The sequence below is a fragment of the Lathamus discolor genome, chromosome 20, assembly GCF_037157495.1.
Source record: "Lathamus discolor isolate bLatDis1 chromosome 20, bLatDis1.hap1, whole genome shotgun sequence".
In the NCBI taxonomy this organism is placed as follows: domain Eukaryota; kingdom Metazoa; phylum Chordata; class Aves; order Psittaciformes; family Psittacidae; genus Lathamus; species Lathamus discolor.
In genome coordinates this window covers 2434641-2555722 of record NC_088903.1, presented here as the reverse complement: position 1 = coordinate 2555722, position 121082 = coordinate 2434641, and the positions used below count along the sequence as shown (strand labels likewise).

The 121082-nt window shown below is 48.6% G+C and overlaps 5 protein-coding genes across 14 annotated transcripts; 2 read left to right on the top strand and 3 right to left on the bottom strand.

Moving 5' to 3' along the window:
- Positions 1-5810: 5810 nt before the first annotated feature.
- On the bottom strand, positions 5811-15887 carry ADAM11 (ADAM metallopeptidase domain 11). 2 transcript variants are annotated; one of them, XM_065699114.1, is made up of 26 exons: positions 15712-15883; positions 14476-14663; positions 13160-13236; positions 12826-12892; positions 11473-11558; positions 11324-11390; positions 11138-11186; positions 10977-11044; positions 10585-10659; positions 10431-10502; positions 10059-10225; positions 9897-9981; positions 9712-9802; positions 9535-9586; positions 9336-9435; positions 9020-9091; positions 8788-8880; positions 8617-8697; positions 8489-8539; positions 7992-8055; positions 7811-7910; positions 7619-7738; positions 7268-7436; positions 7055-7169; positions 6750-6840; positions 5994-6430 (listed from the first exon to the last, which is right to left on the bottom strand). In XM_065699114.1, the coding sequence occupies exons 1-26, from the start codon at positions 15767-15769 to the stop codon at positions 6385-6387; spliced, it is 2304 nt and encodes a 767-aa protein (XP_065555186.1). In that variant the 5' UTR covers positions 15770-15883; the 3' UTR covers positions 5994-6384. The 2 variants fall into 2 exon arrangements, with proteins under 2 accessions (XP_065555185.1, XP_065555186.1); XM_065699113.1 differs by lacking the exons at positions 6750-6840; positions 8489-8539 and having other exon boundaries at positions 5811-6079; positions 6413-6430; positions 15712-15887.
- Positions 15888-17255: 1368 nt separating this feature from the next.
- DBF4B (DBF4B-CDC7 kinase regulatory subunit) lies at positions 17256-28696 on the bottom strand. 2 transcript variants are annotated; one of them, XM_065699072.1, is made up of 11 exons: positions 28489-28696; positions 27263-27454; positions 26089-26139; positions 25400-25469; positions 24303-24400; positions 23724-23760; positions 21710-21752; positions 20728-20844; positions 20375-20501; positions 19607-19716; positions 17256-19055 (listed from the first exon to the last, which is right to left on the bottom strand). In XM_065699072.1, exons 1-11 carry the CDS (start codon positions 28597-28599, stop codon positions 17711-17713), a joined length of 2301 nt encoding a protein of 766 aa, XP_065555144.1. In that variant the 5' UTR covers positions 28600-28696; the 3' UTR covers positions 17256-17710. The 2 variants fall into 2 exon arrangements, with proteins under 2 accessions (XP_065555144.1, XP_065555145.1); XM_065699073.1 differs by having other exon boundaries at positions 24330-24400.
- On the top strand, positions 28696-35859 carry CCDC43 (coiled-coil domain containing 43). Its single transcript, XM_065699074.1, has 5 exons — positions 28696-28948; positions 30283-30370; positions 32261-32396; positions 33019-33077; positions 34489-35859. Exons 1-5 carry the CDS (start codon positions 28757-28759, stop codon positions 34674-34676), a joined length of 663 nt encoding a protein of 220 aa, XP_065555146.1. The 5' UTR covers positions 28696-28756; the 3' UTR covers positions 34677-35859.
- Positions 35860-37032: 1173 nt separating this feature from the next.
- MEIOC (meiosis specific with coiled-coil domain) lies at positions 37033-52568 on the bottom strand. Of its 6 annotated transcripts, none has more exons than XM_065699229.1 (8): positions 52461-52568; positions 50925-51050; positions 50221-50378; positions 49986-50090; positions 46646-48500; positions 44880-45014; positions 40960-41140; positions 37033-38655 (listed from the first exon to the last, which is right to left on the bottom strand). In XM_065699229.1, exons 1-8 carry the CDS (start codon positions 52464-52466, stop codon positions 38432-38434), a joined length of 2790 nt encoding a protein of 929 aa, XP_065555301.1. In that variant the 5' UTR covers positions 52467-52568; the 3' UTR covers positions 37033-38431. The 6 variants fall into 6 exon arrangements, with proteins under 6 accessions (XP_065555301.1, XP_065555303.1, XP_065555300.1 ...); XM_065699231.1 differs by lacking the exon at positions 52461-52568 and adding an exon at positions 51262-51307; XM_065699228.1 differs by lacking the exon at positions 52461-52568 and adding an exon at positions 51155-51276.
- A 4159-nt stretch (positions 52569-56727) lies between these two features.
- NSF (N-ethylmaleimide sensitive factor, vesicle fusing ATPase) lies at positions 56728-119328 on the top strand. Of its 3 annotated transcripts, none has more exons than XM_065699169.1 (21): positions 56728-56835; positions 67908-67993; positions 74079-74178; positions 76129-76168; positions 78449-78615; positions 79212-79319; positions 79665-79740; positions 84339-84494; positions 94612-94811; positions 96645-96810; positions 97356-97430; positions 98607-98794; positions 102034-102129; positions 102756-102912; positions 103600-103733; positions 104928-104994; positions 105144-105223; positions 113988-114122; positions 115448-115561; positions 117160-117215; positions 117817-119328. In XM_065699169.1, exons 1-21 carry the CDS (start codon positions 56824-56826, stop codon positions 117833-117835), a joined length of 2232 nt encoding a protein of 743 aa, XP_065555241.1. In that variant the 5' UTR covers positions 56728-56823; the 3' UTR covers positions 117836-119328. The 3 variants fall into 3 exon arrangements, with proteins under 3 accessions (XP_065555241.1, XP_065555242.1, XP_065555243.1); XM_065699170.1 differs by having other exon boundaries at positions 117624-119328; XM_065699171.1 differs by lacking the exon at positions 56728-56835 and adding an exon at positions 57117-57261.
- The last annotated feature ends 1754 nt before the right edge of the window (positions 119329-121082 follow it).

Genomic DNA, 121082 nt, shown 5'->3' with positions numbered 1-121082 from the left:
GCCCTCGCAGCACATTTGTGGCCCTCCGGCAGTCCCATCTGAGGGAAGTCTTTGCTGCTACCTGCATTATGATAGCCCTGAGATGCTTCAGGACGGGCTGGCAACCACAGCACTCTGTGGGTAAAAAAAATAGCTCAATGTTAGAATTATGTAGGGAGACAGAGGGAAGTGGGAAAGCTTTGCACCTTGGTCACCCAGAACATGGTGTTTCCACAAAGACTCAAGCTGCCCTGACGTTTCCTTTGCCAGCACATCTATTAGACCCCTCTGTCACACAGGATTTATCCCCCATGCACTGGGGGAAGGGGGCAGTTCATTACTGGGCTGCCACAAAAGGGAATGAGCTCAGGAAAATGCCACCAGGCTGTGAAGTGAAACTGGTGTAACTGGTGGCTCCAGAATCTGGTTCCTTGTCACCTCTGGCTGGTTGCAGCAGCACTCTTAGATAATGACAAAGTAAGTTCGGATTCCCTGCAGTGTTCGGCTTTTATGCATTTCCTATTTGCATGCACGTTGTGATGTCCAGACAGGAAAGGGAAGGTAGCTGTTAAGAAAGGAGATAAAACCAGCAGTAGCTGGTGTAGGGGTAAGGAGATAGTTACGTAAAGTGTTCTGACCTGGAGTGCCGTGGTACTGCAGATCCCCCGGCGAGGAGAGCTGAGATCTTGAGAGACTTCAAAGCTAATTTGATAAATTGCTGTTTCGTAGCTTTGAATCTAGATTCTTCAGAAGAACTAGGAAGAAAAGCTTAGGAGAACCAGGAAAACAGCGCCTTTCCTTTGTCAGATGCCCCTTTCACTCCACAGGCTCTGATCCCCAGCTCCTGTAGTTTAGCAGAAGCTCGGGAGGGCTTCACATCCTGCTTGCAGTCCCAGCAGGGGCAGCGGGTCCCCCCGTGCTGCAGCGATGGAACGGGAGCCTCAGCGGCTGCCTGGGCTCTGACTGCACTGCCAAGGTGAAACGGGCCCACTGGGGCTTCTCAGTTCAGCTCTGCTGACCTGGATTTGAACTGCTGAGCTGTGACCCAGCCTGCACCAATCCTGCACGGGCAGTCCCAGGGGTGAGCAGCCGCCGGGTGTGTGCCTCTGCCTCAAGGGGTTCAAGTTGCTGGCGGCAGGAATGGGAACTCAGGCGTTCAGGGACTGCTCAGAAAAAGCAGCAGCAAGGAATGACACGGGCTTTGGGCTGGAAAAGACCTACAAGGCAGTGCAGGCAGTGTCCTGGCGGCAGGAGGCTGCTTCTGGAAGGGCATTTGGGAATTGACTTGTCTTAGTCATAACAGACTCAAGGGATTGGGGTTCCCTCCTTTTCCCCAGGACGTTTGCACTCTTCCTGCTGGAGCTGGCGGTGGCAAGGCTGAGGTTAAGTCACCCCAAAGCCTTGAGTCACGTTTTCAGGCCAGTGGCTGTCTTCTGGGCTAGCAAGAACCCTCCCCTTCCCAGAAAGCTTCTTCACGCACCCCCACCCCGTGGGCTTCTCTCCCAAGCGAGCTTCCCAGTGTGCAGTGCCTATGGGCAAGGTGGAAACTCAGAGCCTCCCTCTGCTCACCCAGGCTGCCACCTCTGCCACCGCCCTGTTCCCTGGGGGGGCCTTGAGGATCTTCTTCTTGTGCCCCCCCACCCCACCCCAAGCAAAGAGCCTCCTTCGATTCCAGTTGGAAAATCACAGCCAGATGGTCCATCATCAGCTCCGACAGCCAAAGGAGTGGAGATATTTCAGGTTCAAGGGCTTCCCGCTGCGCAGCGCGCACGCAGCGAGGCGGCTGTGCGAGAGCTGGTTTCTTCTTTCTTTGGTTCTGCTGATAACGAGGGATTGATTTTCGTTGCTGGGGTTTGAGGGTGGCAGGATCCGCTCTGTCTGCAGCAAAAAGAGGGGCAAATACGGGTCTTGGAACTGAGCCTTGTTAAGTGACAGAGATGCACCCCCCCAGACCTGCCCATGCTGTTGCTCCTGCAGTTCCTTTCAGGTTTGCTGTGTTATATGGGGATGTGTCCCACTGGGATTAGGGGGAGAGCTCTGCGAGTGACCTTGGAGGAACCACAAAGCCGATGCCAACCTCATAGCATCATTGTTGGAGCATCTTAACACCAACATGGCAATGGGAGGCTGTGGCTGCTCCCTTGGGTGGTGTGGTTCACCTTTGGCACGTGTGAGGAGTGTGGATCAGAGCTGGGGCCAAGGACTGGTGGCCGATATGAAACTGCTTGAGGACAGGCAGGACTGCTGCAGCATCCAGCCAGCCTGTGCTCTGGTTTGGGGCAGCTCAGGGCGGAGGAGCTGGGTGATGTGATGGAGCTGGAGACATCTGTGATGGAGAGAAGTGGCTGCCTGGGGCGTTGAGCACCTCTGGGCACTGCACCCTGCTGCCTTCTGTAGGTTTTATGGGCCTGGGATGTTGGTCAAGGAGCATCTCCTTTGTGCCGGGGCATTTCCAACCCCGCCGTGCTGTCCTGCTGAGCAGGACCCTGCCCTGGGCCACTGTAGGTGCTGTGTGACCCTGCGGGGTGCAGACCGGAGCTGGGCTGACTGCAGGTCATGGGTTTTGCCCTCCTGACCCTGAAGGCCCTGAATAGCTTCAGATTCAGACCCAGTCTGTGCATCTGGCATATTTCTGGCTCACTCATCGCGCTGGTATCCAGACATGAGCCCAAAATAGCTGCAGCTCAGTTGTGCCTGCTGCAAGTCCGTGGCTAAAACCCTTGAGGGGCTCATGGTGCTGGGGGCAGAAAAGGCCCTGCTGGCTCCAAGCCTGGCCCTGGCAGGAGTGGACACTGCGGCTGAGGGGCAGGGGGGATGCTCCTGGTGCAGACCCCCCCAGCTCAGCTGCCTGCTCACCCCACATTCCCTGCCACAGCCAGAGGCTCCTCCAGCAGCTTGCCCATCCCACAGCACTTCTAGTGAGGCCGCAGCCGGGGGGGACAGAGCGAGCAGATGACAGTGATTGCTTTAATAAGATGGGCTTGACCCTTCTGCAACCAGTAGAGAGGCTCCTGGCTGGGGCTGGGGCTGCCCCTGAGGGAGGCAGCACCCAAAGGTGCTCCTGGGCACCCCAAGTGGGGCAGAGCCAGCAGTGAGTGTCCTCACCCCCTAACACCCCCCCCCCGCCCGGCACCCTGCATCATGTGAATGGGCCCCAGTGCTCAGCATCTTGCCGTAAGGAATGATGTCCCATCCCTGGCAGTGTTCATGTCCAGGTTGGACTGGGCTTGGAGCAACCTGCTCTAGTGGAAGGTGTCCCTGTTGAAACGGGATGAGCTTTAATGTCAAGCTTCAACCCAAACCATTCCACGGTTCTATGATAAGGTGCTGAACAAGTGCGTTTTCATGCTACCTGTGTAGGGGGACACCAGAGTGGGTCCCCCGGCGGCTCTGCAGGGCACCCCCTCACCAGGGCCTTGGTGGCCGCATGTGTTGTCCTGTATCCCCCCCCCGTGTCCCTGGCTGGCAGAGAACGGATTCCCCAGGGAAGTGACCTTCCGTGGGCATGGGGTGCTGGTAGCAGCGCTCATGCGGTGCCCCCACCCGCCACCCTCTTTGCCATCAGAGGACCCCAGTGAGGGGGGGACGTGCTGCACACCTCCTCCCCCCGCCCCAGGCTGTGCCTGTGTCCCCAGGCTCGAAGCTGGGGCCCGCGGGGACACGGGCGGCCCTGGAGCATCTCAGGGATGGGAGAGCATCTCCTGGTCCGGGCGGGCATGGGCTGGGCTGGGGGAGCCCTCTCGTGGTGGCCGAGCCGAGCGCTCCGAGCGTGCGGGCTCTGCCGGCGCAGCCCCAGCTCAGCCTCACCCGGGCTGGTCCCGTGGGGTCCTGCCCCATCCTCATGGGCCCTTCTGGGCGCTGCGGACCCATCCCCGAGGCCCCGTCCGCCGGGGGTTGCTCACCCCACTGCAAAGCCGGCCTGAGGGTGGCCCTGGGAGGGGACCGGGACCTGCGCCCGTGGCCCTGCAGTGGGGTGGTGAGCAGCTTGTGTGTCCCAGAGGCGGGCAAGGGACCGGTCCCATGCTGGGACTGCGCATGGTGGGACAGGGATGGAGCGGTGTGCTCATGCTGGGCCTGATAGAGGGCTGAGCATCTCTGTGGTGGGATGGGGACCAGCCACATGGCAGGGTCCCCAACAGGGTGAGAGCTTGGAGGGTGCGAGCTTGGTGGCACTCACCGTGTGCCATTGGGTCCATAAGATGGGACCCTGACTCTGATGTTGGGGTTGGGATGGTGCCATCCCTTGCGGCTGGGCCAGGGTGGAGTGTGGGGTATTGGTGGGATGGAGGGGACCAGGTCCTGGAGCATCCTCCTGAGGAGATGTGGTGGGGCTCAGGCCCCCCCCCCGGCCCCGGCCCCCCCGCTCACAGCGCCGGTGCCAAGCACAAGCCCATCCTTTTCCAAACCTTTATTGTAAATAAGTTGTGGCATCGCAGGAGGCTGCCGGGGCCGGAGCCGGGCACCGCGCCGGGAGCACGCGGCGGCTCCGGCTCCGCAGCACGTGCAAAGCAGGAGCTCGGGATGCGATGTGGGGGCTGGGGGGGGTGTCACCACCCCGCTGTGCGTGGCCCCTGCCGGGAATGGGGGGCTGAGGTGGGGGGGGGGGGGGGTGGTTGCTCTCTTGGCTCTGGAAGCACCGGGTGAAGCCCCTGTCCGAGCCGCTGGCACCTCCGCGGTGGCACCGCTCGACCTCACAGCATTAAAATCGTTACGAAAACCCCATATTTATATATAGGTATGGATATTAATGTCCCCAAACCCAGTGACAACTGAAATAGGGGCGTCCCCTCGCCACAGGGACCGCCCTGGCACTGTGGCCGTGACAGTGGGGCCATTGTGGTGACAGTGATGGAGATGGAGGTTGCTTCAGTTCCCCCCTCCCTGTGCCCATGTGTCCCCAGAGCCCATCACACGAGGAGGAGCTACCTCCCACTGCCACCTCCCAGCACCCTGGCATGGCAGTGCCCTGTCCCCTATCTTGTGCCACCGCAGCCAAGGCACCCATGGGTGCTGAGCGGGGCTGTCGCACAACACGGGGACCACCATGTGCGTCGGCCATGGCTGGGCTTGGGGACACCCTTGGTCACCCTCTGCCTCTGTGGTAAGGGGCCCTATGGCGGGCAGGGACACTGACCAAGGGAGGACACAGGGGGGACACCCCCAGTGCTATGGGTATGGGGTGTTGTCCCCCATTGACCCCTTCCTGAGTGCCCCCAGCCGTGTGTCCCCCCACACACACACTCATTGTCACCAGAGCTGTCCCTGCCATGCTGAGCATCTCCAGGGGTTGAAGGGACCAGTGCGGGCCCCCTGGTGCTCTGTGGTGCTGTGGGTTGGGTGGCCCTGCAGAGCCACCCCATGCATGGTGCCGGGTGCCGTGGGGATGGGGTGACGCATCCCACCCCCCCCCAGGGGGTCAGGGACACCCAGCAGGTGCTGCCATGGGGCGGGGGGGGGGGGGGGACACGCGCCGCCCACCAAGGACCCCCGTGTGCCACCAGCCTGGGGATCCCCATCTAATCCAGGCCCCCCCCCCCCTGCTGTCACCGACCCTCCCTCCAGCCCCAGTGCCACCAGTTTGGGGTTCGTCTGCCTGAGCTGGGGCCGTGGAGGGGGGTCCCTGCCCTAGAGGGATGCTTGTCCCCACCGCTGGGGACATGGGGGTTTCAATGGCTGGGTGGGTGCAGCCGTGACTTTGGGGGGACAAATCCCCACATGGGGACACACACACACATCTGGGGGTGCAGTCTTGGCCCCCACAGACCCAGACCTGGCATCTGGGGTGGGGGGGACCCAACTTCCAGGCCTGGATACATTGGTACAGGGGGGCACCGGGCCCCAGGAAGCTGCTGATGGGGGGCAGAGGAGGGAATGTGGGGCGGGGGGGTCCCTGGTTGCCCCTGCAGGTACATTCATCCCGGTGCCACCAGCCCGGGGGGGGGGCCGGTACATTCGTGGCGGTGCGGTGGGGGTCGGGGGGGTGGTCCCGGGTGTCCCCCCCCCCGCTTTCCTCCACGGGCTCCCCATTTAATTGCTGTTAATGAGGCGTTGGGGGGGGGGGGGAGCGGGGCAGAGCCGCTCTGCTCAGGCCCCCCCGGACCTGCAACACAGAAGTGGGGGTGCGTTTAGTGCGGGGCTGTGACATGGGGGGGACACATGGGGGGGGACACTGAGCTGAAAAGAGCCAGCAACTGGGGTGTGTGTGGGGGGGGTGGCTGCTGCCAGTGTCCCCCCCCCCTCCCTCCTTCAACCCCTGTCTCTTTTCAGCTGCGGGGGGCACAGAGATGGAGACAGCACGGCCGGACACACAGCGACACGGACAGACGGGCCCGGCCGGGGGGGCTCCCACGCCGTCAGGTGACGGTGACAGTGACGGTGACGAGGAGGAGACGGGGGGGGGCACGGTTACACTCCCTGCTGCGCCGGGTCGTACCTTCCGCGGCGGATGTTCCTTGGGGGGCGGCGGGGGGGGGGGGGGAGAGGAGAGGAGCGTTAGTGCCAGCCCTGTGCGTGCGGGTGGCCCCCCCCGTCAGGGTCCCTGGCCCCACGGGCAGCAGACGTGGCCAGGCCGGAGAACAGGCGTCGGGGCAGACGTGGTCCGGACCATGGGTGACAGTGACCCCCCCCCTCCCCAGCGCCACATGCAGGCAGGGGCAGGGACAAGGAGATGAGGGAGCCCCCAGGGGGGACCCCAGGACAGGGGGCAGCGCACAGGAGGGATGCGGCCGGAGCCGGCAGCGGAGGGGACGAGCCATGCATCGGCTGCTTACTTAAATCCCCAGCCTGTCCCCCCTAGGACGATGGCAGCCACCAGCACGGCCCCCGCGATGGAGCCGATAATGATATTGGTGCCACTGGGACCTGTGACAGGGAGGAGGGGACAGGGACACACATCAGTGGGGAGAGGATGCGGGGACACAGCCCCAGTGATGGGGGGGGCCTGGGGATGGGGCAGGACCCAGTGATGCCCAGCTGAGCTGCAGCACCAGGGTGAGGGGGACCCCTTGGGTCCCCGGGGGTGGGGGGGGGGGGGGGGGGGGTCTAGGGCCGAGGTGGGACCATGGGGCACACGGACCCTTGTAGCGCTCCGTCTCCCCCGTCGGCTTCGGCTCGGGGATGGGGTCGTAGACGCTGCAGTCCTTCCCCGTCCACTCCGCCCGGCAGATGCACTTGCCCTCATTGCTGCAGACCTGCGAGGGGGACGGCGTCACCCCCCCCACCGCCCTGTGACACCCCCCCGGGGTGGGGGGGGGTCCCCTTCGTCCCCCCCCCACCCCGTGTCCCTCACCCCGTGATCGTAGCAGATCTTCCCGTCCCAGCTCCCGGGGCAGGAGCTGAAGTTAAAGGCTGTGGCTGGAAGGCATTTGCGGTCGAGACACAGCATCCCGGGCCCGCAGGGGGTCCCGTCCTCCACGTAGCTCAGGTCCGAGCCGTCCACCAGCTGAACGTGGCCTCCCCTGCGCCGGCAACGGGAGAGGCGGTGAGCAGGGGGCACCGTCCCGGCCACGGGGGCACCGTCCCTGCCATGGGGGCACCGTCCCTGCCATGGGGGCACCGTCCCTGCCATGGGGGCACCCTCCCTGCCATGGGGGCACCGTCCCTGCCACGGAGGCACCATCCCTGCCACGGGGGCACCCACCTGCAGTCCACGTAGCGGTTCTGGTGGAAGAACGTGGTGGTGGCGACCTCGCCGCTGAGCTCCCCGAGCCGCGGAGCCCCGGAGATGTTGGCGCAGAGCAGGAAGCCGCAGAGCACGTCCCTGCCAGGCCCCCCCCGTGTCAGCGGCCGGGCGGGTGGCACCCGGGAGGGGACACGGGTTGGGGTCACTCACTGCTTGTTGCACTGCAGCCAGCCCAGGCCCTCGCGCCCGCAGTTGCCCCTCTCGGTCCCCTCCACGTTGAGCTTCTCGTAGCAGAAGCGCTCGGCGGAGCCTGGGGGAAGCGGGCATCACCTGCCTGCCCCCCCCCACCGCTGCCACCGTGGCAAAGCCCCCCCCCGGGGCTGACACTCACCGCGGCCCCACAGCGCGTTGCACTGCCGGTCTCTGGTCTTGCAGCGCCCGCCGTAGCATCGCCCCTGCGGAGCGGGGACACGGGGCTGGAGGGGGCTGCTCCGCAAGTGGAGGTGGTGCAAGGACAAGGACACCCCCCCAGTGCCAGGCACAGGGATCGGGAGCCACGTGTGTGCAGGGGACGGTGTTTGAGGTGCAGGGACCCCCGGGGGGGGGTGCTCATCCCATCACTGTGGGTGCGCACACGAGGAATGGTCTGCAGCTGCTGGGAATGCTGCTGGGATTTGGGATCCGCAGGCGCACACTGAGGGTTCACCCACCCTGGGGACCCTGGTACCCAAAGCATCCTGCACGTGTGTGTGGCTCTGTGGCTGCCATCACCAACGCGCGCCAGCACCGGGATGCTGGAGCCCACGGGGACGTTCTCAAGCCCCATAGGGACCGTGTCCCCCCGCAGGGACATTCCTGAGCCCCACGGCCGTGTCCCACCGGCCTCACCTGCTCGTTCTCACAGAAGTAGCCATCCAGCTTGTGGAGGTTGGGGGGGCACTGTTGGGGGACACAGAGGAGGACGGGTGATGCCCCACGGCCCCACGTGTGCCACCGCGCCTCCTGCTCCAGCTCACCTGGCTGGAGTCCCCGGTGCAGGTCTCGGGGATGTCGCACTCATTGACAGCCTCCCGGCAGGACACTCCACGCGGCTCGTACTGCACCGGGGGATGAAGCCACCGCATCAGGAGCCCACCGGATCCATCCATGCGGGATCCTGGATCACCCCCCAAGCCCCAGCCCCTCACCTTGCAGCCCTTGCAGCAGAGCCCATCGCTGCACATGGCGTCGTGGGTCAGCGTGCACTTCTTGCAGCAGTTCCCCCCGCTCTTGGCGCACTCCTGACGGGACAGCCACCGGTGCGTCGCGACATGTCACACCGTGTCACGACATGTCACACCGTGTCACGACATGTCACACCGTGTCACGACATGTCACATCACATCACCAGGTAATGCCGGCAGCCCCGGGCCTGCTCACCGCCAGCGAGCCGCAGTCGCACTCCTCGCCCGCCTCCACGAAGCCATTGCCGCACTCTGGGGGGTCCAGGAGCTGCCAGGACCGAGTTGGGGGGCACAAAAGACACAAGAGATGCTGCGGGTGCCCCCGCGCCCCCCGAAAAGGGCACCGTCCCCAGGGAATAGCAGGACCCCCCCCCCCAAACATCCCCCTCTGGGGACACCGGGTTGGATGCTGCTGCTGTTACCTTGGACCCAGCAGGAGCCCCTGGGACCCCCAGGTCCGTCCCCAGGACACCGCTCCCCCCGGGATAAGGAGGTCCGGGGGGGGCTGTTACCTTCAGGGGCTTGTTGAAGAGGCAGCTCCCGCCGCCGTCCTGCAGGAACTGGTTGTACTCATCGATGCTGCAGCGGGAGAACTTCCGCGGGAGGTAGTACCTGTGGGGCCGGGGGCACCGTCACCCCCAGGGCCACCGCGGGGCAGCACCAGGCCGGGCCCCCGTTACCTCCGGCAATGCCCCCAGCAGGGGCACCCACCCTGTGTCCTCCATGATGCAGCCCAGCCACGAGTCCGGACACCGGCAGTCCCCTGGAGGAGAGCAGAGCGGGCTGGGGGGGTGCCGCTGCCCTGCACCGCCTTGGGGGCACTTGGGGGTTCCCCCCCCCCCACTATTGCCCCCCCATGGAGCCGCCGGGGCGGGGGGTGCCGGGTACCTGCGGCCGTGCGGTGCTTGTTCCACATCATGCCCACGTTCTGCCCCAGCGTCTGCGCCAGCGTCACCGCCATGGCCGCCACGCTGCCGTACTGCACACGGGAGGGACAGGGGGGTCACCGGGATGAACCCCCCCCCCCCATCCCCATCCCCACCCTGCTTCCATGGGGGTCCCGCTGCACCCACCTCATTGACACCCCCGGCACGGGCGGGCGAGCAGATGCCCCCCACAAAAGCGGTGCCGCTGCGGCTGCTCTGGAAGGTCCGGCCCCTGGGAGGAAGAGGATGGTGGGGACCGGGGACAGCGGCTCCCGGCCCCCGGGGCTGCGGCGCGGCCGCGGGGCTCACGAGAAGAGGTGGACGGTGTCGCTGTGCTCCGCCGGGCCCTCGCGCCGGTACTTCACGAACTCCGTCAGCGTCTCCAAGGAGTCTTCCCCCATGCGGATCCGGTCCTCCGAGGCCCACGTCTCCATGGCCACCAGCACGATGCGGGTGTTGAGCTGCTCCTTGTAGATCTGCGGGGACGAGGGGGGAAAGCGCTCCCTGGGACAAACCCATCGGGTGCCGGGGACCAACGCGGTGGGGACGATCCAGGGGACATCGCCCTCAGGGGCAAACACCAGGGATGAACCCCCTGGGGATGAGCTCCTTGGGGACACCCCCGCAGGACACAGCCCCCCCTGTGTGCCAGGGACCCCCCCAGGCCAAGGCGGCTCTCACCATGTCAGCCAGGTTGACCACGGACTTGGCGAAGTTGCTGGTGAGAACCACGGACTTGCGGAGCTGCAGGAACTAAGGGGAGGGGGGGGACCAGGGGATGGGTTGGGCTGGGGGGGGGGGGCACCCCGACCCCGCCAGCCCCACCAGCACTCACCAGCTGGTGGTCGTTCACCACGGCCAGCTCGATGTACTTGGTCTCGCTGTGAACCGTGTGCTGGGCTCGGCGGACCTGCCGGGGGGAGCCCATGGCTGAGATCCGGCAGGGCCGCCCGCCCAGCCCCGGCAATGGGGCTTCGGGATCCCTTTTGTGGCTGCCCATTGGGATGCACGGAGCGGGGAAGCCACCTGGGTCCCCCCCTGGTATTGGCAGGGTCCCCAGGGCATCCCTGAGCCTGCAGCAGCAGCATCCTGCCAACACATCCCCAGCACCCACAAACCAGCCCGGCTGCACCCATGGCAGGGCCGGGCTGAGGCCAAGCCGGCACCCAGAGACCAAGGACCGAGCATCCTTGTCCCCAGCCCCACGTCCCCGCTGTCCCCCCCAACCTGCCGCCGCCGCCGTAGCTTGGGTAACCCGCCCGCGCCGCGCTGGTTCCACACAGGGAAGAGGCAGCCTGGAGGGAAGGGACAGAGCTGGTGGGACACAAGACCCGGGGCCACCAGCACCGCTCCCTGGGGACAGGCACCAGCACCACACGAAGGCTCACCCGGTTGGGAGCAGTTGGGGATGCGCTGGACCACGTGCGGTCGAAGGCCCTGCCATGGGGAGACGAGCGTCACGGCCCCCCACGGACGCGACGCCGCCGCATCCCTGTGCCCCCAGGCTGCAGCCGGGGCCCTGATGCTGCAGTGTGGGAGCTGGAGCAGGCCCTGGAGCGTCCTGGGGCACTCACCTGCCCGTGCTCGACGCCCGCCTGGGGCTCGATCAGGAAGGTGGCTCTGCCGTCCGAGAAGACCCCACTGCAAAGAGCATTGGGGGGTAACGGGGTGCAGGGGGTGCAGCAGCCCCTGCCCCGCACGCCGAGGGCTGGGGAACACTCACCTCAGGCCCTGGCAGCTGGAGAGAGCTGCAAAGGAGTGGGGCTGCCCCCGGAGCCGGCCCTGGTAGTAGCAGTGCTCCCCTGCGCCCTGCCCGAGCAGAGAGGGGGGGGCTGAGCCGGATGGACCCTGCACTGGTCCCATCCGGCCAGTGCTGTGCAGGGTGCTGACCCGCTCCTGGGTTCACTGCCTTAGGGTGTGCATGGTGCATCACCCATCACCAGCACCCACGTGAGGTGCGACTTCCCATCGCCCACTGGAGCAGCACCCCAGTGCATGGGGCACCCCAGGGGCAAGGGGGGGGCTGCCTAAGGGCCCCGGCCGGAGATGCTGAGCTGCTGCTGGTGGGCTCCTGATGGGTTTAGGAATGAGCCACCACGACCTCAGAACTGGCACAGCAGGGCTTGACACGGTGCGACAGAGCACGGCACAGCATGGCACAGTGATGGAGCATGGCACAGCATGGCACAGCATGGCACAATGATAGAGCACGGCACAGCATGGCACAATGATGGAGCATGGCACAGCATGGCACAGCATGGCACAATGATAGAGCACGGCACAGCATGGCACAGTGATGGAGCATGGCACAGCATGGCACGGGGTGATGATAGAGCATGGCACAGCATGATAGAGCATGGCGCAGCATGGCACAATGATGGAGCGTGGCACAGCATGGCACAATGATAGAGCACGGCGCAGCATAGCACAGTGTGATAGAGCATGGCACAGTGATGGAGCATGGCACAGTATGGCACAGTGTGATAGAGTATGGCACAGTGTGATAGAGCACAGCACAGCATGGCGCAGTGATGGAGAATGGCACAGCATGGCACGGGGTGATGATAGAGCATGGCACAGTGTGATTGATAGAGCATAGAACAGCATGGCACAATGATAGAGCACAGCACAGCATGGCATGGTGTGATAGAGCATGGCACAGCATGGCACAGTGTGATAGAGCATGGCACAGTGACAGAGCATGGCACAGTGTGATTGATAGAGCATGGCACAGTGCAATAGAGCATGGCACAGTGTGATAGAGCATGGCACAGTGATGGAGCATGACACAGTATGGCACAGTGTGATAGAGCATGGCACAGCATGGCACAGTGATGGAGCATGGCACAGCATGGCACAGTGTGATAGAGCATGGCACAGTGATGGAGCATGGCACAGTATAGCACAGTGTGATAGAGCACAGCACAGCATGGCACGGTGTGATAGAGCATGGCACAGTGATAGAGCATGGCACGGTGCAATAGAGCACGGCACAGCATGGCACGGTGTGATAGAGCATGGCCCAGTGATGGGGCACGGCACGGCATGGCACGGTGTAACACAGCGCACAGCTTACCGTGCTGTGGCTGCCGTTGCTGCCCGCCCCAACGTGCCGCTCCACGTAGTGGGAGGCGAGGAGGTGGCTGCCGGGAGCAGGAAGGGGGTGAGAGGCCGAGGCGGTGGGGAGGAAGGAAGAGGAGGAAGAGGATGAGGAGACAGAGACAGCAGCAGCAGGGCCCTGCCTGCAGCGCCCTCATCGCCCCACCCCCCCCCATAGACGTGGCACCACCCCGGTGCGGGACCCCCCCAGTTTGGGAGGGTGCTGGCACCCCTCGGCCCCTCTCTCCCCCCCACCCCCGGCTCAGCACCCAGGCGCCCCCCACCCCACTGGGACCCCCGCGGCTGCTCACTGGTTCAACTGGAGGTCGAGGGTGAAGGCTGAGCCGAAGGCACGCACCACGAAGCTCACCCGCGCCAGATGCAGCCCCTGCGAGAGAGATGGAGCCGTCACCCCCCGACAATGAAACCATCATCAACCCCCCCCCCAGCCCGCAGCCTGTAAAGGGGCGCTTTTACTTCCCCCCCCCAAAACCAACCCAACGGAAAGGAAAACGCTGCAGTTTTGCCCCAAATCGTCCCTCCTGCAGCCCCGGGGGGGCACCCGCGCCCCATCGCCACCTCCCCGGTGCATCCCGGAGCGTCCTCCCCCCCCGCCCCGCCTCGCCCGCCCTGCGGTCCCGTCCTTCCTGACCTAGTTCCTGCCGGCAGCGCGGGGCTGCGCTCTGCGGCGCCCGCCCGAGACCCGGCGAACTCGGCGCACGGGTGAGGGTCCGCCACCGGCAGCGCATCCCTCGGGAGCGCCGGTACCGGGGGGAAATGGCGGCCAAGGAGAACCCGACCCGTTCCCGGGGTGCCCCCTCCCCTCGCCGGGGGCCTGGGCGCAGCTCTGGGTGCTGACACGGGGACAAGGACACGTTCGCCACCGCGCAGCGCCGCAGGGGGGGTGTCCCAAGCCAAGGCCGTGCCCATGCGGCCGGGCAGGAGGCCACGGAGGCTCCCTGCCCCCGGGGTCCGCACTCCCCGCTTCAGCGCCTCCGCCGGTGCCGCCGGCGCCGGTGGCGTCCTCCCGGCGTCCGGTGGCTTCCCTCAGCTCCGGGTTTAAACCGCGGCCGCGGCGGCGGCTCCTCGATGTTCCCCCTTTTATCCGGTAGGGATGCGGGGATCGATGCGCGCCGCCGCCGCCGCCGCCTTGAAAGCACCGAACCCGGTGGGCTCCGAAGGGACGCGGGTGCCGGCACCCAAACACCGACAGCCCCGGGGGGGGGGGGGTCACCGGCCGCACAGAGCCCGGCGAGGGGGGAGCGGCTGCGGCTGGGGCTCAGCACCGGCTGGGACCCGCGGGGCTGCTCCCGCACGGCCTCGCTCGTCCTTCCCGGAGCCATGAGCCCATTCGCACTGCAGGATTCCTGCCCGCTCCCATTTCATCCCTCCCAGTGCCCGCACGCGCCGGTATCCAGGTTTAATGGGGTTTCATGGCACACATCCGTGCAGGCGCAGGGGAAGGCGGCGGTGCGGAGTCCAAGGGGATGAAGGCTCCGGTTTGGGATGCCGGGGGCCATGCACATGCTGCGGTGCAGCCGGGTTGGTGACAGCGGCTCCCTGCGGACCTGCCCACCCAGCCGGGGACCCCAGAGGGAGCGGATGGAGGGGGTTGTGGTTCACTTACAGGGCCTCCTCCTCCTCCTCCTCCAGGCTCATTCCTGACCCTAGTGTCCAGCTGATGCCTCTGGACTTCTCCTCCCGAGCTGTGCCCCACCAGCCTGCTGGGGTGGGTGATCTGGGAGGCGACCCTCCCGTCCTGCCATCCGGCCCGGGGGAGCCTCCGCTGCAGAGAGGGGGCCTGCGCGGCGGGACCTGCGGCCAGGGGACACGTTGGGGTGGCCCAGGGAGGGCTGGGGATGAGGAGGGATGGGATGGGGTCAGGGGGTGACCCGAGGCTCGTGTTGAATCCCAAAAGGGATGCGCGTGTCCTGGTGGGATGCTCAGGGGACACAGAGGGGGTCGTGGGGACATGTCCCAGGCTGGAGGATGTGGGGGGGCACCCAGCTATGGGCGCATCCCAGAAGGAGGGGCTGGGGGGTGCCCAGGTGAGTGGGGGACCAATTATGGGGACACATCTGGGAGGGGAAGCGCAGGGGACCTCGGATGTCCTGGAGGGGACACCCAGGGGACACGGGTGGCGGTGAAGTGACACAAGGCAAGCAGGGATGGGGGGGATCCAGGGACCCATTGCACCTGGGGGAAGGGGGGGTCGGGACACAGCAGCGCATCCTGGAGGGGACGTCCAGGGGACAGGGAGGGCTGGGACGGGGACACCTTCTGAAGGTGTCCAGGGGATACCGTGGCCCAGTACGGAGACACATCCCAGTGGGAGATGGAGGCTGGTGGGGGGGACACCTCCTGAGGGGATGTGGAGGGCCTCGATGGAGACACCTTGCAGAGGGGACACCGAGGGGACGGGAGGGCTGGTGCAGGGACACCTCCATAGGGGACGCCAAGGGGACACCGGAGACCCGCTATGGGGACATCTGCTGAGGGGCGGGCACCCAGGGGACACGGAGCCGCTGTGGGGACACCTCCAGCGGGGACACCGCGGTGGGGGCCGCGATGGGGACAGCTCCGCAGGGGACCCGGGGCCGGCTCGGGGACACGTCCCGGGGAGGGGGACAAACGGGGGCCCGGCAGCGGGGCCCGGGGCTGCAGGTGCGGGGCCGGTGGCTGCGGGAAGGGGAGGGGGGGGGGCTCGGGCCCGGCCCCTCCCGGGGCGCTGCGGGGCGGCGCTGCGGAAAAATGTGTTGATGCAGCGAAAAAACCGCAGCGGCGGCGGGGCCGGGACCGGGGCCGGGACCGGGGCGATGCCGAGGCCGGAGGGAGGATTCCGGATGCGGGGACCGGGACCTACCTGCCCGCGGGGCGACCGAGAGGAGCAGGGCGAGCAGCCAGCCCCGCAGCGGGCTCATGGCTCCTTCATAATCCGAGCGCGGCCGCACCGGGCCCGCGGAGCCGGGGACCGTCCCGCCCGTCCCCCCGCCCCGGGCCGGGCAGGGAGCGGCCACCGGGCCCGGGAGCGCCGCCCCTGCCCCCCCCCCCCCCCCAACCTCCCTCCCTCCCTGCACGCGCACGCGGCACCGGGCCCGGCACCGGCCGCCGGCAGCGGCACCGGCAGCGCCCGCCCCGGGCCCGCCCCGCCCCGCCCGGTACCGTCCTCCCCCCCCCCACCCCAACCGGCGCAGAGCCCCGGGCACCCCCCCCCCCCCCCCCGGGTTTGCAGCACCGGAGCCCCGGCCGGTGTCACCTCCCCCCCCCCCCGGTACCGGAGCCCTCACCAGTGCCGCGTGTGCGTGCCCCCAGCCGGGGCTGCAGTGGGGCAGCCGGTACCTGACACCCCCAGGGCAGCGCAGGACCACGGGTACCGGGTACCCCCAGTCAGTGCTGAACCCCCTCCCGTACATCACGCACCAGCGTAAGCCCCCCCAACCAGCACAGGACCTGGTGCACCCCATCCCCGTCCCCCCCAGCTGGTTCTTGTCTCTGTAATTGCTCCCTGCCACTGGAGCCCCTGCCTGGGTCCAGGGTCCCCCTCCAGCACTGGAGCTTCCAACTGGTACCAGGCCCCAGTTGTTAACAGAGTCCCCAGCCAGCACCAGGACCCCCAGCCGTTTGCAGAGCCCCCCTCCAGTGGGGCTGCAGCCCCCACTGAGTACTGGATGGAGCCAGTGGTCCTGGGGCAGGATGCTGAACTGGGGGTGCTGGCACCCAAGGAATGGGTCAATGCTGGACCATCACCCATGGGTGGGTGCTGTCACCCAGGGGGTGCTGTGGGGCCCCCACTAACCATAGCCCTCAGGAAATACCAAAACAAGGACCCCTCCTCTTGGGTTGCCCTCATTTCGGGGGGATGCTGCAAGGCCACGTTCCACACCTGGGGATAACAAAACAATCTGGGGGCAAGAAAAGCCCCAATACACTCCTGTTTACTGCAGCTGTGGGATGGAGGGGGGGGTACAGCACCATGGGAGGGTGATGCTCAGCCCCACCAAAAGCCATGAGCAGCCACAGGCTCCAGAGCCCCCCAAAAGACAAAGCCCAAGTCCTAGGCTGCTTTTAGGTACCCTGAAACCCCCCCCCCCTTGGCAAGAGCAGCCAGCCCGGCTCTGAGGTCGAGAGCCTCCTCCCAGCTGCTCTCCAGTTTCTCCACATTGCTCTTTACTGGGGGCCATCACGGATAACCCTGTGCCAGGTACAAGAGCTTCCCCGAGCCTGCTGAGCGCATGCCCAGGGTACACCATGGACGGGGGGATGCTACAGGACCAGAGCCAGTGCTGGTCCATGCCTTATGGCCACTGTCCCCCGCACATCCTTTCCAGCATCACCCAGCCTCTGCTGCTGGGCACTTCGAGGTAGCTGTGCTTGGGCCACCAGGTAAGTTTGACCCCACGGAGCAGAGCAGGAGCACAGCTGCTGTTTTATTTCAAAGGTTAAAAGTCTGTTAGAAAAACAGAAATCCCCAAGGAATTCAGTACCAGACATGCACCAAAACCCCAGAGCACGGCAAGAACGCAGAGCTCACCCCCATGGCCCCTCTTATCCTGTGCTTGCACCTCCAAGGACCAGGTGAGAGAAAGAACAGGACCTGCCCTCAATCTGGAAGGGCAAAGACCATGTGCCTGATGAAGAGATACTTTCAGAGAAGACCAGCTTGAAGCTGCCCATTGAAACCCTCACATCACCCATCAGTTCCCACCTGAAGAGCTGCCCAGGTTGTCTGTGGTGTCTGGAGACCACCTCACTCTGATGGTCCTCGCTCCAGCTCACAACAGAACCTCCTGATCCTTGTCAAATCCCTTTCCAACCACTTTCCAGCTCCCACCAAGGGCCCAGAGAACAGCCAGGAGGTGGTTTTAGCTGGTCCAGCTGCCAAAACAGGTCTCAAACATGGGGAAAGAGGCGCCTTTGCTCTCAGTGCAGCAGGTCCGGCAGTTCTTGTCCTCTTTGCCTGCCCAGGCAAGCTCTGACTTCTGCTTCAGGACTGAGCTGAGCTGAGCCTCATACCCACTGTCCCTCGCACTGACACGAGCCCTCTGGAGCGAATCCTGGTCCGCAGGCTGAATCCTGCCATCCTGGACACCCGTTAGTGTGGAGAGCAGGGACACATCCCAGTCTGACTTGGAAGAGCTGCTGCTGAAGTCATGAGTGTTACGTGAAGGAGGCTGAAGGAGGCCAGGGCACGGACCCTGCTCTTCACCATGGCCCGGGAGGTCCGGTGCTCTTTTCTCTGCTGCTCTGACACAAAGTGAGCAGCAACACCCAGCTTTGGCCCCAAGCACTTTTGGGGAAGGCAAGGGGCAGCTGGTCTGGCTCCTTGTGCTCTCCACATCAGCGCTAAGCACATTTCTGTGTGCGATTTCATTCTCCCCTTGGAGCCGCTCCCCTTTGGGACTCGCGTTCACCCTGCTCCAGCCACATGCACCAACAGTGCGGGCTGCAGCAGCTTCTGTGGGATCAAACCCCCCAGACACAGCTTCAAGGTATGATACAGGGTCCCCAGGGTCCCTGCACGGGCCCAGGTCCAGACCAACAGAGCTACAAGTTCTGCTGGAGAGCTTTGTGCTTAGGGGCAAGCTGCCAGCCTCCACCACACCAGGCAAGCCCGGCTCAGACGTCTGTCCTGCACCCTGCCCACCCGTCCCCACATCCATGGGGTTCATCTGCTCACACGGAGAGAGGCCACCACCACCCCCCAGCTCCAGCCTGGGCTTCTTTCCCACCTGGGTGCTCTGCCTGCAGAGCTGGCGTTTCCTGGAGGCAGGCAGCGCTTGCGGAGGGTGGCTGGCAGGCCCAAGCACTTGCTGTCCATGAGGTTCAGATGAGGAAGCTGTTGGCTCTCTGACATGAGTATCCTCTATGCAAGCCCTCCAGCCCAGGTCAGGAGCCAAGCCCAAATCTGTATCCCCTAGCACAAACTCCTCCAGGGTGCCGTGAGCTGCACAAACCCTTCTGGCGAGCCCTGCTCCAACAGAGCAGGTCTTGAACTCCCCTCCTTCGCTGGGGTTACTGAGCCTGTCTCTGGGCAGACAAGAGGAATCTCCCTTGGTCTTCAGGCTGTGATCATGCTCCATATTGGTGAACAGCTCCTGCTCAGGCTGCTCCCTTTCCTTTCCCAGCTCTGCTGTCAGCATCTCCGTTTCTCCAGTAACTTGTGCTTGAGGCACTAAGTGTTCATCTGTCAGGCAGGACCGAAGCACCCTGAGAAGAACCATCAGTTAATGCTCACCCTCCCTAGGCCCAGAACACCCTCCCCTGGGGAGATGAGGTGTTTTCTGCATTGCAGCATGTTGGAAGCCCTCGCTCAGGAGGCACTAAGAAATCATAGCCTGGTGAGGCTCAGCAGTGACACTGCTGCTGGCAGAGATGGGCAGCACAAGGGGGCTCTCAGCCTTCTCACCACACCAGGGGCTGGGCACAGGAGTGCTCCAGAACAGTGGGGTTTGCATCTGACACAGGGACAGAAGAAATGGGCTCAGCTGCCCTTGCTAGTTTAAAAGGCACTAGAGGGCCACGGGAGCTCCCTGAAGCCACAGGGTATCTCCTATGGCTCACCCAAACTGCCTGGCATGTGCCAGGTTGGTCCCTGCAGTCAGCAGCAGCTCTCCCTGGTGGCTGATTCCCTGGCACAGGACATGAGTTAGGGACCAGTTCCACAGCAGCATGGAGACTCAGGCCCTGTTCCTGTGAGCGTGCCAAGCTGCACCACGCTGCTTTCCAGCTCCAGAGCTCCCAGATTCATACAGACTTACTTGGCCGAGTGCTCCACAAAGCTGCAGCCGAGCTGTGCGATGACATGGTCCACAGGGGCGTACTGCGAGTCATCCAGAGCAAAGCGCTTGTGCTGGGGGCTCTGGAGATGCTGGAAGGTAGAAGAGACCCTTGGCCACTCCCAGCAGGGAAACGTGCTCTAACAGCCACTTCCCGCAGCCTTTCCACCAGATAGAGCCATTTGGAAGCAAATTTGGGAAACCCAGGCAATGCTATTACCCCTGCTTGCTTACAGGGAGTTTTCTGTTCCTCCCATAGACACCTGGTTTTGAGGAGGTTGAGTCTATATCTAACAGCAGCCTACAGCTTTCCCCAGCAGCTAGTGCAAATGCAGACTCCAACTATGCACTATCACCAAAGGCTGGGCTCTGAAAGCCACATTGTTTGGCACCTTCCAGGAGTTAAAAACCCCCTCTTCCCACCTTTTCAATCAGCCCATGCCCCCTGACTGCCATGGAATAGGGTTCCCACCTTAGAGATGAGGCAATGGGATGATCCTTGAGACTCTCTTCCCCATGTGTGCTCCAATACTCCCACTGTTTGCCCAGAGCAGGAGGTCAGAACACAGATCTACTACGGCTTTCATCTATAAGGCTGATCCTTCTAGATCAGCCATAAGGGCTGTGCATACAGCAGCCTGTCTTCCTTCCAAAAGGGATCAGGGTGATAATGGGCATGACATGATTCATGAAGCTGCTGAGTGGGCCCCTTAACTTTGCCAGGGAACCAGGTCCCAGGGGAACCTTTACCTTCTGTAGCTCCTCAAAGGTCTCTTGGCAGCACTCACAGAATCCCCTCTTTTTCTTCGGCACAGTGACTGGTGTGGACTGGGGGCTCTTCTCCCCCTTGCTGCCTATTGGACAGCCTTCCACAGCCCTGCAAGATAACAGCAAAGATCTTCCCTGCCCTCACTGACAGCATCAGCAAGCACCCGGTACTGCCTCTGAGCTACAGCTTGAGCCACAGCTTCCAACCACCAGGAACAGGGTTCCTTTTGTCCGCATCCAGAAGGCAAGTGGGTCCCTAGATGCCAGGAACCAGCAGGGTAGCAGTCACCAGGAGAGTTGGGTTAAAAACTGGCACAAAAGGAGCTACAACATACCTGGCTCTGCAAGAATTGGAGAGGCTTCTCAGAGGCTCAAATGGGCTGGAGCTTCTGGGTGCCAGGAAGTTCAGGTCAGGAAAACTTTTGAACTGGTGATGGAAGGGCCGGAATTGCCTAAAACCAGCAGATCAGGACATCAGACTCCTGGTAGTGCTAGCCTGGTTAGAGCTGTCCTCCCTCAGAGGGGCTCATGGTGCTGCCCCATGCATGCCGAGATACTGCCCATTGCTGTACTTTCACTCGGCTGTTCCAGAGATTTCCCACTCCTCACTGGAAGTACTAAACCTGATCCCCAGAAACAGCACTGATGGGGGCATCTTTTGGACAGGGGGTGGGCTTGCCTGCTCACCTACAAACCCACCTTTACCTCCAAGGCACATCAGCAGCAGGCAGTGCAGTGCTTCCAGCTACACAGCAGCATGGGAAGGCTTTGGTTCTCAGACCACATCTCCCTCTTCACACTTTGTTGCATGCAGCATGTAAAACCTAATATTTGACACTGCAGCTGCCTTAAATGTTGCCTTCAGAATAATTCATTGGCAGCGAGGATACCGTTCTAGTTACAGAGTTGTTGGGAACACCACATAGATCAGATCCCCTTGTGCTGAATGCTGTAATCAAGTTACAGGCCCTGACCTCGTGTTTCAAACTCTTTCCTCATTTCAGAGAGCTCGAGCAGATTAAGTGACCTGCTGAGGATCACAAATGGAATCTGAGCAAGGAAGCAAACTGTTGTCAAGTCTCGTTTAACACCTTCCCCCCCCAACCCCTGACACATGAGCCACCCAGATTGTTTCTCTAAACTCTATTTGCCTCCCTTTAGAAGAGGGTCAACTTCCCAGTGCGCAACAGGGTCTTCAAAGAAGCCAATGCTCTGCCTGCTTGGACAGAATATTCACTGCAAATAAAACCAGTGAAGGATTCCCTCCCTGGAGCCCCTGAGGTTTTAAGGTGGGATATTTAGAAACACCTCATTTACCTGCTCTGGTCTTCAACCTTCAGAAAAGGGGGCTTCAATTTTCCTGTTAGAAAGCGAGCTGGTTAGAAGTTGCTCTGGCCAAATTCCCTACTCATTCATTCATTCATTCCCCAACAAAACTGGGCTGCAGAGCCAAGCTCACTGGTACTTCTGCCATTGTGAATGCCAAGTGATGGCTAAAGCACAGCCAAAACAGCCTTTTAGGTAATCTACAGCAGCCCTCACCTCTAAGGTACTCGGTAGGGTGACCAAACCCCAGAGGCAGCCCAACTGTGGGCTGTTTCCACCTCTAAAAGAACATCCTGCTAAGTTCCTTGCATCTTTCATGTCCCCCCAGTCTTATCAGCGAGTGGCCTCACCCCAACCCTCTAATTCTGGCTCGAATTCTAAAACCTGCCATGCATCCTCAATGTGAAACATGCCACCAAGCATGAGACACGAGTTTATGAGAACCATACTGCAGCAGCAGTTGCACAAGCACAGAGCTCTGCATCAACTCTTCCCCATTTACCTTTACACAACAGCCTGGAGTTCAGAACAACTCAGGCCAGGGCAGTTAAGTCAAAGCAGTAAGAGCTGCTGGAGACAAACATGCTGCATAGCCAAGCCTGGCATGAGAACACTGCTAAAGGGCAATATCTGGCCTCTGCTTGGTCCCTGAGGAGGGTGAACAGCAGCTATGCTTCCTAGAGAGGCATAAGATATATTAAGGGAGCAGAAGAAAGCCTCAGCAGTGCATTCAGGGAAAAGGCTTTCAGGGCCAGGCTGGGAGAAGAAGCTGCCAGCTCTCCCTCACAGGTTATGTTCAACTTGCAAGTGATAACATGACACTCGGCCTGGAAATCTGAGTACAGATCTGGTTAAGAAACAAACGCACACCAAGGTATTCCCACAGGGCATCTGCATGACCCTGAAACTAAGCCTCTTGTGCCTGCCTTATGCCTCTGAAGGGCGAGGTGTCTTGTTTTCCTGTCAGCCTGGCACTCGGTGCTATTTTCTCCAAAGAAATGTGAAGCTCATCCTCCAGAAAGGCTGAGTCCACCTGCCCTCGCCACTTAGTTCCTCGAACCTCCACCTGAGCTCGCATCAAATGTGCTGTTATGTCACTAAAGTAGCTATTTAAGTGCAGGATCAATTTTTCCATGTAAATGCTGCCAAATGCTTAGCACTTCTGAGAGCAAAGCCCCATTTAGGGCCCTAGATACAGCTCAGAGTGGTGTGAGGGTCCTGAGCTCATGGCAGAGTGCTGAACAGTGACAAACAGCTCAGCTGTCACCACGAGTCTCCCCATGGGGTTTGGAGTGTGCCACAGACAATTTGCCTTCATCCAACAGCTTTTCAAGCCTTTTTTTACCACCTTTGCCCTTCCCAACCTGGAAAATAATCTTCCACGTGTCACAAACAATCCAGGTTGGAGCTTGCTCTGAGATATTACTGACTGTTCACTCCCTAACGAGTGAAGTCAAACAAGTCACCAAGTAACTTCTGCTACTGGTGCCAATCTCAGAACCACAACTGGCTCTCTTGTCTAATTGCAGATGAGAACCTGTTTCCCCCCCACCCCCCTTCCCTCCTCCCTTTGGAAGTGTTATCCCTAGACTGGTGTCTCAGCAGTACGTTTCAGCCTAACAGAAGTGAGTGGGATGCGAGGAACATGCTCTCCTCTGTAGGATGCATTATTCTTTGAAACATCATTTGAGCCAGTGGGTTCAATGTGCAGTGCCAGCAGCAGAGCTCTCAGGCGCCTTGGGATTCTGGGAGCAAACAGGTTATGGCATTTTAAAAACACTCCATGAAATAAAAGGCTTATACATCCTTATACATCCTCAGCTGTGTAAGGATGCTGCAGCTAGACTCAGAGAAGGAATTACAAAACCCATTCAAGAGAAACTGCCTTAATAGTTTGGCATATTTTGGATTAGTGAAGCGTCAGATGGATTTTCAAATTCCAAGTGAGGCTTCTTCAAGCAGCTCTGCATCTGAGTATAAACTGGAGCACAACTTCCATGCCTACCTTTGCAAGTTTTCAATCCAGTTGCAAGGCATTTCACCTGAAGGAGAGATTGAGATACTCAGTATGGGAGCCAGCACAGGCAGAACTGCAGCCACTGACCCCAGAGCAGCAAAGTGAGATTACAGAAGTCTCACCCACCACTTCAAGGGCCCTGCATCAGAGACTGTATCACCTTCCCCTGATATTTTGCCTCCAAAGTTACCTAGATTTAGTTTAGATATGATACACAGGCTGCCACTCTGATCTTAATGCTCTACCTTCTCCTTGACCTCTCCAATGCATTAAAGAGTGGTTTAGAAAGCTTCAGAAAGCCAGTGTACCAGCCACCTATGAGCTTTGTTTTACCCTTAGCCCCTTGTAAGTCAAAATGAGCATTTGCTGTGCTACAAATGATGTTGATAACTAATGGCTGCCTCATTCTTACCTGGTTTCACCCCCCCTTTTGCAATCTCCATCAATAAGCAGAAGCATCAGATTGCCTAGAGTTGGATGAAAAACTAGGAGAGGACCCTGCTTTCTAGCCTTTCGGCGCTAGAGGAGCTAGAATTGCTTAGAGCTACCAAGGGATCCCCCAAGTACCTCAAATTGGCTGGAGTTGTCAGTTACCTCTGTCTTCTGGCACTGCTTCCTTGCTTCTGAGACAGCACGCAGCAGCTGTTGAGCGTATGACAACATATCTGTGCAGGTGGGATGTCAAAGAGCCATAGCACAACCAGAGAAGCTTGCTCCCCTTCTGACTGCAGCCCAAGTTTAACTCCCGATCCACCAGGCAAAAGCACACAGCCCCTGAACCAGCCATCACCTGGCAGCATCACCACCACATGGTTCATCTGCCCAAGGAGCAGCCAAAGAGGAGTGCTCAAGGGATGGCATCCTGGTTTGCTCTTTAGCAGAGCTGGAGGCTGGCTTTAAGCCTCTGTGGACATGAGGCACTGTTAGGAGTTGCGCAGCACACAGGCCAGACCCTGACATTTGCAGCACCACTGTGGTTCAGTAGAGCTGGCTGCTCAGGAATATACAAGCAGCGGCTGCCTCCATCACACACCCAGACAGGCTCAGCCACAGCAGTATGTCACTGTCATTAGACACTGAGGAACCTTTTACTCTAGGCCTATTATTAGAATCAGAGTTTTACCATCTGTCTTTCCCATCACCCCTTCCCCATTCATCACTGAGATGGGAAGTGCCTTCTAGCCCAGAACCAGGAACATCAGCACTTCCTAATTAAAAATGACCAAATCCTGCCATTAGCATGGGCTGTACTTCCAAGGTCAATTAGTAACAATGGTCTTTTTGGAACAAATTAATGCACTGACCAAGCCATTAACATTTTCTAATACTACAGCTTCAGTATATTACAGCATGGGCTATTGTAAATGTGATGGTAGCATAGAATGAATCACAGAATGGTTTGGGTTGGAAAGGACCTTAAGATCAACCCACTGCCATGGGCTGGGGCACCTTCCACTAGACCATGAGCATGCTCTATACAGGTAAGTTCATTTGGATTTTGGAGGGCAGACCTAGGCAGCCATGGTCAGGATGGCATCAGTCACGTACCAGATATTGCTTGCAATTGCTTCCTTCTGCACCACACTCCCTACATCGCTTCTGCTCCACCTGCCTCCAAAATCACTCATTACCAACAGCTAATTTCAGCCTGCAGAGAAGGATACCATCCACGTGCAAGATCTGGACGCCCCACAGGCGAGCGCTGGCGAGGATACTGCTGCCACTGCAGGTGTCCTGTACAGAGAGGTTTGGCAAGGTACAGTTCAAAGCAGAGATGCCCGTGTGAGCACAAGCAGCTCTAAATCTACTTTAGAGATTTTCCTGTTGCCCAATTGACAGACCATTGTGTAGCTGTTATTAAAATCAGAAAAGGTTCAAACTCATGCTTTATCTATCCCAAATTAATAGTAGCACCTAAATCATACTTTTAATCCCTGCTATATAACATGAGATTCCAAGTGAGCACCAAGATTCCTTTGGCCACTTGTGATTTCAGTTAAAGGGCCTCAGGAAGCCTTTTGCCCCAGCCATACGGCTTTAGTTCTTTCTAGGCTAAAAAGTCATCAAATAACTGGTCTTGTATTAATAATTCTCTTGTATGGAGCACCCAGATCACTGGGACAGACTTTAGAAGTACTAACATGGATGGAAGACACGGCTCTGTGAAGAACAGCAACCAGGAGCACTGCACAGTATTCTGCAGGCCACAAGGAACTGCTTTGTACCTTTACCAGCCCTAGAATCTGCTCTCTTCAATAGGGCAGGGGCTCTGGAGAAGTGGCTGGCACTGGCTCTGCACTGCTCAGCAGCACTTTGAACCTATTCAGCTAAAGCCCATCCACACACAGCTCACCTGATTCTTCATGGCCTTCTGCAGCAGTTCCTTTCCCCTGCTGATCAGGACCTATAGGGAAAGAAGCCAAGTACTATGTTAAAGCAAAGAGCTAGCAGGCAGCAGCAAGCGGAGGGCAGCCTGGCTGTCCAGCAGAATGATTTCGAGTGATACCTGCCTTCTGCTGAGGAGAGTCTGGCCAAGACTTTATCTCAAAGACAGCAGGACTCAGCATTTCCAGGGAGCACAAACTGCAGAGGCACCCCTTAGGTCTACACCAAACAGCCATTCAGCAAAGGCTCTGACTGAACAGCAGTGAGTACACCAGAGAGAGCCAAGAGGAAGCAGCAACTTAGCCTGGAATGCCGGCCACATCCCAGTGTGCTGGCAGGGGTTAGGAACAGCCTTGCTAGACCTTCCTGGGAGCCGAGTCTTCTTTACAAGCCAATGATTTCAGCATGCAGGTTAGGTTCTTTGTAAGACAAGGGGGTTATGCCGTGAGCAAGGACAAGGGAACAAACACTTTGAGGGAGTGAAAGCCAACATCAGCTCAGGCTTCCCACTGGCACATGGTCCAGGTCCAGCTGACAGATGCTCATGACCTAGACTGGGGTAGGAGGCTCTCCTCACAGTCACAGCTTGCAGCTGACACCAGTGTTCAGCACAGGACGTTTGAGCTTTGGCCACAAGCACTAATAACCAGAAAGCCCAGAACAGGAGTCAGGAGAAATCCCCTGTTGCAAACTGCCCTTGTAGCTCTCCTCCCAGGTTACAACGGCCTTGTCCTACCTGTGTCTGTGAGCATGCACCAAACCCTGCAACAGTTTTATCTTGTCTACATGTCCCTGGCTTTTCCAGACACTCCTCTGCATCAGGATGATTGCATATGCTGTTGGGAAGGCAGCCAAGCCCTCTATTTTCTCTGCCATTTGAGCAGATACCCTTGTTTACTAGCTCAAAGCTGTGAGAAGTGCAGACACAAGGAACATGGGTACGAATATGAATCACCATACCAGGGGGAGAAAAAAGCCCCAACCCAAACTAAACACCCAACGTGGTTGCTCAGAGCAGGAATAACTTTCTCTTCCAACACTGGTCTCAGGTTCTACCCCTTCCATCTCTTGCGCCGAACTCTGAGGTTGCCTAAACCTTTATAGACACTTCTATACGCGTTATAGATACTTATAGGTCTTACAGTGTCTGAGGGCTTCTGGTGAGGTCTGGGATGGGTCCCTTTGGAGGAAGGAGGCACTGGGCCTGCGGCTTTTGCATCTTCTGAAGCTTCATTGCTGCACTTCTCAGGCTGAGTTCTGGCTTTGTCGCGTTTGGCTTCTCTGTTGCTGGAAACCACGTAGCTGACTTCCTTGCTAAGGAAGCTTTCGGTCACCTGCAGCAAGAGGCAGAACAGAGCAGCTCTGAGACTGTGCAACTCTGAGCTGAAAGAGACCTGCTAAGCAAGAGCTGCCACCTTTAGCTTAACCCCACACACCATTCAGGGGCTGCTGAAAGTACTCATCTCTACAAGGAGCTCCTTTTCCCATTCTTTGATGCCATCTCCCAGAAGGAGAAGAGACCCTCAGAGAGCACATGTGTAAATCATCAGCAGAACCTTCAGATTGAGCCCGTCCCCCATTATCTGCTCCTCAAAGCAATGGTTTCAGAGGAAAAGCTGAGGAAAAGGCCCTGACATCGCACACGAGTGGGGAGAGCTCTGTTCTCAGGAGCACATCCACTGCCATTAGCCATTCTGTTCTCAGGAGAGCAGGACACGGTAGGAAGGGAACTGCTGGGACAAGCAGCTCCACATAGAACAGGGTGATAGGGAATGAGGAAGCCGAAACACACAGAGAAACCTCTGCACAGGAGCCAAAAGCTGGAGGGAGAGGTGGAAACGCAAGGTTTGGGGTACTCGCAATGCACTGACCCCACTGCAGCCCCATGCCCTGGTTAGCACCTATGGGGAGATGCTCCCACACTGCACAACCAGCTCCCAGCTCGTGTCCCACAGCCCGGCAGGCCGTTACAACTGCCCGGATGGTGCTCCCATCGCCACACAACCAGTTAGCACTACTGGAAAGTGCTCCCATCACTGCACAACCAGTTAGCACTACTGGAAAGCACTCCCATCACTGTACAACCGCTTCCCAATGCCTGGCTGGTGCCCCATGGCCAGGCAGCCCCCTGGCATCTACCAGAAGGGGCCGCCTCGGTCAGGCACCCAGTGAGCCCCCTCTGGACCACGGCCCAGGCAGCTCCCCCAGCCCTCAGGATCAGAGCATCCGCGGGCAGCAGGAGCCGGGCCCAGGAGGAGCCAGCGGGGCGCGGAGAGGGCTGGGGGCGCACGCCCCAACCTCAGCCCCAGCCCCAGCCCCAACCCCGACCCCGACCCCAGCCCCAGCCCCAGGCCTAGCGCAGCCTCACCCCGCCGAGGCGCCTGATGGCCGCCGCCAGCTCCCTCGCGGCGCGCCCGCTCGGCAGGTCCAGGTAGAAGGACTTCCCGCGGAGGGGCCGGGGCGCGCCGGGGCCCGCCATGGCGGCCGGGCCGGGGGGCGCCGCCGTTTAAACTCGGGCCCGCCCCGTTCCCGACGGCGGCCGCGCAGGGGTAACGGCGCGGAGCCGCAACGCCATAGGCTTGTCCCGCACGGCCGCCGTCCCGCATGCGCGGTGGTGGAGGTGGCGCTGGTCCAAGATGGCGGCGCCCGGCAGGGAGGAGGAGGAGGCGGCGGCGGCCGGAGGGTTCGCGGCCTGGCTGGCGGCGCGGCTGGAGGCGCTGGGGCTCGACCGGGCCGTGTACGGTGCCTACATCCAGGGGCTGCTCCGGGAGGAGGAGAGCGACGAGGAGCGGCTGGAGGCGCTGCGCGGGGTCCTGGCCGCCTGCCTGGTGAGCGACGGGACGGGACGGGACGGGACGGGAAGGTCCTCTCCTCTCCTCTCCTCTCCCTCTCCCTCTCCCTCTCCCTCTCCCTCTCCCCCTGGAGCCAGGGGCCGGCTCCCCCCGGGGAGTTGAGGGGCAGCCGCGGCCTCGCCGTGCCCGGGCAGGTCTGGTGCGGAGAACCGAGGGGACAGGCGGGCATCGCCCCCCTGCAGCCCTGGCTTTTCTCCTCAGCGTTCGTCTCCCGTGGGCGCTGTGGGGTGTCTGCACTGCCCGTATCTCAGGGTGTTTCTTGTACCTGATCCTAGCGGGTGAGGCACCATCCGGGAGCTGCTCGTGTTCAAGGCGTGCTGGCTTCTTAGCGTAGAATCACGTTGGGAATCACAAGCCCTTGGTCCTTGTGCTGTTTCAGATCACCTCCTCTCACAGCCTCAAATACCCCACATCGGCCCTTGTAGCGTCTCCCCCCCAGCCTGGGCACCTTCTCCTGGTGTGTGTTCAGCCCCGAACTGTGCTTAACTGCCGCAGGCTCGGGGCCTTGCGCATATTGGAGCAAAAGGTGGAGACTTTTGTGTCTGCTTTTACCTCCTTGTCTCCCCCCGCTGTGGAGAACTCAGTTTTTGCTGACCCCCATGCGGGTGAGCTTTGCCCTGCTCGCTTTGCCCTCCTCAGCTGTGGTTTGTCCCGCAACTTGGAGGTGGTTTGTGTAGGTGCCAGGGTTTTCAGGTCTTCCTCAGTGGTGAGCAACCAAGGGAAGGCACCCACTGCCCCCTCTAGAACGTGCTCCGGCCCGAGGATGGCCCTGCTGGTGGGAGGAGATGGGCTGTCAATACAACCAGAGCGGTTTCGGCTCCATACCCCTGCTTTATCCAGTCCAATTTATTTGCTTTGGTGAGATTGGTTTGGAGTGGCCTTTGAGTAGCTTCCCTGCAGCTTTGCTCAGAAGAGGGATGATGCTGGGCAGTGCATTTCTGGAGTGGAGACACCCCGATGGCCTTTCCTCGGTGTCTGTGGGGCTGTTGCACCTTGAGAGCCAGTGCCAGGAAACCCGTGGGTGTTGTTAGAGCTGTATCATGGGGCAGGTTGCTCACTGGGGGTGTAACATGTCAGGGTGCTCTCTAGTCCTGAGCTGTTTGAGATAAGTAAGTGCATGGCATTACTTGTGTCATCCCAGGTTAACCCAAGCCCTGTGTCTGCATTTATCAAGGAGATGGGATGTGAAAAGCTGTGATTTGAGCTTACTGCTGGGTGTTCAGGTTCTTTGCAGCTGGTACTTTTCATACCTGGTTCATGCTCGTTTAAAGCTTTGTTCCAAGACTGAGAAGTCTCTTTTCCCTCCCTAGGAAGAAGATCTCTTACACGATGTTTGCAGGGAAGTAGTGGAGAAGTGGTCTGAATCTCAGATTGTTGACGCCACAGAGAAAAAAGCAGGTAGTGTCGCTGCAGTGTGCCCTTCCTCGTGGTGTGAGTGCTTTGCAGGGCCTCGCCAAGATGAGAACTGTGTGCTTGTCCTGCCAGGAGTTAAAACCAACGCTGCTGCTATGTGTGCTTTGCTTCTCATTGCTGCTTATTTACTGTTTTGACTTGAGCGAGGAAATGCATGGTTTCACTTGTGGCTGTCCCTGGCATCCTGCTGCTCTTTGAGTTCAGAATCCTGCACATGAAAAGCTCCTTGGGTTATTTTTTTTTTTTAATTCCTGAAGGATTTTTTCAGTTTCCCTTCACAAAACAGCCAGGGCTTTCCCTCCGGTCAGTGCGCACTGCAGCCACGGCAGCACTCTGCTGGGAGCTGCAGTCGTGGTGGTGTATAAAGCCTGAGCTGCTTCAGTCTGTGGCAGTTCGGAGAGCCAGTGGCTTTACCCCCGTGCACCCATGGAGAGCTGGGCTGTCCCCTCTGCTGCTGCTCACCCCAGTACACATCAGGAAAAGACCCTTGTTCTCCTCTTTCACAGTCTTCTAAAGCTGTCCTTTTTTCCCCATAAATGCTTGTGGGGGATGCTGTGTGAGGCTGCTGTTGCTGTACTGATGCTGCTCCTTTCCCAGTCACATCTGTAGCCCCACTGTTTCTTTGTGCCCTCTCTGAATCCATCTTTTGACTTCAGCTGTCGGCTCAGGAGTGAAGGAAGTTTATCATGGGAGGTTTGTTCTGGTCAGTGGGCAGAGCTCTGCAGTATAATAAAGTCATATGCTGGCAAGATTTAGCTGGTTTAAGCACACTGCGTGGATCAGTTAGTAATCCTCCAACTGTCCGTAGCCCGTGACCATGTCGCATCCCTTCTGGCTAAATCCTGCTTTTTGTTTGCTTTGCATTTTTTGGTTGGTTCTGGTTGCAAGCAGACTATTGTCACTGACTGATGTCCTTCTAGAGGAGTTCTCCCAGTGAGCCCTTATCATGGAATCACAGAATCAACCAGGTTGGAAAAGACCTTTAAGATCATCAAGTCCAGTCATTCCCCAGCACTGCCAAGGCCACCACTAACCCGTGGCACTGAGGGCCTCGTGTACGTAGTGTGAGCTCTTCCAGGGAGCATGACTGCAGCCCTGCCCTGGGCAGCCTGTTCCAATGCCTGAGCACGCTCTGGGGCAGGAATTGTTCCTCAGCTCCATCTAAACCTGCCCTGGTGCAGCTTGAGGCCGGTTCCTCTTGTCCCATCCCTTGTGCCTGGAGAGCAGAGCCCAGCCCCTCCTGGCTCCATCCTCCTGTCAGGCAGCTGTAGGGAGCCATCAGGTCCCCCCTGAGCCTTGTCTTCTCCAGCCTAAACCCCCCAGGTCCCTCAGCTGTTCCTCATCACACTCCAGGTCCTTCACCAGCTTCATGAGGCCTGTGTTCCTACAGCACTTGTCTTGTCTAAACCTGTGTTTCGCCAGTCTCGCTCAACTCCTCTGTATAGACAAGGCAGCTGAACCACACATGCAGCAGTCTGTCCTCGGCCCGACCTTGCCTTTTGCCTGGGGACAGGGACAAGTTGCACTGTTCTGTGCATTCAATCAGTCCCTCTTTTGGGGACAAGTGATTGGAATTGCTGGAGCTGCTGCTGGACTCCTCCTGCTTATACTATCGGTTACCCACAGGGCTGGTTTTTCACTTGTTGCAGGAAGAAGGTAGCAGCATGTGTCTAGCTTGTTAGAAGTGCAAGGATTTAATTATTTCACTGTGGTTCCATGAAAGGATAAATCCCCAATGGAGTCAATATCTACTTAGAGTAACAGAATCCTGAGGAGAAGTTATTAACAAGCTAAACACTTCAGTGGTAGAAGGTAGCTATGTGCGCACGTGGCACATCCTGCCGTGTCTGATGCTCTGACTCCTCTCCTTGCCAGATGAGATCCAAGCCATCGCCAGCATGATGGAGAAGCAGGCCAAGATTGTGGTGAAGCCCAAAGAGGTCTCCCAGGAGGAGAAGCAAAGGAAAGCTGCTCTCCTGGCCCAGTATGCCAATGTGACAGATGAGGAGGAATATCCTTTTCCTGACCCAGCTAAGACTCGGTGCTTTGAAGGATAATGGTTATTAGAGATTTTGTAAAGGAAAACAGTGTCTTTATTGGGAAAATTGGGGAAACTTTTCAATCTTCCTTCTCCATGATAAAATAACTTCCATGGAGAAAAGCATGGAAGCTCCTTGTTTGTGGAGTGCCGTGAGCAGATGCTCCTTGGAGGATGCTTGTCTGGGTAAGGTTCCTCCAGTCCATGTATGTTGCAGAAGAGGGGGAAATCGCCTCCTGATAACTCTGTACATGGTAGTTAGTGATTTGAATTAATCTATTACTTTGTAATGAGAAATCTGCTGAAAAAGTCCGTTTTAGAGTGGTATAAAGTGGGAGAGTTTAAAGTTCACTCTTTGTAATGCTGAAGAACAAGTTCTGCCTTGAAGAGCAAAGTTGAATAGGAAACGGGAAGGAATGGTACCTGGTGCTTGAGCAGCAGGGGGGAGCTGAACATGGGGGGGGTCTGTGTCTGTGAGCGTTCAGCTGCTCCCTTGTGGCTTGACAGAAGGGTTACTTGGCATGTTGGGAGTCAAGGGTGACTGTCCAGAGGCACAAGGTCATTACTGATGTCCATATTTCCTTAATCATCTCACTGGTGAGGATGAACAGGACGGATCGACTGCGACAGCAGTAAATATGGGGTCAGAAAAATGTATCCTTTGAATTCTGGGTGACCCAGGCTTTAGGGAAGGAAGGCAGTTTGCATGGTGAGTACCCGTTTGCCATCTTTCCTTATCCCTGTTGATTCTCCCCATTGCTTTAGGGCCACCTTCTAAGTTTGGTGATTATTTTTCCTCTCATATAGCCTGACCTTGCTCATAATGAGAGTTAGAGTTTCACATGTCCCCTCTGCACAGCCGAGACTGATCCTGTCAGTCTCTTTCCTCTATTCCTGCCTTCCCTCTTCTGCCCTCTTTGAGGCTTCATAGAACATGCTTATGAATAAGAATGATTCTCCTATGAACACAAGTTTAATGTTAGCTGGTGTCCAGAGAGGGAAATCACATTGGGAATTATTAAAGGTGCAACAGGAACAAAACTACTGTAGAACTATTAAGTCTGTGGTGAACAAAGATCAAGTATCCTATGTTTTCCTCAACACGGTAATTTGGGATGTTCCTTAAGCTCACCAGCTGGCAGGTTTAGGGTAGAAGCAGGTTTTATCACATTCATTAAAAAGGAAAATCTGAATTATTCTTGTCCCTGCATGACTTGGAGTTAGGAGGAAGAGACAGCGGAGGAGGCACCCACTTGCTCTTTCTTATGTTCTTCCCAAAGTATTTGCCACTCCTTGCTGTGGGGGGAGGACATGAGACTGTGGTGATCTTTCCTGCGAGCTGCCCCGTTCCCACATCTGCAGCCGGTCCTGGGGCCGGGAGGATGGGCAGAGCTGCTCCCATCCCATCCTGGTGGGGAGCTGTTGGGAAGCCTTATCCCTGCTGGCTCCCTGCTGCTGTCCCATCTGCTGTGACCAGTGCCTGCAGATACATCCACACACGTACGGACGTGTAAAACCACACGTGTCACAGACACAGCTGTAGCAAACCCCCTGGAGGAAGCTGTGCTCCGTGTTACTTTTCTTCCTCTTAGGTTTGTAGAGGTTTTACAAATGTTTTTACATGTTGGTCTTAAGAACCTGTAGCAACTTCATTTTTGTAGGAACAGATCCTTTCCTAGGCAGTGTGCATTGACTCTGTATGACTTTCTGTTTGGAAAAAGAAGGACACGTTGGATGGGGCATGGAGTAACCTGCTCTAGTGGAAGGTGTCCCTGCCCGTGGCAGGGGTTGGAGCTGGATGAGCTTTAAGCTCCCTTCCAACCCAAACCAGGCTGGGATTCTATGAAAAACAAGCAGGTTCCTTTTTCCTTCTCTGTTCCTCATTCTGAAATTCCTTGCCTGCTTGGTGAGGAAGCAGAAGTGGGAACCAGAAGGTGAGGGGGGAGGTAGAATAAACCACCTCATGTGCTAAAGCTTTGTCTAGTTTAGAGCCCCAAAATAGGGCTGCAGAGTGGAAGCTGCATGGCTTCAGCCAGAGCCTCGTCTGCCCTTAACACGCCCCCAGCGCTATTCCGAAACACCAACGTGGAGGATGTGGTGAATGCCAGGAAGCTGGAACGGGAGCTGCTGCGGGATGAGTTCCAGAAGAAAAAAGAGCAAGATAAAGTCCAGCGAGAGAAGGACAAGCTGGCCAAGCAGGAGCGGAAGGAAAAGGAGAAGAAAAGGACACAGAAAGGCGAGCGAAAGCGGTAGCTGCGGTTCTGCAGTCGGACTCTTGAGGGGATAAGAATACTTATGAATATGGTGTGTGTTTAAAAAGCAGCAGAAGTTCTGGACACGTGGCTGGCGAGTGGCTCTTTGGAAGCATTTGGGGTTTTTTTCTTTGTTTTAGTTAGCAGAAATTTCAAGCACCTCCTAAACTCGAAGTGTGCCATGTGCCTGTGGTGTCAGTGTCCCAGTCAGTTCTTGTGGCCAGTGTCCGTACCAAAGAACGGTGAAGTGATTATGTCTGTGGTTTTAAATTGGTTTGTCCTTACCACTTCCAGCAAAGCAAAACGCAACGTAGGAGAGGGCTTCCAAACTGCGTCCTCCTGCCAGCCTTGGTTTGCAGCAACAGTTAGGATTTGAGAGCAGAGCAGAGCCCCTTTCTGATGTGTAATCAAGGATCTGCTGCTACAGGGTGAATGTGAGTTTATTTACAGTAGCCTTGAAAAAAGTATTTGCAAATACATGTATTTCTGCTGCCAAGAACAGCACTAGGTCACACTGTGCCTGTGCTGAGAGAGCAGGGTTGGAGCTCACCTCGGTGAGGGCAAGTGCTGTTCTGCAGTGAAAGAAAGGGAATGAGATGAAATCCAGGCGAGTTGCGGCTATGGGATGGCATCACCCACAGGTTTTCGGTCAGGTAAAGGCTTTGGCGCAGTGGTAGCAAATTGGTCAGTTCCTTGTGCTACTTTAAGACTCGATGCCAGTAGCTGGAAAATGGTGCTCATTGTCACTGCTCCGGCCGTTGCCAGGGTGAGTGGTTGAGCATGGCGCAGTGCTGAGCAAATGTGAGTTGGATGCACTGGGTTTACAGACTGGTGGCTTTTGCCAGGCACAGTTACTGCCAGGGCTGAACACTGCTTTCGCCCCCAAAGGGCTTGGTACCTGCTGTTCCCAGCCTTTTCTGTGCTGGTGTCACCCACCTTTGGAGAGAACACTAACTGCTGTAACCGAGCATGAAAGAGCTGCAGTGTTCTTGGGGTGCGGGAGGAACTGGCTTGCCCAGAGCTCCCTTCTCTGGGTGCCATGTACTCCTGGCAGTCTCTGTCCCCATCGCCTGCTTTCAGCACCAGTCTGCCTCAATGACCGTGCCTCCTGTTTAACTCGCTGCTGCAAGTGTATCTAACTGCTTTATCTTTGGACTTGAATAATAAAACTGGTTGGCCAAGAACTGGGTTCCTCTGTTAGAATGAAAGTCGTGGTTGGTGGTTGTGTGGTTTGGGGCTCCCATCTGGCCTGTCCTGTGTCCTCACTCTCCCTCACCTAGCAGCAGGGTTTCTGAGGGCTGCCCCAGTGCTGCTTCTCCTGGAGTCACACCATTTCCCAAGGCTGCTGGAGCCCTCCAGTTGTAAATGTCCAGAAGAAAGAGCTGCCTTCACCCCCTCATAACAAGAACTGCCCCCCTCTACCCACTGCAGAGCTCAGGAGCCAAGCAAGAGCAAACAGCTGTGCCATGCGTGTCAAAAGGTGTACATGTAATAAGGTCTGTACAGATCCAAGAAGGGTGCAGTCACAAGCGCACTGTGGCAGCTCTTGCAAACAAGCAGATCCCCTCTGGTCCCCGTTCCACCCTGCACCCACAGATGAGTGCAGGTTGGTAGTGGTTTGTTGTGTCTGGCTCCCTGAGATTGCATGCCACTGGTCAGAAAAGCCCTTCCAGGGAGAGGGAAAGAGCAACAAGGGAAGGCCCAGCCCCACAGTGCCCAGCCCCCCAGCCTTGGGCAGAGCAGGAGCACAACAACCATGCAGCAGCGCCCACCACACAGCTCCACGAGCTTCTGCTGCTGGAAATGAGGAGTGTGCTTGTGTGCAGTCTTGTGCAAACACCAAAGCACATGAACTGGCTGCGCCTGAAGGGTCTCAGCTGCATAGAGCAGGCAGCAGCTCTGCCATGGAGCTGCTAGAGCCCATGGTTTTCACTGCTGACTTGCTGCCTCAAGACAGCTGAAGGCTGATGCTTGCCTGATGCTCAGGACATTCAGGAGTGTGTACTGGCATCAACACCAAGAAATGTATAGAGCAGGAATGCCCCAGACAGGCTCCTTGGATTTCTAGCGCAGACACTGAAACCACTGCATTAGATTCCCCTGGCAATACAGAGCTTGTAACTAGTGAGATACTTGCAGGGAAAATCCACCACTTTGGCTTCCTTGCACTGATACAATTCCCCCCCTCCCAGGTTTGTCCTATGTTACAGTCACTTCTCTACTCTAGAATGATTTCAGTATCATTATTGCTGTATACCTCCTGACGCACTTCAGTAATTAACTGAAAATTACAGTCCCTATTAATGGCTCAAGTTCTAGGAGCTGAGGCTATGAAGACAATCACAGAACAAATGCTCTTCAACCAAAGCTAGTTTATTTCTTACCAGACAGACTGAAGTCAGTGCAGTGCTGCTTTTAACATCAACATATCCTAGGGTGAACCAAACCAAGCTTCATGCAGTGATGTGTGGCAGGAAGGTGGGCTTTGCTCTCTGGCTCTGATAAGCTGCTTGCTCTGGCAGTGCTTTTGGTCATCCGGTGATCAGAAGTGACTCTGGTTCTTGCTGCATCCCCAGTTGGTTTCTTTCTCCCATCATCCTGTGACAATTTATGTGGTGCAATCGCACCTTTTTGCGTATCAGGATTTCCAGAAGTAAGAAGAACAGAGACACGTAAAATAGCAGGGTATCTAGGCAAGGACAGCTGAATAAATTTAATCCACACATTATAAGTGCGATGCTACAAGTGTTAAAACCCCATGTATCTCCTGAGCCACATAATACCAGCATTTTGTAGTGGTGAATAAGTTACTTGTGTGCTGTACAGGTTAAGATATGCAGATAAACAAGTACTCAGAGCTGTCAAAAGCACAGAGGTCAGATAAGAAGTCTAAAATATAACAACCAGATTTCAAACCAAACTAGTGAAAAGAGTAACTTTGAGAAAACCTACATCTCAGAATGTTGTGATGCCTCTTCCAATTTTCAAGTGAAGGTATTAAAAACAGTGCTCATTATTTCAGCTGCTGCACAGCTTTTAAAAGGATAATCCTGTGTGCATGTTTTTTGATTAGGTTTAAATACTTTAAAACAGAGGTTTCTTTTGTTTATTCCCCGAGAGCATGCCCAAATGATTTTGAACACGTTTACTAAATTGCATGGTTTCACAACAGCAATTTTGTCATACCAGTAATTTAGTAGAACCCGGTGCATCTCCTTTCACCAACTTAGATCTAAAATCTCAAATTCATAAATATTTCTGTTTTAAATATTTAATTTTACATGAATATTGGGTATTCTTCGCATTTTTGTCCTCCTGTTTCCAGGTTTTAGTTCAATAAGGAAACCATTTTTACATCACAATCTCATCTGACACTGACCAGACACCCTGTTAGACTATAGTCTTTAAGAATCATTATTTTAAAACCTATTTCCTAAAGCAAAACTAAAAGAAGTTATCAGAAGAGTTGTACACCAGGGGTCACCTGCAGAAGTTAAATAATGCCCTGGCTGTTAATTAAGAAATCTGATTAGTTTTTAAGTTAACATTCACCAGTTTGGCTTTACAGTATTCTGACGCTGCCATGTGAACAGTTTGAAGTAGAACCCGAGAGCCCTTAATGCAAATTCAACTTCTTGTCAAGATACAGCTTTAAATAGGAATATTAGTTCAAAACTTTACAAATAATTAAAAAGAAGGAGTGTAGCATCTCTCACACGTACACCCTGTGGACTGTATTTCTGGGTGCAGTGTTCCTTAGCGCTTGCTCACATCAGCCCTCTGACTCGGGATGCTGCCACCATCCGGGTTTTCACAGGCTTTCTCTTCAGGCTGCTCCAGCTCCCAAAGCGTTTTCTCCAGGTCCGGTTTTCCAGCTGCAGATTTGGGTAAGGTCATCTGGAGCGCACACCACAGAGTGGTACGGGCTTTGCGTGTTGCTACGCTCATTTCTTTAATTGCCAAAGCCAGAGCAAACACATCTGCAAGGAGGAAATGGCAGTTTAATCTTTGTTACACTGGTCAGCAGCAAGCACTGTTTGGGTTTGATTCACCCTGGCACTGCTAAAGAGAGTAAAAGTCTTAGGCCCTTTTTAGTGTCTGGTTTTGTCTGTCTCTTTGTAAGGTTGTAAAAGTTGAATCTGAGAAAGCAGTGATTTTTGCGCCCTCATACAAGGAGGTCTACAGAATTTAGGTACTGACTTTGTTGCCTACTCTTCAGTAGCACCTAAAGCCTCATGGTCAGCTCTGCCTTTGAAAGTGTTCCATGTACACGTGTACTAAAGGCACTGCCCACCCCTTCCTGCCTGAGCTCATTGTGAACCTTCACAGCAACCCCTCCACACCCACACAGTGGATCCTTTGCCCATCTTACCCAAGAAATTATTTAGGCGTGTGAAGGAATAGCCCATTTACAGCATTTTACTAAAGCCTAGAGATCATGTTCTGCAAACGTGTGCCAACCCCCACCACTTTAAAGCAAAGATTAAGGTGGTGCAGTGGTCCATTTATTCAACAGCAATGGCTTCATGCATAGATAACGCTTTGATTTTAATTGCAGGCTCTGTGAAGAAACAAATTCAATGCCCTCTTCTAGGCACTGGAGGTTTCAGCCAGAGTTTGCATGGGTAGGGGCACACTCACTCCCAGTAGCTGGGTCACACTGGGCGGTGTTGTGCTGCACAGAAAGCACATGTGCCCTTGACCCCATGGTCAAACACTTCCATGGGATTTGGAAGCAGTGGGAGGCTTTAAGTCAAAGTCTGCTCGTGCTCAGCAAGCACGACTGCAGTTTCATTTTACTGCACAAACCTGGCACCTACCTTCAACCCATGTTCTTGGAGTCACCGTTCCAGGTGAAAGCATGGCCCTCCTGGGGGTTCTCCTCAGAAAAGGGCAGAGTTTAGAGGCCTACCCTTACTCCCTCACCATCCCCCTTCAGCAGCTCATCCTGCTCTCACTGCCTGGGCTGCCTTCTGCAAAGCCCATTCTGAGACACCCTCCTTTCATCTGCACATTGACCACCCATTCCTCTACAGTGAGCTCTGCTAAAGCAGCTGGAAGGAGTGGTATAGAAAACCGATTCAGGTGACTGTGAAGAATCACCATGAAAAGCCTCTTCTCCAACCCAAGTGTGAGCCACCCAAAGCATTTCAGAAGGTAGTGTTTGGAAGGGTAACTCCAGAGAAATAAAGGACAGAATAGAGCGGGAAGATGTGATTATCAGGTCCTGTATTTTCAAAATTCCAATTTCCACACCAAGCTTTGTGGAATGAGGAACTCGTCACAGGAATGGTGTCATCTGGATTGCCTAGAGAAAGCTAAGAAACAAGTGACCCTCACATAAATGTGCCTGTTAAAGCTGTGAGATGTGGTTGCCATTCAGGTCATTACGAGGGAAGAAGGAAAAGTCCCACAGTAATAAAGAAGAGTTGTTTTAAAGTCTTTGGTTGAATACAGCGCCAGAGAGTTAGAGACATCAAAAGGGTCTTTTTTTTTTTCCCCTGAGAAAATTATTTTTCAGGAGGATACAGATGTTTCATGTAATCTGTTTACTAAACAAGTCAAATCATCTTCAAATGAGGTAAAGAGAATTAAGAAAGATGACGAATAGGTGAATCCCCCCCCCGCTATATTGTATAAAAACATTCTGATGAGTATATTTTTGTATATCCATTGAAAATACAATTTCTATTTTATGCCCATCTATGACAGAGGACACTTGAAGAGGAAATGCATTTGTAATGCAAGGCCAGCTTGGTCTCACTGCACAGATTCAGGATGGAGCTCCCAAGAAAGTTCTACACATAAATAAAGACAGGGTGAGAGGGGTACAAACAGGTACATGAGGGACAGGGAGAAGAAAGGGGCAATAGCTTAATATCATAATAGCTTTGAGCAACCTGGTCTAGTGGAAGGTGTCCCTGCTGTGGCAGGGGTTTGGAACTGGGTGAGATTTAAGGTCCCTCCCAACCCAAACCACTCTCTGGTTCTATGATTCTATGCTCATCCCCAATCCCAAACTGCATTACAAAGAATCCACTACCTTCTCATTTCTTGCTGATTTATTAGTTGAATAAATGCACTCCAGATTGATTTAACTCACTTATCACTACACCCCAGTTTTAGTATCCTCTCAAAACCATCATCTAAACCCCATCAAGCTGTAGACACTGAAAAATAAATCTCAAGTTTATCAAATAACCCTCACACTTCATTTTTTATACACTTGCAATACGTGTAGAACTTTTCAGCTACCTTATAAAAGTATGTAAGCATAGTTATACCTCTGTCATCCTGGCATCTGGGAGCTCCTTGCCTCTGTCGATTGGAAGCATTTACAATTTCATCTTTTCTACGTGACTGCACTACATGAATTACCTCCAGATGTTTATCAAGAGCAGTGGAAATGTTAGCATGAAGGGGAGAACTGCGAAGGCGCTCCATTTTTCCCAGTAAAGTCACAACCTAATGAACATTTTAACATGTTACAGGAGTTCAAGCTATACTCATCTAGACTTACAAGAAAATTAGCTAGGATTAGAAAGAACAGATTAATGATAACCATTATTTTCTTTTGAGAACAGTTCATAAAGTTACAGCTGAAGTGGTTTTAAATTCTTACCTAGAGTTTCTTCTCCAAACCTGAAGCTGTAGAATACCTGGGTGTGCACAGCACAACAGCAAAGCCAAAATAGCCAAATATTAGCACATGCAGCTTACTAGTTAATAATAGATATACACAACTTTGAGGCAGACACATGACAGAAGGTAGTTTGTTGACAATGTGCACTCCTCTTACTCAAGACCACTGTGATCCTGCCTTCTCTCAGTACTGCTGCAGTTATCTGGGTGAAAACCAATCGCACAAAGGGCAGCCAGTGTTTGCCCAGATGATCTCCTTGTGCTGTTCCAGTCTTGGTTTGGATTTGCTAAAGCTGCTGTGGAACCACATCTGTTGGCTGACTTTCAGAATGGATATCCAACACTGAAGGAGCTCTTTTAGAAATAATCGAGCACCAGCATTCAGAAATAGTTCAGTTTTGTTTAATCAATTCAAAGCCTGCATTGGTTTATCTTAAAACAGTAACATTATTATGTGTTTCCCATTGATAAGCCATTCCTAAATGATGATTCACAGACCACTGAGGAACCTGGTTGCTGGTCTGCAGAAAGAGATAAAACTAAAAATTCCAAATTGTAATGTTTCTTGGGCAGTGGTCATCCACAGGTTAAAAAGAAGAAACACAGGGTCTGAGAGCACACCGCAAAGCAAAGTTCTTGATGTTTTCTTGCAGGGGAACAACAGTAGGCTTCTCTAGAAAAATAACTGGCATGGAGGTTCAGAAACCTAAGAAAGGGTGGCTAGAGAGGTGTTTGAAGCAGGACAATTTGCCCAATGTGCCCCAAGTATCCTCAGAGCAGGCTGTTGGCCAAGACAGTGACTTTGATAACAGCATCCACAACAGCAGAACAGAGCAGCCGCTCCTTGCTAAGTGCTTTAGAGTGCTTCAGGAGGAGCAAGCTCCCACTGCCAGACCTGTCCTGATCAACCTGCGGTCTGGCAAAAGCCAGTGGGGTGGGGAAACACAGGCAGGAATAAAATGCACAAGTTACTGTGAACGACAACCAATACAATCAAAAAGTGACATTTCACATTTGTAAGGAAACTGAGAGTTTAAAAATGTGCAAAGAGAACATCACACAAACAGCTGAGGAATCAGTCACTTGGATAGGAAGCTAAAGCAGGTAAGATTGTTTAAAATCCCTAGATTTGTTCCTGAAGAAAAAGCCAGATTTTAAGGAGTGCCACAGTAGGACTGCATAAGCAAGTGAAGAAAAGTAAGATGAACCTGACATAATTTTCCAGCCTTGCTTACTAGCACATCCACAGCCACAAAAGGACTTAGGTTCTGAAGACCAGGCTTTCAGGTACCTAAACCTGATCCAGTGGGATCCACAGCTGACAGTTAAATGCCTACATTCTTTATACTAAGCCTGAGAGAAGTGCCAGGCAGCTAAAAGCAAAATCTACAGCAGTCAGCAAAGCTCAAATGTTTGCTTTCCCATCCTCTCAGGTTTTCCAGAAGTTTATCCTGCACTCCAAAGAGACCCTTCCTTCCACTCACAACTCAGAGGAACTACCTGAACCTGCACTCCTCTTAAAAAGCACAACCGATCCATCACTTTTGGCTGCCATGGGGCTTGCCAAGTAATTCAGATCCTTCACTGGGAAAAGCATCAAGCCACCAGTGATGCTGAGGCTGACTGCTGGAGGCTCTCAGCCACATGCACCGTGGGGTAAGGACTGATGTTTCAGGACCAACTCTGATGACTGTTTTCACAAAACTGTATTTGAAGCAGGAACTATATAATGTGCTCCCCAGCCCATACATACTCTTGCTACTAGAAATAAGCTCTGATTTCCTCTCTCTGGTAAAACTCATTTGCTAGTTGAGAATAAAAGACCTTTGACAGGACAAGCTGAATGTCCAGACTCAGCATACATCAGTGTGGGACATTCTCCAATTACAATGGAGCTTGGATTTACATCTCCCCAGACACCAGAGAGATGAGATACAATCTATAGAGAGGAGATCCTGGTTTAAAGCTTGTTCTTTGACTATTAAGTGGTTGTAATAGCTACTGATGACATAGCAAAAGAAGCTACTGTCACCTCTCCATCAGCTAGGCTTTGCTCTGGAAGTGAAAGCAACCGCAAGTGGAAGTCTCAAATGAGAAAACCAAAGTAAGTGTGTGGCCACCAAGAGGGTTTAATTAAATGCTCCACACTGCGAAGATTCAGCCAGCTCAACTTCCACTTGAACCTCTGTAGCAGTTTCTCTTTGGCTATCACTGTTTTGCTGTTAGAATCCATGTTCGACTGCCTCTCTGTGCTTTTGAACATTCTTAAAACTACTTTTCACTTGCTGCCTAACAATGGTTTGAGGTTCTGTGCCCTGAAGTTTGGTTCCTCAAATGGCCAGATACGATTAAGTCCTTTTTCAGGACTTGAAGTACCAGGACAAGGACAGGCAAGACTTCTGAAAGTGGAAACTTCGTAACGTTGCTCTTTTAGGGTTCATGAAGCAGTAGAGTGCACATTAAGCCTATCAGCAACTCTTTCACCGCACTCTCTACTCAGCTGTATGACCAGAGCCAGGCAATTGCACAGAAGAGATTTCAGCAGGCAGCAAGCAGGCAGGGCTCCCCGATGTATCTCACCTCTGTAAGACTGATAGGGAAGATGGCCCTTACCAGTGCTGCTCAGGAGCAGCCAAGCTCAGCAGTACTGGTTCCTCCAAGAACCAGCATTCCTCAGAACAGCAGCTGCTGCCTTGAATCCTACATCCCCCCACAGAGGCAGGCTCCAGCACTGCGCTTTCAGCCCACGTGTCTCCTCTTCCTGCAGCATGAGCATTCTGGCTCTGGCTTCTCAGCCTCAGAAGAGGCAGATCAGACCCTTGCTGTTTTGCTGGCAGCTCAGCTCCTGCTTGCTTCCTCCCTTCAGCCTCCCTTGCAGAATTCTGTGCAGGCTGCTGCCTCACAAAGCAGCATGATGCTGCGCACTGGCACTGTCATTTGGCCACAGAGTCGCAGACAGCTCCAAATACATTGGCCATGTTTGCCCTACAGGTTATAGCTGTTTGGCTTGAGCAGCAAACTAGTAATGTAGAAATTCAGGCTGAAGTTGCATCAAATAACCATTCAGCATTAAAAAAAAAAAATAAAAGACTCTCAAGCAAATATATGTATCAAAGTATTATAAACATTAATTAAACTTGCTTTTTCCATCACAAATACCTAATGTAACACGGTGTCTACAAATCTAGGGTGACCATTTCTCTGCTGAGCTGCTCAAAACAGAAGAGCTCAAAATGCACAGTGCAGAGCTGTGCAAGCAGTTTGGTTAGCCAACTGGATTGTGGCATCTCATGCATGCTTCTGTACTAGAAGCTGCATCCTCCTGGCATGTTGGGCTGTAAACGTGAGCTGCAGCCGCTCTGCGGGTTCCCTGGTAACAGCAGCAGTGAACCTGGAGCTGCAGGAATTCTAGCAGGGACTGCTGAAATATTCCTTCCATAGCATTTAAGAAGAAAGCTATTTTGGGAAAAGCTGCTCTGATCATCTCACTTATCTTATGCTGTACTTTAAGTTCTGTCTGATCAGTTCAATAGATGTTTTTAGTTTGAATCCTACAACTCACTCTGGCTCGTTCACGAAGCTGATCCACAATTAAGCGATCAACTCTTGATGGCTTTGATGTCAGCCTTGGAACTGGAGTGTTGTTAGCACTGGAAACCTTTTTCCCTTGGAAATTCTTAGCAAGAGCTGATTCAGTCTGCAGGAAAACAAAAGAATAACTCCCTTAGAATGTAAGCTGTAATTGTGCTTTTTTACAGAACCAAGAAAAAAATATCAGATAGACAATTTCTTCCCTTAGGGGTTGGATTTTCTGTTCCTTTTTGGTAGCTAAGGAGGATTCGGGCACTTGGGATTTAACCATTTGCTAAGACAATCACCTGTTTTAAGTGAACAACTGATTTACTGAAAGCAGTTCAACTAAAGTAATGATGCCCACAGAAGGTGTTTCAGAAGTGCTGTCTTCTCACACTCTACAGTCTGTACTAAATAAAATGGAGGCAAGTCAGAGTTACAAAGCAAAAAAAGATGGAGCATACAGATGTGGACCTCACCCACAAAATTAAAAGCAAATTGTCTCAGCAATGAACCTAATTTTGGTAGATTAGTCAAGCTACATAAAGCGTGTTCCTTGTTAAATTGTTAAAATAAAATCATATTTTATTTAGCCATCAGAAAATGACTTTTTGAGTCCTGACTGCCAGATTTCCAATGCCAGTCTCTCCCACCCCATTGCTCTGTGTCTCTGGAATACCTGGAACAATACACAGCTAGCTGAACAGAGTTTAAAATTGCATTTCTTAGACTGTTTTGTGGTAGTCCACATAAAGCTGCTGCCTAATCACCCCCACCACGTCCCCCTGCCACACATGTGGCGACTCTTTCTCTTTTGCACTTTTCCACCCAAGCCTGGGCCCCAGGCTCTCCCCCTGAAGTCAGACTCTCCCTGACTCCTATTTTTAACAGCCAGCCTTTGTTAGGAAACACTCTGGCAACTCCCCTCCTGTGTTACAGCCCCTCACAATGATGGGTTTTTTTTGGTGGACCAGCACAGCAGAGCTTCCTCAGAGAAGTCCTCAGCCAAATGCCTGGCCCCACTATTTGCAGGTGCCTTTACTTCCGCTTCCCTCACAGCTCCAGCTGGCATTGAAATTCAAACCAAGCTGAACTGGGGACATGAAGTCAGCTTTTACACGCAACAAGGGTAACCTGAAGCTCTTCCCTGATGACCAAGAAGGGCAATTGCTCTAAGTAGGGCTTCACATGCAGCTATATGAAACTTTAGTTCAAGTGTTTTAGTATTACCCTTTCTTCAGCTTCAGTTTCTGGGGGAAAAAGAGCCCCTTCAAACATGTCTTAGGTTTAAAACTTCAGGGAAACAGGAGGTGAGAACTCCTCACATAAGGAATTAAAAGGTGAGGGTCTAAGAAATTCAATTAATTCTTGAAAGGATTAAAGTTTATTCCAATTCAAAATAGAACTACTGGATTTGCTTTCAAAGTTCCCAGATGCACTGTACTTATTGTGTTACAAACAAGGTGTAACATGGCTTTGTTAGTCATACACACCCAACTCTGAGATTGAAAAAGTCCCTGAATTCCTGCTTTAAGTGCAACATTCAGTACAACGTTAGTTATGCTCCCAAACAGGTTACAGACCTTCGAAACTTTTCAGTCCCAAATAGACAGGGAAACAAAGCCTTTAAACTCTGAAGTCCCATTAAACATTTCAACTCATAATAGTGGGAATTACCCATGATCTCTAACTGGACTGAGCTGGATGAGATCAACATCAAACATGTGATATGGCATATTAATTCTTATTTCTTACCTTCTTTCTTTCTTTCTCCAAAGCTCTCCACTGCTCATAACATTCTTCCAGTCTAACATGAAGCTCGCTGGCAGGCCCACTACAGCTTTTAACTTGCTTCTGGAATCCAAATGCTGGCACAAACCCAGAGAAAGGACTCTCACCATACACCTTGTCATTAAAATAAGGGTAGAAACGTTTTAAATCATCACGGGAGAACAAGTCAGGAGACTCCATCAGAGGGACAATGGAATGGCCGAAGAGGCGACCTGATCTCAAGGGGAAGGCTCCTGAGCTCAGCTGCTGATTCCGTCTGAAGTCACCCATCATGCAATTGCTGGAAAAGCTTGGAGCCTGCAGGCACGTCAGGGGATTTATGGCCTTACTGTCTCCACTCGCCTGCCTGAGATGAAACTGTGCCTGAGACTCCATGAAATCCTGGTACACATTCTGCAACAGCCCATCTGCACGCTTCTGTCCTTCCAGATCGTAACACTCACTTGGTGGCTTCAACTGGAAACGGTGTTTGTTCATATTTTCAACGATCCCAAACTGCTGAGCTGCGTAACTGTCACAGAATCCATTTGGCTGCTTGACTTTCTTTTCACTTAAATACTCAATGAGATTCTCTTCTCCATTCCTAACCCGTGCCTCCATGCAAGCAGCAGACCAAGCTCGTTCTGCAGTGTTATAACCAAAATCAAGACTTGAAAAAAATGAAGGGTTATCTTGAAAGTACTTGTGAAATAAATTAGTATTTAAAGGGAAATTTGAAGATGGCAACTGTAAAAAATCATTAGTATGACTGGAACTCTTTGGAAAAGCAGGTAAATGATTATTCAGTTTCAGCAAAGGATTCTGAAATGGGGCAGAAGCAGCTGTTTTCGTTGGAATATTCATCCAAGGTGGCCTTACAGTGGTCCCTGCTGAAGGGTTTGCTGCATTAGGTAACAATGGAAGTGATTTACAGTATTCAGAATTCTGAAGATCAGACTTGGAAAACTGCTGCTTTTCCACACCATTTGCACAATCACTATTCCCTGGACAAGCTGTGAAAGATTTTAGTCCATATTCAAATTTTTGTCCCGAATCAGTGCAGAATGAAGCTTCATTTGCAAATTGTTTTTCTGGTAGAAGTCCTACAGTCTTGGGAAATGTAAAGTTTTGCTGATCTAAAATGGTATCTTCTATTTTTTTCTGAGCTCCTGATTTAACTTGAAATAACTTAGCATAGGGTTCTGCGTCCAGAGGTGGTGTCTCAGTGGTTCCATTTACTAACTTTTTATTTTCTTGGAAGCTACAATTGGTGCTCTTGTTAGGCTTTGCTTGACTAGCATGAGAATATTCAGGGTACCTACTACAATCTGTGTTTTCATTATATCTGTGAAACTGTGGAAGAAACGTTTCCACCCGCTTTTGGTGCAACAGGGCATCTGCTCCTTTGGGATATGCCTTCTCCCTTCCGTAAGGATAAGCATCAGCTCCTGAGTCTTTGATTATTTCTGAATACCCAGCTGGGGGCATAAAGGTGTTTTTTATGTATGGATAGTTCTGATGTAAGGGTGTTGTCTTCATGTTCTCATTAGTCTGCATGTTGCAACAGTTGGCATGATCGCTCCTGGGAGGGTACAGACTCTGCTCCTCAGGGTCCAGGCCAGGAAACCCACGGTAACATTCATCTGCTTTCTGCTGCGACACAAGGGTACCACTTTGCAAGTACTGTTTTTCAGCAGAGGATACGGATTCACTACTATAAAAACCCTGCTGTGAGGCAGCTCCAACAACTGGTCTTCTAGTTTCTGGCAATAAGTCATGGTGGTCCACAATTCTGGTTACGTTCATGGGCCAAGCTGACTTCAAGTTGGAAGGGCAACTCCTTGGAAAACAAGAAACACACCGTTAGTCTTATCTGTGGTGCTCCTCTCCCATTTCCAGCTGCAGGAAAAGGCTTAAGAACCCAATTCTCCCTTAAATACTTTCTCTCAATTGACTCAAAGATGTCTTACTCCAGCTTCTACCCACTACTGTCGTGTTCAGAGTTACTCTTAACTAGATGAGAAAAACGATTCTGCCTTGTCTAAACCCATCCATATAACTTAGGAGCTATGTATGATGCCATTGAGCTGCAAGTGATGTGTACACACTAAATTACAGCAAATCCTGTCAAGAGATTTAATATCTGTCACCATCAAAATACTCCTGGTTAAGCAACAAGATAATTGTACTTCCCAAACTACCCACAACCTCTTAAAGCTGTGTCCTAGCAGCCCAGATAAAATGCTTCTCTGTATCATGTTATTGCTCCAGACTCGCCTGTGGCTTACGCTGCCTTACACTGCTTCCTGCAGGTACATCAAGGATAAGCACATTTCCTTTTCTTCCCCTAATTATCATCATTAACACAGGACAATCAGTCACTGTCCACGAAAACTGTAAACAGCTTAAGGAAAAAATGCAATTGTGACTGGAAGTCATTGCAGTCACTGCCAAACCTGGCAGTACTGGAAATAGAAATCCAACCTTAACTGTCTGAAGCAAAGGGATTTGTAAAGCACTCGAGCAAGACTGACTCTTCCCTCACTCCAGCTACAGAACTCAGCACATGTACAGAAGCCATTTGAATTGTCTGGGAGGACAGAAAGGAAGAGTGATGTCTGGCTTAAGAACTGGGTTCCCTTTCTTACCTCTTACACCTAGAACACTCAGATTCAAGCAAAAGAGTGAGCCCTCCAAGCATCTCGGGGATGCTGGAGCTGAATTCTTCTATGACAAGCAATTGTGACTAATAGTTTCTTCTGGTGTTATAATGCAGGCATAATAAACCTGACATTTAGATATGTAAATATTGCTCAGGTAGCACTAACATCAAGGAACATTCATTTTGCATGCATGGAATTCTTCTCTCCTGCCAATTCAGGGAAGCACCAAAGAGTATGATTTTGTGTTTTGTGTATTCCTTCTGTGAATTGAAATGAATTAAGAAAGAAAGCTAAAATCTGAACTCAATCTTGATCTAAAAAAATATTAAAATAAGTAGGCCAAGGAATATATTTCAGGAGATTTATTTGAATACAGCATTTCCACAATGCTTATGAAGGACTTACTTAAAATATGTCAATTAAAAAGTTCCGTAAATACCAGAAAGCCAGAAGTTACCATGTAATTTGAGTACCTAGAGAAAAGCTTTCAAGTATCCCAAGAGAAATATTGGAAGATTAGGAACAAAGAAAGGAAACCTTGATGAGCATGAGGACTTGCCAACAGCAGATGCAAAGATGACTAAGAGAGCACAGACTGAGATCAGTGAGAGTAGCTTTTAGGGAGAAGAATGCCAACAGAGCTTGCGTGGCAACACACTCACCCCTCAGCACAATATGGCTGCGATTTCTCTTGCTCATCCAAGATGTTAGACACAAGGCCATATAAATCTGCTTCACTGCCATAATCATTCCTTTCAGACTGAATCCTGAGAACAAATTGCATTAAAACCATGACTCCATTGAAAATATTTCGTAAGTTAAAGTGAACAAAAAAAACCCAAACCAATCCAGCTATTCCATCAACACACACATTCTCACTCTGTCAAAGATGGCTACCTGGACTTCACATTACTCTGAGCAGCAGCAGGCTGCTTAGTATCATCTCCATATGTAGACCACGGTAAGTATAAAAGGGAAGAGTCCACAGGTGCAGAGTACTCTGACGTGGAAAGGGAAGAACTGTACGTCTGAGGTAGCTCTACATTTTCTTCATTCTGCATTTTACATACAATAAAAATGTAATTTTAATATTAAACACATCAAATTATCATTTCATCATTGTATGCTGCGTTCACTCTCAGAGTAACCACAGCACGAGGAACAAGCAAGCCACATACTGTGACATAAGGCTGCAAGTAACTCCTGCTGGTGCCTGCTGTCCAACACGCATACACACAGGAGTGAGAATTCCCTGCCTGAAAAGCCAGCAGCAAGTTTCTAGCAGATGACCACTGACAGGAATCAGGAGACTTCCCCCTCCTCCCAGCCATTACAGGAAACCTATAGACAATAACTTTTCTAGAGGAAAGGTTTTCTGCCCAGTTTAGGTGAAAAGGAACTTGTTTGGTTTATATATAACACGCCTTCTCAGCTCTTCAGTGAAAAAAAATCCTGGTGTTTCTACAGGGTTAAATGTTAAAGGTATAAAATATACTACTTTGTGGAGCAACTGCACTAGAAACGTTTTTTGGACCATTCTGTTTACAAGCAACATAAACTCTTACACAGACATAAAAAGATTCATTTATAAGCAACAGAACCTGTGATTTGTAGCAACCATACAGCGAGGCAGAGCCTGTCATTACACTACTGAACACATCAGTCAGCCTCCCGCCAGCTTCGGCACTACTCCAGCAGTGACTGCCACCTCTGAACGCAACTTTAGGCTATAGAAAACAAGAAAAAGAAGTGGTAGAAGGACATAATTATGCACAGACCTGAGAGCTGCAGATTTTATACCAAGAGGAACTTCTTTAACATTTTCATTTACCTGTGGATTCTGCTCCATCTGAGTTCTCAAGGAATTATTCTACATATTGACACTGGAACATTTTCATATTTACCCTTAAAATACCCCAGCAAACCACAGAAATTCACCTGGGGTTTGGAGGCAGAAGGTGCAGGTTAGAAGGAAACCAGCCCTCTGGTTACACCTGAGCTGTTCACACTGTTCAGGTGCTGGGAGGCTCCTGCACCACCTCAGAGGAGCAGAATTACCATCCTTTCACCAGCAACAGCAGAGGAACCATTCTGTGCATCACTAGACACCTCTTGTCCTTTCATCGCTGTGCCGATTCCATCCTGGATGCGCATTTTCAGATGTCAGGAGCTAGAGTTTTGCTGTACCACACATACCAGAAGTTACAGTGGAAACCTGCCCTGTTCTGCAACTATGAGAGAACCAACTTCCACCTAAGAACCACCCCTCTCCCCATCACCATTGGGAACAAGGAATGAACACAGAACAGAAGCTAGGTGTCTTCCCTTCTTCACAAGGTGAGGTGCATGAAGAAAATGTAAAGCTAAAATAAAACTGACTTGCCAAAAAATCCTTTAGCTCCCAAATTAAAAAGTTATTCGTATAATACTTTAAATATTACCATAGCCGCTCATTGAAAATGCTTAATAAAGGCAGAAAAGGTTCAAGTTTCATAGGACTAGTGTTCTGAAAGTATTCTGAATAAGCAGTTGGCCCTAAAAAGATGCTCTTCCACAGCTGAGGATGAGAACACTTTATACCTAATGTAGCTCTAGAGGACTGATTTTCCTTCTCACCTATGCCGCAGTCACTCGGATGCACTCATAGAGTTGTTTTCTGCCACGTTTTACACATACGTGAACACGCAAAGTCAGAACTACGCTAATTGTGCCACGTTTTCTCCTTGTTCAGTACGGACACCTGGCACCTACATGATTTGTGATCCCAAGGTACGAGGGCACACACACACAGGCATAGAGAGCGATCTGGATTCGTGACACCCCCAAACCCTTCACACTCCTTTTCCCCACACGGAAATCTTTCAGGCCCCTGGGAATTACATTCCCGACTCTTCCGAGCTATTTCATAGCACCCCTCACCACGGGCAGGTCCGGGCCGCCCCACAGAGGAGGGCACCGGGGCACTGAGCCCGGTCGTGGCGGCAGACACACGGCGGCGGAGCAGGGACTGAAGCCTCCCTCAGCCCCGCGGGGCCCGACCCCCGGCACGGCTCTAACCGTGCCCGCTGTGCTTCTGACAGCAGGAGCCGCACGGCACAGCCTCTCCCCGGCCCGCCGCCCTGTCTCCCCCCCCTCACCTCCATGGGCGACCCCCGGGACAGCGGCTGCAGCGGCTACCGGCAGCTCGCAGCCATGGCGGGCCGCCTGAGGCGACGGGCAGCCGTTAGCCTCGCGCCGGGCCAACCGCCGCCCCGCCCCGCCCCGCGCTCTCCAAGGGGATTGGCTAACCTCTGAGCGGCTTAACCAATCAGGAGCCGCTCCTCTCCGTCACGCCTCCCTGCGCCGCGTGACCCTCTGCGTTCTTCACGCGGTTGCCACACACGGAGAGCTCGGAGCCGCCCTCACGGCAACGGAGCTTTATTCCTATTGGCTCTTCTCCGATAACACCTGGCCAATAAAAAATCAACTCGCGCGTCCCTTCCGCCAATGGGGGGCCGCGGGGGCCTTGGTCACCCGGAGACACTGCCTCCCCGTTACCCCAAGCCTCGCCCCGAGCCGGGCCCCCCGAGGCCTCCGGCCCGGTGTTCCCCGGCAGCCGCCGCCAGGCTGGCCCCGGCCCGGCTGCAGCACCGGGACTGAGCCAAAGGAGGGCCCGTCCAGCGGGGCTGCCCTTGGCTCCTGTCCCGGCCCTGCCCGGGTCCCGCTGCCCCCCGCCCTGCGGTTCCGGTCCCCGCACAGCGCGGCGGGGCCTGCTGGGCCGAGGCCGTGCGGGGGTCAGCAGCGGGGGGAGCCCCGGAGCTCGGGGCTGAAGGGGGAGCCGCAGGGAAGCGGGCGGCAGAGGGAGGAGGGCGACCCTGCCGGCCCTGCTTTGTGCTTTCACCGTTGCTGCTGGTTTGGACACTCGTTATATGAGCACCGCTGTTTTCACTGACAAAAGGACTAAGGAAAACCCAGAAGCCCTGAAGCGCAACCACTGTTTTCACTTCTTGAGATATTTTACTTGATGCGTCCCCAAGCTGTTTATGGAATTTACAGACATGATTTTGGCTGCCACCTCTGTTTGGGTGGATCCAGGCAGTACAGGGGTAACTTCATGCAGTTAGCTAGGAATTGTGATCCATCTCCCGGTTATCCTCCAGCCTCACTGCTCCTTTCAGCAGCTGCCATCCAGGGGGTTCACAGGGAGGTTAGTGGAGAGAGGCACGGGTCCTGCCCAACCTGCCTTCCCAAACCCACCTGCGGTGCGGGGCCTGCTTGCAGGCAATGTTGTGTCTGCTGGGAGCTGGAGGTTTCACTCCAGACCACAGGTGGGTTCAGTAGCGAAGTCCTTTCCCACTCTCATCCCTCATTCCTAGTCCCAGTGAAGGACTGGATGCAGGGCTGAGCTCTGGGGCTGGCTGTAGGTTTGAGCTTTGTGCCCAAAGCTCTTTCAGATGCAGCCCTGTCACCAGGAGAACAAGTGGTGGCTGGAGTTCAGGTCTGAGTGGGGTGGGCTGGGCTCCCCCTTGGTTCCAGATCCCAAGAGGAACCAGGGCACCCTTGCAACTGGTTTGAGTGAACTTTGTTTTTTCCACCCCTTTGCATAGGTAAAATGTGGGCGAGCGTGACCATTCCCCCCCCAGCCATCCCCTCAACCACTTCCCTGCAAATTCAGAGGTCCCATTTCCTGCATTTGTTTCTGCAGAAGACTCCTTCAAGGCCACAAGGCAGAGGGATCTGGGAAGCTCAGAGCAGCGAGAGTCGCCAACATGGTGTCAGCCTGAGCTTACTGGTGGGGGTGCAGTGGTAGATAGCTCCTTCATGCCCAGCACCTTTACCTGCTCAGAGGAAAACTTCTCTTCTACAGCCTGGAAGTAGTTCTTATCTTCTGGAGAGGTTCTGGATCTTAGAGCAGCTTCCAGTACCTAAGGGGAAAGGAACTGGAAAGGGGTTTTGGACAAGGGCCTGTAGGGACACAAGAAGAGGGAATGGCTTTAACCTGCCCGAGGGGAGACTGAGATGAGCTCTTAGGCAGAAGCTCTTCCCTGTGAGGGTGCTGAGGCGCTGGCACAGGGTGCCCAGAGAAGCTGTGGCTGCCCCATCCCTGGCAGTGCTCAAGGCCAGGTTGGACACAGGGGCTTGGAGCAAGCTGCTGCAGTGGAAGGGGTTCCTGCCCGTGGCAGGGGTTGGAGGTGGATGAGCTTTAAGGTTCCTTCCAACACAAACCAGGCTGGGATTCCACAATGAAAACACTGTTTCAGCAGATGCAGGTTTTCACCTGTGGCTCTCACAGCCAGTTTCACACATAACAGAGGCTGGGAAGCAAATCCCCCCTGAGCAAGAACTACATGGTGGTTTCCAGCTCAAAGCTGAGGGGTTATTTGGATATTTAACAATGGCTTTTCAGAGGCGTTTTCCCCTTGCAGTGATGTCTGTCCAGGAAAGGATGCAGATGGAGAAACTGCTCAGCTGCTGAGCAAGCAGGAAGAACAGAGTCTCACTGTGTGAAACCAAATTTGTGCATCTTTCACATCTGCCTGTTCAGCTAGCAACCACATTTCTTTATCTATCAGGTCCCGTACTCATGCACTGAGCTACCGACCACTGTTGCCTGTGTTAGAATGCCTCCCTAGTTTTCCGTGCACTTGGCACTCCCCTGGGTTCTAGCTGACATTGAGGCAGCAAACCAGCAATTAAAGTCAGTATTAATATTTTATTATGTTGCCAAAGCCCTGCGCAGGAAGCCGATGTGACAGGTTGCTAATGCATTAAAACTTGCTCTATCAATTGATTTCCAGGCTGTTGAGGTCAGCTTTGGAGCCAGAATCGACCCCAGCTTTGGAGGCCTTTGCTGCCTTCTTCCCTCAGTCAGGACCAAAGATCGTAATTGGAATTTCATTTTTCCACAGAACTTTACACAGGGGAACACGGCTCTGAAAACTCTGAGCATCAGGCAGTTTATCCAATATAGAATAGAGTCACAGAATCATAGAATAGTTCGGGTTGGAAAGGACCTCAAGATCATCCAGTTCCAACCCCCCTGCCATGGGCAGGGACACCTCACACTAAACCATCCCACCCAAGGCTTTGTCCAACCTGGCCTTGAACACTGCCAGGGATGGAGCACTCACAACCTCTCTGGGCAACCGATTCCAGTGCCTCACCACCCTCACAGGAAAGAATTTCCTCCTTATATCCAATCTAAACTTCCCCTGTTTAAGTTTTAACCTGTTACCCCTTGTACTGTCACTACAGCCCCTAATGAAGAGTCCCTCCCCAGCATCCCTATAGGCCCCCTTCAGGTACTGGAAGCTGCTATGAGGTCTCCACGCAGCCTTCTCTTCTCCAGGCTGAACAGCCCCAACTTCCTCAGCCTGTCTTCATACGGGAGGTGCTCCAGTCCCCTGATCATCCTCGTGGCCTCCTCTGGACTTGTTCCAGCAGTTCCATGTCCTTTTTGTGTTGAGGACACCAGAACTGCACAAAATGCTCCAGTGTTGTGATCTGGTGCTCTTAAGAGTGAAGCAGTGTTGCAACCAAACAACAGGAGTGGGCCCCCATGAAGATCTATATTCAGAGTCTGGCTGCTGTAAGCGCTCAAATTGGACCAGGCTTTACCAGCTCCACATAAAAGTGAGAGCTGCAGTGAGCAGAAGACACCCACATCATGGGTCAAGGGTTAGCAGCAGACTTTATAAGCCCCAAGCCTTCTTACTTAAGTATTAGGCTAACTCCAGCCTCTGAAATGTGCTGACAGACCAGAGTGGCAGGTGCCAGGTCTCATTATGTGTCTTTCTGGCTCTCACATACCTGTGATTTGTAGCACAAAGCACAACCCCATGCCATTGGTACAAACCAGATGCTGTTGAACGGAAACAAGCAGAAAACAAGGCAAGCCACTGGATGTACCATCGCAGCAGGCCACAGCACCCCATGTGAAACAGCTGCTCTACTGAAGCACTTCCTTCTGGAGCCTTTTCTCCACACAGCACTGCAAGCCTGCTCCAGCAGCACTGTTCAGGACTGCCCGGGGATGTGATGGGCACTCCAAGCCCTGACCGAGCCCCGCCGCTGCCAGGCCGGGCTCTGCCTGGAAGCCTGATCCCACTCAACCCTCACAGCGCAGGGTTCAGCTGCACGCCCCCCCCCTCCGCCCGCACCTTCCCTCCGGGCTAACGCCTGCCCCGTCCCGCTCCGAGGCCGGGGATAGCCCCCGGTGCCCCCCGGCAGCCGGGCCCAGCCCCGGAGGCACCGCGCTCCCTCAGAGCCCTCCGCCATTAGAAGAACCTCGACTCCTCCCACCTCTCCTTGCGCACCGCCCAACTGACCAATCCCAGCACCGCTACTAGCTGACTTTCGGCTGCTAGACCAATGAGAGGGCTGTATGGAATCGGTGGCCCTCAGGGACCAGCCCAGCCGCGTCGCTGCGCCTGCGCTGCACCTCCCCCTGGCGGCCGCGGGGCGGGACCGTCTCTGCGGCGCGGCTGTCAGGCGGCGCTGCGGGCCGGGCGCAGCGGCAAGATGGCGGGGCGGGTAAGTGGAGGGGGGAGAACAGGGACGGATCCTTCCCGTCCCGCCCTGCCTGGCCCCTCCGCTATTCCCCCTCCTCCGCTTCTGCTACTCCCTGGGCACCGGGGTGGTTCGGTTGCTTCTGGCTGCTCCCGTGCCGGGGTGGTCGTTCAGCCCTGGAGGGTGTGTGGGGTCCCCTGAGGGTGCTGTGAGGCTGTGGTGACTCCTCCAATGGTGTGGGGTCCCCTGAGGGTGCTGTGAGGCTGTGGTGACCCCCTCTCCCCCAGTGATGTGGGGAGCCCTGAGGGTGCTGTGGGGCCGGGTCCCTCTAGGGTCCATCAGGGGTGCTGCGGGGTTTGAGGTGGCTTCTTGGTGATGTGGCACCCGGGACAGGGCTGTAGGGTTCCCTCAGGAGCGCTGTGAGGCCAGGGTGAGCGCTATCCTGCGGAGGTGAGTCAGGAGTTAGGGTTCTGTGAGGTTACAGTGGCTCTGTGGGACGCAGGGCAGGATTTTAGGGTATCCCAGGGGTGCTGTGGGGCTGTTGTAACCCCCTCAGTGCTGTGGGGTGAGCTTCTAGGGCTCCCTCAGGAGCATCATGAGGCTGGGGTGACCTCTTTCTGTATGGGGTGTGGGGCTGGATCATGGGGTCCCCTAAGAGTGCCGTGAAGCCCTAGTGATCTTTTGCTGCCAGGATTCAGGGTTCCCTAAGGCTGCTGTGTCCCTCAGGCCCTGTGGGGAGCAGGGCAGGATTTTAGGGTGCCTGAGGGGTGCTGTGAGGCTATGGTCGCCCTTCTCTCTGTGGGTTATGTGACAGGTTCCTCTAAGGATGTTGTGTGTGGGGGTGACCCTTTGGTGCTGTGGGGTTCCATGAGGGGCCTCCATGAAGCTGAGGTGCTCCCTGTCCCCATGGGGGTTGCGGCAGGATTTTGAAGTCCCCGAAGGATGCTTTGAGGCCTCGGTGACCCCTTGGTGCTGTGGGATATGGGGCAGGCTTGTAGGGCCTCCTCTGCCCTGTGGGCACCGTGCAAGCACCATGTTGTGATGTGGGTCCAAATTGCCTTGTGCAGTGGTTTTATTCCGTATTTATTTAAAAAATGAAAGACTCCCTTATTGATGATTGCTTAGATAACATGAGCGAGTGGCCAAAAAGGCCTTAAAATGTGAAGGAACAGTTTTGTCTGTCAAATCACTCCTTGTAGTGCCCTGTATATCCCCTTTGTTTTCAGGTGTCCATCTGCCAGTGCTGCAAGATGCAGTTAAGGTTGCTCTCCTTGCACTATGCTCAGGAACGCTTTACTGCTATCAGCTTGGGCAAGTCACAGATTTGATTAATGCCTGCTTCAGGCTGATACCTCCTGTCTTGGCCAAACAGTTCAGTGATTGAGGTCTTGGGGAATAGGTTTTCTTATTGGTTTTGTTTCTATTATGGTTTGCCTGGTGGACACAAGGACAGATGGTGCAGTGGTGTGGTGCAGAGCAGTGGTGAGAAATTTGGTGTCACAGATGAGCAGATCTACTAGAGAGTCACCTCCAAAATGCTGATTAATTGAGAAAAAACCCACATGTTTTGAGGTCTGGCTCTTGTGAAGAGCTTCTCTTCTGTCCCTGCTTCAGATGTGTAGTCTGGCTTTCTTCCTTACACCTTTTCATCTCACTCTTTGCAGTTAACCCAGGAGAAAGCTGTGGGGTTTTAATAGCTTTGGTTTGTGATGCTGTCAATGTGAATTAACAACTGAACTGCCTGTTCCCTCCAGCTTGCATGTGGGATAGCAACGGCTCTCACAAGGGTAAGCAGGCAGCAGCATCTGCTTTCCGTGTGACATTGGAGCTATTGTGATCCTTGTCTGTATAAACAAGGACTAGTAGGTAGGAGAGTGGAGGTGTGTGATATCTCTAGGTATAACAAGTGAGTCTAATAGTGGGACACAGATGCTGTTCTGTTGTCAGCATTTTTAAAAGGTGCTTGAACCTGAGAATGGGGAGAGGAAGCTCCTGTGCCTACTTCTGGTCTGAAACAATCTCCTGCAGTGCAATTTGGAGCTTAATCTCTTTTATTAGACTCACGTGACTGAATTTGTGTATGTATGCTTTTACAGAGAAATGGATGGCTTTCCTGAGGTAGGAGAGAGGCAAAATCTTTAATCTTCTACTAATATTTTAAATAATTTAGACACTTCACAATGCAGCTCTCACCAATGGCTTGCTGCTGTTTCAGGTGGATTCCTCTGCTCCCTTAATTACACTGAGTTTGCTCAGTCACAAGGAAGAAACAGTGGGTAACAGTGGTTGAAGCTTACAGGAAAAGTAGTTTATGATGATTAGAAATAATGGCTGTTTCTCTAATAATTTATTCTGTGTCTCTCTCTGCAATGGGAATCATTAGGCATACAGAGCACTAGGTCTTGCTCAGACATCAGCCAGCATCTGCTCCAGAAGCAGGAATGGGCTGAAGCTGTCTGGCTGTGTCCAAAGACTTGGTCCCTTGGCTGGGACCAAGACTGGCCCTCTGGAAGTTAACTGGTGCTGTCTGTAGCTAATTGAGTTGAACCTCATTAGGAATTAGTTCTCAAAGGGATGTTGAAAGGCCAGGTGATTTCTCTGCCTTGTTCAGCAGTGTCAAGCTCTTGATCCAGAGCAAGCTGTGTCTCTGCTTGTGTCAGATTGGAGACCTACACAGAGAAATGGTGTAGTAAATAAAGCAGGTCTGTGTGGCTGCAACTTTACTCTTGCAAGCTGCAGGAGGTCTGATTTTCTTTAGAGGAACTCTTGTGTGCTGTATATTGGATGTTGGTGATGATTCCCTATCAGAGAGACTGATGTGTTTTTCTTTAAGGAAAATTAGGGTTTTGCAATAGCTGCAACTTGTACAGTAGTTCATGGTGATTAGAAATAATGGCTGTTTTATATGGTACAAGTGTTTTAAAACCTTGATTTTTCTTTATTTGCTGTTTGGGACTTGTGAAGTGGTATTGTCATTAGCCCAGTGATAGGAAACACTTGCCTGTTTGCTTCTCAGGAGAGATTCCCATCTGTGTGGGGTTGGTTTCACTCAGGTACTTGTGTTGTTTGCCTTGGGGATCTGTGCTGCATTTCCTCCAGAAGAGCCTGTGTCTTGAGCAGAAGTTGTATTGTGACATCTGTTGAAATCAACTGTAAAAATTGAGAGTGTAGCAGTAGTGGGAAGGGTAGTGGAGGGCAGTCTGTACCCTGCGATGTTCCCATGGTGCTTAAGACATTGCTGGACTAATGTGTGCTCTCTTGTACTCCTTGCAGTCAATCCCAGGATAGTTTTAGGTTGGATGGTTTGGTACAAACTTGGAATAATAAGGATTGGATTTTATGGTTATGGGTTAAGTCTGATTCTGCTGACATATGGAATCAGCCTTCATAGACACAGGCGTCATTAGGCAACCAAAGAAATGTGTGTGAATCAGCTTAGCTCTTCAAGCATCACTTATCTTTTTTTGGTGCTTCCTAATATGTAATATGAAGAAATAGGTGTTCAGCAGTGTTTTAGGGAAACGGGAGAAAACTAAATCCAAATCTCTGTTCCTGAGATCACTTCTGTGAATGTGTACGTGTCTTGTGAAATCATTACAAACAGACTTGTATCCTTGGTCACTGCAGTATTATTTGGAAGGAAGGGCTTCAGAGCGTGGTCTCTACCTGGTGCAGTCATTCACAAACCTGTCAGGATGCTGGCTCAAATTTGGGAAGTTCTGTGGCAACGAGCAGATTTTTATGACCAAATTTCCAGATTGGCTGTCTTCAGGAGGGTTTTTGACCTCCAGGAGAAGATCTGTGAGCATTAAAAATCAAGCAAGGAGCACAGTCGCTACAGTTAACAGAAATCTTTCAACCCAGTATCCCATTATGCTGCATTTGAGCCAACTGGTAAGAACTGCTGCTTGTTAAACCAAAGCTGAGTATATAGTTCTTGAGGCACTCTTGCCCCACTGCTGCCCTGGTCTGCTGTTTCCTGTGTAAGCAGGTCAGATACTCAGTTCAGGAAGGTCAGATGTTTGCAGCATAAAAAGATTTAACACATTTCTCTGATCTCCTGGGATGCAATAAAGCAGTGACCTTCTATCAAAAAATCTGGAGTAATTTATGCCCTAGAGTTGTGTCAAGTCACATGCTTTTTCTGTAGAAAATACAGAAATACTTGCAAGGTATTGTGTCTTAAACACAAACTGCTTATAACTGGTTAGTGTTTGGTACATTGGTCAGTGTCCTGGAGAGGTGTGGTGCCAGATGCAGCCCAGCAGTGGTGGGGGTGAGCTGCAAATCTGCAGGGAAAGCAGCATCTCAGGCTTTCACAAGGCAAATTTCAGGTTTAAGGGGATATTTTTAACCTTGCTCCTGTTGCCATTGGGTAATTTTCTAAATAAATGGGAAGAAATTTGCATCTATTAGGTGTTCTCACAGCGAATGTGTCAAAATCCTGCGACTTCCATCCTAGGCTAACGCCTTGGACATGGCTGTGTGATGTTTCATTCCTTTTCAGCATTTTAAAAAGAGGTTTAGATAAAACACAACAAGTAGCAAGTCCCTGTAATTAAATGGTGGATCATCTTGGCTCATGGCAGAAATGTGAGGCAACAGACACTCCAAAACTGGATGTGTTCATTACAAACACGCATATTCTGGGTCATTAATGCTTAATTGGAAGGTGGAGTTGATGTTCTTGCTAAACTGTCAGGAAACAGCTTCCTGGTTATATGGCGCAGCAGCACAGGTACAGATGTATCTTCTGAAATCACTTTACTTGATCCTGTTAGAAAGAACTTGTCTGGAGGATGATGTCTTTGGGGAGAACAACCTGTTTAATTAGATTATAGATGCTGTATGATACCAGTAGTTTGTAGAAGTTTTCCTTCAACACCCTTGTTTCTTCTCTTTTGGATCAGGCAAACCCTTCAGTCTTGGAAATAAATTGTGGTTCTGCTAACATTGTAGAATACTGGCAATAATACAGCCAAATTCCCAAAGCTGTGAGCGTCGTCCTAACTGTGCTGGGTAAAACAGTGTTGGAGTTGGGAAGCTGCTGTTGGAAGAGCTGAATTGATTTGGCTATGAACTTGGGTCACAGCCAAAGGGTAAGCAGCAGTCACCACTCAAAAGCAGTACCCTGTAGTTGCTAAGATAATAAAATCCCAGACTGGTTTGTGTTGGAAGGGACCTTAAAGCTCATCCAGTTCCAACCCCCTGCCATGGACAGGGACACCTTCCAGTAGAGCAGCTTGCTCCAAGCTGAGTCCAGCCTGGCCTTGAACGCTGCCAGGGATGGGGCAGCCACAGCTTCCTTGGAATTTTCAGGTGGTTTTGGCTGCTGTGTCCCTGGCAGCCGGTGTGGTTGTTGTGCAGGTGTGTTCACGTGGGGCCGCCTCAGCCGGCTGAAGAGCACAAGGAGGTGATTCATCCCCGTGGGAGCATCATGTGTGGGGGGCGTGGGAAGGAGGGTGGCATCTCATCCATCCTTCTTGTCTGGGCTCTGTGTGAAGGCTGTCTCGGCGTCGGCTTGCTTAAAAGCTTTTACAAAAATCTGAATGTGAACTCTGAGATTTTAGCTTTCCCAATATGTTCCTCTTTCAGGAGGAGGAGAAAATTGGTATTTAGGAGCTTGTTATTGAGAGAGAATGCAGCTCCTTCCTGATGAGAATAAAAGGCTCCAGCAAAGTAAGCTAGAGGTCAAATGGAGCTGGTAGAAAGGCTGATTCTGAGCAGCCACCCAGGGCTGTTTGTCCCAGGGCTCAGTGGGCGCTGCAGGGTACTCTGAGTGACTATGCATCTGGAAAGGAGGCCTGTCTTCCCAAGCCTAACGTTATTGTAGGTGTTTGATCTCTTCTTGTAGCTGCAGAAGCTCTGGAAGCTTAATTTATTGAGATGTCCAGAAAAACCTTCAGTGAACTGGTAACTTATTTGATTTTAGAAAAACAGCATTTAGGCCATCTTAGGTTGCTGAGTCTGGTGCCTGGTATGAGCATCATGTTGTCAGTCCTTTCATAACTATTACTAAATGCTGCCTCTAAAGGAGTTAGGATTTTGTCTTTATTGTAGGCTATTATAGGTTAGAAACCCATTCTTAACTGCTGGTCAGTGGCTGTGTTAGCCTTCCTGTGGTTTTACATCAATTTCTACTGTCCTTTAGTATAGACTTGTTTTTTTCTCTCTGTTACTCTGTTCCGTGGCGCATGTGTGCGTGTAGAAAGTCATCATAATCCTCCGGCTTTCCTATGCTAGGAGAGATTGATTTGTTGTCTCCTCTGGGGCTACTGCTGACCCAGCTCTGCTGCAGCTCATCTTTCTGCATGCTAGTGCTGCTGTTTGTCATCTGTGTGCAGCAGGCTCCTGATGTTTTCATGTTCATCGGGGATTCTGTTGTTGCTTGGTCCACTGGATCTTTAGATACAGGCTGTATCGGGCAATACTTCCATCAGGAGCATGGTCCTAGATAACGTGTGGTCTGCAGATCATCACCTCAGTTCCCGGTTTGTCTTCAGGTCTCCTTTAATACCACAATTCTTCCTTTCAGTATTCCAACTTCATTTTATTTGCAGACTTTAAGTGGTGAATGAGTGTTTGACTTGGAGCATCTGTGAATCAGCCACAGCCACACATCTGCTCGCTCCCTAGTAAACAGGGATTAAGCTTTCTTCCTAAGAAAACTGCCCAAGTTCTTCATTGCCCAGCAACTGTTACAGCAAAGCTTGGATGCTTTTTGGACTGGAAATCCCTGTTTCTACACAGCTGGCATTGGGCTCTGCGGAGGAAACTTAAATGTCCAGTATCTGGGCTTGTCATGTTCCTAATGCTTGTCTGCCAACATCTGCATGATAGAAATCATATATATGTACCTCTGCATATAATCAGTGCATGTGTATGTCTATGTCTTGTACACAAAAGAAAATCTTAAATATGTAACACTTTGACAATATTTGTCTTACACAAACCCTGTAGGAAGAGTGCCCAGAACAAGCCTGCCTTAGCGTTAGGGCTGTTTTATAATCTCTCTGGTAGGATTAGTGCATGAAATGAGTTCAGCTCTTTCAAATGAAGAGCATCTCTGCCTTAGCATTTAATGGTTTAGCTCTTCTGTTCAGTAACAACTGACAGGTAGCAGCGCAGTTCTGTTATCTACCAGCAACTTACATCCTGTGGGATGAGTAACGGGAAACACTTTTTTCTTCAGCTTCCTCCATCATCAGCCTTAACAACTCACAAATATTAACCGTATTTTTGTACTATGTGCTCACCCATGCAGCAATGTAGTATAGTGAGAATGAATAGAATGAATGTGAGTATTCATTCTTTTTCCCAGGCATATTTTAAACCAGCACTGCCTTGCTTTTGCTTTGGATGCTTGTTTTGAAATTCAGAAGGAGAAAAAGTGTGGTTTATAAAAAGCTTGTATAAAAATATTCAAATAACTTGGCATTGCATTGTGGGCTGAGCTTCCCTGATGTGCTAGAACTGTGTTTTCTGTTCTTGTAGAGGAAGACTGGACTCAAAGACTGGAAGTCCCTGAAAGATCAGACATTATGGAGATTGTTTCTGTTATGAAGCTGTTTGGTTTTTGAAGCTGTTTGTTTTTTTTGAGTAACTTCTACTGCCTAAAGGTAAAATACATCAGTGGTAATGTGTTTAAACTAAACCAAGGGAAGTTCAGGAGAGATCTAAGGGAAGAAGTTCTTCCCTGTGAGGGTGCTGAGTGGCTGGCACAAGGTGCCCAGAGAAGCTCTGTCTGCCCCATCCCTGGCAGTGTTCAAGGCCAGGTTGGACACAGGGGCTTGGAGCAACCTGTTCTAGTGGAAGGTGTCCCTGCCCATGGCAGGGGGTTGGAACTGGATGATCTTAAGGTCCTTTCCAACCCAAACCATTCCATGGTTCTATGATCACTGAACCTCCTGGCACTGGATTTGCTCCTGCTCAGTAGCAGAGGATTAGAGGCAACATTACTGCTTTGTCATAAATCCAGAGTGAGGTCCTTCACATTTGTCTTTCTGCATGAGATTTATCACTTCATCATGTGGCCTCATTTTGCTCTTGATTAAACAGCAGGAATATTGGAGAAGAGCTCTGCTTAGACGTGGATTTAATAGAGGATGCCACAGGACCAGTGATGGATGCCTCTGGCTGAGGATGCTTTAGAACAAAGGCACTGTCTCTGATGTGAGGTCACCTCCCAGGAACTGTGCTGTCCTTGGAGTCTTCTTGCATAAACCAGGACAATAACTGGAGGGAGGGAAGACTTCTTTTGCTACTTTAAGCCCAATGTTGTGGACCTGGGTATAACTGCAACCTGTGAAGATGTATGTGGGTCACCTTCAAGCTAGGACTGACAGCAGTGCAACTGCAGCAGATGGCATTAGCTCTCAGTTACAAGGTCTGCTTTGTTACAGCAGAACTTTTTGTTGCCTTGCCTAGTTGCTAGCAGTAACCTACTAGTTAGCTTAAAATTAGCTTGTGTAAACATACTTGGAGGTTCGTCAGAAATACTTTCAAGGATTTGCTTCCTTAATTGAACACGGTAAGAGTGCTGGATGGCAGAGAGGGACATGGTGCAGGGAAGCTGGAACCTAAAAAGCAAGAGCTTAAATTATTCTTTGACAGTACTACCAGTGGCACATGACAGTCCTCTAGGCTCTGGTGGCTCGTGCTGCAGCTCTAGACTGCAGCTTTTATGCCAGAAAACCTTACCCCGGAACAGCCAGTGCCTGTGTCTTTTCTGCCACAGCTCAGTTGCTCCACAGACAAGAATCCCTGTGAGCAGGATATGACCATTGGGGTGAGGAGAGGTAAGAGGAAGCACCTGCAATTCACCAAAACAGGGTGTTCCTCCTTCCTGTCTGCTGCTTTAGTTTAAGGATCATCTCTTGCATCCAGATTTCCTCAAACGGATGCTCATGAAAACCTGTGTCCATTGAGTCCTTTGCTTGCATGAGCTGTTAAAAACACTTATGTATATTGATAATGTATCGAAGTTCTGCAGAATGTTGGCACCTTGGGAGGGCCTGTACTGAAGAGCTGGGAGCTCAGCACAGGTTATGGATGTGCTCTGAACAGTTGCTCATTGCCAAGGGAGAAATAGGCTTCTGCCAAGCGCCCCAGGAGGAGAATGAGCCAGGCCATGGGATGGTTAGTGCAGTCTGTGCTGATGCTGTTATTTCACTTCTCTGTTACCCATGGTTGTTTTTATTACACTTCTGTCATCTTGGGGAGCTTGCAAAAGAAGCTCTTGGTGCTGGATTTGAAATGCATTCCTTTATATTTATATATTTCCATAAAGCAAAGCTTGCATGTTCTCAAATGGGGACAGGAGTAACAAGGGAGAATGGCAATTTCACCAGGCACTTGCTGTTTACATGCAGGAAGTGCTTGGTCAGGAAGGATTAAAAATGCAATCGAGGACTGGTGCTATAAAAAAGGTTTAATCCAGGAGCTCTGTGTTCAGTTTTCTCTAGAAATATCCTACCTAATGCGCTTTATCAGGGCATGCCCTGCCCAAAATGATCCCCTTGCAAATGGAAGGAGAAATGAAAAAACAGTGAATGCTTTATTTTGTGTGAAGTGGCCAAAGATAGTGAGTCTGAAGAGGTAGGTTTCAGAAACCCACTGATGGACATGTATTTTTTTATTATAAGAATATTTGAGTCTCTTATTACACTTCAGTTTCAGGTAGATAAATCTGTTTCAAGGCTGAAAATGAAATACATTTCTGTTGTCACATATGTCAAGGACAATTGAGCGTTATTCAGTAAAAATAATGAATTAGTCCCTTTCTAAAGAGCAAGTACTCTAGAAGAATTCTATCCCCACATAAAAATGTTGATTTTGGGCTAGAGGGCAGGCAGGATTCAGGCCACATGGCGATGAATTTGCTGTCCTGGCCCAGAGGAAGGTTGAGCAGGATGTTAACTCCTGGGAAATGATCTAGTTGTGTGTGTTGGGATCAGTGTGTTTCTTGTTCCTAGGATTTAAAGGTGTCATAAGAGAAAATCCCTTCTGAATTGCTTTTAGCAATAAGTTAACACTGACAAATAGTTTCTGTTGCATTGTCTGCAGATTTGTGTCTGAGAAAGAAAGTAGTGTTTTGATTCTAAAAATAACATCTGGGGGTCAAATGTAGTTTGTCTCCAAATTCAGCCTTTCGGTCTATAGCTAACAGTGGAAGCATTTTTCCTTTTCCATCCTTTTCTCCTCTTCTAGAGGCATTTTAAGCCCCAAATTCTTATTTTGTGGAATATTTCTGTAGAAGCAAATGGGGATCGGGGTATAGGATGGGCTGAGGTTCCTTTGCCATGCTCTTTCAATAAAGCTACGTGCTGCCTCAGCATGGGGATGCCGTAGCTTGGGCTGAGAGTGGTAGTGTTTGGTTATTTTAGTGGCTGATTCCTGAGTACTAGTGGAGGGGAAAAAATGAGCAGATACTCTCGCAATAGGATTGCTCTTTGGGCTTCTGGAGGGAAAAAAAGAGTGGGGAAGAACACCCCATAAAGTTTGTAGTAGTTATTTGAATAGTGATAGGCTGGAACTGACTATTGAACTGAATTTTCTCCTATTTGTTACTGATCTGTGATGTTTCCTATAGAGTAGGAAATACTCTTTTCGTCACTATACTTCTTTTGGGAAGGCTTCTAGAGATTCTCTGGGGCTGGATAGCAGCCTGGAGAGAATTACACCTTCCTGTGGACTCTCAGTGCTGCCATTGTACTGTGCTGTTTGAAGTATGAATATCCAGAATGGACGTGCTCAAATTTCACTTTTCTGAGTAATGTCAGGGAAGAAGAAAGGCAACATCTTTATTCCACCCTCTTTTTTTCTAGGTAATTTGAAAGTATTTTCCATAGGTATGTTAGGAAATACAAGGTACAGTAGCTGCACAAAATGCAGAGCTTTTAGGTACAAATATCCGTAACACATAGGAACATTTGGAGAAACCTTGAAGAGGAGTTTGTCACTGCCAGTGGGCTGTGCTCTCAGAGTATGTCAGCACTTGTGAGACCTGTTTTGTTGATTTACAGAAGTTTTGAGGCTTGGCTTATTAAAGGAAAACCAGAATTGTATTTGACAGCTTTTTCTTCTCTTTCTCGTAGTCTATGCAAGCAGCAAGGTGCCCCACCGATGAACTGTCATTAACCAACTGTGTGGTGGTGAATGAGAAGGACTTCCAGTCCGGGCAGTAAGTGTGCACTGTTGCTCTTTCAACTTTGAACCAAAAAGGAATTGTTTTCAGACTTTGGGTGGGGTGGAATGAAGTGTCAGCTTTGGGAAGGTGAATGCAGGTTAATTAACAAAACCTCTGTGTCTTTAGAGACCAAAGCTTTAAATGTGCCTCTTTCTCAGAACTGAAGATAGCGAAGTGGTAAATTTGCCTCGAAGCTTTTCTTCCTTGGGATCTGGATCTGCTCAACTAATTATAATCGGTATTTTAATGAAGGACTTCAGGCCTTGATGTGTTTTTTTTGGTTTGGTTTTAGTTTTGCTGCTGTTCCTGTTACACAGCTAAAATATTTGAAGTATTTCAAGTAGACTTTTATCATTTAATTGTGTTACTAGGGGCATCCTCTCACTTTCACATCATGTTGGAGTGCTGAACAGTCAGTAGAAACTCTTGTTTTTTAGAGTTTTCATGCACAAGAACAAAAGGGGAAGGCAGCCAGAGTGTGGGCACAACAGTTTGGATTCTTTAATTACAGTTTTGGGGTGACTGATAGACGCTGACTCTGGGTTTTACTTCTGTGAGAAAAGTAGAAAACACTTCGTTTTTTCAGCTCAGCCCACACAGAAGCGCTTTGTATTAAAAGAAGCCAATTCAAATTAGTTTCCTTGCTTTCCTGCAGCTGTACAGTGGCTCTCGTAAAGGTTTCAATATGTGGATTGTAGACAGAATGAACTAATTGCAGGAGGGCTTACAAAATGCAGAAAACAAGTTCAAAAAGGTACTGAATGATACATTAGGCCCTTAGCATAAAATACCTGGCCCATATGAATTCTGCTAAGGCTGGAGACTGTAGTGGTTCTGAACTGCAGGGATGGGGGGAGAGATGTGCTTAAAGACTTGACTCTTTTTTGTGCTACCAGTCTGCTGTGCTGCTACCCTGTAGAGCTTTCCCAGCCTTTTAGTGATTAACCGTGGATTCACAAGCCCAACTTGAGTATAAAATGCTAAACAAAACCAAAACCACCTCCCCTAGAAGATCCAAACAAACACAACTTGTAGAGTCAGTAACAGGCAAAAGGATGTGCTTGGACAGGTGATGTGCTTGGACAGGTAATGTCCTGGTCTCTTTAAGTGATGGCACTAGGTGGAGTGGCTTACAAGAATACCTGCACTGAGCATTGTACCTCATGCATTATACAAATGTTAATTTTCTCAACTTTGAACATCCTGGAGCTGCCAGAGCTGCATCGCCCACTTGCATTCCTTTTGCTCAGAGAACCCTCATTCATGTTCATGGAAGCAAGCAGGAAGCAACATCCCAAGGCTTGCCTCGTGAGCAAGCTAGCCATGGTTCTGTCTGTGCTGATTCTCCCTAAAAGAGCTGCCTGTTTCTAGAAATTGGGGCTCATAAGGAAAGCAGCATATGTTTGGTTGGGAGCAGATGCTATAAATTGCTTTGTAAAGCGTAAGCCTGGAGTACAGAGAAACATCACGATATTCAGCTACTACTGAGGGATGTAGTCATTCTGCTGCATTGCAGATACACTGAGCAGGACCATCCCTAGGATCTGCTGCAGTAAGGTGCACACAGTCAGCAGATTTGGTTTGTAGCATCCTAACCATGGCTGGCTGCACAGAATGTTTTTTGGTAACGCTTCCATTTGGGGCTCACAGTGTAGACCTGGGAGTTTGACCTTGGATCATCAAGGTGGTTTATCCCCACGATGCCACTGTCGATCTTTTCATGTTTCATTTTTTGCATCCTTGAAGTTGGACAAGTGTGAGTCACTGCTTTGTGACGTGTGAGTTCACGGGATGCAATGCATCAGTGTAGTGCTGTGGTGTTTGATAACTTGCACCATCTGAAGTGCCTGTGACATACTTTTTTGAGGACTCCCAGTGTATTTTGGAGAGAGAAGCAAGTGCTAAGAACACCCAGGCAGTGAAGGAAGGCAAGGGCATGTTATCTCAATGACAGTACTTTTAATGTTGAGAAGTGACTAATTATTCTTACCTGTTATTCCTGCCATTTACATGGGAAGACCACCCCTTTTATTTCATGCCAGTTTAGTTACCTAAAGAGCCCTGAGGAGCCTTGCTGAATAATTAACATAGCACATGCACAAGAGAAATATCTGCCCATATTGTTCAACTGCTTCCTGGCATCTTTGCATAGACATGGAGGTTGTCTCCCTTACAGAAGCTGTGCTCTTTCTTTACTAATACAAAACCTAATGGATGCACAGGGTCATTTTATTGTTGGTTTGCTTAGCAAACTTACCAACAGTTTCCTGTGTCTGGTCTGGAGTGCTCCGTAAGAACTGACATCACAGCCATGGTTTGGTTCTAATAATTTCAGGCAAGGCTTTACACATGAATTGGAGCAGCAGTTTCATCTCTTCAAGCTATTGGGAGATATCTGGCCCTGGTGACTCACTGTTCCTTTTGTTCGTCTTGAAGCAGAGGCAGTTCCTGAGGTTGAAATGTCCCTGCTCCCTGGGCTCTCCATGCTCTTTCCTGGTGAACATCAGCATAGGAAAATGCGTTCACTTTTTCCTGCTATTGCCTTATTTTGAACATTCTTATTACTTAGGTTGCTTACAGTCTGTTGGAAAACGCTCCTGCTGCTTGGAGAAGAGCTATGGTTGTTCCTGTGCCTTTTGCAGAGTTTTCTCAAAAGAACCTGTCAGGATTTGATAAGATTTTCTCACTTGGCTGGAGGGTTTTTTTTTCATAAAGCTGATTTATTTTTGTTTTATTTCTTTTCCTTTTTTTCTTTCCTGGCTTCTCTTTGCCTGCTGTCAGGCTCTGCTGTCTTTCTGGTTTGCTGGAAATGGTTTCAGTGAATAGTATGCTCCAATATAGTTAGATCAATTTATATCAAATCTTTGTGGCTACCCCAGCCAGCAGTATTTTTACCAAGTATCCTCATTTTTTTGCATTTTTCTTTTTTGAAGTGAAAGCCAACAGTGGTGGAGTTTGTTTCTTCCTGCAGAGATGCTGAATCTATGCACATTAAACTCAGTGTTGTGTTTTGAGCCAAACTCAATGCACTGCTCAGGATCCATCCCAGTCTTAAGAAGCTTTAATCCTGGGTCATTTATACTGTCTGATGAGCTGCTTCTAATAGGATGTTATTTGTCATCAGGTGTTATTTCTTGGTGAGGTGTTCCAGTAGCATAGCTGCAACTTGTATTTTGCCTACAGGCATGCTTACCAATACTCTGCAGTGTAATACCTTGCTTTTCAGGTGCCTATGTGTTGATCAGGCTTATACACTCTGTGCTGAAAATCTGATTCCAGTCCTGGCTTCCTGGACAGCTTGTCTGTTTTATCTACTACTCAATTGAAAATGAAACAGTCCTTGAAGCAGCATTCAGCTGGAAAAGGATCATCCTCCCTGCCCTGGTGGCAACACTCTTCTTAATGCAGCCAGAGATGATGTTGGCCATCTTTGCTGCAAGGGTGTGTTGCTGGCTTATGTTCAACTTGTCCACCAGGATCCCAAGTCTTTGTCTGTAAAGCCACTTTCCAGCCAGGTGTCCTACAGCCTGTACTGGTGCACAGGATTACTGCTCCCCAGATGGAGGACTTTGCATTTTCCAGTGTTGAACTTGAATGGGATTTGTGTGAGCCCATGTCCCCACCCTATCAAAGTCCCTCTGCATGGAAGCACAATCGGCAGGTGTGTCATCTGCACTCTGTCCCACCTTCCTGGTCATTAGTAGGGAGTTTAAGTAGTTGTGGCTCCTATGGATGCCTGTAGCTGAGCTTGGTGCCACTGAGCACAACCCTCTAAGCATAGTAGTTCAGGTGGTTTTGAAACCAGCACACTGCCTGCTTACCCAGTTGTATTTCATCAGTTTGTCTGTGAGGATTGTAAAAAGCGTTGCAGACATTGAAGTGAACAATACCCAAAGCTCACCGTTTCATCCTAGAAAGCTATCATACTGGTCAGGCCTGGTTTTCCTTCATAAATCTGTGCTGACTACTCCCGGTCACTTTCTTGTTCTGTAATATGTTTAGCTTACAGGAGTAGTTCCACGACTTTTCTAGGCTTGCATCCTCCTTGAAGAGAGGAGGGACACTTGCTTTCTCCAAGTCCCCAGTACTTCCCTGATCACCATGAAGTACCAGTAAAGGTCTTGCTCTGACTCTAAGATTTACAGGGCACCATGCCGCTTGTAACAGGTTTCTGGATTTATGCCTAGGACAGGAGAAGATGAAGAAGGAAAGGTGCCCAACCCAGCAGCTCAGGTTTTAGGCATCTAACGGGTGATTTAGGCCCACAATCAGTGAGGAATCACTGGTCCACCTGCTAGAGGATGTATGTATTGCTCTGATGTGTTTAAAATGCTTTCTTATGCTGCTACGCCATTAAGAGCTAGCAGTTCCTGGCAAGGTTTGCAAGCTTCCCTGCCTGTTTGGGCTAAAGCTGGTGTTGTCTAGTGGTTTTAGCTACCCAGGCCACGCATTTCCTCTAGTCTCAAAGAGCCGTATGTTCCTTCCCACCATGTGGCTGAAGCTGTTATGCACACACGATGTAGCCAGTGATCTGCTTTTGGATGGTGCTGGGTTTGCTGTGCATATGCAAATGGGAATGTATGGAGCATATGTGCATGTAATGTATTCACTGCCAACGAGGGGGGATGGCCAGGAGCGTGGGCCTTGCCTGTTGTCATAGTTCATCTGGCCTTTAGTTTCTGACTATGGATAAGAGGGGAACACCACATAGGGTGGTGGCTTTGCATATCCTATGGGTAAACAAAGTGCAGGCAGATGTGAAGATGAGGTGAAACCTGATTCAACCATCAACCTTGCCACCAGTGCGTGCAAATCCCATCTTCCTTTTGGTTTGCTTTCTTATGCCAAAAAGAAGTCTGCCTATCAGACGATAACACCTATCGGGCATAGTCTGAGGATAACTATAAGCAGCTTTTGAGTATCTTTGTTCCTGACAGCTTATATTCTGAGAGTGAGAGACAGACACATGCAATGGCTGCTGCTCTGTCTGCTCCTGACTGTTTGTATTGTTCTGTTTTTATAACAGCATTCCTGGTCTTCAAATGCTGTCTCAGTTTGAGGTTCGTTGGTCGCTATCAAACAGGAGGAACAGCTTCAGCAGCTGTGTGATTTTACTTTTTGTACAGAAATTCCTTCCATTTTTTTCTGCAGTCAAACTTCTAAACAATATATGAAGATCCTTGAATAGGCTTTGCATCTGTTTACTGTTGAAATCGCAGCTGACGGGTACTGCTTGTATTGGGGTAAAATGTTCATAGGTTCACAGACTGGTTTGAGTTGGAATGGACCTTAAGATCATCCAGTTCCAACCCCTGCCATGGGCAGGGACACCTTCCACTAGAGCAGCTTGCTCCAAGCCCTGTCCAGCCTGGCCTTGAACACTGCCAGGGATGGGGCAGCCACAAACCCATTTTTCTTGTAATTAGTCCAGAAAGCAACACTGATGCAAGTGTTTGTGATATGGTTTTGCTGCTGTTATTTCTGGAGGAGTTTGGCCTGTGAGAGTGTATTTCTCACCTTTCCAAGGCAGTTTATCCCCCGATCACTGCTCTGCCAAGGCACGATGAAATTCCTGGCTGCCTTCTTCCCCTATGCCTGGACATCTGTTGATTTAACACATAGGTGTTTAATTCCAGACTACTGAGTGATCTGATAGTGATACTTTGGTGTTAGGTGCTTGAGATGTGAAACCAATGCTGATTTTTAGATACAGCAGCCTTGGTCTTTGTGGTTACAGCTTGATTCTCTCACATTTTTATGGGGCAGTTCCTGAAGTAAGGGCTACTGGTGGGGAAATATAAATAGAAGTTATTAGTACCATGTCATTGAAGGTAGTGGACTCTTGTGAAAGACTGCTGTGTAGACCTGCATCATGGTATAGGTCTAAAGCTTTTGTTTTCTCCTTTATAGGACCAGAAATAAGCTGGCTGGTTTCTTTTGAGTTCTCAAAAGAGCTCAATGCATGCAAAGTCTTCCTGGCTGTATAGAACCATAGAACAGTTTGGGTTGGAAAGGACCATATGTTGTACATGTAATATACTTCTAATACAGTGAAGTAAAACACTGTTCTCTCTTCTAGGCATGTTGTTGTGAAGACTTCTCCCAACCACAAATACATTTTCACACTGAGAACCCACCCCTCGGTTGTTCCTGGCAGCATCGCATTCAGCTTGCCCCAGGTACTGTATAGTTTGACTTGCCACTTTGCTATAGAATAAATCTCTTTTGAGATTAGGAGTGAAGGTAACTTGTCATTGGAGGGAGATGTCTGCCTAAATGTGTGCTGCAAATAAGATTTCTGACAGCGGAAGTTCAAGAAGACTTTTACTATACCTGATGAAAACTTGCTTGTATTATGTTGATCTACTTTTAGCGCATGGTAGGCTAAAGATACTGGAAAAGGTGTAATTTAACCTTTTAAAAACCCACCAGAAACATGCTATTTCCAAAAGAAAAGCCTAAGCAATAGCTGCTGTTCATTATGAATTTTTATTGTTCTGATTTTCCCTGACTTTAGCGGATTTCTTTTGTGGTGTTGCTCTTTTAAAGATCTGCTGGAAGTTTCTTGACTCTATTCAGTCATTGTTAGTATTTTCAGATGAAAAGTGCAGTGAAATGCATAAAATAGATTTAACTTGTCTCCTTTATTAAGTCAAGTTATCACATGTTAAATGATGGTTAGAGTAAATAATCAATACTATCCACTTCTAAATAGAAAATGAATCTTGTAGCTTGTAAGTGGCTCACACAGTGAGTCGCATAACACAGAAGTACAACAATGATGGTCACTGATTTAGTACTTTCTTAGCAGTTACTGCTAGTAACTGGTCTAGAAGCTGAGTCCATGCTGCAAACACAAGACCTCTTTTCCTTAACATATGTCTTGGCATATGCCCCAAAAGGACTTTCTGTTTTTTGACATGTTGTTCAAACTCAGATTTGTCCGGATGAGTGGGAGAAGAGGATGTTATGTTGAGCATATGTCTAGCTATGATTTGTGATGCCCAAACTGAAAAGCAGATATTGGTAGAAGATGTTTGTATCCCAGGGTTAAAGTAGATGCACTCATGGTCTAGGATTGATTTTTGTAGATTCCAGTCATTGTTGTAGAACCAGGAGAGCTCCTCTGCTAAGGAATGAGGTAGGTTGGTTGCCTCTAAAAAGTGACTATGGTTGTGTTACAGCTACTGATAGATGAATGTTTTAGTTGAGTATTCCTGATGCTGGGCTTTTCCAGTATTTCCTGAAGCCTTGGAACCAGTGTTACACAAAATGTGTGCTTACCTTATGTATTCATGGATGGTCATGTAGTAGACACAGGCACTGAGATCTCCAAAAGTCTGTTTGTTGTACATTTGTTACGCACATGAAGTTCTTAACCACCTTTACTCTATAATAATGTTAATTCCTAGGGTTAAAAACCAAAAGCTGTGAAAAAGTGTGTATACTGCAGAGCCCAAAAGATGAAGAGCTGCACATTTTGCAATTAGCAAGCTGGAACTGTTGGCACAGTAAAGCTTGAAGGTTTTCGTATTACATAATTATCGAACTATTTCCCACCTGACATGCAGTTCTGTGCTGCACAGATCTTTTACAGGGAATTTGAAGAGACCTAGAGGATTTGAACAGTTTCATTCTTACTAGTTCTCTAAACAAGTGTTGTTTTAGGTAGTATTGTTCCTTAAAGCACATTACAACCATTTCTTGCAACTAATATATACAGGTAAGCTTTTAAAATTATTATGGAGCGTGTAACAGCCTTTCTTGCCTCTTGCACTACCTATTGTGTGATCAGCACCTGAGCTTTGGTAGGAAATGAGCAGAATGACAAAAGCCCTATCCAGGTTGTTATCTTCTGCCTTTGAGACAAGGGGTGACCAATAATATGAAGGAGTTTGAACTGAATAAATTCCTAAGGTCAGAAAATAGAGTTATTAATAGAAATGATTCCATGTTTTTGACTTCTCTCTTAAATTGGGGGTCGTTTTTCAGATCCCATTTTGCCCTTTTTTGGTGCTTCTTAAGGTTCTAATGGAGGAGCTGCTTTTCTGAGTAAGGATGATGTCTCTGAGGGGGTGTTTGTTCTACCAAATGTCAGGATTTGTGAAGTTGTTGTCTTGTTTTGACAGAGAAAATGGGCTGGGCTCGCCATCGGGCAAGAGATAGATGGTAAGTCAGTCAGCAGCATGATGGTGACCTACCTTTATAAAAACTGAATTCTGTTTTTCTATACTGAAGCAAAACTGAATTGGGAACATCTCGGATCTTCAGCCTTTCTTCAGGTAATATGAGGCCTTCGTTAGTGAAAGGGAGTTGCTTTTGTGTCTGCAGGCTTTCTGCCCCTCAATGTTTTCCAAACCTGGAGGGCTGTTTTGACTGATTTTGTCAGACATTTGCCAGTAAGGAAATTTCACTCATTGGCTGTTTTCCCAGCTCTTTTGGGTTCAGCAAGCCCATGGGCATGGATCTTGAACTTTAAGTCTGATGTCTTTGTCTAAAGTGGATCTCTTTGCCCTTCTACACAAGTAGATGCCTCACAGATTTTGCTTGGAAGCCAATTCTTTTTGCTAGCTGATTTGGTTTGGTTTTTTTATACTGAGCAATAACCTATAATGAAGGGGGGAGACCCATAAATGTATTTGTTTCTCAACCTTGTTTGTTTACTGGTAAGTAACGTGCCAGCTGCCTTACAGATAAGTGCTGTCTGGTACTGAAGTTATTTGGGGAAGGAAACACTAGTATTCAGCACCATTAGCTGAATACTAAGAGCATTTTAGTGATTGTACTTGTACCAGACCTTGCTATAAACTTACCAACTATGTGGGAACATGTATTCAGAAAAATAAGGCAGTAATGTTATGCAGTGACTAAATGTCATATGACTCCCTGCTGAGTGTAAAGGATTTGTAAAGCTCTTGTACAGGTAGGGAGAAGTATTCATAAAAGTAGTGATTTACCAGGGCTCGCTCTTTGTCTCGTTCCCTTAATAAAGGGAAAACTATGTTTTAAATGTCAATTTTAAATGGAGTCCAGTGCTTAGTGGTACAGTGAAGCTGAGTCCCCTTGAGCCTCTAATAACATGGTAAAGGTTTTCCAGGTGAGTGGATATTGTTAGTTTGCCTTTGTGGAAAGGCTGAGTGCCTGGAGTGGATGTCATTGTCTTGCCCTGGGGGTGGTTCAGCTTCATCAGGTCCTATGTTGCAGTTAGAGATGCACATCTGGAGAAGGGTACTGACTGCTTCAGCTGCATTCTCCACACTGGGAGGTCACTGGTACCTCCTCAGCCTGCCCTTCTGTTTCTAGGATGTTAGGTTTTTGGGGCTGGTGCTGTCTATTGCTTTCCGTTCTGCACCCCAGTGGTGCATCACTGCTCTCCTCTGTACCAGACACCCTCAGCATTCAGTGCTTGGTGTCAGGACTACTCGTATTCAGTTGGCACCTCAGTTCTGTTGATGACCAGATTCAAGCAAGAGACGGGCTCTCCCTGTTCTCTTACTTTGAATGAAACATGTATCATAGCATGGTGGATGCTTGTTTTGACATCACATCTTCCCAGGCATCTGCAGGTTTGTTCTGGAACAGTTTTACTGCCAGGAGGCTTGATAGGAAATATGAATTTCCCTTATTCACTTCATACTGCTTACACTTAGCTGCGACTTCTGCATCAGATCAGACTTGAGATTCAAAGCAAATCTCCTATAATGTGCCTTAACCTTCTGGAGAAGCATCCCTGTCTGTCCTTTGCTGCAGCAACAGCCCTAAGTGGCCTCTTGTTTTGACTGATGTAACCTAATCACCTCTGTGGATTAGGTACAGTTGGCAATGTCTTCCATGCCACTTTGCTTTCTGCCCCCTTTCAAGGGCATTACTGAAGGAAACCTGGGGCACGTTAGGATAGGCCCAAGTGCTAGGGGTTGTTTCCTCTGTGTCAGAGATGAGGGGTAACTGATGCTTTATTCTGGGCTGTAGAAGCCTGATAGATCCTCTGGAGAAGAGCTGGTCAGTGTGTTGCTACAGAAAGCTAGTTATGACCTCTTGTCATTGTTTTTTTGACAAGACTACTCTTAACACTTGCTTTCAAGCTTTCTGAAGACAGGTACATGCAGCCTAGATGTAGATACTGTAGATACTGTGGTACTACAGCATGTGTGAATTGGCTTTCGTTGTCCTCATCCCCCAAAGCTTGTGTGATGTTTGAGCTGTTTTAAAAGAGACTGTTAAGAGTTTTTAAAGAAATGCAGGGATTTTCAGTGGAGATACGTTTCTGTATTTTTGATCTAATAATAGAACATGAATGTAAGAGGAATAAGGGTCAGAAATAATATATTCAGTTTTATTAAGTGCTCATTCTGAGTGGAAGATGTGTACTGCCCAACTTAAGAGTCTATTGAATATATTGTGGGGGGACTGTCCTGTTCTGAAATGTGCTGTTTCTTCTTTCTTTAACAGTTTCCTTATACACGTTTGACAAGACTAAGCAGTGTATTGGCACAATGACCATTGAGATTGATTTCCTGCAGAAGAAGAACATTGACTCCAACCCCTATGACACAGACAAGATGGCTGCTGAATTCATCCAACAGTTCAACAGCCAGGCCTTCTCTGTAGGGCAGCAGGTAGGGGGTTGCCTTTGCTTTGGAAGTCTAACATGGTCTTCAGTAACATGCACATGCTTTTGTGCTACAGTGATGGAAGATACTGGATTGTGCCTGGGTACCATCTCTGTGCTGCAGAGGACAGCTCATAGGCAGAGATGGTTTGTTGTGGGAATGGTTTCTTTGTAGGAAGTTGAACCAGCATGGCTTTCACTGAGAGTATGAGCAGAGTAGTTTAAAATCTGCCCTTTCCTCATCTAAAGAAATCTGTCTTTGTGAGGAAGATTCCCAAGGCTTGAGCCAGCTGCATTCTCTCTGGTGTGGCCTGGTTGGATATAATCTTGGCAGCTCCTGGAATCTTTCTTGGAAAGAGAATTTTTGTTCGAATTTTTCCTATTGACTTGATCTTCTGCTGCTTTTGGTCTGTTACTCTTAAGTGTAGGACATGTTCAGTACACCAGAGCTTTACAGGGTAAAATCTACATGGAATTTGTTGGGTGGTAGACTTAGTCTTCAGGCTTGTTTCTCTTAAAAAATCCTTTGTTTTTTTTCTCTTGTCAAAATCCTTTTTAGCTTTTGAATGAATGAAACTCCCCTTCTGTTTTTTCTTTCCACAGCTTGTGTTCAGCTTTAATGACAAACTGTTTGGCATGGTGGTAAAGGACATGGAAGCTATGGACCCCAGCATTCTCAAAGGAGAGTCTGGAGCAAGCAAAAAGCAAAAGGTAGGCTCACAGGAATTTGTGTTCTTTCCCTAGGGACTGCAGAGATCCAAGTACTGATCAGATCTTGCTACCAGGAGGAATTTAGGTTACTTGCCTTTGGAGAAGTTGCACATCTGTTTCATCTGACTGTGCCATTTGCCTCAGAGAAGACAAGGAGCTTCTGCTTTCAGTGATGTTATTTTAGAGAAGTTGGTGTTGGTATTTCACATTCTTCCCAGTGGCTTTTGTAGTGGAGCCTTTGCTGCTGTTTCTTGCCTTCTGAGATGTGCTTGGAGATATCTAAGGAGCAATCAAAAATTGAGTCTAGTAATTTAATATAATTATTTGTTTCCCTCCCTTTGGCAGATTGAGGTTGGTTTGATTCTTGGGAACAGTCAAGTTGCCTTTGAAAAAGCTGAGAACTCCTCTCTCAATCTGATTGGTAAGTGCCACTCTAAATATTGCTTGAAAATTGCTGCTTTTCAGGCCTCAGAGACTTGTATGCCTCAAAGTTTGTTTGGTTAGAGCAGTTGACCAAATCCATTGAAAACTGCATCTCAAAACGTCTCCCAGGTATCTGTATGAACTAGCAGACCATAAATCGTAGAATGGTTAGGAAGATGACTGGATTTGATCCTGTAGGAACCAGTCACACTTTCAGAAAGCAGTTTGTAGGTGCTCGGGATTCTCTTGAAAGCCACTGCACTGAGGAGACGCCATCCCTGCAGCAGACTCTGATGCTTCTAAACAGTGGCTTGATAAATGTCATTGTCCTCCTAGTACGAAGCTCGACAAGTGACCAACATACTAGAGCAGTTCCACACGTATCACCATGGGGTATCTAAAATAGAGACAGAGATAGGAGGAAAAATGGTGAGTGTGACTTTAAGAGGTCCCAATAGTACCAAAATGAGTGTGTAGAGAAGTTAACCCACACTCTTGGGCCTAGATTGGAAGGGCACAACGGGCCGGTAGGTCAAGCAAAAGACAGCAGCTAGTTCAAATTGTTTAACTCTTTAAACATCTGAGAACGCTGTTTCTCAGGGACACCAACAAGCCAGCACTGCTCTCATTACATTTAATTAAACCAGCAGAGAAATAAGAAATGAAGGCTTGTTTGGATGTGTAGCCCAAGTTTCAAAGTGAGTGCAACACTTCTGCAATTGCCGTCTCTAATGAGATCTCCTCTTCAAGGCAAGGGGCAGCTTCTCAGCTTTTCTTCACTTCTGAAAGTGCTGCTCTTCAGCAGCTGTTGGCAGCTGCAAAACCTGGTGCAGTGGGCTCATGGGGTGTTTAACTGTGCGGCAGGATTATGAACAAACCTGAACTTTTTCTAAAGAGACAGTTTCTAAAGCCTCAACAAAGCAAACCATGTACCATTTCAGACTTCACTAGCAAAGAAATGGTGGAATAATTGCTGAGTCCTCCACACATTCAATTAGGAGCTGGTGTAGGGCTAGCGAGGGATCTGGTTTGTTCCCATAGAGCCACCAGCTTCAATGATGGGGACCTGGGCCACAGAGTGGGCAGTGGGGGCCCCTTCCCTGGAGCTGGCTTTGTGTGTGCCTGGTGGCTGTACTGAAGGACTAGTGGCTGCCCAGCCAGACTGAATGCTGTTAGTCTGGCAGTTCCTTATCAGTGTTGAAAAGGAGGATAGTAACCAAGCCTACAGTTGCAAATACTTCCCTTGCTGGTAATATGGCTCTAGGGATTCTTTTCTGGGTGTGATTCAAGTCCTGTACCTGAATCACACTCTTCTTTTTCTTTTTTATGTTGCTCATTTTCCTTTCCTATTTTGTTCCTTCTTTCTGTAGTCCATGAGCTAAGCAACTTCTTTTGCTGCTGCTCTTCCACAGATAAGAAGTGGTAGGTGAAGGCTGCTGGGAGTTCAGGGAACCTGGCCAGCTCAAGTGAGCACTCAGTTGAGTTTCAGTGCTGATTATTTTTGTAGTGGGCTTCAAAGCACAACTCTATTTGACTATACTTTGTTACTAGAAATTAAACATATGAGCGTATCAGCCACTGAGGAAAGCAGAATTCAGCTCATCCAGCATTGCAGGAGCTTGTGGCAGAGGCTGAATTTTGATGCTGCCCTGAGGTCCATAGGTTGCATTGTAGATGACTGTAATTAAGCATATTAACTGGCAGGGACACCTTCCACTGGAGCAGCGTGCTCCAAGCCCCTGTGTCCAACCTGGCCTTGAGCACTGCCAGGGATGGGGCAGCCACAGCTTCTCTGGGCACCCTGTGCCAGCGCCTCAGCGCCCTCACAGGGAAGAGCTTCTGCCTAAGAGCTCATCTCAGTCTCCCCTCTGGCAGGTTAAAGCCATTCCCCTTGGCCTGTCCCTACAGGCCCTTGTCCAAAGCCCCTCTTCAGGTTTCCTGGAGCCCCTTTAGGCACTGGAGCTACTCTAAGGTCTCCCCTTCAGGAGCCTTCTCTTTTCCAGGCTAAACCAGCCCAGGTTTCTCAGCCTGGCTCCAGAGCAGAGCTGCTCCAGCCCTCACAGCATCTCCATGGCCTCCTCTGGACTCGCTCCAGCAGCAACACATATTTTACTTGGCTGATACTCAAAATCATATAGTGACCTGTGATGTTCCTTCTAGCATGTATAGGTATGAAGAGTGGTCCTGTGGGAGAGCTGAATGATTGGAAATAGGAATCCTTCTTGGTGATGCAATTTTGATATCTGCAGGCAAGACAAGAGTTTCTTATGCCTCAATTTACTTCTGTCAGTTTGGTACTTTATTTAATCTTCTCATTGATCTGAGGCAGAGGTACTTAATGTGCTTTGTTAGTCTCTAGAGAATTATAAAGCTCTGAATAATTAAATTCTGAGAGAGGAGATAAAAGTCAAGTAAGTGTCATGGAGCACTGCCTTCAATAAAGGGCTTTTCTGTTTTTTTCAATAGAAACGAATTGTAATAATTAAAAGCAAGCCAATTCGATTTCTCCTACTTAGCATGAAATGATGTGTTCTAAACCCAATGGCTGATATTTGAATTCAGTCTGCAAGAACATTGTGAACAGATGCAGCCAGAAGAGGGGAGTGTAGGCTAAGCTCCACCGGAAGAGGAACATCCCTGGCCCAGTGGTCTGATCTAAAAGCTGTAGTGGAGCAATGAGGTAATAAATAGACAGTAATCAGTGAACTAAATGCTCACTGCTGTCCTGCACAGTGCTGTGTATAGGTGCTGTATGTTATATGTACTACAAAGTTGTCCCTAAGCTGTTAGTAAAAGACATGTTCTTGTTTGACTTGCTGCACTTGGAATTGAAATACTGATTCCAGGTGTGTTCAGTCTGAGATTAACAGCAGTGTAAGTCAGCTAAACCCAAACTTTGGCTTAGTGTACTTACTGGACTAACTCATGCTAAACCATGATCTGGCTCAACCTGAAGTATCTGTAGACGAGATTATGGAACAAATCAGCAAAATGCACAGTTGTAGTTTGCCCCCACTGGCTTTTTAGGGGAAATAATATCCATTTTCAAAGTGGTGGTCAGAGAGCTACAGATCTTTGAGCCTGAAATCTGTACTGAAGGAATCGATAGAAATTGTAATAAAGAATTTAACTTGTGAATACCTGTCTGAAGGTGCTATGCTGGGAAGGTCAGCCCTTCCTCATGGTCTGACCAGAGTTCATTATGGAAATCAGAAAGCCCAGGCATAAGGGCTGACATAGGCTGCTTGTTTTGCAAGGCTCTCCCAGCACAGTTCTTTATCAAAGTTTCTTTAAAAATAATCTGAACGAAGATCTGTAAGAGTGAAGGTCCTGGCATGAGTGGATGAATGATGAAGGGGTAGAAGTAAATAGCCAGGGCCAGTGGAGTTCAGCATGAATCTCTGCTGGGGCCTTTGCTTTTCCTTATAATTATTGAATAAACTGGAAAAGAGGGTTAGTAATGAGGTGACAAAGCTTGCTCTTATGGATCTTGGTGACTAAGAAATCAGATGGCAGAGGGAATTCAATATAAATAAATATAAAGGGATGTGTGGGAGGAAAAACACTCCTAACCTCGGTCAAAAATGATTGCTGTTTTGGGCCAAGATCCCAGGTCTGATAGTTTCAAGGAGATGCTGGACCCATGCTCAGTAGCAGCCTGAGCCCTGTTGTGAAGAATTATTACTCATGGTTAATAAAAGAACATGAACAAAGCAGAATATAGTTTTGTACCTGTATTTAATTTACAATCAAAGCCCAGTGCATGCAGTTCCTGTCTGTCAAAGGATGCGGTAGAAATAGAGGAGACTGGAAGGAGAACAAAGGCGTGCAAGTGTGGAGCAGCTGCTGCATAGGGAAGAAAGAACAAGTGAGGACTCCTCTGCCTGCAAAAAGCATGACAGAGGAGGACACAGGACAAAGCTGGTATCATCCCAGGTAGCCTGAAAGAGAGTGGAGGCTTGATACTATTTAAAGAAATTGTGGCTGCCCCAACCCTGTCAGTGTTGAAGGCCAGGTTGGACGGGGCTTGGAGCAAGCTGCTGTAGTGGAAGGTGTCCCTGCCTGTGGCAGGGGTTGGAGCTGGATGAGCTTTAAGGTCCCTTCCAACCCAAACCATTCTAGAATTAGTTACTGCCTTTTCAGATACAGGACTTGGGAGACATGAAATGAAGCTGGTAGGAGTTGGTTCAGAAACATGAAAGGAGGTGTTTGGCTGTGCGGGCAGTGGCAGGCATGGTGAGATGCTGTAGGGCACTCTGGGTTCCACGTTTACATGGTTCCAAGGGCATCTAGATGAATTTGTGGCAGAGAAACCTACCATGGATCTTTAAATACATAGGAGCGACACCTGGCTTGTGAAATCCCTGAAGTGAACAGTTGGAAGGCTGGGAAAATAGTTGACTGACTAAGCAGGAGTCTCTGGTATATTGCCCTTGCATCCTTGTCATAGTGCATCCTCCTGGGTAATGTTTGCTAGGACCAGACTTCAAGCTGACTGGACATGGGTCTGACCTGGTAGAACTGGTTTGCTGTTTGTACTTCTGTTTACTGTATTCTGCTGTGCTCTGCGTTTGGACTGATTTCTTGGTTTTGCAGGTAAATCAAAGACCAAGGAGAACCGCCAGTCTATCATCAACCCAGACTGGAACTTTGAGAAAATGGGCATCGGGGGCCTGGATAAAGAATTCTCCGATATTTTCCGGCGAGCTTTTGCTTCTCGAGTTTTTCCACCTGAAATTGTGGAGCAAATGGGTGAGTGTAATCCAGAGAAGTATGGCTGGATTACAGGATACAGCCTGCTTCTGGTTTGTAAAGACTTGGTATCATCTAACAGCCTTATGATGCTATAAAATAGCAGTTTCTTAGGGATCTAGTAGACTTAACAAAGCCTGTTCTTCCTGTCTTGCTGCTGAATGTGTTTCTTATTCTTGTTACATGGCTAGAGAAGGGGACAAAGAAACATCATGCGTACTCAACACTGAATGAATGAGATTTAATGGTTTAAGTGAATACTTTCCTGTTGGAACTGAAATTCTTTTGGATGCTGCATTTATTTGTAGCAGTGAGACTGAATGCTCCTATTCCTGACTTACTGAGCTGTCTATATAGGTCAAAGGAAATTCTGTCTTAATGATCCTGCTCTCTATATTAAATATCTGTTGTCCTGGATTATGTGTCCAGTTGCATTGTAAACCTATGTCCTTCTCACCTGGGAAATAGAGCATCTTGTGTGACCTATGCTTGGTCAGATCTGAAGTGCTGGAGGGGATGCACAAGCTGTGGCATGCCTTGGGGTTTGTGAAATAAAAGCTGAGGTTCTAAATATAACTTTTTTGAGGGGGAGGGCTGGGGGAAGGAAAGGCAGTCCCATGACTTTGTAAACATGTGCTGGCAGGTGGCTAAATGGTGCTGGTTTTGATTTGTAGTAAGCAGTATGCAGCTGCAGGTGTCTTATTTTGTCCCATAAAGTGGCTGGCGCTGTTATAGCTGGTCCTTGTTCTCTGAATACAATCTCTGTGGGTTCATATTTAAACTTGGAACCTGTAGCTGTGTAATTCCTGTGTAGGTTTATATTTCTTGATTCCCCCTTCCCTCTCCCCACAAACAAAGCAATTGAGCTTTTGATAACAAAGCTGATTTTCATCAGAACATGGGTCCTGTTTGTCACACAAACTGGCTGTTTCCAGTGCTTGTGGAATCGATGTTAAATTTCCCTGTGAAGTGAGTTAGGTCTTTTCTTAGTGATTTGAGCACTTAGGGAGAAACACTGGAGGAGCCCTGCAGGCCAAGTCCAACTGGTGCACAATTCTCTCCTGCCTTTTCACTTCACATCCATCTGATAGCAAAGGCTTTTTGGGGTCTGATCTTGGCTCGCTGGCTTTTTGCAGCTGGAAGCAAGTCATAATTTCTCTGTTTCTGCTTGACAGTATCAAATACTTAAATCTGTTAAATATTTATGCAGAGAGAGGAAATGAAAGAAATGGTGTTGGCTGTGGAAAGAAAATGCTGCTGACAGCTGGCCTTTGGAAAGCCCAGCATCCCCGACTTGAAATATTCTTACCTTTTGAAGCAGTTATTGCAGTACAGAGTCCTTAGGTGTGACCATATGTTAAGGTAAAAGATGTACACTCTGGGAATTCTCATCAGTGTCAGTGGGCTGTGATGAGGAAATGTGAGTAGATTAGAGAGAATTAGAGCTTGTTTTCATTTTCTGTGGCAGGGTTGGAATTAGGTGTTCTCTAAGGTCACTTCCAACCTAAACCATTCTGTGATTCTCTGATTTGGTGGTAGCTTCTCCTGTTCCAACTTCCCTGGCTGCGTGCAGTCTGGCAGTACAATAAGCAGTCATGTGTCAGACTACGATTGTGTTTTCTTGGTATTATCATTAGCTGAATTAACCTGTCAGCTGGGCACTCCTTGGGAGTGATGTGCAGTTCAGCAGCTACCTTTGCCATGGAGGACCTACATCTCCACCAAGTACCTCTGGAGAAGGTTGGAATCCTTGCTGACTGCAGGAGGAGGTTGCGGAGCTGCTTTGCAGGGTGTGCTGCTCACATGGTTCCTCCTCTTAATTGGTGTTGCTTAATACAGGAAGACAAAGATTCTCTGAAGGACCACTTGTATTTTGATTACCCTGGGCAATGAATTAAAGGTGTGCCATAGTATTTATATAAATACACAGACCCTTACGTGTGCGTGTTTACACACATACTCCACAAAGCAGCATTTTTCTGGTAAGAAGGTAGGCTCCCAGCAGAGCTCTTAGCTCTGTGATGAACCCCAGGGCTAAAGAGCTTATCTGAAATGTGAAAAAACAAAGCTTTCTGACATTCATTTGCTTTGCCTTAGTTATAACTTGCTCTTAACTATATTTCAGATCTGAAATGTCAGTGTGACAGCTGTTCACCTTTGTATGTAATTTATTGGGAAAGGAAAAGAAGGAATTTACTTGCTATGTGGTGCTCTAGTGCTCACCCAGAGCTGGGTTTTGCCCAGTGCTCACATACTGCAACTCCCATGCCAAATGCAATAAATATTTCTGTCCCGTAACTACATAGAGGCTGTATAGACCCTTCAGAGATTACTTACAATTTGTGTGTGGTGTATCTAACTTCCAAGGAATGTGCTGGGTTTGGAGCATGTAAATCAACAGTAGTTAACCATATCATCCAAGGGTGTAAATGCTACTCTGGTGCTACAATCTTTGGTTTATCCCAGAAAAGAAGCCTTAGCTCAGCTTCAGCTGGTCATTAAACCTTGCCATAGCTCCCTGCTGCCTAAGGGGCAATTTACTTTTCCATACCCACGCTTTTCCCAGCAGAAATGGAAATAAATCTGGACGAGGATTGAGGAAGGTATCTTGAAACAAAAGAGGCTCTTCTGTCTTAGTGCGTTCTGAGGCCCCCCTAGCAGTGATATTTTAAAGGAAGGAACTTTACACTTGCAGGGCACTTTCAGCTGGGAAGTGATTTTTCTGACTTGTGGCACGTTAATTGTTGTAAAGGCCACTGAAAAAGCAGATTCTGGATGTACATGTTGTTACAGTTCATTAACAGGTATAGAAATCTTTGGTGATACAGTCCTTTTAAAAGACTGAAATAGAACCAGAAGGAGCCCAAATTCCGCACCCTCTCCTGTTACCATCACTGAGTAAGTTAATTCAGACTTTTCCAAGGTGATTTCTATTTCCTCATAGCCTTTGTAACATGTCCTCTGACCTCTTGGGATCAATTGGTTTCAGAGCTCTGTATTTTTGAGTACAGATCACTGTATAAAAATGAAGTATTGACAAAACACAAGATGAACATTCACATTAGCAGATAGGTACTATTTTCTTCCTTGGATTCTGCCTGTGAGGTGGAGGCTTGTCTTTTAAGCTAACTTAAAAATGGGTACATTAATGTTCCTGAAGTACTCAGATATTATAAGAGAGGAATAATAATGGAAAGGATCTCATGCAGTCTATTCTTAAAATAGGATCATTTTAATGAAGGAATGGGTGTCAGACATGTCTAACCTGTAACTGAGGTGACAGGAATGCCAGAGCATCCCAAGGAGGCCTATGGCACTGCTTCCGGCATCTTCGCCATCAGCAGTTTTCAAGTGTCCTCAGGCTTGCAGCAGTTCATACATTGCTTATTTCTGTTATGGTTTTGGACGAGGCTTTTATGTACTTGCCTGTTCGTGTTTCTCTTCAGTATTCTCAAGGCTGAGATCTCAGATTCTTAAACCATTCTCATAACCTCTGGATCACCAATTGTTGCTTCTTCTATTCCCTTGGTCGTTTCTTCACCGCTTAGAAGTGTGATGACCAAAACAGGGCACAGTAGTTGAAGTGCTCATCAATTCCAGCTCAGTTGGTGGCTTTTGCCTGTGCCTCAGTATATATGCCTCTTTATAATCCTCAGGAGGGTGATTTTTCAGTTTTGCAACATGCATGTAATTATTCCTACCCCAATTTAGAAACTGGTGCATCAAGTTACATTGGTTTTAAGTGAATTTAATCCTGTCCATCAGTTTATTTGTAGATCTTGGTTTTGTAATGTGCAAATGTAATAAGTGTATTCTCTTCCATCTTCCAGGCTATTAATAAAAGCACTGCATACCAGTAAATTCAGGCTGGATCCTTTCTTGTTGTGCTTTAAAGTCTGTAGGTTTTTTTCCATTAACTTTGTGCTTTTCTTTCAGTTTATGTGTTTCCTACATGCTTATGAAGATTTATAAGACCTATTAATATCTTTACGAAAGTCTAAATCTCCCTCTATGGCTTTGTTTCCTCATAGAATCATAGAATGGTTAGGGTTGGAAAGGACCTGAAGATCATCTAGTTCCAACCCCTCTGTGTGTGACCTCCTACCCTTTCCTGGAGGGAAGTTGTCTCAGACTGATCTAAGAAATTCCTTTTGGCTGTTTCTTGTATCCTTGGTTTTTTTCTACCTACTTTAATAGATATTGTGCCAGAAATTTCCAGTGATTAAGTTAGTGATAAGACCAGATCACACAATCAATAAATAGTTGAGATTGAAAGGGATCTCTCAAGATTTAGTCCAAGCCTGTGCCTCCCTTCCTTTTCTCTTTATAACATTATGGATGACATTCACTTTCTTCCCCCCAGTGTCTCACCCACCCTGTCCAAGTCTCAGTGACTTTGAGATGATTTCACCCACTCTGAGTGCTCTTGGGTGAAATTCATGTCCAGGTAATCTGCAGATATCTAATATGCTTGAGGGCTGGCTCTTGTTCTTTTCCTACTCCTATTTCCTATTCCCACCCTTTTGTTAGTGATCTTCATAATAGCTGCCACATAACACATGAAGTCTTCATTTATGTAAAGAAGTATTTAGCAGTTTGAAGTTAGTATTTTCTTTTGTTAGCTTTTCTTAATTGAGAGGTGTATCAATGCTTCCTCCTGATGTGGTGATAAAATGAAATGCTCTACTCACACTGAAGCACATGGTTCCCTGTGGCCAGTGAGGGTGAATCTGGTCACTTAACTTTCTCCACGTGTCTAAAGGACCTCTGTGTGCACTTTCTTTGTGGAGGACTGCCAGGCCCACTGTTTAAATCTGTAATCTGTTCACATACTGAATTGCTGAATGCAGTCTTGGCCTTTGTGTCAGAAAGCATGCAGTAAAACTGGAAGCACTTTGGAGGAAGTCATCATGGTGGTTGGACCAGAAAAGCTGTGGATTGGCTTGAAGACCTTCAGCCTTGGGAAGAGACCGGTGGGAGAGATAAGAGAGGACTTCAAAACTCTGCATGGCCAGGAAAGAACAATGTTTGCTCTTTCAACACAGGAAGGTGGAAATGTGGAGGTCTCAGATGGCAGGCTTAGGAGGAAGGGAAGGGGCTTGACACCAAGTATGCTGCAAGGAATTTCTGTGTTGATGGCCATAGTCAGGTACTGAGAAGACTTTTGCTCTTACTTCACCTGGCTGCAGTTGTGGTGTTAGCAGGCAACATCACCACTTGGCAACCGCAGTTTTAGTCCAGCTGGAAAACCAGGCCTTGAGACATCCCAGTCACCTTGTGATGTTGATACTTGTTTATGCTGTGATGCTGTGTGGGTAAGTGTTCCATAAGGCATTTACAAATTACACTGTGTGGACTTTCTAAGTAGACAGAAGTGATCCAGCTTTATTCCAAAAAGGAGAAAATGCTGGTGAGATTTATGGCTATTAACATCCAGGTGGGAAATGCCTGCAAACATCAGCTGCTGTGTTCGGCAATCCATCCAACAGCCCTGCATAATCTTCGAGTAGCTGCATTCTTGTAGCTTCTCTATTAAGAGGCAGAGGCATTTACTCTTCTGTTACAGTGATGACTTCTTTTAAAGATGGGTTTTTTTTGGTAGATGCTCTTATCAGAATCCCCTTTTCTGCAAGTCCTGATTTTGTGTAGTCAAAGGCATTCTGTTGGGAGCTTCTCTAAAGCTGATTTATTTTAATTTTTATCAAATTCCATCAGAAATTGATAAATGTCCTGCCATTGTCATAAATCTGGTTATTATTTCCTTATGTATGTGTGCATTAAACTTCTCGCAGCCAAACCAAGTATGCTGAGAAAGCTATAGGAGGACCTTCCTGACTTGGTTGTCTTCTCTTTGCAGTGACAAACGATTTGATAGATCAAGAAACTGGCTATTGAGAGTCCTTTTAAAATAAACCCTTCTGGTTTAGGTGTAGCCTTTGCCCTCTCTCAGCTTTGAATTAAAAACACAAGTTACTTGAGTCTTGCTACTTGTCGGTAGCACATAAATCCAACAGGAAGATTAACTGGAGGCTGGAGTAGTTCTGGGTTTACAGGATGAGAGGAGGGGAAAATCCCAATCAGCTATAGTTTTGGGGAAATTTTGCCTGTGTGGCAGGTGAAGTCTGGGAACCCTGATCTGACTCAAACCTGCTTGAAGATGAATGTGCAAAGATAAGCATCTCTCCCTGGTGTGTGCAGGATCGGTACTTCACATCCCTGCAGTTTCCCCAATAGGTTCATCTCAGTGATACGATCACACCAAAATGCTTTGATTTTAATTAAAAGGGGAATTACACTCCCAAGAAGAAAATCCCTGTTATACTTAAACATTCTTCTGATCTCTCCAAAGAAGTGACTAGTGTGAGCTGAACAAATAAACTTGATCTTGTCTTTGGGTAAGTGACGTTCTGGTTCAAAATAGCATTTGACTTTTCTTGGTAACACAAGTAACTTTCCCATTCTTACCATGTTTTATGTTTTTTTCCCTAATGTTTTGTGCAGAATGTTTCCCATGTTGATATATTTTAGTTCCTGTTAACATATTTATTCAGCCTCTAACGGTATGTCATTAAATTTCATCATTAAGTGTCACGTTACAGGAATGACCTTTGATTTGGAGGCCTAAAGGTAAGCTGAAGGAGTTAGAGATGTCTGCACTGCTAATCATTTGTGTTTAGAAGATTCTCATAATAGTATTGACATTTGGGCTGCATTGGTGAAAACAGCAAAGGGGTGATAAACTTAATCAAAATTCCTTTGTGGTGCCCAGGATCCCACTGTGATCTGAGACATCACATCTGTAGTTTGTCATCACCTGCCTATTTTAATAAAGTCCTGCTTGTGTTTTGAACTTATTTAGGCAGGTGAACACAGCTCTGCAGGGAAATCTCTGCTGTAGTGACTAGTGGCAATTTTATTGGAAAAGGAACTAATTGCCTTGGTTTCAGGAATGTTCTTCCGCCCGACTAAGACCCAGCTCTCAGTGTTGCTCATTCAGCGGCAACCAAGTTGTGGAGGAGATGGTCAGTAATGTCCTTGATGTTCAGTAATGTCCTTGATGTTCAGATGCGGGGGAACTAAAGCCTGAGTGTGAAATACCCAGCGTTGGCTGAGCTTGTCTGGGTATGATCTGGTAGCTGTTGTCTCTGGGTACCTGCTGTGCCCCAGAGCTGGTATTTGTGCTCTGGAGGGGTGAATAGCAAATGGCATTAGAGTATAGCTGAGGGCTTGGGTGGCAGCTGAAGCAGTAGCCAGCCTTTGACCAGCCTTCTTTCTTTTTCTTCCTCCAGCAGCTACTCTCCTTTATTAGGTAAGAGATGATGCTTTCTCATGACGAGCAAATTTGAATAGGAAGAGGGTGACAATCCTAAGAGGCTTTCTAAGCAAGTTTATCCAAAGGCCAGGGTGCTCCTGCTGGAACTGCTGCTTTGCCTTTTACTTTCTGTATGCTCCCAATGTGGGACATGAGACAGCCGTAGCCCTTTGTGAAAGCTATGTTAGCTCAGGTAGAGGAAAGAAATGTTGGAGCTTTTCAGGAAGTTCCAAGTTTTTGGGGCTGTAGAAGAGAAGCTTCTAGTGGCTGTAGCTAGGTTGTACGTCCTTCTAAAAGAGAGATCATGGATTGCAGGAGAACTAGGAAAAAAGAAGTAGGACCAGACTGTGCTTTGTGTTTCTTCTTTGAAAGCATACTAGAGAAAACTAATCCTCCACAGCACAATTTCCCTGCCTCTCTCTGGATGCTCCCAGGCCTGTTTGCATATATGTGCCCTGACTTGCCAGTAGCCTTTTGATAGCCTCTCTGGTTGAGCCCAGCGGAGCTGTCTGAGCATCAGTTTGCTTGGGATTTCCCTTCAAAGCATCACTCATCATCGAAATCCTGCTTTGTGCTGTTTGGCTACAGAGGTGATCATGTTCCCTCACGAAACACGTTAACAATACCTTTCGTGACATTGATTTGACAGGAAGAGCTTTTAATTTATCTACGCCTCAGTCGTTCCTGTGCAAAATTCATCTTTACTGACAGTCCATGGTGTTTATGTACTTGACTCGTAGATGCCTGAACGTTGACTAAGGAATTCTTAGCTGAAGCTCTTGAATTTTATCTTTTGTAGTAAATTTTTTATCAGCAGAGAAGCCCAGAAAAACCCTTCAGCTTTATTCCTGTGCTCATTCCATGCAGCACTAGTGCTCACTGGGACTTTGGTAGGGATCAAACCCTCCTCACAGCAATGTTCTCCTGAACCTTCATGCCAGTGTACGGATAACCTGAAAGAGAAAGTGAGCAGTGCATGTGGGTAATAGAAATTGTTGTGTGTTGAGCAGTTATTTAGATTGAAGTTAATTCTTTATTGCTGTAATACTCAGGAGTAAATGAAATCACAGTTGAATATCGGTAAGTTAATAAAGGATTAAAGTACTTGTTCTGTAAAGGCAGAAGGTTGCTGTGAGGTCTGTGTAGTTGTGAGGACTCATGTGTGGGGTGGACTATTCATTAAGGACTGTAGTGGTAGGACAAGGGGTAACAGATTTAAACTTAAACAGAGGAAGTTTAGATTGGATATAAGGAGGAAGTTCTTTACTGTTAGGGTGCTGAGGCACTGGAATGGGTTGCCCAAGGAAGTTGTGAATGCTTCATCCCTGGTGGTGTTCAAGGCCAGGTTGGACAGAGCCATGGGTGACATGGTTTAGTGTGAGGTGTCCCTGCCCATGGCAGGGGGTTGGAACTTGATGATCTTAAAGTCCTTTCCAACCCTAACTGTTCTATGATTCTAACTTACCACATAGCTGAGACAAGCTAGAAACCAGAAGGGAAGTTCTTTTATGTGGGTGACAAATAACTTCTTGTGCCCAAGCTTGCTGAGCTTTTGATGATGCTAGAAACTGAACTTGGTTCCTCTAAGGCTGAGCTCTGTGCCATCAGTCTGCTGCTTTGTTGGGCTTTGCTTTTAATGTGTGTCTTAAGCACTGCAGGACTCTTGTTGGATAGTTTGCATCCTTAACAAAGTCAGACTGCAAGAATATGGTGTAAAATGACTGCATTGTGAAAGTCATCTACATCATGAAACAGTTTCTACTGATGAAGGTCTTGCTTTCCACCTCAGACAATTAATATCTCAAGATTTCTAAGGTTTAGGTAAATTTTCTTGAAACAAAATAGGTGGGGTTTTATCTTCAGATAGGTTCCTCTGTTTCCCTAGAGGAGAGAATTTAAATGCCAGTGCTCCTGCACAGTGTTCAAAGTCCTCTTATTTGAATGAATGTTTCAAGTCTTCCTGGTTACAGGTCAAACTTTTGGGGCTGATGGTTCTAGTGGTTCATAGAAGCCTTTTTGTTTTCTCTATATTTCTCCTATGAACTTGCAATTGTAACTAGGTGTATTGTAGGGAATTCATTAAAGCCCAATACAGGGGTTAAAAGTTAGTCCATTATTAGATGATACTTCTTGTTTTCTCTTTTAAGAATCAGATTAATGTGTTTGATCCATGTCTACACTGGGAGCTCCCAGTCTGTTGAGTAACTTTGAGGGTCTCATGCTTCGTTTTCCTTACATACATGAAAATTAAACTCAGTTGGAGCTTGTCTGTGAAGAAAGGCTTTCTTTGTAGCCACTTCGTAGGCACTTCTTCCTCTGGAAGAGAGAAACCAACCAGGTGCCTTTCCTAAATTGCTAGTACATCTTGGCTTGGTGTTCAGGGCATATGGTGATATAAAAGAAGTGTCTGCAGCCCCTCAGCATCCCTAGAGTTGGGGTTTGTTGAACTGAAAAGTTATTCACATGTTTACCAAGTGGTCTCTACTGCTTTGGATTCCTGACAAGAAGTTGTAATTCAGGCTTTCAGTCCTTAGCTGTTAACTTGTGTGCCTAATGCATGCAAGAGCATTTGTGCTCTTCTACAGGTTATTTTTCCTGGCCCTTGCCACATCATTGGAATGATTCTGACCCAGCTTTCAATTCTGTGTTTGAATTTCACTGATAAAGGCACTCAGTAGAGCTAAGACTAATGTACGTTGCAGCCTGATCCCTGTAATAGCACTACTGTAAGCAGCAATTCCCTCTTCCCTGTACTGCCCTTTCCGTCATACGCCTGCTTTCTAAACATGTTCTCTCTTGTTCTAGGCTGCAAGCATGTGAAAGGCATCCTCTTGTATGGACCTCCAGGCTGTGGTAAAACACTTATGGCGAGACAGATTGGCAAGATGCTGAATGCCAGAGAACCAAAGGTGGTCAATGGTCCAGAAATCCTCAATAAATATGTGGGCGAGTCCGAGGCCAACATCCGCAAGCTGTTTGCTGATGCAGAAGAAGAACAAAGAAGGGTAATGCAAACATAGATAAATGGCATGGTCAGGATGAATGTGCCTAAAGAATGGCCGGAAAAGAGGTTTATAATCAGAAAATTACTGCTTGCATTAAAAGCCTGAGTCACTCCTTAGCTTGTGATTATAGTTATTCCCTGCAAGTCAGGGAATATTAGTGTTCTACAGATGGACATGCTGGCCATTGGAAAAACAATCTCAGAACCTGACAAGGTAGCTGGTTTTCTAGCCAGCTATGCTGAGGATGGACAGTTAGCTTCAATTCCATGCAGGGTTATTTTCAAGTAATACAGCATAATGGGCTCTACTGTGCTTTGTATTATGGGGTGTCACCTGCTCAAAAAGGGCTGAAAATTGGGATTGCACAAATTTTGCTTTTTTTTTTTTTTTTTTTGATGGGGGAGACATAATCTAGTTGGATTTTTTGCTACTAAATTCAGGTGGCACATATCATAGGCTGAATTTCAAATAAGCTTTCACGGTTCGAGTTTTTGGTTTACAGCCTTATAGGTATATTATAAGCCTTAAAGTGCTATATCCGGTATGTCGTTATTTTTCCTCAGCAGGATGCTAATGGATGGGATAGTGTCTCAAAACCAGAGAAGTCTTTTAAATCGGAAGTGGAGATGAAGAATCTGTTTTTCCTAAGCTTGTTTTTTAATTGTCCATTACTTCAATCGGCCGTCAAAAGCCCCATCTTTAGTTTGAGGGTGTAAATACTTATTTCATGTATGCTATAGTAATTTTTCTGCTGTGGGTCACTTCATCTTGATAGATCTTTCTGATAAAGAAAGTACAATGTCAGGCAAGTCACAGTTGAATACAGGGAAGGCTTTTCAGAAGACATTAGCAAAGGACATCGTATCCCTTAATTTTGTTTGCACCTAAGAAGGCTGCAGGTTTTGACAGTGGCTTGAAATAACTTCATTTTCTTCTGCAGAAGATTTATTAATCAGTAAGTCAGCTTTGCATGGTGACCCATCCCAATGGAAACAGTCTCCTTCTCTCTGCTTATTGCAGTCTAACTGAAAGCTGTGAGCTGCTTTTCCTTTGCAATAACACACCTGTTAAAATAGGCTTTATAATGGCTGGAGGGAATGGTCTTGATGACAAGTTGCAAGATTAAAAAGGTCTCGAAAAGGTTGGTATTGTAATGACTTGTGTCTGGGGCAGATTGCCAGGGACAGCACATTTACCCAGCGTTAATATGGTCTCTGCTGGCCACAAAAGATGTTTGAGAGGTGGAATTTGAAGGGAAGAAGCTTCATAATAGTCACAAAAAGCATCCTGTTCTCTTACCAGCTGCAATCGCTTCACCTTTGAGTGAACCTGGAAATAAGCAGTTCTGTTCCTGATTGGCGCCGAACAAATGGGCTCCTTAAAAATGTTCAGAACGAAGCTACTCTGGCAAGGCCTGTATTTACTCCTTTAGTGCAACCAGGAGTATTTCCCACACTGGGTGCATGCCTCCACAGACATGCTTCGTTCTCCATCTCCTTTTTGGATGGCTTTCCCAGATACTCAGTACTGTGACCTTGTGTCTGAGCTGTGTGTTCCAGCTTTGGGCTTGTGCTTTTCCCGTTCGGCCTAGTCTTCTTCCTTGGATGTCAGCTGTGAAGCCGTATGTTTGGGCAAAGCCTACCAACCATCCCATTTTGGAGGATGGCAAGATGTTATTCTAGGAAGGGGTCACACATAACGTGATACTAAAAGCCCTTAGAGGTATCGATGTTCTGTACCTGTGGGGCTGAGCTTGTTGAGAAGTTACTGTTTTGTTTGGATGGCTTTCAGTGATGACATGTGGCATTCCTGACATGTTTTTCTCTCCACTAGCTTGGAGCAAACAGCGGTGTGCATATCATCATTTTTGATGAGATTGATGCAATCTGCAAGCAGAGAGGAAGCATGGCGGGGAGCACTGGAGTTCATGATACTGTTGTAAACCAGTTGCTGTCTAAAATAGATGGCGTAGAGCAGCTCAATAACATCCTAGTGATTGGTACGATGATACTTACTTTTCTCTGTTGTGGTGTTCTGGTTGAAAACTGCTGATACTTTCCTCATTGCAGGTCAACTAAGTTATCATTAGTGGTATTAGATCTGTTTGGACTAATCCAGACTGAATGTCTGCTATTTGCCAAGCATCAGGAGCAGATTTAAAGGGAAATGGCACTCAAATTGGCTGATACTGCTGCTTTCAAAATCTTCCTTCTTTTGCTTTTGATAACAAGTGATTCATAATCTAAGAAAACTTGCAAGGAATGATATATATTGGCATATGAAGGACTGGGGCTTCTCTAGCTATGTTGTCTAGTTGACCTGGTGCCAGGAGCCCTGCAGATACAGTCACAAGTACAGGCTTGATTCCTATTGACTCTACTTCAGGGCATGACTTTTCCTGTATTTCTGAAGATGGGGATGTTTTGCCTGTTTACTTGAGATTCTTTGGGGTATCTTCTTAACTTTGTGGCCTGTGTTCAGGAGTTGGAGACCCACTTAGTAAGCTCAAATAATGCTGACTTTAGTTTTTTACTTTGAATTTAGGCATGACCAACAGACCTGACCTGATTGATGAAGCTCTGCTAAGACCAGGGAGGCTGGAGGTGAAAATGGAGATTGGTAAGCAAGTTGGCATAGTGCAATGCAGAAGCTCACATGTACTTAATAATAAAGCAAATATTTATCATAATGTGAACAGTTAACCAGGATGGCAGAGGTGCTAAATTTCTTGCAGCTCCCTCCATAACATTACAGGTTTAGTACCTGCATCTTTAGTTAGTAAAACTAAGCAAGGCATCAGAATAAATGATGAGATGATAAGGACTGACCACTGCTGGGTACTGTGGACATTTTAAAATGTCTTTTCACATACCCTCAGCACAAATAGTAATCAGTGCAAATTATCAGACCATTGGACCCAACAAGATGCATCCCAGGGTGATGTAGTCACTGAGCTGCTCTCCACTGTATTTGAAAGGTCATAGCAGGCAGGCAGAGTCCACAGACTGGAGAAAAGGGAATGTCACACCTGCTTGATAAAAGAGGAGTAAGGTGCCTCCTAGGAACTCCTGACCAGTTAGCCTCACCTCAGTACCCAGCAGGATCATAGAACATCCTTCTGGAAGATATGCTGAAACACATGGAGGACAGGGAGGTGATTAGAGACTGCAGACATAGCTTTACAAAGGGCAAATTGTGCCTGACTAATCTAGTGGCCTTTTATAGTGGAGTAACTGCATTGGTGGATAAATGATGAGCTACAGATGTAATTTACCTTGACATCTGTAGGGCCTTTGATAAGGTTCCCCACAGCATTATTGCCCCTGAATGGGAGAAATTGGAGTTTGATGGATGAAGCGTTAGAGGAGGAATCGGCTTGATGCCATGTCCAAGGAGTTGTAGTTGACGGCTCAATGGCAGGGCAATTCCCAACATCAGGACAGCCTGGAGGATAGATGGATAGATTGATGGCAGCCTTGTGGAGGAAGATTTTGGGATACTGGGGGTTGAAGAATTGGACACGAAGCATCACTGTGCACTTACAGTTCAGAAAGCTAGTTGTACCCAGGGCTGCATCCAAAGCAGTGTGGCCAGCAGGTCGAGGGAGGTGATTCTGCAATTAGTGTAATTGAATATTCTCAAACAAAAAGCACTGTCAAATACTCTGCTTGTAAGAATGAGTTGCTCATGGTGAGAAAGAGCCTTTGAAAGCCAGCCTGTTGAGGAGCAGGAAGGGCTTTGCTGCAGTTGATGTCCTGAGGTGCTGATTGACATGTGTTGTGTTTAAAATCTCAGGCTTGCCGGATGAGAAGGGTCGATTTCAGATTCTTCATATCCACACGGTTCGGATGCGGGAGCACCAGCTGCTGGCTGAAGATGTGGACATTGCAGAACTGGCAGTGGAGACTAAAAACTTCAGTGGTGCTGAATTGGAAGGGTTAGTTCGAGCTGCTCAGTCTACTGCTATGAACAGACACATTAAGGTCAGTCCTGGTCTCACTGGGGCAGAAAAGGGGAAAATAATTATGGTTGGAATCTTTTCTTGAGTGTTTACTTCCAAATGGTATCTCAACCTACCTTAGGAGAGGGAATTCATACAGACACTAACATTCCATTGTGCTACTACGTGATTCTGAATTGCCTCTTTCATCTAAGCCCCTTTCATTGAGCCACTTGACCTCCAAGAAGCTCTTACCATAGCTCAGTGGGGATGGAAGGTGGTTGTCAGTGTATTTTGATAAAAACTGAAAGCAGAGTCTTGAGCTCAGTGATATGGATTGGACCCAGGAGTCAAGAGATTGAATTGAGAACGGCCAGTCATATAGGAAAGATCTGTGCTGGAGCCTGTCTTCCATTTCAGATCAGTATTCACTTGATGATCTTCCATAAGAGACTTTTAATATTCACAGCTCCTTCCATTCCAGAGGACCATTGCCTTGCTTCCCCGTGCTTGCTGATTATCTGAGGTCAGTGTATCTTTAACTAGAAAACAGCTAAGGACCGTGAAATGTCAGGTTATATTAATCCAGATGCAAACCATAGTATTTGATGGTGTTGAAATATGAGATGATTAGTTCGTGAAGAAGGCGGCTGAAGGGCACAGCCCCTTTGCTTTAGTGGCCAAGAACTGGGGTTCCTGCAGAGAAAAGCCTTTGACAGCAATTCCACAGCACTGATCTAGGATTTTTAACTGAAAAGTCTGTCCAAACTTGAATGTGAGGGAAGCACATCATGCTTTTCTTTAAGTGAGAGAAATCGTTTGGTTACTTAGACGTTTGTGTCTCTTGGGAGCATTCTCTAAAGGAAAAGTGGTTCTTTCTGCTCGTTTTTCTTATATAGCCATAATACTTGAAAAGTTACTGTTTCCTGTAGCAAAACCCCACAAACACCAACAGTTTCTCATTTTCTTGTGTTCTGTCTCAAAACAAAAATAAAAATCAGCCCTTCTCAGGCAAAATATTTTCCTGAAGAAATTAATTTTACTTGTAGCTGCTGTTTTTTCGAGTGCTTGAATTTTGTGTGGCTTTGGGGACCGTGTTTTGATATATTCCCTGTTGTACCTGAATGTGGTGGTGGAAGCAGAGAAAATGGCAACGCATAAATGTAAAAGTGCAGTCCTCTCCTTCAGTTTGGTGTGTGATTGACATCTTTATGTATGTGGGTATATTCCAAATGGGAAGTGGCCACACTTTGGTTTTCTTTTCGAACACTTGGATGTAATATTTTTGGCTAATCTGATTGTTTGTTCTGAAGCTGTCTTCAGGCAGATGATCCACTAAAAAGCCAGAAATAACACTAAAGTATTTTGTTCTCTCCTACAAGTACTGCAAAATTTCGAATCTCCATCAAAGGCCTGACCTAGTTTTCAGAAGCAAGAGCACAAATTGAAAATCAAGGGGTATTATTCTAAATCATCTAAACTGCTGATAATCTCTCAAAGTATGTGTGTGTCTCTAACTCATTTAAGGCTAGGAAAGAAAGACACCAAACACCACTGTCCCCAGCCCCCTCGTTTTTAAGTGTACAAACAACTTCAAGAATATATTAATAGTGTTTCAAGTACCTTCATTTCCGTCTGCAAAGTAGACTAGTGATCGACCTCTACTAAAGATCCACTTGGTTGGTATGTTTGGCATCCTGTATTGCTGCTTGTGGGGTGCTTTTGGGAGAAGGGACTCTCATTTCAGCCATCCTTTGGTTAACGTTATTTCTTTGGCACCGTGTTACTGACCAGTGTGGGTTCCTGAGGTCACTGTCTAGAGGCTGCGTTTGCTACACTACAAGACAAGCATAATGTGATCATTTTTATTCCTTTCTTTTCCTTCCTATGCTCAAGTGCACTCCCTGCTCTTGTAGAGCATAGAATCATAGAATAGTTTGGGTTGGAAAGGACCTTAAGATCATCCAGGGATGCCTCACACTAGACCATGTTGCCTAAGATTATGTCCAACCTGGCCTTGAACACTGCCAGGGAGGGAGCATTTAGAGGATGTCTCTGAGACACATCTGTAAGGGTTAAAGTTATTTTACTCATCCATCACCTTGGTCTTAGGCAAAGGTGATAAAGGTTGCTTCCAAGAACCCCCTTGAAATCCCCTATTTCTGAGCTATCAGATCATGTAGGGCCGTTCAGTTCTCGGGTAGAAGCAAGTGGTGTTCTACAGACTTGTGTAACTTTCAATGAAAATCATACTTGTTTTGGAATCTGGAGCAATTAGTTATGGTGGAACATCTGCTATGGTACCCAGTAACACATCTCCAACTGGCTTTAAAGGCTGCAGGCATCAGAATGAAGTTTTCAGCTTTAAAGGCTGCTCTCAAGTTGTTTTGAAGAATTAAAAACCTCTTCTGGCTCCAGTGTGAGCAGCTTTGGGTCACCTCCTAGTTGGTATCTTTAGTTGAGAAATGGTTGACAAGAGAAGGTCATGGTAGTGTTGTCTCTACTCTGTGTGTTTGCTTCCAGTCTCTAGCTTTTAATTGTTGCTGGATGGTTTGGGGATGGCAGAAGAGGAAAAAGGTGATGCTTTTCATTTAGAAAGGAGTGCAGTGTGAACCGAGTTAACTGCAGCCTATTTATTCCAAGTAGTACTGGTAGCACTGTCTTGGGAAGATTCATGGCTTTGGTCGAACTGAAGCAAATAAAGGCAAAGCAGAAAGAAATCTAATATTTACCAATCCCCTTAAAAACTTTCTTGTGTGGAGAGGAAAGTGCATGGCTTGAATAGAGAACGCAAACCTCCTGAAATAGATGTGTGTGAAGAATACTTATTTTTGGCTTAGTTGCCAAAGATGGGGTGGGTAGATTGAGACTTGGGTTAAACCGAACTGTGTCTTTCTGAGAAAAATCACACAGTGGAGGAGGCTTCGTCCCCTTCTAATCCAGCACCCAGAAAGCATAATGAAGAGTTTTTTTCTACAACTTCTAAATGGAATGGTTAGTTCCCTACTCTGCAGGGTCATGGCCATACTCTTCGCTTCAGTTTCCACCCAGTGGAGTGGAACACCTACTACTTAATGACTTTGTGAGGCTGGAATATGGATGTGGCTGTGTGAAGATTATGATGGCTCTGCTGATGTTCAGCATATGTCCAACAAATGTCCTGTTAAGAAGCATTTTTCTTACTGACATAGACAATCAACAGGACTGGATCCGTGGATGGAAGTTGATAAGGGTTTGTGTGTGGTACTGCTGTACTTCAGTGTCTTTTATTACCTTTGTTAGGCCAGCAACAAAGTGGAGGTGGATATGGAGAAGGCAGAGAGCTTGCGTGTGACAAGGGGAGACTTCTTTGCATCCTTGGAGAACGACATCAAACCAGTAAGTAGGCAATGAGTAACTCCTGTAATAGTCACCCATTGCAGTTAATGACGTGAGGTAACAACTTCCTTCTGGGATCAGACAGACAGTGGTGCACCATGGGCCAACATACTGTGTCCTGTGTTGTCAGAATGAAATTAGGGAGCCTCTTTCTGCTAAAGCTGTTTTGTACCATTTGTTTGCGTGCAAGAATCATACAAAGGGATAGAAGAAATAAAGAGAGCAGCTTGAAATTTCTTCTTGCTGTATGTACGCTCCCTATTTTTGGCTACTTCAGTCAATGGATGCCAGCTTTACCGTGGTCTGTGGTGGGAGGTTTAAGCCTCATTTTTGAGAACTGCCTTTAAAAAGGGTGTGGATTCAGAACCCACTGACAACTTGCACTGATTGGAATTTGTTTTGAGGGTGCATGAAAATATGTTTCTATATGTGCATGGTCTCCACCAGTGTTCAGTCCTTTGAACTGGAATGTGTGTGTCACCAATGGGTCTTGCAGTACTGACTGTCTCACTTAAGCATCTTCCAGAGTCTTGGTTCTGGTCACTTTGGTGATGTGTAATTGTTTCTTGTTTTTCTGATGTGATGCAAAATTGATCACTAAATAAATGTTCCTTCTTTTAATACAGGCGTTTGGAACCAACCAGGAAGACTATGCAAGCTACATCATGAATGGTATTATTAAGTGGGGTGATCCAGTAACGAGGGTGTTGGATGATGGGGAGCTGCTTGTTCAACAGACTAAGAACAGTGACCGCACTCCTTTGGTCAGCGTTCTTCTGGAAGGTAAATTTAAGGAAAAAAGCTCAAAACAACCCCAAAACCCTCGAGTGAATTCTGCAAACTGTTCCTGTCAGTTGCCCAAGTGGTCATCTGGTACATCCTGCAACTGGACATAAAAGAAACACTTTAGAGGAAAAACAGAACTGTAAAAATGAGAAAAAGAATTGTGTGGCCATGTGTATGCAATCCCTTCTGCTTCTCCATAACTGATTGTATTGGATGTATAGACTAAGATATGTCTTTGGTCTCTGAATTGGTCTGGTGTGAGTTTAGGCAAATAACAAGCTATCTTTGTCAGTATTTACTTGGCATTCGTGGTATTGACATGCTATTTGCCACAGTACCTGCAGAAATCGTATTTAGAAGAGGCATACATGTATTTCAAGTGTCTCCAAATACAAGCACATAGTGGCTTTGGTGCCAGTCCTACAAAATGTGTAACATCCTCTTTTGTGTTGGTTTTGTGGCAAATCAGTCTGCATGTTCTCAAACAGTTGCATCCATTTCCTTCATCTGGGGGACTGCACTGTACTAGGAGTTAGTGTGTTCCTTCTGCAAGTAGAAGGAAAGGTCATTTGGGGATGCAGGTACCTCTGAATGACAGTCTAAACACACTGAAGAGATCCATGCTGAGCCTTACCAAAGCTGTTTTCTCCCTTGTATTTTTATGATGTTTGTCCTGTGTTTCAGGTCCCCCCCACAGTGGGAAGACTGCTTTAGCAGCAAAAATAGCAGAAGAATCCAGCTTTCCCTTTATCAAGATCTGTTCTCCTGATAAGATGATTGGATTTTCTGAAACTGCCAAGTGCCAAGCTATGAAGAAGGTACTCATATGCCCTACTCCTTTGCTTGATTACAGTCCAATTCTATGTCCTTTGATGGATAGAAAAAGGAATTATCCTTGTGATTGTGTTTTCTACTCTCTGCAGGTCCTAAATTCCTGCACATATGTTTATTTATGAAGTTGAATGGATGTTTTTGTGGTACTGACACTAAGTGACTTGGAGAATTTCAGGGTTCTGTCCAAATTGGGTCTGATACGTAATTGTGACTGACAGTGGAACAAAACACCTGGTCTGTGGTGAGCTAGAGCTCTGCCTGCAAAGATGAAGGCAGGAAGGGCTTAGGGTTGCACCGAGAATAGAGTCTGACTGAATGAGACTGAGAGCAGTTTGGAGGTGGCAATGTTAAGAGTTTTAACAACTGGGGAAGCTAGGAGAATGCAATTAAGTTGTACAGCTTAAATCATTTCCAGTAGCCAGGTGGAAGGAAGGAAGCTTTCATTCGCTGAAGCAAGCCAGCACTTATTCTTCTAGCTGAATGATACTGAATGAAGCATTTAGGTGGAACGTAGGCTAAGGTCAGTTTGTTGCAGGATGGGATAGTTTCTAAGAGAAGCAATGTGCTCATAGCTGGAAGCCCAGTTTGTAACTGAGATTCAAAAAGGAGTTTTCTGGACTTCACTTGAATCAGTGGATGCTGGAGGCAGGCCTGCAGCACCACTGGTGTCCTTAGTGCAACTTAGTGCTTAAATCCAAAGCTTTGCAGGACACTGGTTTGCTGCTCTAAAGGGTGATGTGGGGGCTTAATCCGTACCTGAGCAGGTCTGTTCTTCCTGCAGTGTGCTCTAAGGAAAAGTAACCAATATCCAGTCTAGGTAGGAATCTTCATAATTGCATTGCAGTTGTGGGGGATTTGTGTAGTTTTATATGATCAGTATTGTTCCAGCTCCATAAAACAGAGGAAATGTGCTCAATTTTGTCCATTCTTACAATGAAACACAGAGCAGCTAGCTTTTTTGTGTATGGGGTAAGAAAGCAAAACTGAGCTCTGAATTGGTTGACATGGCAGTGTTCTATTAAATGAAGGTAGATTCTAGTCTCTTGGTCCTTGGCTTTTCCATTGTTTATTTCTCTACATACTTTTGTGTTTGGCTACAAACAGGTCATCGGCTCCTGTCATGACTGTTGTAGTTTTGATGCTGAGATGTAACAATGGGTCATTTTGCTGGTTTTTAGATCTTTGATGATGCGTACAAGTCCCAGCTCAGCTGCGTTGTTGTGGATGACATTGAGAGACTGCTGGGTGAGTTAAAATAACAGAAATGCTGAAATAATGGCAAACTGGGAATGATCAGGAACCATTTTCTTTGAGAGCCTTGCACTGGCTCACACATTGACGTGGCTTAAATGTGCATCTGCTTAGTGAGCATTAAAATGCATTTTTCCTTTCAGATTATGTCCCAATTGGACCACGGTTCTCTAATCTGGTATTGCAAGCCCTTCTTGTTCTGCTAAAGAAGCCCCCCCCTCAGGTAAGACAGTAATTGAGGGATGAGATGCCCTATTCCTGTAATAATTTTGACAGTGGAGAGCTTTGTGTCTTGCTGATAGCTGCTGTGCTGCCAGTGGTATTAGTGCTATTGTCTCTTGATTCAGTCAAGTTAATCCTAGCCTGCTGCTGCTCATTCAGTGAGACATTTCTAGGATAACCTCAAAGGATTCAACTTCAATTATCTAATTACTTAAGGCTGAGTCTTCTGCAGTTAGCCCCAGAAATACTAAGGAAACAAGTTTAACCTTCACCATGTAAAACTTAAACATGCAAGCTGTCTGCTTGCTGATTAACTGAGGAACTGCTCAGTCCAAATCAATTCCCTGGCTCAACCACGTGCTCCCTTCTTATTTAGAAATCAATTTCTAAGTAATGTATGACTGTGGGTGTCAGGGTTTTAATTTGTTCTTAACTTAAAATTACCAGGTGTTAATTACAATGGGTAAGGAAAGCCTAAGATCTTACATCTCATGCTGATCCTCTCTGTTTGCACTTTCTGGCTTGATGAGATTTAAGAACATCACAAGTGACAACATTTCTGAAGCTTGCACTGAAAAAGGCAGGCAGGGACCCTTCTCTTTTCTTGTTTGCCGTTTTTCCTGTCGTTTGCTGGAATTCTGCTGTGTGTGTGAAAGTATCTGCATGAATAAATAACATACCAATAGGAAAACCTTGAAAGGTGGTGTCAGGAAAAGGCACAGAAGCACAGCCTGGATGAACTCAAGTTTTTGTCATTTTTAAGATGCTGGAAACAGTGATGTATGCGTGAATATTGTTTTCATTAGAGAGTTTGGTGAAAAGACCTTTCAAATACAGAACTTTGAACTAAACTCTTAGTGCCACAGGCCCTGAAGTTCCTCTTGTGACTGTCAACCTGGGAGAACAAAGGTTTTCCCCAGTGAGCTTTCTAGGACACGTGAAGTCACTAATGTAAAACTGGGATTCTGTTATCACATACATCGGGTCAGAAAGGCTGCAACACTACAGTCAGTTTTGATCATCATATTCTCATGTAATCCTTGACCTATTGCTGGGTATTTCCACAGTACCAGGACATGTTTGTTCCCATAAATCAATAGGGCAAAATAGACCGTGATTTGGTTCAGTTGTCAAAGGAACTCGACATACTAAATTCTGCAGTTTATCATTGCATCCTCTGAATGTATTTTGCTGCATAAATGCACTTTTGTTGGCATCTGAGTCTCCCAGAAAACAGGATGCAGGGCTTGAAGCTCTCAGATATTTGCCAAGTTTATGCATGTTACTGGAGATTTGTACTTCGCAATGTTTGAAATGCCCTTGAGGCTGGAAGACTTTGGGTTGACAGCCAATATTATGGTGACTTAAGCCATAAATTGTTGGAGGGTAGAGAGAGTGTTTTCTGAGGAAATGTCACCATTTGATTGATGATGTGTGTGTGGTTTTTTGTTTTCTAAGTGTCCACTGTTGGCTACTGTGGAAATCAGGGACATTGGGTTAGATGGACCCTTTGGGCTGTGACCTACTTTGGCTGTTCCGATGATATGGTTCTTCAGAGTGTTTTTTTTCCTTGCGAGTTCCCTGTGATAGTCATGGCATATGGGGATTTTTATCATTAAAAAAAGCAAAACAGTGTTTAAGAGGTTGTGTTATGCAGGAAGAGGCCTTTTCTGCTGTGTTTACTGTGAAAAGGATTGAATTTGGGCTTGGAGACTCTTGGGGTTTTTCAGCTCAAGTGAGAAACCCACAAGGGAGATAATAACACCAGTTAATCCACACCCTTCCAATTTCCCTCTGAGATGACTAGTTCCCTTGGGGAGCAATTTATTTGGAACTAATGGCTGGTTTCAGGGGGTTGTTGTAATTTGAGATGCAGATACATGCTTTAAATGTTCATGAGTAGCATCAGTGGTACTAACCTGCTCCTTGAGGTCAAACCAGAATGAATGTCAGTGGGATTAGGATCATGGGTTTAAGTTCATTCCTTGTAAAAGTGGAGTGTTCTGGGACACGCCGGGCATATCCTTGTGCTGAGAGAAATCATTGACAAGATGCTGGGGTGACAGTATCTGTGACTGCTCTCGGATAGGCTCTTTATTGTGCCACGAGTCAGAGGGGCCTGAAATACAGAGCTGATTTGAAAAGCTTCCAACCAAGAACATTGAAGCAGTTGAAACTGCAGGGAAGGAATGAGTGGGAAGCATATTTCAGCAGCACAGCTCTGCTGCTCCCATCTCTGTGGCCCAGATTATGTATTCACACGGTGTTGTCACATCACTTGCAGGGAGTATACTTAATGTGCAAGCAGCTTCCTACAATTACTGTAGGCTATGTGTGCAAGAGGAGCATTTCTGGGATGAAATCTTATTAATTATGCATTGAGGTATATGTCTCTGTTGAACTGGCTTATGAAAGCTGCCTCCCAGACTCCCCTCTTCCTATTGAGGCTGTGTTGTTTTAACATGGTGTGGGAAGGACAAATCCTTCAAGCTTCTCGTTTTGTGGGCTTCCTGGCTCCTTTTGTCCTTTGCAGAAGTTTTAAGGGTAAAAGAAACTTTAAAGAAACGAGAAACATCTCTGAGTTTGCTTTAAATTCCTGCTCACAGCCCATGCTTGCTTGTTCCACTCAGCAATGCTTAAATAGTGGTATCTATTTCTACCAGTTCGAGACGACTCAAAACCATGGCGTTTCGTTTAGCATCTTTTTTTTAACCAATTAAAAGTCTTTTCTAAAATGGATTGAAGAGAAGAAAATGAAGCATGTTCTCTTGGGTCTTTATTTCAATCGAGTTTCCCTGTGTTGTGCAGGAGAGGAGACTGGGGAGGGGCAGGGGGGGATAGAAAGACTGAAAAGGGCTGTCGCAGCAGGGAGCCAAGCGGGAGAAAAGGACTTCTCTGAGAACTAAGCAGCAGCAGCTCCGAAAGCCGAAGCTGCTTCATCTACATGCAGAGTCACACAAGGCATGGAGAGACTCACCAGCCCCACAGAGGTTTCACATGTGCTTCCCCGCTGGTTCCTGTGAAAAGCTAACAATTGGCTCAAAGGGTGAAAGACCATTGCAGCATCCCTGCGCTAAGCTGGACGTACAATCTGTGCAGTGTTAGGAAATGGCTGGCTTAGCAAGATGCTCTCCACCACTCTCGTGGATGCCCTTCCAGTGCTCCCAGAGGCCCCCAACCCCTTTCCTCTCCAGGACACTGGATGGGAAGAAAAGGGGGAATAATCTCCTTGTTTGATATAATCCCAGATGCATTCCTGATTCCATGGCACTTGGTGTGAATTGGAACTCCAGTCAACAGGTTACTTTTGTACTTGCAAACCTGGGAAATTATGTTTTGTCCCATTATAGGTGAAGAGTTGTTGATTTCCCAAAACCAGATACAGGGTCCAAAGTTGAGTGAAGAGCTGGTGAGTGAACTGAGGCAGTTCAGTATCCACCAGTACCTTGTTATAGCATAGCTTGAGTTCCCTTCAACTCCCCTTGCCTAGGGCTGGCTAGATTTGCTGACATTTGAGACTCCCCTGACGTGATGAGACTCCATTTGCTCATAGCAGAGTCCATGTGATTCTTTTGTGTTCTAGTTTGTCTTGAGTAGTCAAGGCAATAATATGGTGCCCATTAGGAAGTGAACAATGGGGTAGAAAAATCAATCTCATAATGCTTGAAAATATGATTTTTTAAAACTGCTTCTCGTTTGATCTTTGGGTCCCAGCGCTCTCTGCGTGATGATGTCCTTTATTCAGGTGAAATCCCACAGGGAGGTGAAGTCTGGGATTATCCCACTTCTAGAAGGCACTGGGGCAAGATGTGCACCTCTATTGGGTATCCTCCCATCAGCATAGAGGGACCTTGGGCTCCAACGGGGGCACTTTTATGGCCTAAAAATGGGCAAGGTGAGTCTAGACTTCAGTGACGTGCCTGTATCTCATCCCTTTCGATGGAAGAACTGGGTCCAGAATGGCCCTGGTAGTGAGACTGACACCAAATGATCTTAAGCTGTTGAAAGTCCAAGTTCCTTCTTACTTGGTGCTTACTTGTTATGCCTGATTTTTGGAAGTTCAGCTTGAGCCCTGCTCTCCTGTGGGCTCAATATGTGCCACGTTGCCTTTGCAAGGGCTGCTGTGGAAATTAAAGATCAAAAATGTGAGTATTTCTGAAAATGGGGGACATGAGCAGTACAACTCCCAGTAGCAGGAATAAACCCAGTGATGTCCTGTGGTGGGTGTCGCTGTGGAGCAGCTGGATGAGAGCAGCTTTTCCAGTTCGGCTTTTGATGGCTTTTCATGCTTTTGTGGTAAAGCCTGGGGCAAGCCGTTTCTGACTGGAGGTTTTCCCCTTGTTTGCTGAGCAAGTTGCCTGAAACTTTGAGAAGTACAAGGGACTCCTGACAGTTCATTTTCTTTTAGTAACTGATCCAGCAGGGATGATGCTTGTTTTAAGGAAGCGGGTTTTCCAGTGGGTCAGGTTTAAAGGGAGCAAGCTTAGGCACATAGCTTCTTTTGAAGAAAGCAGGGAAAGAATCAGAATGTTGTAAGGGGGAGCTGTGAAAATGTTTTAACCAGTGTTTGCCAGCATAGCCATCTGTTCTTAGGAGGTTTCAACCCTTCAGGGTCCTGACCATGGGTTCTAACAGAGATATCTAAAAGCTGCTGATGGATCTGACCTCTATTAACTTTTCCTATTGCTTTGAGCCTTGTTAAGCTTTTGCCAGTCATAGTGTGCTGCTTGCTTGAGTTCAGCTGAGCTGTCTGTGGTGAAAGCAAACACGCTTTTGTTCTTTTAAAACTGGTACTGATCATTTCAGGTCATGCTCTCTAGCATTTCTTTTGAAAAACAGCTTTCCCCCTCATCTCCTCTACTAATAGACCATGAATCTATTTTGGAACAGATTCATATGTCCTCACCCCCAGTAGACCATGAATCTATTTTGGGAAGTCTTTTCATATATCTGACCATCCCCAGTGCTTTCCTCTGATTTCTCCAACTCTGCTGGATGTGAAATGGTGTTTGAAATGCCTGGGATTGCCTCCTGAGAGCACCCTGGGTTCATCCTTTAGGATAATGACTTTTGCTTTACTCTTTTCCCGCTCTAAAAATGCCTGAGTGTTTGCATTTTGGGTGAGGTTTCGCATCGAGCTGGTGTTTTCACAGAACTAGCCACAAGGACCCATTCCAGTGGCTTTCCTAAATGGCAGTAAGTCCCTGAGAGTCATTTTTGCGTGTGTAGTAATTGTCCGCTGGCCTGATTTACAGCAAGTTTGGGATTCATCTGACTAAATGTGGCTGTCAGCGGTTTGGTTTTCTACAACTGAACTAGCTGTTTAGAAAATACTTTGCTGGCTCAGTCCGGAGTGTAGGCAGCTCCTCTGGGAGGAGGTTCGTGTCAGCTGGGCTCCATTAGCAAAGGAGGAAGTGAAGGGAATGAGGCCATCCGTGGACACCTGAAGTTGCAGGAGGTAAAACTCACCTCACTCATTCCATTTCTGTGCTGCTTACATCCTGTCCTGGCGAGACCTTTTAGTCTGGGGTGAAATCCCAAACTAGACTGCATTTTTATTGCAATCAGGCATGGACTTCACCCATGTGGAAGTTGCTCAGGTGGCATTGTTCAAGGCTGCAGGTTGTTATTCCCTTGATTGATGTCTTCGCTGCTGGGCCAGACACTGTATCCATGCTGTTAGGTGTATTTTGGGAGCACATCCTGCCTTGTCGGCTGCATTTGAGTGTTTTTTTTTTTTCCCCTAAAATGCTCATAGTTCATGGGGAAACTTCATTATCCCAACCCCTTACCCAAGGTGGTCTGGATTCTGAGTGTTACGTACAGTAACAATGAATAGTTTAAAGGAATTGCTATAGCTTATGAAGCAGATCAGGCTTGGTGGTGTGGCATGGCATGGATTTGTGCTTGCAGGAGGGTTGGTTTGGGGGGCTCAGTCCTGTTCAAGTGTCTCTCTTTGGCTTCCTTTGTACCCTAGCACCTTACCTGTATAACAAGAAAGCTCTTTGAAGGGGCCTAACAGCATGTACCTGACTTGTTCAAATGTTGTGAATAAGGCAGCAGAAGTTCTTACAGGGCTTATACTTTTTCCTGAGTTAGAGCATATATAACATCAGGTACCTCAGTGTTACTATTGAATTGAACAAAAGGCCACTGAGGACAATGTGTTGAGGAAATAGAGAGCAACTATGAAAGCGAAGTGAATCAGAATCAAGATGAAATTTTCTCAGATCTGCTGATAATCCCTCTTTGCCTTCTGAAGGCTTTGAGCATGCATCAGCTCTGCTCTCACGTGTGCTGTTATCCTAGTTTTGTCTTGGCAAGTTGAAGGCACCTTTTAACCTTGTCCTTGGGTGGTAACTTCAGAGCACAGGTATTTGTACCAGGCTTCTGTGGCTCACGAGCAGGTGATGGGTCAAGTGTTCTTGGGGAACTCATTTCACACAGCTTGCAAGCCTGTGTTAAAGTCTCTTTTACCCCCCCCTTCCAAAGATGAAGACCACTGAAAGTTTGTCTTTATGCAGGCAAAAACCTTTTGTGTTGCTGAGCATCATTTAGTTTTCTTGGTCTATGAAGTGCTTTAGCTGAAAATGAGCACCTGAGGGTGCTTTCTGAATTCCTTGTAGGTGTGAGGATCAAATGGCTCTTCACTTTCTCTGAGTGCATTGGTTTTTCCTCTTTACCTGCATGATCTTACTGAATTGTTCAGATTTAGCTCAAACTCATAAAAGGAGAAAATATTTTCCTGGCCATGCTACACAGTGACCTGATGATCAGAAAGGAAACTAGTAATGTGCAGTGGCATGCAGAACACAGTGGAAGCAGCAGCCTACGGAATAGTTGTATTTAGGTGGCCAGTGCATTCCCTTCTCAGGGCTACTAAAGACATTTTTAGACACTCAGACCTTTTCTGGCTTGCTGTGTGCTGACAGGTGAGTTTTGTCTAGGAATAAAGCATTCCCTCTGCCACCGCGGTGCTAAACCTGGCATTTCTGTCATCAGTTTGGGAATTGGCTGCTTCCCATTAAATTGTCTACTAGGTTTCTGGGGATTTGCCCCTCTAAAGAGGTGACTGAGGTGCTGAGTGTGGTGCCTCCTGAGGTGCAGGCAGTGATGAATACACAGGAGGATCAGCACAGTGTTGCCTTTGGGTGAAGCTCATGACCTGGGGCATGTTCTGGTTCCAGCCTGCTAGGCATCACCTCCTTGTGCTGTTTTAGGCTAAAACCAAACCTGAAGTAAGCCCTCGAGTCTGCTGCCGGTTCTGGTGCTTTTTCATTGTCCATTACCCAAAGCCAGGAGCGTGATCTGCTCAAATACAGGTTGTTGAGGAATACAATGGCACTTGGGAAGTGGAAACAAATACTGTGAAGATGCAGCATCTTCATCAAAGACTTACTAAGTTTAAATAGGTTTTCGTCCTTTGTCAGAGGAATGCAAAGCACTTCAATGAATTCTGGCTGCTCTGGTGTCGTGGTTTAAACCCAACCACAAACCTCATTCACTCACTCCCCCCCCCTTCTTGCCCTCCCCCTGCTTCTGGAGGGACGGAGAGGAGAATCAAAAAGAATGCAACTCCCACGGGTTGAGATAAGAACAGTTTAGTAACTAAGGTATAACATAGATCACTACTGCTACCACCAATAATAATAATGATAAAGGAAATAACAAGAGGAAAGAATACAACACCTCAACACCAGCTGACCAATAACTCGCCTCACTCCCCCCAGCCAAGCACCGACCGATACCTTCTCCAACCCTGCAGTCCCAACCCTTCCGGGTCACTCTAAGTTACATCCTGGGCATGACGTGCTGTGGTATGGAATACCTCTTTGGTCAGTTTGGGTCAGGTGTCCTGTCTCTGCTCCCTCCCAGCCTCCCCTCCTCCCTGGCAGAGCATGGGGCTCAGAAAGTCCTTGGCCACACCAAACATTCGAGCAGCAACTGAAAACATCGGCGTTATCAGCACTGCTCCAAGGCCAAAAGATCAAAACACAGCACTGCACTAGCTCCTAAGAAGGAGAAAACTGACTGCTGCTGCTCAAAACCAGGACATCTGGGGATAGATTTTAGTTCATTTGGTCATCATTATTAAAAAAGCAAACCAAGTTTTGTTTCACAAAGTTGAAGTTTAGAATGTTACCCTTTGTCTCTGAGCATCAGCTAAACTTCTGTACAGCAAATGAGGAGGACACAGAAGCCACGCTTCTGGTCAACCTATGGGCTCCTTGTCCCTTGCACTGGAAGAGGGACTGGTCGCAGCTGGTAATTCCAAGCCACCAGCCAGCATTGATGAGTGTCTGAACACTGCACAGTGACATACAACTAGCACTGAAACAGCATTTGCAACATGAGCTAAAAGTTGACTGTTACTGGCAGTTGATGTTTTCCATTCATTGCTGTGTTATTTACAAACCCTGCTATTGCTCAGGTCAACTCAGAATTGGTGTGTGCACTGCTGGTTTGAACTCAGAGGCTGCCAGACGTGGTACTGTCCTTGTACACCACCACACTGACGACGGGAACTCTTAGAGACTTAAGCAACCTCTGCTCTTCAAATGTGACCTATAAAACCATTGCAACTGTCTGCACAGTGGCAGAGAATTCTCTAGATGACTTCAATTACTGGCAGATTGAATCCTATCAGTTCTGTTTTAAGTCATGTTTTTACATGGCCATTTTTCATATGTAGATAGCTGAAACTTCCCAAAGCTGGTTCCTCTCTTTTTTTTCCTTTCTTGACACTTCTTCCATTGTGTGGACAGGGTCGCAAGCTTCTCATCATTGGAACCACCAGTCGCAAAGATGTCCTGCAGGAAATGGAAATGCTGAATGCTTTCAGCACTACAATTCACGTGCCCAACATTGCAACAGGGGAGCAGCTGATGGAGGCTTTGGAGGTAAGAAAAGGTTCAATGATGACAAAAAAGCTCAAAATGTGTTGGAAAGGAGTAATTTTGCAGTAGATCTGTGTTTGGGAGCACTGTTCCACTTAACATTATGTCATAATCTAACAGGTCTAAGGCTCGACACTGGAATGGGTTGCCCAGGGAGGTTGTGAGTGCTCCATCCCTGGTGGTGTTCAAGGCCAGGTTGGATGAAGCCTTGGGTGGGATGGTTTAGTGTGAGGTGTCCCTGCCCATGGCAGTTGGAACTGGATGATCTTGAGGTCCTTTCCAATCCTGACCATTCTATTCTATTCTATTCTACTCTATTCTATTCTATTCTATTATTTATCATGCACTAAATTAAGGCAGAATGAGAGAATAGTAGGTTCAGGGGAAAAGCTTGTGGAGTGGATTGAACGATTCCAAGGGCGTGGAAGTGGGTAATGAATATATCTGGGACACTTAAAATTGATGTTCCTTGAGGGTGCCAGGCTCTTGGAACAACACTGGATGAAGGTGTTTGGTGCTGAAGAGATTATAGGTTCTATGTAAATTCATGCACTTAATGGCTTCTTATTCTGTGTCATAGGGGAAATTGTAGTGAATATTGAAAGCTGTTAAAATAACTCACAGGCAGATCTTTCATGCCAACTTGCATAATTGTCACAATGATAATAGAATCATAGAATCACAGACTGGTTTGGGTTGGAAAGGACCTTAAGATCATCCAGTTCTAACTCCCCTGCCATGGGCAGGGATGTCTCACACTAACCCATGTTGCCCAAGGCTCTGTCCAACCTGGCCTGGAACACTCCTAGGGATGGAGCATTTACCACTTCTACAGGCGACCTGTGCCAGCACCTCACCACCCTCACAGGGAAGAGCTTCTTCCTTGTATCTAACCTGAACTTCCCCTGTTTTACTTTAAACCCATCACCCCTTGTCCTATCGCTACAGTCCCCGATGAAGAGTCCCTCTCCAGCATCCCTGTAGGCCCCCTTCAGGTAATAGCACCAAAGCCTGAAAGACACAGATGCTCTAGCAGCTGTTTTGAAAACTCACTTTAGCTTGAGCCACTGTGTTCCTTCTACAGTCTAATCTGAAGAAAAACTGGAATGCATCATGGAAGAGACTGATTAGAGATCTTATGAGAAGAAGTGTTATCAAAATGTGTTTTGCCTTGTCTAGATATATTGCAACAAATTTTCCTTCCAAGCTAGAAAATGCTTTTTAGCTTCTTATTCCCTATTTCCTGAGTTAGGTAGGATGCATTATTCCTACTGACAATCTCCTCTTGTTGATTATTTGTTTTATTGTATTTTATTCCCCCCTCCCAGCTCCTGGGTAACTTCAAAGACAAGGAACGCAGCACTATTGCACAGAATGTCAAAGGAAAGCCTGTTTGGATCGGTATCAAGAAGCTGCTGATGCTGATAGAAATGTCATTACAAGTAAGAATGTTTCTGGTCCAGGAAGAACTGGGGTAAATGGGAGCAGTCTTAGAGGTTCCCACTTCTCTGCTGACCCCTGCTTTAGCTGTGTGTGGGGAGCCTTTGAATTGGTTTGAGAAAAGAGCTACAGTGAGAAGAAATGTTCTGAACAAAGAAATCACCAGGTCTTGGTCCATGGAGAGGTCTTTAAAACCCACAGTGCCATAGGCTGTTTAGAGAAGAGCATCTGGCAACTGGCGGGATTGGATTAACTTACCTTTCATGGAATTTCTTCTCTACACCCAGCACATTAAGATTGCAGATAGCAATCATTTAGGATCCTTCTATTTTTCTTTTCAAGACGAAGGTGCCTGTGCAGGTGTATGTGCTCTCTCCCTGAAGAAGATAAATCTGTCAGGCTGTTCAGCTGCTCTCCTCTTGATTTTCCACTTTCAGCACTTTAAAGAAAATAATTGCAGAGGGTAGAAATATGTAGCTCTTAACCCTCCCCCGCAGCCATCATCCATGCCTGCGAGCAGCCATCAAGCTTGTGCTCGACAGTGTATGCATGCTAAAAATGAGAGGGTGTAACGTGCAGCCCTAATCCTCCACGCTGACATCCCAGCGCCCTTCGGAGTCCTTCCCCCCTTCACACACACACTCTCTTTTCACATCAAATGGATTTAGTGCAGCTGAGTGAACTGTCCTTAGATCTTCCTAGGAGAGGCTGAGCATAAGCTAAGAGGCATGTAGTTTAGCAGCATATAAGTCATGTATCCCTCCGTTCACTATTCACAATTCTGTTAAAACTTGCACAGCACTAAGGATATGCTCTGACTGGATGTCACCTCAGGGAATAAAGTCATTTATCTAGATTACTTTTTCCTCTTCTTCCTTGGCTTTTAATTCCATACCTACAGGCAAGTCAGTAAGTCATTGCTCACATGTATTAAATGTATTTAAAGGGTGCAGGCCTTCAGGGACTGCCTGGCTCTGTTGCAGTCCATTTCACTCAGTCTTGACAATAGATTCCTTCTTCTGACACAGAACGTTTTCTTTTTCTGCTTTGACCTTAAGCATTGGTTCTTTTCAAACCTGAAGGCAAAGGTTATGTAAATCATGGGCAGTTCTGAATCTGGAGGTGGGTGGAAATGCTCACCCCAGCCTTGTTCACAGCATCACCCCGTGGCTGCACACCTATGATGCTGTAGACAGGGGGTCTTCATGCTGCCCTAAACTGTACAGACAGGTAAACTTGTGTGTTGTTTTGTTGGGGTTGTTTCAACAGAACACTGGGGAGAGGCAGGACTGATCTTTAGGGGGATGTTCCTGGTGGATGGAGCCAAACCATATGCTGGTACTGCTGGTTCTGGAAGCCTTGTGCTGGGATTCAGCTTTCCCTTACGTGCTAACCCACCACGCTCCTCTCCTGTGCTACTGGAGCTGTATGGGAAGTAAGGAAGACAGAGGATGTATGAGGACATACTTAGTCAGACTGATCTCTGGCTAGGCCAATGTATGGGCAAAGCAAACACACATCTCCAGCTGTCTTTGTGGCTTCATTTTCCTGCTGTAAGATTGCATCATGTTAATGGAGATCTGTTTTGTTTGATGTTTAGATGGATCCTGAGTACCGGGTGAAAAAGTTCTTGGCTCTTCTGAGAGAAGAAGGAACGTAAGTACTTTTATTTTAAAGCGTTGCTTAAAATCCTCTTCTCTGCTCAGAAGCAAGCATCTCCTTGCGGGGAAGCTGCAGTGCAGTGTAGCTGATCTCAGTGGTGGCCTCTCCTCTGTTTATAGCTCTATACCAGCTCAGTTCTCCATGCAGCTATATGCCAGTTGATTTGGGAGGGGGGAGGTCCTGACAACTTTTTGGGAACCTGCATGCCTGAGTTCTCTGCTTTTCTTAATTTATGTGTGTGTTTAAATGAGATGTTGGACCACGATTTAGTGTTCTTGAGCTAAAGTAAATCAGAGGAGGCTCTGCTAAAGTTAAAATCCAGCTGTTTGTCTAAAATCTGGAACTTTGATTTGTTGTGTTTCTCCTGTCTGAGAGAAGGATGTCGTACTCTTTCCCCTGTAGGTATCACAGGGAATAGTTGAGCCCAGTCTTGACAGTGGCATCTCCTAGAAAATGACTAATACCTGTAGGGCAGTACCTGTGCTGGGGAAACACACCAGTATCTATCCTGGCTCCATGTGAGTGGGTTCCAGTGTGTGCTTGATGCTTTCATACATGTGCATGCTTTCTTGACGGGTTTGGCTTCTTTTGCAAGAGTTCCTTGCCTAGACTGAAGGTGGACCAAGTGCAAGATCAACAGCTGGAAAAGTGACCAACCTGGAGAATACACACTGGGCTCTTTACTCGTCTGTGTTGCACATACTGGACAAAGTGAAATGCTCCCCTGTTACCAAGAACCCAATGTGGAATCTGCATGTTTAGTGCAATACAGTATCTTTATTCATTGTCTCTAATATCCTCATATCATGTGGACGTGTCTCCTAGAACACTGTGCTTCTGTCTCTGTGCAGGCAAGGCTGCATTCTCATTTGGTTTGAGCATGAGGGAAATGCCCTGTAAGTTTTGAAGCTAATGCTCACTTGTGTCCAGCATCCAGCTGCTCCTATAGGAAAAACTCCTGACCTCTAATAAAACCTGACAGTCTGTGGTGAAGACTCTATCCTGATCTGATGTTACATCATACTATGCCTCATTGAACACTGAGCCAGGCTGATTACCTAAAGATAGTGCCCATAGTAATTCAATTCCAGAATTGCCTAAATGCTGATACCTGCTTTCTTTTATATCCAGGTATTTTGTGGCCCGATGAGAGAGACTGGTTAGTGGCATTAGGGACTGGAAGGAGGCAAGGAGAAGTATGTTGGTCAGAGTAGAAGAAACTTCCAAATCCAATATTGAAGGCATCAGAGCTTGTTGTTAATTTAACAGCTTTAGGGATGCTGATTCTAGCCTGAAAGCTCTTCATGAGTGCAGTGTAGATGGCAGCTTTGGTATTAGCCAGCCTCATTAGATCTCGTTTTCTGGCCATGCTACCAAAGTTGCAATTCCTCCTTAGAGACAGAGAGGAAGCCAAGCCCTGCAGATGCACGAGATAATGTATTGCCGTGATTTTGCACTGAAATTAAGGAATGTATCAAACTTTGCTACGTGGTCCTTCCCCGGTAGTCATCTCACGTCAATGGGATGCTGTCGATGATGACTGTATGAGGCTACTCCCCTCTGGTTCTTTGGCTCCACACGTTTAATAAGGTTTATGGAACATACCTCAATTTGGTGGGGCATGAAATCAAAGCCATTTATGGGATCTTAGTCATTGTAGCTTCCTAAACTTGACCAGACACGCTGCTAAGGGTTAGCAGCTTGTACCCAAAGTGGTGTTCCCAGGGAAAGAGGGTGCTTCACGTTCTTTCAGCCCCAAAGGTGAAGGTACTGTAGTCCTTAGTGCACACTTACAGCAGCTGGAGTATCTTAGTCACTCCACTCTGCTTTCTTTTCCTTTGGCAGTGCTGTTGTATTGTGATGACATGGCGAGTCCCAGTGGTTATTATTCCCTCTCATTTTGTGTATGATCTTGTGAATTTATTTGTTCCTTTCTTTCCTCTGCTAGTCCTAGTGACAGCAGCACACATTAACTTATATTTCAGAGCAAATGTTGTAAACCTTATTGTGTCTTTGTCCAGAGCTATATTGATGAATAAATATCTGGTTTAATTGCACATTCAGTGGATTCAATAAAAAGCACAACAACTTGTGATGATCTAGGAGACATCTGTGTCTTTGATGCTGGTTGAACGGAGGTGTATATATGGAATGCTGATGTATGGTGCAAAGAGAGCAAAGCTATTCTCAGGCTGCTGATAGCCAGAGGGATTCTCAGTTTGTACCTAAGCATGGGTGGATTGAATATATATTCCCAGCCTGGACAGCTTGGCCATGGGTAGCCTTAAAGGAATTGGCTGAGAAGACCTCTGGTCCCACCCATCCTAGAGTTTTCTGGACCTTGCAGTGCTGAGGAAGCCCCAGAAATTTATGCGTGTGTGTGCAGGGGTATCACACTTGAAGAAGGCCATGTTGAAAAAACAGGGCAAAATGCTGGGTTTGGTATTCCACCTATTCCAACCTATTCTGAGATCTCCATCCAAAGTGTTTCCTGCAGGTGGCAGAAGAGAATGACTCCTGGCAGCATTTTTCCACCACATTTTCTCTACTACCTGGGCAAGAGTGGCTTTATGGTGAGAACTTGTATTGCTTTAAACAGTAATGGCCAAATTCTTTATCCTCTTTTTTTCCCTGTTACTGCTTTTTCCTGAACTTTCCAGGAATGTAACTGTCTCTGAATTAGCTTTGTTAATCAAAGACAAATGTATTTCAAAGTGTTGGGATGGGGTTTGGGGGGCAGTGTGGTGGAGAATAGCTTGGGATGGTGGGCAGACATACAGATAGCTTGCACTCACAATACTGTTAAACTCAAAGCACTCCATGAGGCTGCACTTTTTGGTTGTCTGGTTTGTTGGTGACACGTTGTTGGTGTTCATGTAGCTTTGAAGGCATCGCTGCTGCCACCCAGCAGGAGATGGCCCATGTAGAAGCATGTGGCTGCCCCATCCCTGGCAGTGCTCAAGGCCAGGCTGGACACAGGGGCTTGGAGCAACCTGCTCTAGAGGAAGGTGTCCCTGCCCATGGTAGGGGTTGGAACTGGATGAGCTTTAAGGTCCCTTCCAACACAAACCACTCTTATGTTTCCATGCTGTCTGTGACGTGGCGCAGTCAAACAGAGCTGGGCATCATTCACACACAAAGCAGCACCATGCTTCAGGCAGCCCTCTGCCAGAAGGCAGATGTAATTGTGTATAAATTTGGGGTCAGTGCAGGAAAATAGAACAATCTTGTTATTTCTGTGTCCTTTGGATAGGTATATTTGAGGCCAGATCTGTGTAAAATTGTGTGCAATTAATGGCATCGTTAATGTATGGGAGGTGTTGCAGAAACCCCCACAGAATTACTCATGAACAGGAGAAAACTTAGATCTTCGATGGTCCAAACCATCAAAAGGTCATTCAGTGACAGCCTTAAAGAACATTGATGGGGGTGAATATGAAGTCTAAAGTCTGTTTTAATCCAGTAATCTCACGTTTTAGGCACACTTTGCATTCAGCTGTAAAACCTCCTATATTTGCTATATTTTACCATCATTGTCTTGCATTCGTATGACTGTGCATAAGAGGCTAGATGAAGAACCACCATTCTCATAGCTGTTCTTCAGCAGGACTTAAAGGACCTTCAGAGGCAAACCACACAAGCTGGCAAGTGCATGTTTTTGGTTTTTTACCTTCTCTTTAATGACGTAGCACAAAAAAAAAAAGCAAGTTGAAATAGATTTTTTTTTTCTCCAAATATATATATTTATATAATATATAATCTTAGTTAACTCAAGTATATACATTGTATAATAAATAATGCTTATAAAAAGAGACATTTTCTGAATATAAAATAAAAAAAATCGACCTCTACAACTTTATA

Excerpts from the sequence above, each read along its gene's own strand:
- ADAM11 (XM_065699113.1), bottom strand. The coding sequence starts at position 15,769 with ATGAGCCCGCTGCGGGGCTGGCTGCTCGCCCTGCTCCTCTCGGTCGCC. Across the intron at positions 14,664-15,711 it reads CTCGGTCGCCCCGCGGGCAG|GTCCCGCCGCGCAGGCCCCC; the intron begins GTAGGTCCCGGT and ends CCCTGGCCGCAG. Across the intron at positions 11,559-12,825 it reads GCAACGGCAGCCACAGCACG|GGCGCAGGGGAGCACTGCTA; the intron begins GTAAGCTGTGCG and ends CTGCTCGGGCAG.
- DBF4B (XM_065699072.1), bottom strand. The coding sequence starts at position 28,599 with ATGGCGGGCCCCGGCGCGCCCCGGCCCCTCCGCGGGAAGTCCTTCTAC. Across the intron at positions 21,753-23,723 it reads TGGATTGAAAACTTGCAAAG|GAAAATTGAAGCCCCCTTTT; the intron begins GTAGGCATGGAA and ends GCTTTCTAACAG. Across the intron at positions 19,056-19,606 it reads TTTGTGGAGCACTCGGCCAA|GGTGCTTCGGTCCTGCCTGA; the intron begins GTAAGTCTGTAT and ends GGTTCTTCTCAG.
- CCDC43 (XM_065699074.1), top strand. The coding sequence starts at position 28,757 with ATGGCGGCGCCCGGCAGGGAGGAGGAGGAGGCGGCGGCGGCCGGAGGG. Across the intron at positions 28,949-30,282 it reads GGGTCCTGGCCGCCTGCCTG|GAAGAAGATCTCTTACACGA; the intron begins GTGAGCGACGGG and ends TTCCCTCCCTAG. Across the intron at positions 30,371-32,260 it reads CGCCACAGAGAAAAAAGCAG|ATGAGATCCAAGCCATCGCC; the intron begins GTAGTGTCGCTG and ends TCTCCTTGCCAG.
- MEIOC (XM_065699228.1), bottom strand. Across the intron at positions 50,091-50,220 it reads CAGAGTAATGTGAAGTCCAG|GATTCAGTCTGAAAGGAATG; the intron begins GTAGCCATCTTT and ends ATTTGTTCTCAG. Across the intron at positions 45,015-46,645 it reads TGGAGAAAGAAAGAAAGAAG|ACTGAATCAGCTCTTGCTAA; the intron begins GTAAGAAATAAG and ends GTTTTCCTGCAG.
- NSF (XM_065699169.1), top strand. Across the intron at positions 94,812-96,644 it reads CAGAAGAAGAACAAAGAAGG|CTTGGAGCAAACAGCGGTGT; the intron begins GTAATGCAAACA and ends TCTCTCCACTAG. Across the intron at positions 104,995-105,143 it reads TGACATTGAGAGACTGCTGG|ATTATGTCCCAATTGGACCA; the intron begins GTGAGTTAAAAT and ends TTTTCCTTTCAG.